Raw genomic sequence first — 135,982 nt, forward strand, 5'->3', positions numbered from 1 at the left:
CCAAAAAACAAAAAACCAACAATCTGACTAAACGATGGGAAGACAACGTGAATAGACCTTTTTCCAAAGGAGATATGTAAATGGCCATACCTGAAAAGATGCTCAACCTCACCAATCGTCAGGGAAATGCAAATCAAAACCACAATGAGATCTCAATTTACAAGTCAGAATGGCTTGTATCAAGAAGATAAGAATAGTGTTGACAAGGATGTGAAGAAAAGGGAACCCTCATACACTCTGGTGGGAGTGGAAATTGGTGAAAACAGTTTGGAGGTTCCTCAAAAAATTAGAAATACCATATAATACACTAATTCAACTTCTGGGTATTTATCCAAAGAACACAGAAATACTTGAAAAGACACATGCACCTCTCTGTTTATTGCAATATTATTTATAATAGCCAAGATACAGAAGCAACCCAATCAGTGGATGAATGGATAAGGATGTGAGATATGTATGTGAGATACACACACACACACACACACACACTGGAATATCAGCCATAAAAAAGGGCGTGCCATTTACAACAGGGACAGACCTAGAAGGTATAATGCTAAGTAAGACAGAGCAAGACAAATACGATTTCGCTTAGATGTGGATCTAAAAAAAAGGAACAAACGGGCACCTGGGTGGCTCAGTCGGTTAAGTGTCTGACTTTGGCTCAGGTCATGATCTTACAGTCCTTGAGTTCAAGCCCCGCGTCAGGCTCTGCTGCCAGCTCAGGGCCTGGAGCCTGCTTCAGATTCTGTGTCTCCCTCTCTCTCTGCCCCTCCCCTGCTCATGCTCTGTCTCTCTCTGTCTCAAAAATAAATAAAAACCTTAAATTTTTGTTTTAAAAGGAACAAACACCAAAAAAAGCAGAAACAGACCTGTAAATACAGAAAACACTGGTGGTTTGCCAGAGGGGTGGAGGTTGCAGGATGGGCAGAGCAGGTGAAGGGAACTGGGAGGTGCAGGCTAACAGTTGCGGAATGATTAAGTCACAGCATACAGAAGAAAGGGACAGCAAACGGAATATAGTCAATGGTGTTGTATTAGTGTTGTATGGTGACAGCAGCTACGCTTGTGAGTACAGCATATAGACCTGGCAAATCACCATGTTGTACACCTGAAACTAATGTAACTGTCAGCTCTACGTCAGTTTCTAAATCACGTAATCCTCTTGTTTATTATATTTAAAGAGGTAATTGATATTTGACCTATAAAATAACCTACATATAAATCATGAATCATAACAACAAAATGAACATATCTGCATTCAACTTAAGAGCTAGAATATTACTAATGCCACATTCCTCTGGTGTATCTTCTTGAACCCACCTCTACAGCCTCCCCAGAGATAACTATTATCCAAAATTTTACATTTTATCATTTTTCCTTTTCATAGTTTTTTCAGTATTGCTTGTTTCTGAGTTTTATTAAAAAAAAAGTTTTGGGGCCCTTGGGTGGCTCAGTTAGTTGGGCAGCTGACTTCAGCTCAGGTCATGATCTTATAGTTTGTGAGTTCCAGCTCTGCGTTGGGCTGTGTGCTGACAGCCCAGAGCCTGGAGCCTGCTTCGGATTCTGTGTCTCCCTGTCACTCTGACCCTCCCCCACTCTCTCTCTCTCTCTCTCTCTCTCTCTCTCAAAAATAAATATTAAAAAATTTTTTTAAATAGTTTTATACTGTGACACTTCTGGAACTTTCTTTTCTTTTTCTTTCTTTTGTTTTTAAGAGGAAAAGAGAGCATGAGTAGGAGAGGGAGAGAAAGAGAGAGAGAATCTTAAGCAGGCTCCAAGCCAAGCGAGGATCCTGACATGGGGCTCAGTCTCACGACCCCGAGATCATGACCTGAGCCAAAAGCAAGAGTCACACACTTGACCAACTGAGCTGCTCACACACCCGGAGACTTCTGGAACTTTTTAAACAAATGTTTCATTTCTGGGGTTCTTCAAAGTTTTGCATGTAGTCGTTCTTTTTTTCTGGTTGTATAGTACTACTTGCTGTGAATATACCACAATCTACCCATTTTCCTGTTGGTGGACATTTACACTGCACCGTTATTTTTCAATTGGCAATGGGGTTACAGTGGAATGTTTTGTACATCCCTGCTGATGCACATGTCCAAGAGTTTCTTTAGGCTGCTTTATAGAATAATGCTGAGTTGTTTTTCACTGTGGCTGTGTGGATTTGCACTTCCTCCTGTGGTGTAAGAATTCCTGTTGACCAACATCCTTTCCAGCCCTTGGTATCGTTAAGACTTCTTAATTTCTGCCAATCCAATCAGGATAAATGATAATTGACCGTGGTCTTGATTTGCATTTCCCTGATTACTAATGAGGTTGATCTTTTTACATTTTTTTAAACGTTTGTTCATTTTTGAGAGACAGAGAGAGACACAGTGTGAGTGGGAGAGGGGCAGAGAGAGGGAGGCACAGAATCCTAAGTAAGCTCCAGGCTCTGAGCTGTCAGCACAGAGCCCGATGTGGGGCTCAAACCCACAAACCGTGAGATCATGACCTGAGCTGAAGTCAGATGCTCAACTGACTGAGCCACTCAGGTGCTCCTTTTTACATTTTTTAACACTAGGTCTTTGTATTTCACATTTTTGTGAAATGTCTCTTCATGACTTTTGTCCATATTTCTATTGGATTGTCTTTTTATTGATGTTTTGTAAGAGTTCTTTAACTTTTTGATACTAAATTATTGATTAAATATATACCAATTAAATACATATATATATCAAATACGTTTGAGATATCTATATATGATATATATATGAGGTATATATATATTAAATATATATGTATGTTTGAGATATATATATATGATATATATATAATATGTTTGATTTGGGACTCTCACTTGATTTATTTATTTTTCAATATATGAAGTTTATTGTCAAATTGGTTTCCATACAACACCCAGTGCTCATCCCAAAAGGTGCCCTCCTCGATACCCATCACCTACCGTCCCCTCCCTCCCACCCCCCAAGGGACTCTCACTTTAAAGTGTTTTTGAGTGAACAAAATTCTTAATGTCAAATTTCTCAATCTTTTCTTTCAAGGTTACTGTTTTTTGTGTCCAGCAAACACTTCCAGGGGTCAGAAAGATATTGTTTTCTTTCTTAAAGGTTTATATGGTTTTGTCTTTCATGTAGAAATTCTGTATTCCATCTAGAATTGATTGTTACATACATTGGGATAGGGGTACAGTTTTAATTTTTTAATATGGACAATTATTTTTTACAGCATTATTTATTGAGAAATTCCACCTTTCTCCAGTGATCTGCACTATTACTTCTGCCTGGACCAACATTCCATGAGTTTTGTTTCCAATATCCTGAAGTCAGACCTTAAACCCTGAATGTAAACAAGGCTCCACAAAGAGAAGCTAGAAAACCTACCTGTGTTCCCATTATATTCATGCTGGATGAGTTCCATTTCTGAATAATGAGTTTGTAGATACTTGTCTCTAAGTTTTGGGGGAGACTGGTATTTTTTAAATCAAATATAACTTGAAAGAAATGGCCCATCATCAAATCTTGGGAATCTTATTGGTTTTGGTTATAAAGGTATTGGTTACTTTCCTGGGCCTGTGTGTGGTTTCCCAAGCAAAATCCTGTTCTGAGAGAGCCCGTCCATCAAGTAATGACAGGAAGAACTGTGTGCCAGTCTTCTGGCCCTCTGTAGGTCAACTGGGTGACTTCAGTGTTCATGAGGGTGACTCAGTCGACACCATGGCCTCTTCCAATTCGTCACCACACATTCATTCTGTGATCATCATCACAGTTCAATCTTCCACACTCACGGCTACACCCTAGATCATGTCCACCTTAAGTAATGCTCCCTGTTGAAGTCAAATATTCACTGGGCCCATAGGCCCCTATTTTTTTTAGCTGTCCTACTTTGATAGTCTCTGTACACTTTTTTTTTTTAATTTTTTTAACGTTTTTATTTATTTTTGAGACAGAGAGAGACAGAGCATGAACGGGGGAGGGTCAGAGAGAGAGGGAGACACAGAATTGGAAGCAGGCTCCAGGCTCTGAGCCATCAGCCCAGAGCCCGACGCGGGGCTCAAACTCACAGACCGCGAGATCGTGACCTGAGCTGAAGTCGGACGCTTAACCGACTGAGCCACCCAGGCGCCCCTCTGTACACTTTTCAATAGTACTGTGAAGAAATGGGTATACTCCTTGGGCAGTTCTGCGGTAGGAATTTAAGTCATCAGAGAAGTACCAAAGATTTATGCATAAAGGTATTGAAAAATTGGAAACAACCTGATATCCAACAATTATGTTACATTAGTATGGACCAAAGTTATCAATAAACTTATTTTGGAAGACCATTTGATGACATTGGATATATGACTATAATATTAGTAAATGCTTGCATAACATAATGTGCCAGAGACTATTTTTAAATGTTTTACGTGTTTTAAGTTATTTAGTTTTCATGACAATCCTATGAGGTAGGTGTAGCATTATTAATCCTGTTTGATAAATGAGGAAATTGAAACCCTGTGAAGCCAGGTAACTTCCTCTGCAAACAATGATTCTCACAGTGGGATCCACAAACCCCTGGGCATCCCCAAGACACTTTCAAGGGGGTTGTGAGGTCAAAACTATTTTCATAATGACACGAAGGTGTCATTTGGCTCTCCGCTGTGCTGGGATTTACGTCAATGCAAAGGCAGTGAGGGGAAACTGCTGGTGCCTTAGTACAAATCCAAGACACCAGCACCAAATTATACCGCTAGTCATGGTATTCTTCACCCCCACATCCTCATGGCTTAAAAAAACAGACAAGGGGCGCCTGAGTGGCTCAGTCGGTTGAGCATCTGACTTCGGCTCAGGGCATGATCTCACGCTTTGTGGGTTCGAGCCCCACATCGGGCTGTGTGCTGAGAGCTCAGAGCCTGGAGCCTGCTTTGGATTCTGTGTCTCCCTCTCTCTCTGCTCCTCCCTTGCTCACACTCTGTCTCTCTCCCTCTCTCAAAAATAAATAAACATTAAAAAAATAATTAAAAAAACAGACAAAAATACTGTTCTTGATGAAGCAGTAAAACATATTAATTTTATTACATCTCAACCCTTGAGTGCACATCTTTCATATTTTCTTTTTTTTTTTTAAAGTTCATTTATTTTGAGAGAGAGAGAGAGAGAGGGAGAGAGAAAATACCCCAAGCAGGCTCTGCACTGTCAGTGTGGAGCCCAATGCGGGGCTCAAACCTGCTAACCGTGAGATCATGACCTGAGCCAAAATCGAGAGTCGGATGCCTAACTGACTGAGCAACCCAGGCGCCCCAATATTTTATTTTTAAGTAATCTCTACACCCAACGTGGGGCTCGAACTTACAACTCCAAGATCAAGAGCCGCATGCTCTTCCAAGTGCCACAAGTTTCTCAGAAGTTTTGAGATGGATAATATTTTTAAAGTTTATATTCAAGTTAGTTAACACACAGTATAGTCTTGGCTTCAGGAGTACAACCCAGTGACTCATCTCTTAAATATGATACCCTGTGCTCATCCCTAAAAGTGCCCTCCTTAACACCCGTCACCAACTTAACCCCCCACCAACCCCACAGCCACATCCAGCAACCGTCTGTTCTCTGTATTTAAGAGTCTCGTTTGCCTCCTCCCTGTTTTGATTTTTCCTTCCCTTCCTCTATGTTCATCTGTTGAATTTCTCAAATTCCACATGAGTGAAATTGTATCATATATGCCTTTCACTGACTGACAAATTTCGCTTAGCATAATGCCCTCCAATTCCATCCACGTCATTGCAAATGGCAAGATTTCATTCTTTTTCATCACTGAGTAGAATTCCATTGCATACATAAACCACATCTTCTTAATCCATTCATCAGTGGATGGACATTTGGGCTCTTTCCATAATTTGGCTATTGTCGATAGTGCTGTAAACATTGGGGTGCATGTGCCCTTTTGAATCAGCATTTTTGTATCCTTTGGATAAATGAGATGGATGATGATATTATTTTTTTCATCTGTATCAGATTGTATATGGTAATGTGCCAGCATTTGGAAGATCTGCATTACACATCGAACCAATAGCCTCCAAATGATCTGTTCCAAATACAAGAAAAGAAATCGATTCAAATGTAACAGGTTACAAAAAGTTCATTGATATGGTTTCAGATTCTATGTTGCAACTAACGTTTAAGAAACTACTATTTGTCAAGTTTTGGTATACTATAAAAAAATACCCACTGCTATCTGAAAAAGCTATTGAAATATGCCTACTTTGAATCACTATATTCTACACGTGCAACTAATACAACACTATATATGAACTAACTGGAATTAAAAACTAAAACAAAAGAGAAAGAAAGGAAGAGAAAAGAAAGAAAGAAAGAAAGAAAGAAAGAAAGAAAGAAAGAAAAAGAAAGAAAGAGAAGGAGGGAGGAAGGAAAGGAAGGAATGAAGGAAGGAAGGAAGGAAGGAAGGAAGGAAGGAAGGAAAAGATGTTTCCATTTTTTCCAACAACATATTTGTGAGATCAGATTTTCTTTATATCCTTCAACCAAAACAACATATTGCAACAAGTTGAGAACCCAGTTGTCTTCTTCCATTAATGAGACATTAAAGAGATTTGCAAAAATGTAAAATAGCATACCCATCTCGTTAAATGTTTGTTTTGGAAAATACAGTTATTTTTTTCATAAAAACTAAGGAATATTAACATATAATGGGTTTGTTGTGATTTTAAATAAATTAATATTTAAAATCTTTCTCAGTTTTTTAATTCCTAATATAATAAATATCTGTGTAATCTACATACACAGAAGCCTTTTGGGAAGCTTCCATTTTTAAGAGTGGAAAGAGATCCTGAGAACCACTGTTCTACAGCTCAGAAGTGATGGAACAGAGGACAGACCCCAGGAAATTTGGTTGTAGAGTCCCTGCTTTTTTTTTTTTTTTTTAAGGTAGGCTCTAGGCCCAGTGTGGGGCTGAAACTCATGACCTCTAGATCAGAAGCTGCGTGCTCTACTGACTGAGCCAGACAAGTGCCCCTGTAGGGTCCATACTCTTACATGTTTCATTGTATCAATCATTTCCTTCTTTCTATAAGCACTGGCAAAACATAAGTGAAAATGTCATAGTATTTATTTCTGGGGGATAGAAATTTGCAGTGCAGTAAAACATGTAAAAATAACTTCACTAGATTGAAAATAACTTCCTTCGGGCACCTGAGTGGCTCAGTTGATTGAGTGTCTGACTCTTGATTTTGTCTCGGGTCATGGGATCAAACCCTGTGTTGTGCTCCATTCTGAATGTGGAGGCTGCTTAAGACATTCTCTCTCTCTCTCTTTCTCTCCTCCTGTCTCTCTCCCCTGTTCATGCCCTTTCTCAAAAGAAAGGAAAGGAAAGGAAAGGAAAGGAAAGGAAAGGAAAGGAAAAGAAAAGAAAAGAAAAGAAAAGAAAAGAAAAGAAAAGAAAAGAAAAGAAAAGAAAAGAAAAGAAAAAAGGAAAAGAAAAGAAAAGAATTTCCTTTTCCTTTCTTTTACTGTTAGTTTCTTCCTTGCTTTGCTCCCATCTGTCAAGAGCAAAGATCTCGTAATCTATCATTTAAACCACTGTCTTGGCAGTAACTTCATCTCCCAAGTTCCTTTTCACTCCACCCAAGCTGAGCTGAACCCCAAGCCTGAACTGATCCTCGAACCATCTATTTTTCAACCTTTTTATCTCAACTTCTGAGGTTCGGAGAGATTAGGTAATTTGGCCAAGGATTTAGCTGATGAAGGGGCAGAACCAGGATCAAAACCCAGGTCTCTCTCCCTGGAAGGTGCGTCACCAGGAAACGGCTCTTTCCCCTTCTCAGCAGCCCTCATGGTCAGCCCTGTCACCATTTCCCTGCAGCAATCATGTCATACTTTGGTGTACGCCCCCATCTTCAGCAGAAGATACCACCTTTTTGCTTCTGAGTCCCTTCCCTCCAGCCTCCTCCTCCACCTCCTGGCATCAGCCACCACCTCACTGCAGAGTCTCTTTTGTCCTCAACACCTGCTCTGCCCCTGCTTTCCTCTCAGTGGACACACATCAAGCCCACATCACCAATAACCTTATCTGAGACCATACTGTTTGACATTTTATCTTACAATGAACATCATTTCCTTCATCATAAAAACCATGGGTTATTTATTGAAATGGAAAATGCTCATGATGTATGAAATGAAACAAGCATCCTTCAAAGTAGCCAATTTTTATTTAAACATATGTGGGTGAAAGGACCATCACCTAGGGATGGATAGTTGTCACCTACCCCTGTCAGCTGAGTTTATAGAATTCTCTATTCTTTACACTTTGTTTTGCTTTCCACAGGTTTTATGACAAGAATATGTAACTAGTTTTGTTATCAGAAAAACTCAAATGTTTTTAAACCAAAATAAAATGCCTCTTCCTCTTTTAGCCACCACCCCGTCTCTTTCTTTGCCACACTTCAGCTGTTCCAGAGTCTTCTCTCCCTGCTTTCCTTCCTCACCTTCCTCAGCTCCGCATTTCTGAAGATGTCTCTCTGGCCGAGGTGGCCAGTGACATCCTCCTTACAAAACTGATCCCTTCTCTTGCTTGCCCTCTCGGCTGCACTTGACCTGGTTAAACATCCCTTCCTTGAACTTGTTTCTGCTGGCTTCTCTGATGGCACTCTCCACTATTTCCACCCCCATCTTTCTGGCTCCCTCATTTCAACACACTTCTCAGGCTTCTCTTTCACTGCTCTTTCCTAAAGCGTTAGTATTCCTCAGGATCCTGTCCTGGGCTTTCTTCTCACTCTGTACCCTCTTGCACTCCACATCCTCAACATGTCATTTGTGGGGTGCTCCAACATCTATCACATTTTTATATGCTAACTCCTGCATCTGTAGCTTCAACCTATAAATGGAAACCCCTTCCAGAGTTTCAAACCCAGAGAGGCTTCCAGACACAAGAATCTTTTCTTGGAATGACTTAACCCATCTCATCTTTGCCCCGTATCTGCTTGTATTTTTTTTTAATTTTTTTTCAACGTTTATTTATTTTTGGGACAGAGAGAGACAGAGCATGAATGGGGGAGGGGCAGAGAGAGAGGGAGACACAGAATCAGAAACAGGCTCCAGGCTCTGAGCCATCAGCCCAGAGCCCGACGCGGGGCTCGAACCCACGGACCGCGAGATCGTGACCTGGCTGAAGTCGGACGCTTAACCGACTGCACCACCCAGGCGCCCCTCTGCTTGTATTTTTGTTGTTCCCAATGGAATGAATCATCTTTGGTTTTTCTCTTTTCTTCCATCCTCCTTATCAAGGAGTGGTCAAGTTCTGCCCCTCTTACCTCCTTAAAATACCCCAAATTCATCCTCTCCTATCACACATATTAGTGTGCAAGAAAATATCAGTGGAGTATCTACCAAAGAAAGAAAAAAAGAAAAGAAAATCAGACTGACATCAAGCTTCTAATCAGCAACAATAGATATAAAAACATGTTGGAATTATATCTAAAGTCTTGAGGGAAAATAAATGTCAGCCTGGAATTCTATTATGTGCTTCCATTTTCTTTGGATTTATTCTATTTTGTTTTTAATTTCTTGAATTGAACAACACATAGCTCTTCACTTTTTACTATTTATTGTTTCCTTTTTTGGGTCAATCTTCACAGCTTTTTAAAGTATATTTTTTCCTCAGATTTTATTTTATACTCCACTGTCATATTTTGACCAATACTTATTTGGTTCTTTTGAAAGGCACATTTTTTTAGTTTATTTATTTATTCTGAGGGAGAAGGCAGGTAGAATAGGGATAGAGAGAGAGGGAGAGAGAGAATCCCAAGCAGGCTCCACACTGTCAGCTCAGAGTCTGACGTGGGGCTCCATCCGATGAACTGTGAGATCATGACCTGAGGCGAAATTAAGAGTCGGATGCTTAACTGACTGAGCCACCCAGGCACCCCTTTTGAACAATACTTGTGAGGTATTCTTCTACTGGACTTCCTGAGAATGCAATGGAATTAATATATGTATAAAATACAAGACCATTATCTGATGAGTAAGGATAGAGAAATCAGAGCAATATGACAAATTAAGACTATAATGATGAAACAACAGAATGAGATCTTGTGGTTAAAGACTGATAGAATCAACACTATATCTCAGAGCTGCGAGAGAAAATTAACTTCCTATTCTGAGAGGATAAATTTAATAAAAAATAAATTATTGTAATTGAAAATACCTTAGGATAATTCAAGATGTGTTTTCCTAATAGATTCCATTAGGATACCTAAAAATCACTGGGTCATGCAGTTAAATGTCACTGCCAGATCTCAGAGACATACTGGTTCAGTACATCTTGGGCAGGGTAATGAATCTGCATTTTAAATCAGCATCTCTAGGGGCGCCTGGGTGGCACAGTCGGTTAAGCGTCTGACTTCAGCCAGGTCACGATCTCGCGGTCCGTGAGTTCGAGCCCCGCGTCAGGCTCTGGGCTGATGGCTCAGAGCCTGGAGCCTGTTTCCGATTCTGTGTCTCCCTCTCTCTCTGCCCCTCCCCCATTCATGCTCTGTCTCTCTCTGTCCCAAAAACAAATAAAAAACGTTGAAAAAAATAAATCAGCATCTCTGGTAAAACTGACATAAGATGCTTCAAAGGTTACACTATTTTCATATTATATGAGAGAGGAATGGACAATATATATATACTTTTAAATTTATTTTTAAATTAACAATTAACAATTGTTTAATAAGCAATTTAGTTTTGAGAGAGAGAGAGAGAGAGAGAGAGAGAGAGAGACAGAGCACAAGCAGGGGGGAGGGGCAGAGTGAGAGGGAGACGCAGAATCCAAAGCAGGCTCCAGGCTCTGAGCTGTCAGCACAGATCCTGACTCAGGGCTCGAACCCATGTACTGTGAGGTCATGACCTGAGACTAAGTCGGATGCTTAACCGACTGAGCGACCCAGGCACCCCTAAAGTTTATTTATTTATTTATTTATTTAGAGATAGACAGAGGATGAGCAGGAGAGGGGCAGAGAGAGAGGGAAACACAAAATCTCAGATTCAACAATTCTATACATTTTTCAGTGCTCATCACAATAAGTGTACTCTTAATCCCCTTTATCTATTTCACCCATCTCTTCACCTACTGTTCCTCTAACAACTACCAGTTCTCTGTATTTAAGAATCTGTTTTTGGGGTGCCTGGGTGGCTCAGTTGGTTAAGCGTCTGACTCTTGATTGCAGCTTAGGTCATGATCTCACAAACGTGGGTTGAGCCCTGCGTTGGGCTCTGCACTGGTGCTGTGAAGCCTCCTTGGGCTCTCTCCCTCTGTCTCTGCCTACCCCCTCCCACCAATATAACAAACAAACAAACAAACAAACAAACAAGTCTAGTTTTTGTTTTTCTCTTTTTTTCTTTGTTTTGTTTCTTAAATTCCACATATTAGTGAAATCATATGATATTTGCCTTTCTTTTACTGGTTTATCTTGCTTAACGTTATACCTTACAGGCCCATCCCTGTTCTTATAATTGCTGCATTCTTTAAACATTCTTTAAAAAAACAAAAACTAGACCCATAGCTCATCAGAAACAAAATACAATTTTGCCTTACTGCTTTGAATAAATGTCACTTTAAAATTTTATCACAGGGGTGCCTGGGTGGCTCAGTTGGTTAAACATCTGACTTTGGCTGAGGTCATGATCTTCAGCTTGTGAGCCCCACGTCAGGCTCTATGCTGACAGCTTAGAGCCGGAAGCCTACTTCAGATTCTGTGTCTTGCTCTGCCCCTCCCCCATTCATGATCTCTCTCTGTCTCTCTCTTTTAAGAATAAATAAACATTAAAAAAATAAAATAAAAAGACTTTATCACAAATTTTGGTAAAAAAAATCAATAAAATCTTTAGTTTACTTAGTACACTTTCTGTGATAGAAGATTAGGATTTCATTCTTTAAATACTCCACATGCAGCACTCATCACCTTTTCCAATAGTAGATCATAGTTATTGGGTTTTTGGTTTCGTTTGTTTGTTTGTTTTGGTGCGTTTTAGGATAAATAAGTATTTATTTTTATATAGTTATGACTATGTAAATTTGGTTTACAATTAAGCCACATGAATATTAAGACTAAATTTGCCTCTTAACGCACATTTTTGTTTTTCCTGGAATTTACAATTGCCTTGGGTTTTTTGTTGTTGGTTTTCTTTTCATTCCCTCTTTTAGAAGTGTAAACCTCTCAAGTTGGTCAAACACAGTAGGTAGCCTATTGACCTCATGTGCTGTCTAGCTGATCTGGTGGCAGGAGGCCTGCTGCAAAGCTGTCTTGGCTTTCCTATATCTTCATCCAGGGAATTTCTTTGTTTCTCTTCTGTGTGGGTCAATCCTTTATTTCCTGGATACCATGTTTTGATTTTCCCTCATTTCATGCTTTTTTTTTTAAGTTTATTTATTTATTTTGAGAGAGAGAATGAGAGAGTATGCGAAAGGGAAGGGCAGAGAGAGGGAGAGACAAAATCCCAAGCAGGTTCTGCACTGCCAATGCAGAGCCCCATGTGGGGCTGGAACTCATCAACCATGAGTTCATGACCTGAGCTGAGATCAAGAGTTAGATGCTCAACCACCTGAACCACCAAGGTGCCTCCTGTTTTTTGTTTTTGTTTTTAAGTTTACTTATTTATTTTGACTGAAAGAGAGTGCTTGCAAGTGGGGGAGGGTCAGAGAGAGAGGGATAGAGAATCCCAAGCAAGCTCCCTGCTGTCAGTGCAGAGCCTGATTTGGGGCTTGAGATCATGAACTGTGAGATCATGACCTGAGCCGAAATGAAGAGTCAGATGCTTAACTGACTGAGCCACCCAGGCACCCCACTGCTCTGTTTTAATACTTTACCATCTTAACAGCTTTGTGATGAAGGGAGCACAGAAAGTAAATTTCCTGTCTTTGCATGCCTGGAAACAGCTTAGAGGAGTATAGAATTCCAGATTAAAAATAATATTTGTTTAGAATTTTGAAGGCATTGCCCCTATCGTTTTCTAGTTTTTGGGAGTATTACTAAATCCAGTACCATTCTGTGTATGCAACTGACTATTCCGTGTATGCAACCTAATTTTCTCTCTGGAAGCCTTTAGAAGTTTCTCTTAATATTTACTTTGAAATTTCGTAGTGAAAAACCCTTGGGTTTTTGATTTTCAAAAATCTTTTCTTTTCTTTTCTTTCTTTGTTTTTTAATTTTGAGAGCGAGAGAGAGCAAGGGCAGGGGTTGGGGGAGAGAATCCCAGGGCTCTGTACCACCAACGAAGAGCCCAGTGCAGGACTCAAACTCATGAACCATGACATCATGACATCATGACCTGAGCTGAAGTTGGATGCTTAACCGACTGAGCCACCCAGGTGCCCCCGTTTCTTTATTTTTTAAAATTTATTGTGTTAGGCCCTTTCAATCTGGAAAGTTCAGTTCAGGAAAATGTTACCCAGATATTTCTTTAATAATTTCCTACCAACCACTCTATTTGTTCTCTCTTTCCAAAACTCCTCTTAATCAAATATTCTATCCCCTAGATTGAACCTCTAATTTTCTTGTATTTATCTCTTATTTTCCATTCTTTGTATTTTTACTCTATATTCCAGGGTATTTCCTAAACTTATCTTAGAATCCTGTTACTAATTTATTTACTTCCATTTTCATACTTTTAATGTCTGAGAAGTCTTTTATTGTCTGAATGTTCCTTTGAAAAATAGTATCCTCTTCTTATATGATGGGTGCATTATCTTCTCTTATCTTTCTGAGGATATTCAGTTTTTTGGAACTTATTTATTTATTTATTTATTTATTTTAGAGAGAGAGGATGCATGGGTGGAGGAGAAGGGCAGAGGAAGAGAGAGAGAAATTTTTTAATGTTTGTTTATTTTTGAGAGAGAGAGAGAAAGAGAGAGACAGAGCACAAGTGGGGGAGGGGAAGAGGGAGAGAAAAACACAGAATCCAAGGCAGGCTCCAGGCTCTGAGCTGTCAGCACAGAGCCTGATGTAGGGCTCGAACTCACGAGCCATGAGATCGTGACCGAACCAAAGTCGGATGCTTAACTGAGCTACCGAGCACCCCAGTGAGAGAGATTTTTTTTAATGTTTATTAATTTTTGAGAAAGAGAGCGAGAGAGAGAATGAGCAGGGAGAGGCAGAGAGAGAGGGGGATCCAAAGTAGGCTCTATGCTGACAGCAAAGAGCCCAATTCAAGGCCCAATCCGACAATTCTGGGATTATGACCTGAGCTGAAATCAAGATTTGGATGCTCAACCAACTGAGCCAACTTAGGTGCCCCTGGAATTTTCTTCTGATCCCTTCATTTTCCATTACTCTCTTCGTTCCTTTTCTTGTCTTTCATGTCTGAGGCTGCCTTCAACTCTCAGTTGATCCTTGGCTATCTGTTCGGACTTAAGTGTGAGGTCCAAAGAGCAATTGAAAGCTCATAGAGGGTCCAGAAAAAGTCAGCTGGTGGGTCTTGCTGTGTGGTGGATGAGGTAGGAGCCAGTCTTTGAGTTCCCGTAAGCTTTTTCTCCTTGGTCATTGTCCCCCAAAAGGAATTTTCAAACCTCCTGACCCCGCTTTCAAAGGACTAAGAATTTCTAATTTTTTAAGTCTTTACAAGTTCTAAGGGTTCTCACTCCACACCTCATGAGTTTTAAAAATGGGTGGTTCGAGACTTGAAATCCATGACAACGACCAAAAAGCCGTGGAGTATATTTGAGAAATGTGTCCCAGGGATAGGGAAGGTTGCTGACAGGGCAGGGATGAGAGTAGTGGCTGATGGCATGCGGTGGGGTGGTGATGCTTCGCAACTTATTGAATCCAGACAGTTCAGTAAACCAGTTATAACATAAAGTGCCATGCATTCATTCAACAAGTATTTACTGAATGCCTCTTCTGTGCCAGATTGTATATGAGTTTCAGGGAATAAAAATGACCAAAACCAAAGGGATCCCTGCCCCTATGGATAGTCAAGTACGAAAGGCTTACTCTTTAAGGTGGAAACTCCACTTGGCTGCCAATAATGGAAACCAGAAATAACAGTGACTTAAATTAGATTGAAGTTTTATTTTTCTATCGTGTAAAAAGTCCATAGGTAGGTCGTTCACAGAAGCCCCATCCTCATCAGGGCCCAGGCTCCTTCTCTCTGTGTCACCGTCCTCAGCCTATGGTTTATCCTTCTTGAAGCTAAGCATCTGGTGAGGAAGCCCAAAGTAGCCTCTACAGAGAGCCACTGAGAAGCTCTGAGAATGTACGGAGAGGGTATGATGCCTAGTCAGCCCTCCGCTGCTCCAGTGCCAGCGGTGTGACTCCGGCCACGCGAAACGCCCTGTGCCAGAGGACCCAGCCAAACCCTTGGGAGCCACAGACGCTGTGGGGATAATAAATGACTGCTATTTTGAAGTTTTGGAGGGCTGTGTTACATGGAAATACACAACCAGAACAATAGTGTATATCAAGTCTGGGAGGGGGCAAGGACCACCTGCCCTGACAGGAGAGTACATGCCTTAGTTGGTCTGTCTGGCTCACTTTCGTTCTGCTCCTGGGAAAATCCCCACTCTTGACCATCTGCAGAGTCCTGTGTGGGTGATAGATATCTTCTTTTTTTTAATTTTTAAATATTTATTCATCTTTGAGATAAGAAAGAGAGAGAGCAGGTAAGGGACAGAGAGAGAGAGGGAGACACAGAATCCGAAGCAGGCTCCAGGCTCTGAGCTGTCAGCACAGAGCCCGATGCAGGGTTCAAACTCATGAACAGTGAGATCATGACCTGAGCCGAAGTGGGACGCTCAACCCACTGAGCCACCTAGGTGCCCCCTAGTGATGCTCTCTCTTCTTGAGTGCTATACATCTCTGGCAGCTGCCTCTAGAGGGAGCCACTAATGTGTAGTGGGTCCAGGATGTTTTGCCAGACTGTTGCCAGGTATGGATTTTTGTTTGTTTGTTTTTGTTTTGTTAACATAGTTTCATGAAATAATTATAGCTTCCAGTCCATTCTTAAACATGAGTTACTGTGGCCAAAGATATCATACTGAGGCTAGAAACTCATGATTTGCATATTGTCCTCTGTGCCCTGACCATTCCCCCAATTCGTTAAGGCTTGAAGGGGAAGGTAACCCGGCTAAGCTGATCTTTGCAGGTCTTGCACTGTTGGCAAGCACAGAACTCTTAACCAAAGGTGCTTGAAAAAGGCTTGGGGGCCACAGTGTTATCTCCTAGTGAGTGACTGTTTAGCACTTGCCATTCTCAACTGCTTCAGTTTGGGGTAGAGAAGCAATTGGCTTTTTCTTTCTTTTTTTTTTTTTTAATTTTTTTTAATGTTTATTTTTGACAGAGACAGAGACAGAATGTGAGTGGGTTAGGGGCAGAGAGGGAGACACAGAAGCAGAAGCAGGCTCCAGGCTCTGAGCTGTCAGCACAGAGCCCGACGCGGGGCTCTAACTCACGAGCTATGAGATCATGACCTGAGCTGAAGTCGGACGCTCAACCGACTGAGCCACCCAGGCGCCTCGCAATTGGCTTTTTCAATCCAAAGGCATCCATATAATGAGACTCTCCGTCAACTTTTATATTTCTGTATGTGTGTGTGTGTGTGTGTGTGTGTGTGTGTGTGTGTAGGGAGAGAGAGTGCTTTCCTTAGTGGTGTTATTTCTGTTTTCTTTTCCTTTCCTTTCCTTTCCTTTCCTTTCCTTCTTTTCTCTTCTCTTTCTGTTCTTTTCTGCTTACAGACTGGTTCAAGCATAATTCTGTGTCTCATGCAGAATTTTGCAGCAGCACCAACAAACCGGAACACAAAACCCTTGCTTAGTAGATTTCTAAAGTACAATGAGCGACCATTTGATCAAGTGGTTTGCAAATACCAGGCGTTTCCAGCTTTCCATATGGCAGTAGAACCAATCCTCCCCTAAACAATTGCCCAACATACTTCCCCTAAGCAAACGCCACATTTCAGGTACTGTCACTGACACTACTCCAACTTGCATCAAATTGGAACTACGTCTATGTCTGTAACTGAGACTGGAAATAGAGACTTAAACAAGATGGAAGTTAACTTTTCTCTCAAGGGAATGAAGTCTGGACGTAGACAGCCCGGGGCCAACATAGTGTCAGGGCTTCCTCAGCTTTCCAGGTTCCTTGCAGTTCTCCATGTCTTCCATCCTCAGTGTGGCTCCAGATCACAAGATCCTTCCATCGTCAGGTCTGTGCTCCAAACAGGAAACAGAAGTGGGGAAAGGGGAAAAAGATCAAAAGAACTAAAAAGGGTATATGCCAGCTGTCTGTTCCTTCTTGAAGGAGCGTTCTGGGAGGATCCATCCAGTAAACAGCACTCTTTTTCACGCTTATATGCATGGACTGTAGTCACATAGTCACAAGCGGCTGTAAGAGGTGGAAAATGGCATCTTTAAACCAGTTCCATTGCCACCCAAGGTAACAGATGCACAGGTAAACTTCTGGGATTGATGAATATATGTTCATTATCTTGATGATGGTGATGGTCCTATGGATGTATGCTAAGTTGAAACTTATCTAATACTTAAGTTAAAAAAAAGAAACTTATCAAATTGTACATTTTAAATATGCGCAGCTCATTGTATGTCAGTTATGTCTCAGTAAATCTTTTTTTAAATTTTTTTTTATAATTTTTTTTAATGTTTATTCATTTTCGAGAGAGAGAGAGAGAGAGCAGGGGAGGGGCAGAGAGAGAGGGAGACACAGAATCCGAAGAAGGCTCCAGGCTCTGAGCTGTCAGCACAGAGCCTGATGTGGGGCTCGAACCCACGAACCACAAGATCATGACCTGAAGTTGGACATTTAGCCAACTGAGACACCCAGGAGCCCCTCAGTAAATCTTTTAAAGTATTGTATGCATATGAGAAAAGAAAATGTATTCTCTAGTGATTGACTGCAGGGTTTTATATAAGTTCATTAGGTCAAAACTTTAATTGTGTTGTTTGAATCTTCCATATTCTTAATGAAAAACATATATTTATATATACTTGTTCTGTTTTCTTGATCCATCCATTAACTGAGGGATGTATGTTAAGATTTCCCACAAGTGTGGTGGGTTTATCAATCTCTCTTGGAAGGTTTTGTCAATTTTTTCTTGATAAAGTTGACACTATATTATTAAGAATACGGGGCTCCTGGGTGTCTCGGTCAAGCATCTGACTCTTGGTTACGGCTCAGGTCATGATCTCACAGTTTGTGGGTTTGAACCCTGCATCGGGCTCTGTGCTGACAGCATGGAGCCTGCTTCGGATTCTGTCTCTCCCTTTCTCTCTCTGCCCCTTCCCTGCTCTCTCACTCTCTCTCTCAAAATAAATACATAAACCTATTTTTTTTTTTTTTTGATTACAAAAGAACATATAAGGGTGCCTGGGTGGCTCAGTCAGTTAAGCATCCGACTTCGGCGCAGGTCATGATCTCAGAGTTCATGAGTTTGAGCCCCGTGTTGGAGCCTGCTTTGGATTCTGAGTCTCCCTCTCTACCCCTCCCTCTCTCACACTCTGTCTCTCTCAAAAATAAATAAAACATTAAAAAATTAAAAAAATAAAAAAGAACATATAGATTTATAATTATCATGTCTGTGGTGAATTGAAACAAATCAATATAGTAGCTCTTTATCTGTAAGTAATTTTTGTTACAAATTTTATTTTATTTTATCTGATATTAATACATCTACACTAACTTTCTTTTGGTTAGTATTTGCCTAAATAGTATAATATATAATAGAAAATAGAATAATATTATAATAGAAAATAATATATTTTCTATTCTTCTACTTTTAACCTTTATATTTTTTATGTTTTAGGTATGTCTCTTGTAATCAATATATAGCTGGATATTACTTTTTATGATTTAGCCTAATAACTAAAAATTGCCTTTAATTGAAGAATTTATTTAAGTTGGTTATGATTATGATATCATTGCATTCATTTCTAGCAAATGTTTTTTGGTGGTTTTATTTATTTATTCTTTTAAATTTATTTTTATTTTTATTTATTTATTTAAAAAAAATTTTTTTTTCAATGTTTTTTATTTATTTTTGGGACAGAGAGAGACAGAGCATGAACGGGGGAGGGGCAGAGAGAGAGGGAGACACAGAAGTGGAAACAGGCTCCAGGCTCGGAGCCATCAGCCCAGAGCCTGACGCGGGGCTCGAACTCACGGACTGCGAGATCGTGACCTGGCTGAAGTCGGACGCTTAACCAACTGCGCCAACCAGGCGCCCCTAAATTTATTTTTATTTTTTGAGACAGAGAGCAAGGGAGGGGCAGAGGGAGAGAGAGAGAATCTTAAGCAGGCTCCATGCTCCATGTTGAGCCCAACTCAAGGCTCGATCCTATGACCCTGGGATCATGACCTGAGCCAAAATCAAGACTCAGATGCTTACCCAACTGAGCCGCCCAGGTGCTTCTGTTTTTTGTGGTTTTAATCTGTCCAGAATGTTTTAAGTCTTTTACTTATTTTTCTCTTTTCTTGTCTTCTTTTGGACTATCTGAGTTCTCTTCCATTCCTTTTTTTCTCCCTACCTTCTTGGAAATGATGTACTCTGCTTCTATTTTACTAATATTAAAATGAAAAAATTTAACTTGAACATTTAATTTAGCAATCAAAAAAATTTAAAAAAAATTTTTTTTAACGTTTATTATTGAAAGACAGAGAGAGTCAGAGCGTGAGCAGGGGAGGGGCAGAGGGAGAAGGAGACACAGAATCCGAAGCAGGCTCCAGGCTCTGAGCTGTCAGCACAGTCTGACTGGGGGCTCCAACTCACAAACTGCGAGATCATGACCTGAGCCAAAGTCGGATGGTTAACTGACTGAGCCACCCAGGCACTCCATTAACAATCAATATTAAAACCCTAGAATAACCTTAATCAATCCATCCCAACTAATATGCAGTTATGCTCAAGATTTTAGTTCTGTCTTTTCTTTTTTTTAATTTATTTATTGAGAGGGAGAGAGAGCATGCGCATGAGCAGGGGAGGGGCAGAGAGAGAGGGAGAGAGAATCCCAAGCAGGCTCCATACTGTCAGCACAGAGCCCAACACCGGGCTCCAACCCACAAACCGTGAAATCATGACCTGAGCTGGAGGCTTAACTGAGTGAGCCACTGAGGCGCCCAGTTCTACCTTTTCTTGTTTTCATTTTCTTTTAAGTTATACACGTGCATAATTTGGAGTTAAACAGTTACAATACTTGTCATAAACAACACATCCCAGCCCACTCTCCCCATTTTCCCCTACCTAGAAGCAACCACTTTCAAATATTGTACCTCAAAGTTTATCAATTATCTCCGCGTCTCTGAATAGCATCTTACATTGTGAATACTTGATTTTTTACTTTATAATATTATGCATGGATTTCTAAACTGGAAGAGGAAGACTCACCTGTTCCATTTTCTCACCCTCCCTCCCCACTTCCTCCATATAATTATATAACAACTTTGGTTAAAGGACTATTCAGAATTTACATTATTTTGACTATGTAAACGCTATTCATAGATGTGTCCCTATGATACTTTTCCTTCCTTGAAGTGCCTTTCTTCTTCTTGTTGCTGACTGACCCCAAACTCTTCTCCAACTGTCTGCATTTCCTCTGAAAGCACCCAATCAATCTCACCTTCCCCCTGAAGTCTTTCCTGGAGGCTCCTGGCCTGATCCTCTCTGACTCCTTTGCTCTCTCCGCCCCCCCCCCCCCCCCCCCCCCCCCGTGACTTCCCTTCACTCTCACCCTGCGATTCTCCTTACTTCTTGCCTGTGTCGGATCCCATTTCTCATATGCCACTGGACTTCATTTTTGGTTTACTTTTTGCTTTGAGCCAAAGCCTCTAGTTTTCTTTGAAAGAGTTGTCCTAGCTCAACCAACCCAACAGCCAACATGGGCGGATCGGCCTATGGTGCAGTGAGGGAGACCACAGACCAGAGGAACTGTCAGGTACCTCCCCAGAGGAAGAGATCCATGTACGACAGGACTTATGGCAAGGATAAGGCTTAGGTGAAATTAATTTTTTTAAACATTTATTTATTTTTGAGAGAGAGACAAGAGACAGAGAGCGTGAGCAAGGGAGGAGCAGATATAGGGAGACACAGAATCCGAAGCAGGTTCCAGGCTCCAAGCTGTCAGCACAGAGCTCAATGCGGGGCTCGAACCCACAAACCTGGAGATCATGACCTGAGCTGAAGTCGGACACTTAACTGACTGAGCCACCCAGGCACCTCAGGCTTGGGTGAAATTTGAAAGAAACAGTGTTCTAATAGGCTCAAGGTAAATAGGGATCCGTGTAAAGAGGTCAATATCAGGGCTGGACTGTGAAGTAAACATTGATGTGGAATACTGTGTCCAGAAACCCCTTATCTGAGGCTCTGCACCTGGGCTGTAAATCAAAACTGCTTCTCTGTCTCAAGGTGACTTGAATCCTTCAGGCAAAGAAAGAATGATTCACTCTCACTGATATGCTTTCAAACAGCAGTGTTTCTTTAGCCTATGAGTTTAGAGAACAGAGTTTCTCAGTGTATGAGAAAGCAATAGTCACAGAAAGGGAGTTTTACGAACTTTATCGCTATGTACCTTGGGAGAAATAGTGTTTCTTGTTCACCTCAGGGGCTCTCTGTGTCTCTTATCTCAGCCTCATGAATGGCAGGGCAGGTTTTACCTCCTCTAACTTTTACTGTCTCGGGGTGTGTGGGAGATGATATTTTTGAGCCTTGGTGGGGAGCTGTTAGCTGTAAGGTTCTTTCTAGCATGATCTGGCCAGGCCTTTTCCTGGGGGAATCCCTGATGTCAGGATCTTTAGATCAGATCCTTCCAAGCAATCGTATTCCAGTCTCCTACTTGGAAAGTATGGTTCTGATTGCTAGCATTCTGGGTACTGAGTTTGGGGAAAGGGCTGGGGTTCTCAGAATTCAGGATGTAAATGTTCTTTTGGTCCTCTCTTTTTTTTTTTTTTTTTTTTTAGGATGATATTCCTGCCCTCTCTGGAGCATTAAACTCCACCTCTCTGCCATGGTGGAGGAGGGACAGTCACAGAAGGGCATGGAATGGGGCAGGGGACCTCGGATACAACTCTCCTTAGAGTTTCAAATAGTTTTCCTATTTTCCACCCCGCCTTTAGCATCCCCTTCAGAAATACCTGGCGTTGCTGATTCCTGATAATCATGGGATTCGGTACCTGCAATCTAACCAACTTGTCTTGCAGCTTTGGCCTCTGACGTAGAATTCAGTTTTCTGGGGCGCCTGGGTGGCGCAGTCGGTTAAGCGTCCGACTTCAGCCAGGTCACGATCTTGCGGTCGGTGAGTTCGAGCCCCACGTCAGGCTCTGGGCTGATGGCTCAGAGCCTGGAGCCTGTTTCCGATTCTGTGTCTCCCTCTCTCTCTGACCCTCCCCCGTTCATGCTCTGTCTCTCTCTGTCCCAAAAATAAATAAACGTTGAAAAAAAAAAAAAAGAATTCAGTTTTCTTTGGTCTGTGCAGTCAGTTACGTATATCAATCTGCTTTCTAGCTCCCAGAATTTCACTTTCCATTCTCTTTGTCTTTGTGAGCTTATGTGTTCTTAAATATTCTTTTATTATTGGGGGGCCTGGGTGGCTCAGTCAGTTGGGCGGCTGACTTTGGCTCGGGTCATGATCTCGTGGCTTGTGGATTCGAGCCCCGCGTCGGGCTTTGTGTGACAGCTCGGAGCCTGGATCCTGCTTCAGATTCTGTGTCTCCCTCGCTCTCTGCCCTTCCCCCGCTCTCTCTCTCTCTTTCTCTCTCAAAAGTAAATAACATTAAAAAAAATTTTTTTTTAGGGGCGCCTGGGTGGCGCAGTCGGTTAAGCCTCCGACTTCAGCCAGGTCACGATCTCGCGGTCTGTGAGTTCGAGCCCCGCGTCGGGCTCTGGGCTGATGGCTCAGAGCCTGGAGCCTGTTTCCGATTCTGTGTCTCCCTCTCTCTCTGCCCCTCGCCCGTTCATGCTCTGTCTCTCTCTGTCTCAAAAATAAATAAACGTTGAAAAAAAATTAAAAAAAAATTTTTTTTAATTCCTTTATTATCATTGCAGTAGATTTCAGGAAGGAGCAAAAACAAATGAGTATATATAACATATCCTCTACACCCAGAAGTCTGTCCTGCTTTTAAACCACATAAGTCAGATATAGTCATTAGCTTAACCCACAAGTTTATTTTTTCTCACTGATTTTTGCTTCATAGACCTTCTTTCTGAGATAGTTTGTATTCTCCTAGAAGGCAATCCTGTAATGTCTTTCTTCTTCTTCTTCTTCTTCTTCTTCTTCTTCTTCCTCTTCTTCTTCTTCAGGTGATTTTATTAAAGCAGAGGGACAAGACCCATGAGCAAAAAAGAGCTGCCAATCCCATGAGAGTTCTTGTGGTGGAGATATGCTGGTTTTCAATTCTCTGTTTCTGTTGGTGTAAAAATGTCTTTACTTCACCCTCACATGTGCACCCTCCAATGTGCAGGCATGTGGAGAGGATGAAGGGTTTTAAGCTTCTGAATATGATTAGCTTTGTTTTATAGAAGAAAATCCTCAGTTAGGGTAGGGCAAGGATAAGGAATCTGTTGCAAACAACCAGGTTGAGCATGATGCTGGCTGGAACAAGGGTTGTGATTATGGGCCTGAGAGGTGGGTATGAGAATATTAAGGAGGTAGAATTGACAGGGCTTGGTCATCATGGGTGATAGATAAGGAAGAGGGATGAGTAAAAGATGCCTCCCAGATTCCCGTGTGTGGGTTAGTAGTGTTAACTTTCCCTAAAATGTAAAACCAGGGATGAGACGTTTGGTAGAAAGAGGTGAATTTGGTTCTTATCGTGGGGTCTCGGGAGTGGGGTCTGTGGCATTTCTGGGCGGCACTCTGGAACTCAGGTGGGAGATTGGAATGAGTGACACACACACAGAGCCATGGGGCCAAGGTGCTGATGCTTGTGGATGAGGTACGTAGGGGGAGGATGTGGATTGAAGAGGGTGTGTTGGCATCAGGGAGTGTGAGGACTTCTAATGTCTGAAGGCTGAGTCTACCTGGGTGAGTACTGTGGTGTGTAGCATGAGACTGAGCAGACTTGGGCTACACTCTGCACACTCACTTATGGCCACTTCAGTGGCTCACTTTTCCCTTGGGAGCAACAGTCTAAAATAAACCACAAGAAGGCTTCTCCCTTCTTTGTCACCATAGTTCCACCTACCTGGTAACAAGGCAGCTGCTGGGAAAATTAGACAAATTTAAGCTCCAGGCAACAATATATGCACCAACAACACTGGGGACAAGCCTGATGAGTAGCACACGTAAGTGTGAGGGCTCGATTGGTCAGTGTTCAGTGCAAAAATCAAAATCCAATCTTAAGAAAGAAATTCAATGTATTGAATCAGGTGTTTGCAAAGTACTCGGAAAGGTTACAGGGGCAGGCTCTAGTCTGGGTTTCCAGGAATGATTCTCAGAAAATGGCGGAACCAGTCTGCCAGGGAAACTGCTATCTTTGTCATGATTAGAAAGTTGGGAGGATATCAGGAAGTTACTGGTTACTACTGGAACTATTCATTTCAAGAACACAATGCTACTACACTGCAATTTGGTGGGAGGAGAGGATGGTCTTTTCTTCTTTTCTTTCTTCTTTTTATTTTTTTTAAATAGAGAGACAGCACCCACGCACATGCACACACATGCTTGGGAGAAGGGGAGAAGGCAAGAGAGGGAAGGGAGAGAGAGAATCTTTTTTTTTTTTCCAACGTTTATTTATTTTTGGGACAGAGAGAGACAGAGCATGAACGGGGGAGAGGCAGAGAGAGAGGGAGACACAGAATCGGAAACAGGCTCCAGGCTCTGAGCCATCAGCCCAGAGCCTGGCGCGGGGCTCGAACCCACGGACCGGGAGATGGTGACCTGGCTGAAGTCGGACGCTTAACCGACTGCACCACCCAGGTGCCCCAGGGAGAGAGAGAATCTTAAGCAGGCTCCACACTCAGCACAGAGACCAACATGGGGCTCTAACCCATGACCCAGGAATCATGACCTGAGCAGAAATCAAAAGATGGACGCTTAATCCACTGAACCACCCAGGTGCCCCATGGATGGTCTTTTCAATAAATGGTGAATATCCATATGGGGCGGGGGGGAACTATGATCCCTAACCTCACACCATATACATCCATTCACAATAGATCATTGAACCTAAATGTGAAAAGTAAAACAAATAAAGCTTCTAGAAAAAAAACCACAAAAACTTCTTGACCTTAACCAGGACACAAAAACACTCACTGTAAATAAAAGGTTGATCAATTAGACTTTATTAAAATTAAGAACTTCTTGGATGAATTTTGAAAACATTCTAAGTGAAAGAAGCCAGGTATAAAAGGTCATATCTTGTATGATTCCCTTTATATTAAATAACCAGATAGGTAAATTCACAGAAACAACACAGATTGCTTGGGGGATGGGGAATGGAACAATTAATGCATACAGGGTTCTCTTCTGGGGAGATGAAAATGGCTGGAGTTAGATGTGGTGGTTATATAACATCATGGTTATACTAATGCCAATCAATTGTTCAGTTTATTTAATTTTTTAAGCAATTTTTAATGTTTATTTAAACATACAGAGACAGATACAGAGAGATTGTGAGCAGGGGAGGGGCAGAGAGAGTCAGAGACACAGAATCTGAAGCAGGCTTCAGGCTCTGAGCTGTCAGCCCAGAGTCTGATGCAGGGGCTTCAACTCACAAACTATGAGAGCATGACCTGAACCAAAGTCAGTCGCTTAACCGACTGAGCCACCCAGGCGCCCCTCTATGATTTCATTTTATATGAAGTTCAAGAACACATGGAATGAATCGATGGTGATAGAAGCGGATAGTAATAATTATTCCCTGGGAAGGGCTGAGGGAGCTAGTAACATACACACACACACACACACACACACACACACACACGTAGTAGTACCTTGTGATTAAACTACCACCACCTCTCTCGGTTGCAGCCATCTGCGCCCCCGCTCCCTTTCCTCTTTCCCACACTACAGCTATCTTAATTCTTAATTTCAGTATTCTTGTCAATGAGCTTTCCAACCCTCTGGCCTCTCAGCCCCTTGATTGGCTCCTGAATGCCTATAGCTTACCCACCCTCTCCTCAAACCTCCAGCTCCTCCACCATTCTCACTTTCAGGGACGATTTTACTTCTTACACTGAAGCAGCAACAAAAGCAACTGGAGAGATTTTTACAGCTTCCTTGCCAAGCCCACTCGCTCTGCCTTCCCTCCTGTCCTTATGGGTGAACTCTACATGTCCCTCCACTCGGGAACTAGACTGCGCCCCTCATCTTTTTAACCATTTGGCTCCAGAACTTTTTTCTATCTCTGCTGCAACCTCAGATTTTCCTCTCTCCAGGATCTTTCCCCTCAGTGTACTAACATAGTGAAATTCCTTCATCTTGAAGTAGTCCTTTCCTCACCTCTGTTTCCCCTCCAGTTATCACCCCTTTCCTCTCCCTCCCTCCTTGGAAAGGACTGTCCACAGTCTCTGTCTCCCCTACCCCCTTATCATTCTTTTGAAACCACTATGTGCAAGCTCTTGTTGCCACTAATCCATCTAATCTGTCCTTATCGTGCTCACCCATAACCTCAATTTTGCTTAACCCATTCCATTGGTCAGTTCTCAGTCTTCATTTTATTTGATCTCTCAGTGGCATCTGACAGTTGATCATTCTTTTCTCCTCCTCCTTGAAACACTTTTTTTTTTTTTTTGGTGACTTTAAGGATACGATATTCTCCTGGTTCTCCCCCCGCCTTCCCCCCCCCCCCGATTTTATTTTTAAGTAATCTGTACACCCATTGTGGGGCTTGAATTTACAGCCCCAAGATTAAGAGTTGTGGCCTCCACTGACTGAGCCAGCCATGTGGGGTTCAATCTTATGAACAGTGTGATCATGACCTGAGCCGAGACCAAGAGTTGGACGCTTAACTGAGACCCCCAGACACCCCTGGTAACCATAAGTTTGTTCTCTATAGTTAAGAGTCTGTTTTTTGGCTTCTCTCTCTCTTTTTTTTTCTTGTTTTGTTTCCTAAATTCTACACAAGTAAAATCATATGGTATTTGTCTTTCTCTGACTGACTTATCCCAGTTAGCATACTTTCTAGTTCCATCCATGTTGTTGCAAATGGCAAGATTTCATTCTTTTTTTATGGCTGAGTAATATTCCATTGTGTGTATACACACACACACACACACATCTTCTTTACCCATTCATGTATCAATGGATATTTAGGTTGCTTCCTGTTTGGTTATTGTAAATAATGTTGCAATAAACATTGGGGCATGTGTATTCCTTTGAATTAGTGTTTTTGTATTCTTTGAGTAAATACCCAGTAGTGCAATTACTGGACCATAGGGTAGTTCTAATTTTTTGAGGAACCTGCATACTGTCTTCCACAGCGGCTGCACCAGTTTGCATTCCCACCAACAGTGCATGAAGGTTCCCATTTCTCCACATCTGTGCAAACACTTGCCATTTCTTGTTTTTTTATTTTAGTCATTCTGACAAGCATAAGGTGATATCTTATTGTGGTTTTGATTTGCACTTCCCTGCACATTCAACCCTTTTAAAAGTTAAGTCAGGCCACTACATCATGTTTCCTTCCCATCCCATTCTGAGAAAACACCAAAGTCCTTCCGAAAGCATCTGGTGGCCTGACCCACTCATCTCACCCCTTATCCCTCTGAAACATGCTCCCATCTCAAGACCTTATATTTGTTCCCTCTTTCTGGAATGTTCTCACAGATAGCAATGCAGATAGCTGCATGGCTCAGTCACCAATTTTCTGCCTTTACTTGAATGCCACCTTCTCAGAAGGGCCATCACAATCCTCCCACACTTCCTGTACTCCTTCCATGCTTTATTTATTTATTTATTTATTTATTTATTTATTATTTTTTAAGTAGGCTTCACACACAGTGCAGAGTCCAATGTGGGGCTTGAACTCACGACCCTGAAATCAAGATGAGCTGAGATCAAGAGTCAGATGCTTAGCCGACTGAGCCACCCAGGTACCCCCCTCCTGCTTTATTTTTTACATTAAAAAAAGATTAATAGAGTATTTCTTAGAGCAGTTTTAGGTTTATAGAAAAATTGAGCAGAAATTAGAGTTACCATATACTTCCTTCCCCCTAGTTTTTCCTCTAATTAACATCTTGTGTTAGTGTGGTACATTTGTTACAATTAATGAATATTGATACATTATTATTAACTAAAGTCCATAGTTTACAATAGGGTTTCTGACAAATGTATGATGTCATGTATCTACTATGACAGTATCACAGAGAATAGTTTCACTGCCTAAAAATCCACTGTGTTCCACCAATTCATTCCTCCCTCTATCTGAACACTTGGCAACCACTGATCTTTTTACTGCTTCCACAGTTTTGCCTTTTCCAGAATGTCATATAGTTGGAATCATACAGTATATAGACTTTCCAGTTGGCTTCTTTCACTTAGCAATATGCAGTTAAGCTCCTCGCATTTCTTTTTATGGCTTAATAGCCTTGCTTAATTTTTCTCCCGGCAGTTAGATTCTAACATGCTTCTATTTATCTTACTTATTTAACATATTTATTGTTTGTCTTCTCAGTATGTTTCATAAGGCCAGCAATTCTTGTCTGCTTTGTTCACTGCTGTATCCTCAGTGTCTACATTATTTTACTCCTAGATGGTGCTCAGGTATTGGTTGAATTAAAATATTTCTGGGGCGCCTGGATAGCTCAGTTGGTTAGGTGCAACATCAGCTCAGGTCATGATCTCACAGTTCATGGGTTTGAGCCCCACATCTGGCTCTGTGCTGACAGCTCGGAGCCTGGAGCCTGTTTTGGATTTTGTGTCTCCTTCTCTCTCTCTCTCTCTGCCCCTCCCCAGCTGGGCACTCTCTCTCAAAAATAAACATTAATTAAAAAAAATAACAATAACATATTTTTTTATAAAAAATTTTTTTTAATCTATTCATTTTTGAGTGACAGAGACAGAGAGCAAGCAGGGGTGGGGCAGAGAGAGAGAGGGAGACACAGAATCCGAACCAGGCTCTGGGCTCACAGGCTCTGAGCTGTCAGCACAGAGCCCAACGCGAAGGGCTCAAACCCACCCACCAGGAGATCATGACCTGAGCCAAAGTCTGACACTCAACTGACTGAGCCACCCAGGTGCCCCTGAATTAGAGTATTTCTTAATTGAGTGAATAGTGCATCTAATTGAAGAACAAACTTCTATTCACAGTCCTCCTGACAAAGGAATCTGCGAAAGTGTTCAGCTTTCCAGACCTTTAGGACTTTCAACTCCACTGCCTTTGACCTTGGTTAAGGTACCTAATCTAACCTGTCCGTGCCGCAATTTCTTCCCCTGTAAAATGGAGATAATAATAGTACTTCCCTCACCCTGTTGTGGCAAGGATTATATAAGTTAATACATATAAAGTGCTTATAATAGGTCCCACACATAGTACGTGTGCATCAGTGGTAATTATTATTCCATGCAGGAAGACGCAGGGAAGGAGGTGGGAATGGAATGCAGTCTGGCCACATCCAGGAAGCTACTCTAGCTAGTGGTTCAGACATGGAAGAACACTGTGAGGCGGGGTAACTAACTGCAGGCAAACCTCCACAAAGAAGGCGGCCGACTGGGGAGCACTGATTCCATTTGCCCATCACTTTACAAAGCACTTTTAGGTTCTGAACGGGTGTAATCCTCACAAAAACAATCATGTCGGTGGGTATTATAGTCCCTACTTTATCCATGAGAAAAATCGGTGCAGGGAGGTCGAGCGCCTTGCCCGATGGAACCATAGATTTCCATGGTGGTGGCCCGAAGATTTCCACTCAGAGACTCTGATTGACATCTCAATACAGTCGCTATTACCCGTGTAAAGTCTCGGGGCGCGTAGGAGAGTCCTAGGTCCAGAGGTCCAGTGACTCCTGTGCAGGATAACAGAACCGCTTTTAGTAATCGTGCCCCGGTGCTGAGCTGCTACGTACGCGACCGGCTGTGGAGGTTCGAGGACAGGCCAGCCCGCGCGCGAGGTGGCAGCCAGTGCTAGCATCTGTATTATGAATATCAAAGCAACTCATTTACGGAGGATCCCCACCCCTTCTCCCGCCTCCAGGGGGCGTGGCAACAAAGCGCGGGAAAACCGGCTTCGACTCCACCCCCACCCCGTGCTGGGGGCGGGGAAAAGGAGAGCCCTAAAATGGGAAATGGAAGCGAGGGTCGGTCCCATCCAGTCCCCGTGCTCAGGAAGCCTACCAGCATGCCGCTTTAAGATCCCTTTCGACATGGCTCAGGCCACGCCAGCACTCTAACGTCACCTCTCCTCCACTTCCGGTCTGCAAAGCCGTCCCGGGCTCTTGGTGCCGGTTCCTTCCACACTCGTAACTAATCCCGCCCCCACTGCAAGCGCTCCTGCAGAGGGAGAAGGTAGGGGTAACGCCATCGCCCAGGAGCTGGCCCGCGCGAGAACCCCATCCGTGCAGGTTATATGACGATTTAGACAGTAGGAAGACTGCAAGGAACTGGTCAACCAGATGACGTAATGTTTTGGGTAACGTCCCATTTTGTGACTTCTGCACGGCATGACTGACATTGGGGTTTAGCTTGAGAAGACAATGCAAGCGGATCTACGCATCCGGGCTTCGTTAGGAGTCAACGAGGCGCTCCTCAAAGTGCCCACCAAATAGAAGCTGAGAGTTCTTTTAATTTGCATAAGTGAACTGCAGGCTTCAAGGATTGTGGCCAATAGGGAGTGAGGAGGCGGAGACGCACCTGGGATAGTCACCGCCTCTAGAGGGAAAGCAGGGGATCAGATTGGCTTCTTTCTAAGCGACTGTAGCGGAAGCCAGTCATTTTTGAGATGCCCAGATGGGGCAGGTGGGCCCGGCGCAGCCAATGGGGAGAGGCATCTTCAGAAGGACTAGGTTCCTTGCCCAATGAGGCTGGGAGGACTGTGAGGGGCTAGTTCCGAGCGGCAGTACTTAAGGCCAACCCAGTGCGGGGCCGGGAGGGGCGCAGTGCTGAACGACGGGAGCGTGGGCCAATGGCGAGTGCGGAAGCGGGCAGCCCAGACCTGGAACGCGGAGGGAGCTGAAGGAGGGGGAGGCTGAACGGGAGAGAAGCAGGAAGTAGCGGCGGCCGCGGGGAGGGCGGCGGCGGTGGCGGTGGCGGTGGGAGCAGGCGAGAGACCGCCGGGTCTCGGCCCGCACTTGGAGCCGAACAAGTAAGCATACCTGGGGTAATACCCGCCCTTGGCCCCGCCCCCGGGGGGGCGGGTAAATACCCCCGCCCCTCCCCCACTTGGTCAACTACCCCCTTCTCCGCGCCGCCCCCCTGGGGCGGCTTCTAGGAAGGCCCCGCCGGCGCCTCCATCCCTTGAGGCGGATGGGCGAAACTCCCAGCCTGTTGAAAGCACAGCCCCCTGCCGGGTAAACGTGGAGGGAGGGTCAGGGTCCCCAAGTCTAGGCGCCCCGAGCCCAAGAGGCGTCCGAAGCGCGGCCCGGTGACTGGAGGCTGCGGGATGTCGCGACCTAAAATGGTGTCCGTGTCCGGGGGCGGGGGCGGGGGAGCTGGGCCTGGCCGGAGCGGAGCCTGCACCCCGACTGGGTGCGGGTCAGCGTCCGGGCCCGGGCGGGACTCAGGCTCGCGCCCCGGTCCGCTGCGCGCCTTCGGCTCACTCGCGTCTCGAGGGATCCTCGGGAGTCTGCGGGAGGAAGAGGCTGTGCTGCGCCGGGACGAGGGGAGGAGGTCGGAGTTGGGACGGACCCCGGTCGGAGAGCTGCGAGTCACGCAAAGACCGTCCCCTCCTCACTCCTCTCTTTCCACGCGCCTTCCCTACTCCTGTGAAGTCCTGGGCCGGGAGGTGCTGCGCGGCAGATCCCGTGGGGCCTGGCCTGGCCGGCGCCCGTCCTTCCCTCCGCACGCCGGTGGGAGCGAGAGAAGCGCGGTGCGCCTCAGTTTCCCCAGCGGCTTTTCCTCTGTACACCCCGCCCCCTCCTCGAAACCCCGGACATCTCCCCGCGCCGGCCCTCGGCAGATGGCAGGGACTTAATTCCACCCGCTGCCCAGCTTGGCGGCAGCCTAATCGCCCCCGGCCGCTGGCCCCTCGCCCTCCTCTGCGCTGCAGGCCCCGGGCCAGGGGAAAGGGCAGTGGAGCCCCCTCCCGACCCAGGCCAGTTCACCCTCTTCCTGTTCAACCCCTTCCTTTGGTGTTTGGGGAAGAACAGAAGGAAAGGGGTGGGGGGAGGGCCGGAGCCCAAGAGTTCGGGCACAACGGCCGCAGAAAAGGCCTCAGCCGTGGGGTGGGGGGGAACCTCTTTGGCCTTGAGCTCCCGCTGCTTGCTGGACTGTCCGCTCCTGGCTATCGCATGACCTCTAAGTCACTTGGACGCCAAAGGGGGAGTTGCTTGGGGAGGGTGAGTGGGCATATGTTTCCTTGTAGTCCCCAGTGATCTGTGCTTCACCAACCCGCTTTTCTGGTGGCCAGGGTGGAAGGTAGCTCGGGTTTCTCCTGTTGGGGAGACAGCCAGGCAGAGGAGGGCCCTGGCTCTCCATCAGGGCAGAGGCAAGGGATGGAGGGCTGTGTTTAAACCCAGAAACTGCAGAATTAAGTAGGGGGTGATGAGGGGAAACTTCCCTTTCTTTTTCTAGTTGGTACCCTCTTCCTCTACCCTACCTTCCTCCCAGCATTGCCAGCTGCCACCTGCTGGGACTGTCTCCAGTTTCGGTCTAAAGGCTGGCAGGAGGTGAGAGAATTGGCCCTGGGAAGTGGTTTGCATCCTGGGCAGAGAATGTGTAAGGACAGAGACTTCTTCAGTTTCTTCCTCTTAGATATGGAAACACTTTTGGGGAGAAACTGGTGAGGAACAGACCCGGGTTCCTCACAAGCCCTAGGCTATCCTTGTTGGTTTAGTGCCACATGAGTCTTGTGGGATGTGTGTGTGTGTGTGCGTGCGCGTGCGTGTGTGTGCACGCGTGCACGTGCGGGCGCGTACACTGGGCCAGGTTGGGGTTGGGCGAGACTTCCTGGACTGGTGTTGCCAAGGGAAAATGAAAAGGGGAGGAGTATGAGTTCGGAGCTCGGAGCAGAAGTGACAGGAGTGAGGGGGATTGGCTTTTCCCCTTTGTGGCGGCTGTGCTGGGTAAGTTACCCTGGAGTTTTGGCCCTGAGAGAGCAGGATCCAGGGAGAGTGGAAGGGAGGAGGGGCTAGCCCAGGGAGGGCCACGGGAGGGCAGAGGCACTCTGGGGAAGGTAGGTGAGCTAGCAGCAGGTGTTTGTGACAGGAGAGGCCTAGGCTGGGGCCCTTGTGACCAGGGTGCCGTCACGGTTTTCCCCTCTGTCTCTTTGTCTCTTTCTGTTCCTGTGTCTTATTCTTTCCATCTTGGTCTCTTGGGTGGTTTCCCTCAGTCCACTTCTCCTTGGTAACCAAGCTAGATCTCCAGGTGCCAGTGATGACCCCAAGTCCCCAGACTTAACCCCTGATTCTTCTCTCTGACCCCAGTCCTGGATTTTCAGTGCTTATTCCTTCCTAGCTCCTCCTTGACCTGACTAGTCCTTGTTTGTCCCAGCTGTAATAACAAATCTTCTGGGTTCTGACTCTCAGGGTTACGATTCCTATCATGCTCAGACTCACCCTGTAATGTATGGATTACTTGGCCCTCCTTTTCAAAAGTAAGGCAGTGGACAGCAGGCCATTGATAAAGCTGGAACTAGAATCATTTCTTACATCTTGGTCTAAGTCACTGTCTCTTTGTACACTGACCTTTCAGATCTCTGTGGACCCCCAGAAGATCTCTGAAGAAGTTGTGAATGGGTCCTGTGCTGCCTTGAATGAGCCCTTAGCCCCAGAGCATTGTGTACATTTTGCTCCTTTATTGATTAATTGATTGGTTCTGTGCAGGGCCCAGGAGGGGCTGAGGCAGTTTTAACCAAGATGTTCACTGAACTCGTCTGTCTCTGTTGCCCTTGTCTCTCAGCTGTGTTTCTGAGAAGTGCCTTTTCCTCGGCTTTTTCTGGATCTTGGTGTCTTCCCTGGAATGTGCACACTACCTCTCTTTCAGTTTTAGGGTTTGGCAGACCTCCACCAGCTCCCTAGGATTTGCGCAGCGGTAAAGGTGTGCCCAGGTCACATTGTGCGCAGGTCCTGAGCAGGTGAAGCTGGAACTCTCCAGGGAGGAGGGCCGGGGTCCCTGCCTCCAGAGGGCTCAGTTTCTCCTCCTTTCTTCTGTTTTCATCAGGTTGGGGACCCGCTGCCATGGGGGACATGAAGACCCCTGATTTCGACGACCTCCTTGCTGCCTTTGACATCCCTGACATTGATGCGAATGAAGCCATCCACTCTGGGCCGGAAGAAAATGAGGGGCCCGGAGACTCAGGGAAGCCAGAACCCAGCGTAGGGGGTGAATCTGGAGAGGCAACAGCAGCAGCTGCCCAGGATGGCTCCGAGATTCCAGCCCAGGCCTCTGATCATGGCCTGCCACCCCCAGACATCTCAGCAGTCAGCGTCATTGTCAAGAACACTGTGTGTCCCGAGCAGCCTGAGTCCCCGGCTGGAAGTTCAGGAGGGGACGGGACCCGGGCTGTGGGGGTGACTAAGGAAGGGCCTGTGGGACATCGTCTGATGCAGAATGGTTTTGGGGGCCCTGAGTCATCCCTTCCAGGTACACCCCACTCTCCAGCTCCTCCCAGTGGGGGTACCTGGAAAGAAAAAGCCATGGAAGGCAAAGCTCCTTTGGACCTTTTTGCTCATTTTGGGCCTGAGCCAGGGGAGCACCCTGATCCCCTCCCTCCCGCTGCACCCTCCCCACCTCAGGAAGGGGCCATGACCCCACCTCCTTTCTCTTCTCCCTTTGAGCTGTCCCGGGAGAATGGCCCAGCCTTGCTGTCGTCTGGTTCTCCCCCACCGCTGGGGACCTTGAAGCAAGATAGCTGCAGCCCCATTCATCCTCCGGGCCTAGCCGGGCTAGGCTCTGGCTCTAGCCCTGAGGCCATGGACATTCCTGCCGGCGCCTCACCTCCCCAGGTTACGGGGGTGCCCTTCTTCAAGCAGTCTCCAGGGCATCAGAGCCCTCCTGCCTCCCCCAGAGTACCCCGCTGTCAACCCCTGAAGGAAGAGGAGGAGGAGGGGCCGGTGGCCAAGTCTTCCCCCAGAAGTCCCCAGAGTCCCTCTAGTGGAGCCGAGGCCGCAGATGAGGACAGCAACGACTCCCCTGCCTCTTCCAGCTCCTCAAGGCCTCTCAAGGTGCGGATCAAGACCATTAAAACATCCTGTGGGAATATCACAAGGACGGTAACCCGGGTCCCGTCAGATCCCGAACCCCCTGCCCCCTTGGCCGAAGGGACCCTCCTAGCTGAGGCTGGCCTCCTGAAGCTATCCCCCGCGCCCCCGACCCCTGAGGGTCCAAAGGTGGTGAGCGTCCAGCTGGGTGACGGCACACGGCTAAAAGGCACCGTGCTTCCTGTGGCCACCATCCAGAACGCAAGTACGGCCATGCTGATGGCAGCCAGCGTGGCCCGCAAGGCCGTGGTTCTGCCTGGAGGTGCTGCCACCAGCCCTAAGACGATGGCTAAGAATGTGCTAGGTCTGGTGCCCCAAACCTTGCCCAAGGCCGAGGGGCGGGTGGGGCTGGGGGCTGGGGGGCAGAAGGTGAACGGTGCCTCGGTGGTGATGGTGCAGCCCTCCAAGCCGGCCCCCGGGCCTGGGGCGGGCGGTGGCACGGTGATCTCGCGGACTCAGTCTAGCCTGGTGGAGGCCTTCAACAAGGTCCTCAATAGCAAGAACCTGCTGCCTGCCTACCGGCCCAACCTGAGTCCTCCGGCCGAGGCCGGGCTGGCCCTGCCTCCAACCGGCTACCGCTGCCTTGAGTGTGGGGATGCCTTCTCACTGGAGAAGAGCCTGGCGAGGCACTATGACCGCCGGAGCATGCGCATCGAGGTCACCTGCAACCACTGCGCCCGCCGCCTGGTCTTCTTCAACAAGTGCAGCCTGCTGCTGCATGCCCGAGAGCACAAGGACAAAGGACTCGTCATGCAGTGCTCACACCTGGTCATGAGGCCCGTTGCTCTGGACCAGATGGTGGGGCAGCCAGATATCACGCCCCTGCTGGCTGTCCCTCCTGCCCTCGGACCTCCAGCCTTGCCTGCCCTGGGCAAGGGGGACGGGGCCATCACCGCTGCCATTACCGCAGTTCCTGCCGAGGCCCCTGTGCTGCCACTCTCCTCCGAGCCCCCTGCTGCCCCTGCCACCTCGGCTTACACGTGTTTTCGCTGCCTGGAGTGTAAGGAGCAGTGCCGGGACAAGGCGGGCATGGCTGCCCACTTCCAGCAGCTTGGGCCCCCCGCCCCTGGGGCCAACAGCACTGTGAGTTGCCTTTAACTGCCCTTCCCCGGGGTAGAGCCCGATGCCTGGGGAGTAGGACCTGGGAGGGGGTTGGGAGCTTAGGGGAGGTCACAGGGGACAGGCCACTGCTCACTGTCTTGTTTCCACCCCCTCGACAGGTGTGCCCCACCTGTCCCATGATGCTCCCCAATCGCTGCAGCTTCAGCGCCCACCAGCGTATGCATAAGAACCGGCCTCCCCACGTCTGCCCTGAGTGTGGGGGCAACTTCCTGCAAGCCAATTTCCAGACCCATCTACGGGAGGCCTGTCTGCATTTGTCTCGCCGTGTGGGATACAGGTGCCTCCTGCCTTCCTGCCCCGTTGTCTTGAGACCATCTATCCCTGCCCCCCAAGCCCACCGTTGTGCAGCTCGGCACTTTGTGGCCCGGTACCAGCCTTTTAGCCGGTCTTTGAGGGAGCGCCCCATCTCCCCTGCTGAACCCCTCCTCCTGGGATCTGTCTGCCTTTGCCCTGCCCCCATGGAGAGCAGAGAAAGCCCCAGACCACTCTCCACACGCCTCCCTCAAGGAGCAGGGTCTATTCACCCCTCCCGTCCCCACCTTGCTCATGCTCCATCGCCGATGAGCTTCTAAGTCCAGCGGCTCCGGGGATGAGAGGGCTGGGGGACAGGCTGGAGCTGCCCCACCTTACCTCCACGCTCCGTGCCCCCCAGGTGCCCTAGCTGCGCAGTGGTGTTTGGGGGTGTGAACTCCATCAAGTCCCACATCCAGACGTCGCACTGCGAGGTTTTCCACAAGTGCCCCATCTGCCCCATGGCCTTCAAGTCTGCACCCAGCGCCCACGCCCACCTGTACACCCAGCACCCCAGCTTCCATGCGCAGCAGGCCAAGTGAGACCTGGGAGGGGGTGGGGCGGGCCGGAGTGGGCTTGGGGCCCTGCTGGCCAGGGTGTCTGCACTGTCCTCTCCGCCCACACAGGATGATCTACAAGTGCGCCATGTGTGACACGGTCTTCACTCACAAACCCCTCCTCTCCTCACACTTCGACCAGCACCTGCTGCCCCAGCGTGTCAGCGTCTTCAAGTGCCCGTCTTGTCCTCTGCTTTTTGCCCAAAAAAGGACCATGCTGGATCATCTCAAGGTATAGAAGTTAAGGGACAGAGGCGGGGGTGGGGGTGGGGTGGTGTGCTCAGCTGTGGTGACCTGGGGCTGGGGTCACATGACCTTCAGGAAGTGGGGGTGCGGGAGTAAATGCCACTGGCTGAGCCAGGCCCTCCCCTGCAACGGCTGCACCCTTGTCTCCCTCTCTCAGAACACCCATCAGTCTGGGCGCCAGGGGGAGGACGCTGCTGGGAAAGGGGCCGCGGGTGCCCTAACGACCCCCAAGGCTGAGCCCGAGGAGCTGGCTGTGTCTCGGGGGGGAACAACCGTCCCCACTGAGGAGTCGTCTTCATCCTCGGAAGAGGAAGAACTACCCAGCTCCCCCTCACCCCCTCGCCCAACCAAACGGCCCCGGCGGGAGCTAGGGAGCAAAGGCATCAAGGGTGGTGGGGGCGGGGGCCCTGGAGGCTGGACCTGTGGCCTTTGTCACTCCTGGTTCCCCGAGCGAGATGAGTATGTGGCTCACATGAAGAAGGAGCATGGCAAGGTGAGTGGGGCTCCCCCTCGGGCATTGGTCTGTGTGGCCTTGGAGGGGCAGTGGCCTGGAGCCTGGCTCTGAGCTGCCCCGCCCTCTGCTCTCTCAGTCTGTGAAAAAGTTTCCCTGTCGCCTGTGTGAGCGCTCCTTCTGTTCCGCCCCCAGCCTGAGGCGCCACGTCAGGGTCAATCATGAGGGGATCAAGCGAGTTTACCCATGCAGGTAACCCTTGGCTGCTTGCCGCCTCGTCCCCCTCCTCGTTCTGCCCAGCAAGTGACCCGCCCACCCCATGCCCCCACCCCCACTAAGTACCTGCCAACCCTAGTCTTGTCTTGAGTGGACTGAAGGTTGAGGTCTCCTCTCTGGGAGCCCCCCACCCCCCTGTCCCGTCCCGTCCCGCCCCACCCCACCCAACCTTGAGTCCTAGGCCTTGGTTTCTGGGCTGTTCCCCTGGTGCCCACGCTCCGCACTCTCCCCCTCTAGGTATTGCACAGAGGGAAAACGCACCTTCAGCAGCCGCCTGATCCTGGAGAAACACGTCCAGGTTCGGCATGGCTTGCCACTCGGGTCCCAGTCCCCTGGCCGGGGGAGCACCCTGGCTCGGGGCCCCGGTTCCAGAGCCCAGGTAGGCAGAGGCCCGGCCCACTGTGTCGGGGCCCTGGGGCTGAAACGCCGCAGGATTCTAGGCCTTGGCCTCGGGAAGCTAGGTGGGTGTGCCCGGGACCATGCGGGGTGATGGGGAGGCCTAGTTTCTGTACTCTCTCCTCCAGGGGCCAGGACGGAAACGCCGCCAGTCCTCTGACTCTTGTAGTGAGGAGCCTGACAGCACAACACCCCCGGCCAAGTCCCCCAGGGGTGGGCCCAGCTCAGGAGGCCACGGGCCCCTGCGTTACCGGAGTGGTGGCTCAGTGGAGCAGAGCCTTATGGTGGGGTTGAGGGTGGACGGCGGTGCCCAGCAGTGCCTCGACTGTGGCTTGTGCTTCGCCTCCCCGGGCTCGCTGAGCCGGCACCGTTTCATCAGCCACAAAAAGAAACGGGGTGTGGGTGGTGCCAGTGCCCTGGGCCTGGGTGATGGGGAAGAGGTCCCTCCTCCACTGAGGTCTGATCCAGAGGGTGGAGAGTCCCCCTTGCCTGCCTCTGGGGGCCCGCTGACCTGTAAGGTCTGTGGCAAGAGCTGCGACAGCCCCCTCAACCTCAAGACCCATTTTCGCACACACGGCATGGCGTTCATCAGGGCTCGGCAAGGGGGCAGTGGGGACAACTAGGCCTGGGCCTGAGTTGACCAGCCCTCTCCCCTCCCTTTTTGCCGGGAGCCTGGGTCACTGCTGCTGTGTGGTCCCTGGACTAGGGATTTCATCCTAATTCACATTTTGTTCAGCTCCTCACCCCCATCCCCCAAACACAACAGGCTTTTGAGGATTATAGTGGTTTGCAGTCCCCTTTGGGTTTGGCCCGTGGGTCCTAGTAGAATGGGCCCTCCATTCCTCCTTTCTGAGCCCAACACTAATTACTCTCCTGCTGCAGACCCCCGAGGTGGGTCTGGGGTTGGGAGGAGGGACTTTCCTAGGCCACTGGGGCCCTCAGGATGCTTCTCCACCCTCAAGGGCCTGGCCCTGCCCCTGTACCACCCCTCAGACTCCCTGGCACTTGAGCCCCCCACCCCTGCAGTGCCTTTCACTTTTTTTTTTTTTTTTTTAATCCAGAAATCCAGAGGGGGTTGGTGGGGACGAGTGTTGTCAAGGGAGGGCCCAAGGGAGAGGAGTGGACAGGCTCTCAGGAATCCTTTATTCTTGTAGTAATAATACTAACAGTGGGGAAATGGGAGGGAGAAAACCAGACCATTAAAACTGCTCATGGTTTAATCCCCATTCAGGCTCCTCTTTTTATGTGACGTAGACACTGGGGACTTGACAGGGAGCTGGTGAGAGTCAAAACCGGGGAGGCCCTTCCCAGGGACAAGGAGGCACTGATTGAGCCAAGGCAGGGAAGGAGCAGTCCTCTTCCACCTGGCTCTGTGTGGTGCCTTCTGCATCAGGGACACTGAGGCATCTGCTCAACACTTCCTCACCTATCCCCCTCCCCCCCAACCCCTGAAAAAAAAAACAACCCAGTAATGACACAGATGGCTAACTAAGGACTTTATTTCAAACAAAAATTAAAATAAAAAGTTGAGAGTTCTTTCCCCGGATGTGGGGGAGGGATCAGGCCAAGGAATCCCCTGTGGCTAGGCTGATCCCCTCATCCACAGGAGGGGTCCCAGTCCTTCCCGCCCTTGACCCCGGGACTGGGAACCACCACGCGTGCAGGACCCTACGTCAGAGCCAGCCGCTAGGAGGGGACAGAGGCAGGCAGCAGCACAGCCAAAGGGCAACCACAGGAGTCCTAAGTACCAAGAACCTACTGTCCCCACCCTCCCCCCTTCCTGGGGCCCAGAACACAGCAAGGATGGCCTAAGGGAAGAACCTTGTGGACCCTGGTGAGGAGCAGAAAGGCCCCAGTGTCCCTCCCATCTGTCGCCTCTCCTCCAGAGGGGGAGGGCATCGAGTCCTGCAGTTTCCTGCAGTTTGTCGGGAGGGGAGGTCCTGGCAGGTCTGGGCCCTGCCGCTGCTGGCACTCCCACTCCCAGCAAGCTCTACAGTTACCACATGATCCTCTGTATTTCTTGCCTTCCATTTCCCATGGGCGGGCGGGGCTTCCTCCCGGGAGGGTCCCCCACCCCTGCCGGCCCGGTTCACATGATGCCATTGGTGAGGTACTGGAAGCCGTCGTAGAGCTTGGTGGTGATGGACCGCATGCTGCCGTCCACCATCTGCTCCACCAGCAGCTGAAGCTGCTCCTCGGTCATGCTCATGTGGAAGCGCTCTTTCAGGTTGCGGATGGTGCTGGAGCCGTGGAAGCAAGGCAGCTGAGAGCCTGGGGGAGTGGCGAGGGCGCGGGTCACGGGCTGTCTGCCGAGGCCCTCCCCTCCCACTTCAGCACCTTCCCTGGCTGCAGACACAGTTCTGCCTGGGAAGGGGAGTTCTGTCTTGAGCCCATCTGCACCCCACACTCCTCAGGCCCTCCAGGTGCTGCATGAGGGCAGAAGGGGAGAGGACCAGCACCATCTCGCCAAGGGTGGGACCCAGAGGGAAGGCTGGGGAGAGGGTCTGGGGAACGGGCCCTGAGCTGGGCACTTATCTGGTCGCAGGCCAATGCCTATGCTACGTCTGACACTCACAGATGATCTGGGCCACCGTCATCACGGGGCCAGACGGGGACGCTCCTGAGCAACGGCGACAACCTGTGGGGTGGGGGCAGGGGCGGGGAGGAGGAGGACACTGGCAGCTTAGCCCAGTGTGCACTGCAGCCTTGAGAAGGGAGATGGGAGACAGGGCCCAGAAGAGCTGGGAGAGGAGGGATCTGGGACAGGAGGGCGAGGCGGCCAGGAGATGGCTCCATGGGAGCGGATCAAGAGGAGAGCCAAGGGAATACTTCCAGCTCAGCAGGAGAGGGCAGTGTTGGGACAGGGAAGGGGCCTAGGGACAGGGCAGTGTGTGGTCAAGGGCCAGCAGGGGGGAAAGTGGTGACCAGAAACACATGGGGTGGCAAAGAGAAGAGCCAGACATGGAAGGAAACAAGCTAAGGCAGACAAGGGACAGGAGACAGGGAGGGACGCTGTTCTTTCCCTGAGTGTGCCTAGAGGGTGGTTTCTGTGGCCTGTGCACCACCCCCCCGCATACCCTCCCACCTCCCCTCCAGCTCTATCAGGAATCAGGAGGAATGTCCCAAAGGAAGAATGGCACTAGATCATGGGAGCTGGAAACCCTCTGGGAGTACCCCCCCCCCCCCCCCGTCTTGAGGTGGAATCCACTTTTTGGAAGTTCCATGCTCCAGGGCCCCAATATGAGTGGGAACCCTGAGGCACTATGGGCACTGCCCTGTCCCCAAACATATGGCCTCTTCCCAGCCCACCTTGCTGCATGATCTCGACGATCTGTACCACTCTGTCCATGTGCTTTCGAGCAGCAATCAGCCCCTGCAGCATCAGCATCTTGTAGTAGTTGAACATGTCGCCATCCAGGCCCCCCATCACCTGTGAAGGGACACTTGTGTGTGCACAGGGCTCAGTGTCCTATAAGCCAGCCAGGACCCCCTCCGTCGGGGCAGACACGCCAAACTCCATGACTTCCCCGCTCTCTTATCAGGCAGGAAGCCTCCCAGGACATCCAGCCTCACCATGACTTGCTGCCATTTCTGTCGTTTGTCCCTAATTTGGGGGGAGCCCATAGCTCCCTCTCCCAAGACAGAGAAAGGACACAGTGAGGCACCTCTCCTTCCTGACTCACGTCCACAAACTCTGTGGTCAGCTTAAAGGCTGACGTCTCAAAGCCCAGGTTTCGGGGTGAGCTGGACAGGATGAAGCCAAAGTCGATGTGGATGATGTGGCCTTCTGCATCCAAAAGGATGTTTCCATTGTGTCTGAGGAGGGGGCAGAGGAGAGAAAGAGGCAGTAGTAAGTCTGACTGAGGTGGGAGCCTCAAGATGCAACACACTGGCCACGTGATACCAGGCAGGGGCACCTCCTGCCACGTTTGTTGCTGCTTAGAACTCTGGGCCCAACCTCCTAGGACCTAAAGCTAACAGCGGAAAGAAGGGAAATCAGAAAAGTAAACTGCTATCAAAGGCCGTGGAATCTGAAATTGTATTATGATTATTTTTGAAATTGCATTAACAACTGAAAACAGTTTAAGAATATCCCCATTTTCCAAAAATCATGCTTCTGGCACCCAAACTGATCCCAAATAGAGCACCTGGAGGCAAGGAAAGGTCTCTAGCTCCAGCCAGCTGTCTCAGAGGCCAAGCCCTCTGCTCAGTGGGAGGCCTCTAGTCAGAACATACTTTACCTGTATTTTCATGGTAATTCCTGTCAGCCCCTTGCAGAGCAGAGCCCCACTATAAGAGCACAGGCTGAGCAGAGTGTACGTGTAAAATAGTGTGGGGCTCTGAGCAGGAGATTCTAACTACATGGTAAGATCACTAACGTTAAAAGAAAAAAAAATCTCCGGAGACAATTATTACAAGCTAGCTGCAGGAAGAAGAGTTAGAGGGAGAGAAATCCCAGGTCTCCGTGATCCCCCCAAAATGGCCAGTAGAAGGAGGAACAGTTAGCATGCCAAGCATGTGAGCCCGGCCCATTCAGCCTAACTGACCCTCTCTCTCAGTGTCAACAGAGGCTTTGGCAGGCTAAGAGCTCCTAGTCTGGAGCCCCCTTCTCTAGGTCTGGTGTGACTGGCTAAAAAAGGGGAGAGGGGGAGCCAGTCTCACCTCAGTCCTTCCCCCTTGGGGAAAGCATTACAAATTTAGCAATACAGGCAGTCTTGGGAGTGAGAAGGGTTTTAGATGTCCTAGTCCAACCTTTCATTGTACAGGTGAGGAAACAGAGGCTCCAAGAGAAGGGACTTTCATGCCCACGGCCCCATGGCTATGGAGGGGAGGCTTCTCTCAAATGCTGGAATCCACTCGGCTGCAAGGTGGTCCGGGGCTCTCCGCAGCAGTTGAGATCTTACACCTGATTCTACATGGTTCACTGTCACCACTTCTCTCCAGTGGCTGATCCATTCACAGATTGATGACATCTGCTCTTTATTTTACAAGGCTTATCAGCTGCCTGACCCCTCACCCTCTTTAAAGGATGATCTCTACTCTTCCAAACACACTAGTTTCCTACAGGAAAGCTCAAAGGCCTGACTAGCACCTGCCCGCCTGCCACCCCCACTTAATCTGGGGCTCAGCTCCAGGCTCTCTGGGCCTTGGGTTCAAAATCCTACTTCTTCAGGGATAGTCTAAAGCTTGCAACCAAAATCCTTACAAATAATCACATTTCCCGTTGGCCTGTGCATGCAGAGCCTCTGCTGGGTTCCTTTGTAGGGCTGGCTGGGTAGAATAGGCAGAGGTCCTGAAAGCTCCTGGACCCTCATTTCCCTTGGGGGAAGCGCCTGCCTCACAAGGTTTTCGTTGGCTTTTAATATGAGAATGCCAGGCCATGACAGGTACTTAACGGATGTGAGATTTCTGTTAAACATCCCGTTAGTCAGATCTTCACACACTGCCATGTTACCGGGAGCCCTAGGAGCTCAGGCCACTGCACACCTGTCTTTCCAGGAGGCTGCCCTCTATCTAGTGAGAGGTGCAACTCACAGGAACATTCAGGGTGCTGACCTTGAGTCACTCACTGTCCGGAGACAGACTCTCTAAGACAGACTTTCTCAGGGGTAACTATCTCCGTACAACACGTTGTTCACCTATATGTGAAGTCAGACCTCACAAAGTTCAATGTGATATTGAAAGAAATGACCACTCTGGGGGAAACAACAGACACTTAAAAGCTTTGGAAGTCATGTGTTGGAACAAGAAAGGGAGTATGGGGCTGGGAGGTAAAACTTTGAGTCCACCATGTCCCTCACATGCATCTTGTCTCCTGCTCTCGGTCACCGTCGCCACCACCCTCAGGCCGGGCCTCAGTACCTCTTGCTTTGTTGCTGAAGACCCGGATGAGTCCAGCCTCACCCTCAGCGCCACAGGGGCGGTCACCAAACGGTCACTGAACACAGACTGGACCCTGTCACTCCTGTGCCTGCAGACTGAGGCTCCTGGGCCTCACGAGGGAGGCCCTCCGACCTGGCCTCGGCTTACCTGCGGTGCCTTCTGCTCCCTCTGCCAGGCAGCGTGGCCCCGGCTTTCAGCACACTGGGCTGGTCCCTCTCCTGGAGAGTCCCTGCCCCACAGTGCCCTCTAGCCTCGTCCTCCTCATCCTTCAAGACACTGCCTGCTCAATCCCTTGCTCCTCCCCTAGGTCCTTCAGGTCTCCGCCTCTGTATCCTAGTACTTGTCAGTCTGCCTCCCTGCTGAACCCGCCCACAAACACGTTGCTGCTTCAACTGTGCTGTTCATTCCACTTTGACATCTAGGCAACAGGAGGCGGGGAAGAGTGAGAACACGCATGAAGGCCCGAGGTTAGGATGAGGAGTTCACCCACCTGTCCTTCACTTGTAGCAGGTAGCAGACCAAGCAGTAGCCAGCACAACTTTGCACAAAATTGCGCTGGGCACTGAGGAATGCCTCAGTGGTATAACTGCCGTGCTCCTGCAGGAAGTAATCGAGCAAGGAGAGCTGTGACTGCTTCTTCACCTGGTGAATGGACACAGCGTTGACCACTGGTTCAATCATGCCGCTGTCGGCTGAAATCACAAGGATCTTGTATGGCTTGATCCACAGGGGCACTCGCTCCTGTTCCCAAATGGACTGTGAGGAGACACAGAGGCATGCGACTATCATCTTTCCAAACTGGGGGAGGAGGTTAAAATCCCCCTCTGACCTCAACCTTGGACAGTCCCCATGGTTTTGGATTCTGGATCATCAAGTGAGTAAAAAACCCACTGATCCCACTGAGGACCAGGGAGGTTTGAAAGAAGTCCAGGGCCCGACAATACACAGGGAGGTATGTGAGAAAAGCATCGGATAGATAGAAAGCCCCAAAAAGGCAAAGAAAGGATTTAGGTGCAGAAAAGCCCTCCCTAGAAAATGACAGTATTTTCAGAAAGAACTGGATGAAATAGGCGAAGCTGCTTGCAGGCGACCAATTCAAAGGTTCAGGGGATCGACAGCACACTGCAAACCACCTGCCACAGGCCAGTTCGGAGACTAAAGGACAAACCCAGCCCCCAAAGTTCAGGGATCACAGCAGACACGGGCCACGAAAAGGCCACGAGGGGTCATTGTGGAGCTGTTCCCATGGTTGTACTTCCTGGGGAAGTGCACTGGGGAAGGAGCACCGGCTCAAGTTGTGTCTGCATCCAAGTTAGCCCCGGGCAGAAAGCTGGGCCCCAGCAAGCGCCCTGTGGGACAACCTGCACGCTCACCTCAGCTGGCTCTTCACCTTTGTCCCCCCTGCCCCTTCTTACCTGCAATTGCTTCAACACCTGGAAGGCCAGGAGCTCCTGTCGAAGATCATCCCCACACTTGACAATGACTGACAGGAGCCGCCAATTGGGGAGGTGGCCATAGGGGGAGCCTTCTCTGATCCGCCTGTGAAGAAAGAGGCAAAAGCAAAAGGTGATGCCAGGAGAGGACAGACATTGCTTCTGCCCAAAGTCCAGATCAAACTCCCCACAAGGCAAGGACTCAGAAGCCTGGGAGCCTGATGGTTTGGGAGAGGCTGATGGACAAGACAGGGGGTGCGGTGAGTCCCGGGTCGCCTGCAAGCTCTGGGAGGGCCTAGAGATCACTCCCACCTGACTCACCTTACTTTCTCCTGCCAGGGCTCTTTGAGAGCAACTGCAGAAGGGTCTTCTGGGTCTCGTCTGAAGGCTGTGGGGGTATGAGCCAGCTGCTCCGAGAGCCGCCGTCTAGCAGGAAGAAACTATATCATTTGCTTGGAGGAGACACCCCAGAGCCTCACGTCCCTGTCAATGCCGGAATTTCCTGTACTCTTTCCTTGACTCCGGGCACACAGAGTTAGAAACCTGGGCTGAGAGTGTTGCTAACCTGGTGGTTTCTAATCATGTTGCAATGCAGGTTACCAGGCCCCATTCCTCCACCGAGACTCTGAGTCAGATCAGGTGTGGCTCTGGCATCTGTGTTTCCAGCAAGCTCTCCTCCCCTCTCCCTTGATTCTGACACGTGTAGTCCTCAGACTGGGTCCGAGAAACGCTGTTCTAATTCCTTCCTCTGGTGCTTTCACCCCTTTGGAGTCCTCTTAAAATGTAACGTTCTTCTGCGGTAGCCCAATAATTTCTCAACCTGCACCTTCACTGCCTCAAGTTTTGTGGTCTCAGGACAAGGATAGAGTAAGGAGAGAGAAGAGGGAAAGACAGGCTGACACACAGGAAGGGGACAGAGACAGGCAGTGCCTGAGAGGGAGGAAGAACAAGGGGCAGGGTGGTGGCCTGGCCATACCGGATGTCCCCTGCTGCTATAAACACAGGCTCCTTGCTCTCCTGGCTGGTGATGCTGTCCACAGAGAACTGGGAGATGTTATCACAGCTGTTGGTGTGCACTTCAGGGAGCTGAGAGAGGAGGGGACCACAAGTCAGAAGTGCCAAGCACAGGCCTCGCTTCTGTCATCTACTCCTCCAGCCACTCTGCCTGCTTGCTGCCTCTGTGTCACAATCACCCCACCACCTTATGGATGCTGTTCCAAAAAGACTGCCCTGGTTCCATGCCATCCTCGCCACCTGGACCCCAAATGCCTAGGCACTCACACAGGCCTTACAGCAGTGTTTCTCCAGGTGTGGACTCTACCTGCATCAGAACTGCCTGGAACGCTGCTAAAACACAGACTCCTATTTCCTGCCATCAGTCTGAAGTAGAATTACTGGGAATGGGATCTGGAAGTCTGAACTTTTAACAAGCTCTCAGAAGACCCCAAGTGTGCTCAAGTTTGCACAGCCCCGCCACAACGGCCACAGAAAGCTGGACTTCGGGCCTTCTACTAGGTGTTGTCCACAGCTTCGGCCTCATTCTCCCTTAGGAGAGAACAGAGCCTCTCCCGACTAGTCGCCTCTGACCATTTCTTCAGTCTCAGCCATTCAGTCTTATTTCCCCATCTCTCTCAAATACAAATTATTCTACCAGACCCCAGGGTCCACAGCAAGATCTTTCCCTTCTCCTTCCTTCGCAGTGGATCCCTTCTTCTCAACTCTACTCGGCACTTACTGCACACTGCCCTGTTGTATATCCTAAACAAAAATTTTCCCCTTAGATGTCTGTGTCCAGTCTCCCTAATTGGACTGTAAGCTCAAGGACAGAGAGTCTGTCTTCACAAAATGAAATGTGGTTGTGTCACAGTCCTCCATAAAATGTGGCTCTGGCTCCGCACGAGAGTCCAAGTTTCTTTCCATGGTTGATAGGATCCTTCCTACAACCGGGCCCATGCCAACCTCTCCAGCCTCCTTCTTCACCACTTCTCACCCACACCACACATCACAATCACACACAATGTCCTTTAGTTCCTCAACCGGGCCGAGCTCTCTTGTCCTCCAGCCTTTGCACATTTGCTACTCCCTCTGCCAGGAGTGCTCCGTCCAGTAAATTCCTACCCATCTTCAGGCCCCCATTGACCTATTACTTCCTTAGGAAATCATCTGAGGTGTGCCCAGGCCCAAGTCTGTAGTAAGTCCTACCTCTACCCTCAGGTGCTCCCGTTAACGCCCTGCCCTCTGCAGCACAACTGGGGTCTCGCCGGACTACAGCTACCTGCTGACTGGTCTTGTCATCTGTCTTTTCAGGTAATAACTCCTTGCAGGCAGGGGCCATTGTGCTCACTAGCACACAGCACTCAAGGTTGGCACAAAGAAGGCCCATAAATATTTCTTGAATGAATGAATGTATGACTTATCATTCTCTGCTTCCATAAGACAGCTTTATATAGCAAATGTTCAATAAATACTCTAAGTTTCCCTCACTCCCTTGGGCTTAGGAATTCATCCTTATATTTAACCTAAATTCCTTCAGCAGGAAAACGAGCTCCACCTGAATATTCCAGACTAGCTCTGTCCAGAGCCTTTCCCCTCATCCCCGTTACTACCTAGCTCATTCGTATGGGCACTTGCCTCAGCCTGCCTCTCAGGGTGTGTGGTCCTGTCTCAAATATAATGAAAGCTCCTGGAGAACGGGTGCTGGGCCCCAGTACCACCTCCTGGGAGCTCCCTCACCTCCACCTGCAGCTCGCCGATGTCATCCACCGACCAGGCCTCGTCATCGTTGTCATAGTTGGGCACGGTGCTGAAGCTGCCTGCCCGCTGCTCATGGGTGATACCGCATTCGGGCAGGTTCTCCACGGACCGTGTGCTCCGAATTCGGTTCTCAGGTATCCGGGCGGGGACGTTGGTGGTGTCAAAGTTTTCACATTCGAGGACTTCCACATAGATCAGGTAGGGAGCCTGGCAGGGTGGGGTGCAGTGGGTGTGAGACCAGTATTTGCCACTTAGCTCCACCATCGTCTCCCAAATCTCCCCTCTGCTAACACTGTCCTTCTAGCTGCCCACTCCTAGCTCCAACCCTTGCCTGTCAGTCCCTTGACACTGTGAACACGACATTCAGGGCAGGAACTTGTCCTGCGAACACGCATTTCAAGAATTTGCGTGAGAGCATGCACAGGTTTTGGTTTTTTTTTTTTTTTTTAATGTTTTAGCTGAAGGGCGCCTGCTGGCTCAGTTGGAAGAGCATGTGACTCTTGGATCTTAGGGTTGTGGGTTTGAGCTCCATGTTGGGTGTAGAGATTACTTCAAAATAAAAATTTTAAAAATAAATAAATGAATGAATGAATGAATGAATGAATGTTTCAGCTGAGCTCCCACATGTACAGATGATGCACTTAAGCAAAACTATTTGATTATCACCATCAAAGAGGCCTGGAAGCCTCTGGGGGCTTGTCCTAAAGATAGACAAAGAGACTGGGGAAAAGCTGGGTGCTGTTCCAAGCAGGGTTCTAATCCTCAATACTTCTTCCGAAAAAGCCGAACCTTAGTACTCGTTCCAATCAGCACACAAGTTCAGCTAATTCTCTCCAACGTGTGTCTGGCATCCTTCTCTCTCCTTCCTGCCCACTCTGATGAGAGAAGGTCTTAGAAACAAGAGATTTCTCTACTCCCACTGTCACTGTGCCTGGAAAGCCTAAGAGTTAAAGATGGGCTGGAAGGAGGTTGGAGAGCAACTCTCTCCTGACCATGGGAAGAGGAGGACTAGAAAGATTAGGCCTCTCTGGGACCAGAAAAAAGGCCCAAGAAGGGGGACAAGATGGCCCCAGGATCACAACAGCACTGAGGTAAAGTCAAGATTGACAGGCGCACATGAACCGTGAAGGAGTCCAGAATGTTGGTGCAGCATATCTGGGCATATACACAAACCTGGACAACCATGGGAGAAGAGTCAAATGTAGGGATGGGTTTGGGCCGGAGTCCACCTACCTTGTCCTTGGAGTTGAGGACAACAGCCTGGGTGTGGGGCACTCGGACCACGTGGTGGTCAAAGCCAGCAGTGGGCAGCCAGACTCGAGCAGGGAGCTTATGGTTGAGCAGGGAGAGCTCTGAGATCAGCCGCTGTGTTTTCTGCTCTTTGGTGGGGAGTGTGGCCAGCCGCTTGCCAATTGCCATCAGGGACTTGATAAATTCTCGCTCAGGAGCCAGTCTGACGGGCTACAGGGGGTTGGGGTGAAGTAAAAGACAGTGAAGAGACCATAGAAAAAAGTGGGCCACCCACTCAGTCACTCCTGGCCGATCCCCATGTCTGAACCCTAGGGAAAGAGCTACCTTTCAGCACTGGTAGCAGATCCCACCACTCCACCCCAGACAACCTGAGCTGGGAGTACGTAGAAAAGCCAGCCCACTCCTCCACAGGCTGATTCTTGGGTGGGAGGAGGGCATGAATGTGGGTCACTGGGAGGCACCCCTCTTCTCTTGGCCCTGAGTTCCTTAGGAACTGTCCCAAGGTTTCAAGATGGGTGGAGCGGACGGAGAGAAGAGCTGATTACACCTGACATGCTTCACTCGGCTCAAGGTTCTTGGGCTGAGTCTCTGCTGCAGGGCTCTGCCAGAGCCCACACGGCTGGGGAGGGGAGCTCTGAGTCACTATGTCCCCTTGCAAAGAAGGAGGACTTACACCATTCAAATGACTTGTTACCTTCCATGGCATCCCCCTGGTCCACCCCACGGTCTCTTACAAGAGGTCATTGCACATGCAGGGGATGAGGAGGAGATGGGAGTAGACTTTGCATTAATGAAGGAACAATCTATGGGGACAGAAAAAGGAGATGGAGGGAGGGAGGTGCGGGGAGGTGGGTGGAGAAAGCAATAGCTCCTTTCAGCCCTTGCCAAGGGCCCTGAAGGCCTGTCTCTTTCAGTGGTTCTTCCTTAGGTCCTCTTCCCCCTTCTCAGGGACTAGCGTCCCCTTATTAGCTCCCTGCTGTGGGCCTGGCTCCGCAGGCTGGGTACTTCATCATTCTCAGAAAGGGCAAAGTCTGCCTGGGGAGGGAGGTGGGAGTAGGAGGAAAGATGGACACAAAGAAGGGCTCTTTTCCCAGTCCAAGTCCTTCTATCATAAGGGCACTTTATCAAGGTAGCCAACCAGCAGCCCCATCCCAGCTCCCCTCAGCTATGTAAGAACAGTATCTCCTCTTCTGGTAGAAACAGTATTTCACTCACCAGGCCTTTTTCTCCCTCTCTGTGGGTCCTGTTTAGTTTCCTGAGAATTGAAAATTTCTACCCTCACTCCCTTACGCTGCAAAGAAGAGCTTCTTTTGAAAGCTGGGCAGTACCAGGCCCATCTCTACATGTGCAAAGGGCCAGGGTTCAAAGGAACAGCTCGTCTCTCAGCCTCTGCCCCACAGAGGGGCTGGCTCAGGGCTCCACACAATAATGAAACAGGGTATCAGAATCAATCAGGGTTGCTCTGGGAAACAGGGTTGAAAAGAGATAAAGACAGGAAGAGAGCAGAACTGGGCTTCTGTGGCCCCTGGAAATATCACAGGGGCCCATGGAGAAAGCAAAAGAAAGGATGAGGAAATTTGGAGACTCACTCCTTCATTCATCCTGATCCCCTAATCCATCCACTCAGGTGGCAAATGGTCACTGTTCCAAGGACTCTCCACCCCAACCAATTCAGAGTCATCTTAGATTAGAAAAGGCAGAATTCCTTCCCATCCTCCAATCAGCATTTGGGTCGGGGGCCCCTACATTCCTTGATATGTTGGAGATGTGACCCCAGGCCTCGAAAGAGGCTCTGCCACATGGGAGGAGATAGGAATCATGATTGAAAGGAAATCAGCACAGAACGGAGAAAATTGACTGGGTAGATAAATCAAAAAGAAAATGTAAAAAAAATCATCCAAACTCCCAGAGGGTCCAGCATTTCCTCTCACGTCTCTGCCCAGCAACAAGGTCCAAGACCCTGTGGGATCAGAGGGTCACGGGGTTAGTCCAGAGGGAACAAGAAAGGAGAATGCAGATTAAGGAACCTCCTGGCAGTGAGCTGGGAAAGGGAAGAACTCAGACCTGGAAGAAAGGTGGTTGAAGCTAAAAAAGAAAACCAGCTGTGGGGAGGTAAAACTTTCCTTCAGGCCAAATCCTGTTTGCTTTTGGAGTCTGCTCCCCCAGCACAGGGGCTAGCATTTATAGAAGGGCTGAATAAATATTTGATGGTCTGATGGCAGAAGCCATAGGGAAAGGGTTCTGGGTGGGGGAAACAGGATCCCGGGGGTTTCTGCCAAACAGTTCTTGGCGTGAATCCAGGGGTAAATTCTACCTCTCTCCCAGCTGTTTTCTCTAGAGACCCAGGAACAGGGGCTGAGTCATGTTGCATCCCAGGTGCATCTGGGAGAAGGCCCCACCTGGACTCAGGGTACTAGAGGCAAAGGATGGGGGATTCCTCCAGGCTGGGGAGGCCGGGTGGGAGGGGCGGTTCTCCCAGGAAAAAAAGGCACCTTTTAACTCCAGCCTTGGCCTGGGGACTCAGAAGACCTGGGGACGGAGAGGAAATGCGGCCACAGGGGGAGCCTGCCACCCAGTCCCAGCCTGGCCCCACTTACGGAACTGAATGAATTATCAATACTCTCGGTGCTGGAGGAGAGCTCCTGGGAAAGGGCCAGAGGGCAAAGGGAGGAGGAGGGGCAGGGAGGGAGGGGAGAGAGACAAAGGCAAAGAATTTAGCTCCAACCTGGATCATAACAGCTTCTCTTGTGATCTCTACCTTGCTGCTTTAACAGGAGAAAGTCAACCCAGAAACACCACTTGCCCCAATTCTTGACACTTGTGGGAGACACTGGAAGGCTGCTAGCTCAGACCTTCGTAAAAGAAGGGTTGAAGAGACAGAGGGCCTGCGCTTTTCACTTTCTGCCCTTCTCTCCTTGCCTGAACCCAGCTCTCCCTCTAACATCTGGGTGCCTCAGGGCGGTAACTGCCCTGGCAAGCTGCCTGCTTTCTCTTCGTCCACTCAGTCCACTCATGCGCTCCCACCCAGAGTCTTCTCTGTGGAAACCACCACAAAGGGACTGAATGTAACAAGCTGTGTGGCCCCCATACTGGAAAGCCCGCATTCCTCCAGCTTCTTGGAAACAGCAAGGAGGAAGGAGAAAAGCTAAATTTTCAGTGTCAAGGGTGTCTCCTCTCCAATCAGCCTCATTATCACCCTGGGAAGACCAGTCCCAACACTGAAGCAGGTGACAAGGGACACTCCAGAGCCATGAGCATGACACCTCGGGGCTAGATGCTGCTGGGCATAAATGAGGGGATGACTCTATCTACCAAACCTCCGCAGGCTTCCTATCAGGTTATTTCATGCCCCACTCAATAAAATACAATTCTTGGACCCAAGTTGGGGAGCTGGCCCTAGCTGCATCCACCTGAGAAAACTGAGCAGCTGGGTAGCAGCCATCCAGGTCCCAGGTGAGGGGATTTGTCTAAACCTCACCCTGTTTCTTACTGGTGTCTAGAGCAAATCAGGGGAAAGGGCTAGTGGTCAAACTCTCCTCCAGTGGCTCTGTTGCAGCTCACGCACAGACCCATCCTGAGTTCTGTCCGCCAAGGTCAGGGCAGGGACAAAGGGGCAATACCTGTGCACCAACCTGCAGGAGGGCAGGGGCCTGGCCTTAGGAGACAAAGCCCTGGGAGGTCCCGGGGCAGGAGGGCAGTGATCACTGAGCTTCTACTTTGCAATCAGGATGTCAAGCATCTACTTAATTCCATTCCATGGTTTACATTCTCTTCTAGCTGGAGGTCCTACATGTAGGCAGATCATTCCTTGAAGGATCTGGGGAGAAGGGCACTTTGAGGGAGAAGGCAAGCCAAACACTCTCCCAAGGCAACAACTCCTCTGCTTTGGGTAGGTAGGCAGAGGTGGGAGGGAGAGCTGAGGCAGTGAGGAGGATGCCAGAGTCTGTTCTGACTTAGTGGCTCAATTTCTACCTATGAGCTGGCTGGGGAAGAAACAGCAGGCAGGATATTGGCTCCGTGAGCAACGCTCCAGCTGAGTCTTCCACAGACGGGCCCTGTCTGACTCATTAACAGCCCTGGGGGAAGGGAGGTATATCTGTCCTACTCTGTAGGCTTGAGTCACTCATATTGAGTCAGCTCCAGGACAAAAGCTGAGGCCAAGAAGCTGACATCACACCGCATCAGACTGGAAGGCCCACCGGGGTTTCCAGTGTGACACACAGCAGATTTCTCTGTACAAAGGTTGCAGTCCTGAAAAGACAAAGCTCATCTACTAGGACTGTCATTGTGTGGGGACGGGGTGTGGAGTGGGGGTGGTACCTAAATCATCTCTGCTCCCTGGGCCCCTACTCTAGGTCAGAATGTCCAGCATTTTGGTTACAAACGGGAAGGAAAACCACCTGAGCAGAGTCCTCTGGTTAGGCTGACAAAAACTGCTTTGAAGCGGTGCGTCCTAGGGGCTGAAATGGTGAGGGGTGGGAGAAATCCGCGCTAGAGCCCTTGGCTGCTGTGGTCCAGAGTGGAAAAGACCCATCGTTAGAGGAAAACAGAACCCTGTGTGACATCTGGGGAGGGGAAGACTGCAGGGAGACTCCGGGCAGGGGGACAGCTAGACCAGCAGCCCCAGGGCCGCCTCTTGTGCGGCCTCACTTTACTCTCCAGAGCTTCTCTTTAGATAATTTCGTGCTTTGTTTAGTAAGCTGGTGACTTCCTCCTTATACGCAGGAGACAGCTTTTCAAGAGAGTCACGACCTCCACCAAAAAACTGTTAGAACTGATGAATTCAGTGAAGTTTCATGAAACAAAATCGGGAGTCCCACACTAAATGGTTTCTCGGATAATGGGGTCTCAACATTCCAAGTTCCTGGAGGGACAGGCCGTACTTTATCCTCCAGCCCCCACTGCCTCTGGCACTGGACACTCTGCACACTGTACAACCTCATTTGTTGAGTGAATGAATGTTGCATAACAGGGGAGGAGGAGGCAAACCCATTCCCTTGGTATTGGGCCTTGACAGATGTATCCTCAAATTGACAAAGGGGTTTGAAGAGACCTCTGTGCCAGACGCCAGTGCTTGGACCCGTAGAGATATTCATGTTTATTCTCTCACTCCTGCTCTCACGTTTCCTAAGAACGCACAGTGGGTTCAGGTATCTCATTCTGCCAGCATCAGATAACCCAGGAATGCCTAGGGATGGGGTATCTCCTTCCTTTCCTGGATCCAGTGACCCACGATAAGGTGCCAGGTTGGAAAGAATGGCAGCCAGAGAAGCCATCCCAGAGGATTTAACAGAATACCTAGGTCTCAGAGTCATTCATGATTGCATCTTGGGAAGGAGTTAGAACCAAGGAAGAGAGATCAAGGACCAGCACAGAGTAGCCTTGAGGCCTCAGCTTTTCTGATCCTAAGATGAGGACCACCAAATGCACACAGAGAAAAGCCACGCCTGACAGGAGGCACCAAGGGGCTCACTTCCAGCTGCTCACACACACACTGCTATGGGCCTGAGCCCAAGAGGAGGAGCTCCCAAACCCTTCATGACAGTAGTCCCACCAGATCGAAATGATTCTTCTTGTTCTGTAACAACCTCCCTTCATGATTCTGAACTTCCCTGCCAAGCTCAACCAGAAAAGGAAATGGTCCATTTTGGTTCTGAGAACAGTTGAGCTCTTCTGCCTGTGCACGGAACTGTGGAAACCTAGATGGCTAAGGCCTAGGCCATTCTTCCCCAGGTGGACTCTGACAGCTGAGGGCCTAGGAAAACGGATGCTGAGAAGCAAGATGGCCTGGCTGAATGATGGAGGAGTACCAGCTGTGAACTGAGGCCTGGCTGAGCAGCCCTGGGCAAATCACCTCGCCTCTCTAAACCTGTCTCCCCAATGGTAAAATAATCCCCATCTCTTAGGACTTTGTGAGGATGAAACGTAAAGTACCTGGCATGATGCTTGGCACATAATAGATGCTCAATAAATGTTAGCTCTGTTGGCTTCACGATTATTAAACTATCGTAACAAAATCCCAAAATTCCAGAAAGCAGGCTCTGTAGTCTCTATCCCTCCTGCTTTCTCCCTTCCTTAGTCACTCTGATTCAAAGAAGCTGAAAGAAGTCTCATTGTATCAAAACCGTGGGTGGGTTATGTGCCCCGAAGGGGCACATGCCAGCACCATGGCTATATGCATTTTCCAACAAGTGCAAATTCCTTGTTCTTTTCTCCCTTCTTTCGTAGGCTGGGCTGGCAGCCAGGATGAGAGCCGGGATGGTGGTGAGTCAGAAGGGGGTACTGGAGCACCATTGTCTGGCTGGGACACCAGGTCACTGACACTTGGTTGTCCCCTGGCAACTTCCCAAGCTATCTGTCCAGACATGGGATGGCAGTTGGGCATAACCTACTGATGTGCTTATCTTCTCCCTGCTCTGGGTCCTAAACTGGACACCCCCAGCTGTTCCTGCAGCCTTCTCCTCTTTCCAGCCTTCAAGTCTCTGACAAGCCTCTGGGCATGCCCAAGATTTACTCCACACCGAGACTGCTTCCCTCTTCCCTTTGTGCTTCTCCCAAATGCAAAGTGAAAGATCCCAGCAAGACATCCCTTCTCTGGAGGAAAGGCAGGCACAAGGGCATTCTGCAGATGCCTCAGTAACAGGGAATAAACCTTACTCTTAAGTCGACAAAAAGCAGGATCACTGGGAGTGGGGCAGAGGGATTATGAGGAGGAGGGACCAGGAGAATAAAGCTAAGGCTGTATTTAACAAGCCTTCCCTCCAGCACACACACCATCCCTTTTCCTCCCCTATGGCTGCTGCTCTGAGAGGTTCTGGTAGATACCCCAGGTATCTATCAAGTCAGGGTGGGAGGGGTCTCTGCCACAGTTCTCAGTAAACAGTTAATGGAAAGGCAGGGAAGTTGAGTAAAAACACCTGGGCAAAGTCAGGAGTGTCAGTCTTGCTATTAGCTATATGACCTGAGGGAGGTCACTTTATCTCTCTGGGTCTCTGAGTTCTTCCTTTGTAAAATGAGGCAGCTGGAATACATGAATCCTAAGGTCTTTTTCCACTCTGACATCCCATGCTTTTATCAGTGAAATGAAACAGAGGGAAAGAGAGAAAAGGACAGAGGAACTGTATGTCAGACATCCTGTCTCCATGCCACCTTGCCCCACTGCCCCTTCCAGGCATTTTACCTCATCCTCATTCTCCACTTTGGGGTTGCTGGCTGTTCGTTTCAGGTTGCTGCTGAGGCTTATGCTGGCGGTGGCATCAGACTTAGAGCGCTGGTGAGTCCTTTTAGAGGGAGATAGCCCCATGTCAGGTGCTGGGCTCAGAGAGGGCAGCTCCCTCTTCCGGTGAGCTGGCTTCAGCTCATCTGAGAGGATCAACTTCCGGAGCTTGGTCCCACGGGAGTGTCGCTGAGTGGAAATGTGCATGTCTGAAGAGTAGGCCCCGAGCAGCAGGGCGCACTGGAGGGAAAAGTTAATGCTCTGGCGGCAACGGTGGACGATGTAGGGCTTGATGGCATCACCCACATCCTCATCCATGTGGATGTACATGTTAAGCAACTGAGGCAGATAGAAATCCACATCCTCATTGCGAAAGCAGAAGAGCCGGTTGCCAATGTAGGCTTGTACTCCAGGCTCCTTGGAGTTGTACAGGTAGGAAATGGCCATGGAGATGTCAAACAGTTTAGACTCAAACAGCCTCAGGAGCCAGGACTGTCTGGCTGAGTTGTTCTGCCGCCGCTTCCTTGCTCCTTTGGCTGTGCCTGAGGCCACAGTGGCCCCCATTTCATCTTCTTCCTCCCTTATCTGGGAAGGTGGATCATCCAGGCAACGGATCGCACTGTCCAAAATATCTCCATTGACCAGCTCCAGTGGGGTGCCTGTGCTAGAGACGGCCACGCCTCCACGCAAAAGCTTGACTTGCTCCAGCACCTCCTGGCAGGCCTTCTGAGCCACCTCGCGGTCAATCACCGATAGTTCCCCAACCCCCTCCGTGATGACGCCTAGCAAGGAGCCCCCGTTATTCCCTGGTGGGCCAGGAGTGGGCTCAGAAATTGGCTTCAGAGGGGCAGGTTCCACCACCATGTCTCCCATGGCCACAGCCAGACTTCGAGCTTCCAAGCTGGAGGAGGAAGGAGAGAGAAAGGAACAGAAAGGGAGACACATACACACCAGTTAGTGGTGGCATCCTTGGGTCTTCCTTTGCCCACCATGAAACCTTCCCAGGCCCCTCCTCTTTTTGTCTTCCTGGACTTCTTCAAAATCAGACGACAAGCCATCTCCCATGGAGCCTCCCCTTCCTACCTCTATGGCTGATCACATTACTCTTCCTTCCTTCTGCACTTAGCTACTCAGCTTAGCCTCTGTTCCTACCTTGTATTTGCAAAATGTTGCTTTACATGTTATGTTTGTATAGGTGTATACATTCTGCAGATAGACTGGGAAGCAATTCTCGTCTTACTCCCTTGTCTCTAACTCTTCAAATGTTTTTCTATCTTTGTGCTCTTTCTGGGTCTTCCCTGACATGCCTGCCCATAACCTTTTTCTTTTCTTCTTTAATCTGTTATTTCCTTACTCATATAACACTCCATACACAGGTCCTAAGCATCTCACCTTTATTTAGTATCAAAGTCTTCATATATTTTTCTAATCACAGATACTTTACCTTCTCTTTAGACTCAAAGTTCCAAGGAATAGGGCCAGCAAATAATATCCAGGCTTCACTTAGAAGAAAACAGCTCTAAAACAACCATCATCAACTCTGCAGAAGTGTGTCATTTCTCTGCTTGTCTGACTTCATGACACCATTCTCTCTTTCTCTAGTGCTGTGGTAGCTGAAGTAAAGTGGAAAGACTCCTGAACTTGGAGTCAAATAGGCTAGGATGGGATTCAAGATCCTGGCTCTGCCATTATGAAATGTGTAATCTTATGCAAACCATCTATTTTCTGAGTTTCAGTTTCCTCACTGGAAAATGGGGAAAACATCTATTTCTCATTGTTACTGTATGGAATAACTTCATGTGTGTAGAAGGATCTAGCACAGTCCCTGGCACACATTAGCAGTCAATAAATATTAGGTGACTCCCAATCACCTAACAGGCTAATAAACAGTGTACACGCATGCAAGTGTGTGTGTGCGCACGCATATACCGTTTGTAAGGAAAGTGAACTTGAGTTACACTCGTCTGAGAATCCTCCAAAACATTTATGATAGCTCTCTCCTACCCCAACACTACTCTCCCCATTATCACACACACTTCAAGAACTGGAAGGGCTGAGAGAAAAAAAAGAACTCGGGCCAGAGCTCATGGGTCTATAACATGCAAACTACAGGGAGGAACAGGAATCACATCACCAAGAAGCCCTCTCTGGAGTGACAAAAGCCACTGCTCTCCTAGAACGGTTCTTCAGAGCCTCACCGAATCCACATGAGAAGAGTTAGTGCACAACTGAAGGAAATTTCAAAACGCGGACTGGGAGAGGCACATTGTTAATGTCAGCTCAACCCAGCTCCAGAGTCTGACTGTAGTAAGCAATGGGCTCAGAGGCCTCTTCATGAAAACACAGAGTGAATCTAAGATAAACTCAAGAGCATGAGCAAGAGGAAGGCAGAATCTACTGTAGAGCTGGAATGCAGGTAATTTCCAACTATTAGTGACATCACCTTGGATGCTTGTGAATCTGGGGACATAGGACTTTGGGTAGGTGAAAAGAGGCTCAAGATACAAATTCTCTGATCACACTGAGAAGCCCCATTTTCCACTGCCACCCTCCCAGGGCCTGTTCTTGAACCTCTAAAACATTAAAAGTCAAAGCTATTCTGCTCTGCCAATACTATTATAGCCCAGCTCCCTGCCTCCCAGCAGTCCCCACTGAAGTCTTGCTGGAAGACAGATGAGGAACACTTCTGTTCTCAGAGATCACCAAAAAAGGCTTCTTCGGTTTATCTTTCTCCCAACTCTGTCAAACAAGAAGTTCCCATCCCTGAATTTAATTTCTCCGATGCAGCTTGAGCTCGGAATCAGTAAAAATTTGGCAACTTGTTCATTATCTCTCCTAAAATTGGGCAGCATCCTCTGAACAGCAGAACCAGCATGGCTGCCTAGGTGGATCTGTCCCTACTCACAGCTTTAGGTGACACAGAGTCATAAGGAAGTTTCATCTCCCCTTGCCACACCTTTGCAGGGTTCTCTGAGTAGAGGGTCATTCTAATTCAACTGAGACCACTACCTTTTAGGTCTGCTGAAAAACTCACATGACAGCTTCAACTGTTTTATGCAACTAACTTTGTTTCCTCAATCTGTCTATGCGTGGCACATCTTTCCCCTTCCCTGTATTCCAGAGACTTCCAAGTCACCAAAAGCTCCTAAAATCCACTTTTCAAAACTTCTGAGAGATGTGAAGTTCAGACAATCTCCCACATTTAGCACCACAGACCTCACCAGGATCTGCAGCAGATGCCTGCCCACATTGATCACAATTGGGATTGTTACTGGCACTAGCAAGGGAGGTAAGCCTGCCATTATTATTTTTTTTAATCCCAGGGCTCAGCCAGGAATCCCACATCACAGTACTCAGGGGACTCCTCACTGAACAGATCCCCCATCTAGCAGTCTTTATTCCCTAGGGAACCAGACAGTGTCATGAGGTGCAGGAAAACTGGATTCTTCTCCTATGTAGGAGGCTTTGCCACTAGAAACTACCAAACTGGAGGTGGACCTCCCTGGCCTCTTTGAGCCTCAGGGATTGCCTGCATCTGAAGCAAGTCATGGGGGGAAGGAGGTGTTGAGTTGCCAATTTAGACAATAAGAAACAGGAAAAGGATTTTCTAAAACCTAAATCTTGATATGGTCTTCAACATCAATTCATTCCTTTTCAAAAGCAAAGACAATATAGCTTTGGTAAGTAACCATTCTAAAGAAAGGGAAAGGACTAGAAAGCTAAAGAAGAAATGAAGAAACAGGTCCTGTATTCATCACCCTTCCCCTTGTAAAAGAATTAGAAAAAAGAGGGGTGCCTGGGTGATTCAGTCTGCTGAGCATCTGACTTGATTTCAGCTCAGGTCATGATCCCAGGGTCATGGGATCGAGCGCTGAGTCAGACTCCATGCTGAGAATGGCCTCTTAAGGTTCTCTCTCCCTCTTCCCCTCTCACTTGCATGCTCTCTCTCTCTCAAAAGAGAGAGAGAGAGAGAGAGAGAGAGAGAGAGAGAGAGAATAAGCAAAAAGAGAAGAAAATCCAAATCTTTAGTATCAAATGGCCCCTATGCTCTCAAAGATGTTCAAACAACTGAGCCCCACATTTCACACTGGGAATCTAAACTGTCCTTCCAATTAGATACAGGGGACTGAAAATGCCTCCCCTGCTGCAGTCTAGCAGCTGGCTTCTAGGCACTGCAATGGGAGTGGGGGGTGTTAAAAACTGACTGGGCTCCACAGCTTACTGTCTGGGCAATGTAGGGAATCCTCGTCTGAGCGTCAGGCAGCCGTTCAGGGCAGAGCGCAGCAGGGGCAGACAGAAAAGCTATACATGCATGTGTTCTATGTGACCTAGGATTTAAGTAAATGTCTGCAAAACCTCTAGGGGGAGGGGATGTTTAACCTGGTTTCCCACTTCTCAAAAGATTCCAAGCAACAACCTTCCACCCCTGTACTGGTCTCCATTAAAGGCCTTCCTGGATTGGCCTCTGCTAGGATAGGAGGTAAAAAGCCCCAAATCAATCCTCTCACCCAGTTAACCACCATTCCCTTCTTGGGGAATAGATAAATATGGATTGGTTCAAACCAAACCTCATGTTTTTACACGTTCCTGTATTTTCATAGAATAGTCTTAAGAGAACATCTGAATTTCCAAGCAGGTTGGCAAGCTCAATTTCCCTCCCTTTGAGATGGATCATGTGAGTTAGAAAAAAAGGTAGTGAAGCCACTATCTTAATCCTACAAGGTGAGTAGCTGAAAGGGACTGTTACAGGGGCACCTGGGGGGCTCAGTCGGTTAAGCGTCCAACTTCAGCTCAGGTCATGATCTCGCGGTTCGTGGGCTTGAACCCCGCGTCGGGCTCTGTGCTAACAGCTCAGAGCCTGAAGCCTGTTTCGTATTGTGTCCCCCCCCACCTCTCTGTCCCTCCCCTGCCCATACTGTCTCTCTCTCAAAAATAAATAAAACAGGGGCGCCTGGGTGGCTCAGTTGGTTAAGCGTCCGACTTCGGCTCAGGTCATGATCTCGCGGTCCGTGAGTTCGAGCCCTGCGTCGGGCTCTGTGCTGACAGCTCAGAGCCTGGAGCCTATTTCAGATTCTGTGTCTCCCTGTCTCTCTGACCCTCCCCCGTTCATGCTCTATCTTTCTCTGTCTCAAAAATAAATAAACGTTAAAAAAAAAAAATTAAAATAAATAAATAAATAAATAAATAAATAAATAAAACATTAAAAAAATAGAGACCCTTACAAGTTCATGGAAAAGAAAGGGAGGGTCACATATTTTATTTATAGTTACACAGGCTTCTAATAAATAAAAGTGACAATTATATAAACGAGAAGTGCAAATCCTCTAAAGTTCAATCCTCTTTTGTTACAATTAATAAATCAAGAAATAGAGGCACAAGCATTTTATCCAATGCTACAGTGCTAACCTTCAGAAACAAATATTGTGATAATGAAGACATTAAAGGAATAGGAGTAGGGATGAATGGAAAGGAACTGTTGATCTCATCATAAACGTGCCACTGGATTTGTTACCCAGTATATGTTTGCCTTTGATAATAATTTTTCAAACATTTATTTATTTACATATTTATTTAAATGTTTATTTAGAGAGGGAGCTCATGAGTGTGGGGGGAGGGGTAGAGAGAAAGAATCCCAAGCAGGCTCCACACTGTTAGTGCAGGGCTTGATCCCACAAACCATGAGATCATGAGCTGAGCCAAAATTAAGAGTCAGACGCTTAATCAACTGAGCCACTCAGGCGCCCCTAAGATTTTATATTTTTAAGTAATCTCTATACCCTACGTGGGGCTTGAACTTACAAGCACGAGGTCAAGAGGTGTGTTCCACCAGCTGAGCCAGCCAGGCGACCCACCTTTGATAGTAATTTTTAAAAAGAGGTTGCTCTTCCAAAGAGACTCCACATCACCCTAGGCTGCCTGTTGTGCTGTTGAGAAGTTTCTTCTTATATCTTAAAGTCTAACTCAAACCTTCCTTTAAGAAGGTCTCTGCTCATCTTTCCCCCTTGACCTCAATGGATAAGGTAGAGACTGAGTACTATTTTTCCCCTCTAGAAACTCCGGGCTGAACAGTCAAGCAGGCTCAGACCCTAGCAGGAACCAGGTAAGTGCTTCCCCAAGGCCCCAGTGGGGAGTTGGTATCAGGGAAGAGGGCATTCTCAAGCTACCAGCAGGAGGGTAGGGAGGGCAGTGGTCGCAGGGTAGTTAAGTCAATATTGAATCAGGCTGAGAAGTCTCTGTGCAGGGCCATGGGAGCTGGTGTAGGCAGATTCCAGCCAGACAGTCCAAGCCAGCTCTGGGAGCCCCTGCTGAAAGAGACAGATGGCAAAGAAAGTACCCTGTGCACTCACCTCTCTCTGAACTGTTACTCCCTGTTGCAAGCCCCAAATGTGCTTGGACTAGGCCCTGTCTTGTCTCCTGCCAACTGCTGAAAGGTTCTACCCAAACTTCTTCCCCAAATCAAAGAATTTCAATCTGCTGCTTTGGATGGCGTTTGGCAAACATGTTCTCATGAGGCGTGGACCCAGCTCTGAGAATGAAGCAGGGAAGCTAGGGGAAACAGGATTTCTCTTTGGGGGTATTTGAAAAGAGTGAAAGTCCTCCTAAAAGGGGAGATGAGGAGGCTGTGCTCTGGCTCAGGAGCAAGGAGGGAGACCAGGAAGAAGGGGGAAGAGGAAGCATGATTACTTTCAGACAGCCTAGAGTCGGAAGATGAATGGAACTTCACCAGCCCTCTTCACTGTCATAGGCCGGGAGACATGGACACAGGGAGCACGTTTCCAAGTTCTTCTCCAGCCATCTCCCTCCAAGGGCTTTCCCACAAACATACTTCCCACCTATAAAATTTGGATTATGGACCAAGTCCATAAGGAACAGCAGAGGTGGTCAGTAATTTCATGCAGTGGGGCAAAAAAGCAAGGCAAACAGAGGAGGCAGGCCTGGAGCTTGTCTTTCAAACGGACTTATCACCACAGCTGGCAACTAGAAAGACCCAACAGAGAGACCACAATGAAGGAAAAGTCTCAGGTCAGCTAAGCCACTACTAATAAGTGCCTTTTGTCTGAGAAACCTATAATGTTCTGTAAACAAATAAACCAAGTCTAATTTTCCCCTAACCCACATCCTACAAATAGCCTATTACACACCAATGCCCACAGAGTGGGCCATTCTCCCCAAAAGGTCACTCTAGAGGTCAAGTGAGGAAGTCATATGCTGAACCCAGGAATCCTGATTCCGAATGTACAACCTTTTCCTAATGTCTCATGTTCCTTTTCCCAGTTACCTCCCAACCCCACCCCAGGCCTAAGCTCTTATAGAATCAACCAAAACTATTCCAGTAAGCCACAGACAGTAAACTGATTCCTGGATCTGGACAGGGGTGGGAAGACACTCTACTCTGTGATGCCTTAAAGACAAGCCTAAAATTAAGTAATCCAAAACAAAATTTCTCACAACCTCATTCAGTCTCCATGCAGGCCTGTTCATCCCTCCTAGTGGCTGATCCTGAGTAGTCAACAAAGTGTAATCTGATAAGGACTTCTTCAAAACTTGCTCCATCCTTCAGAAACACCCTTCTGTCCAGAAAAGCCTGAGTGAGACAGCTGAGGCTCCCCCTCCTCCCAACACATTTTATCTCAGTTCAAGGTTTAGCTGATCCTGAAATAAGTGGTATGTAAAGATGAAGAATGTGACAGAGAGCACATGAAGACCACATGGAAAACAAAATCAAGTGTCACAAGGATCAGAAAAATCCTTGAAATTCGAGGCAGAAGGTGTCAAAGTTGGAAATCCCGAATGGGAAGGGGCACTGTCAGATCTTTTCTCTTCTATAGGAACAAACCTCCAGAGGTTGGGGGGTTTGAGGAGGGATGAAAGGGAAGCTAAAGAAAGTTACAGGGCTCATAAAGCACTCTAGAGAAGAAGGGTAAGAATTAAGGTCAAAGTACAATGCAAATGGTACTTTGGGAATGACAATGAGGGCCTGAGATTCCTTAAGGAGAGAGGAAGAGACAATTCTTGAAAGCCAGGAGCTGGGTGGGTGGCAGTGAGGTAATGGAATCAGAAACAGAGGAAGAGGGCCACGGGGAAGTGGAACCCAGTGCTGGGGCTGCACGAACACATCGGAGAAAAGGGGCAAAATAGGAAAGAGGATGAAGGCGGAGGCTGTGGGAAAGGTTTGGGGCGGGAACACAGATGACGAGGAAGGGCAAACAAGGGTGGGCATTACAAGAGGTGTCCTGATGTGGAAAGGGTTCATGATTTAATAGAAAATAACTCGGGACAGAGGCAACAGGGACGGGGGGGGGGGGGTCCCCGGGGCAGAGGGAGGAGCTAAACAGAAGAGGAAGCCAAAAAAAGCATAAGAGGACCCTAGGCTTGAGGGAAAAGAGTGGAGAAGACACTCGGGGTGCAGCTGCCACCAGGACGTCAGTTTTGTAGTTGAACCCAGGTGTGGGGGCGGGGAGAGGCTGTGCGGGACAGGGTGGGAGAGGGCCCCCCCACCCCCACTCACAAGGGCCAGGGGAACTTACGGGGTAGGAGTCGCTTACCTCCGGGAGAACCCCGCAGAGGGGGTGCGGGCGGTCGGGGTCGGGCTGCCGACACCGCCGCCTCAGCAGCAGCGGCCGCTCCCGGGTTCCATTGGCCGCCTGCGCTTCCCTGACAGCGGCCGCGGCGGCTGAGCCAGGCCCCGGCTTCGAGGCTGCCCTCGGCGCCGCCTGAGGGGGCCTTCGCGCTGCCTCAAGTTCGACCGAGCCGCACAGCCTCCTCTCCCTCCCTCCACAAAAGCAAGACCAAAAATAACAGACAGATAATAAATAAAATCCCAGCAGGGCTCGAGTCTTCTCGTGAGTCCCAGCAGCTCTTCGTGGGATGTGCCTTCCTGCTTCTTCGATGCTCAGGACCCTACCAATCCCATAGCAATCTAAGGAGTCGGCTGAGCTGCCTGCGACATGCCTGTTCAGAAATAGAAAAGGGGGCGGGGAAGAGGCCTTTGAAAGCAGGAGAGGGAGAAGACGAAGGGAGGAGCCTACGGGTGGGAGGAGGGGTCAATCTTCCGAAGGCTAGGAGGTAGCGTGTGCCAGGCTGGGTAACCGAAAAGGTCGTAAAAGTTACTGGATAAGGGACCGGGCTCCCGCCCTAGAGGAGAGAAGAGCAGGCAAGCAGGCGGGTGCGGATGACCTGTTAGAAAGGAAGTACAGACATATCGGGTATTTCCATAAGTAGCTGAGCATGCAAATTATATGTAAATAAGTTCTTTTGCTTTAGCCACCGAGTTACCGTAATCGCTCTCAGTGGCTTTTCCCCCTCCCCTGTTCCACATGACTCTCTTAGTAAATCAGACCGTGGGATACACGCAGGGGACCCAGCCGGGAGAGGAGAAAGAGAAAGGGCGGGCGGGGAAGATAGTCACCCTTAACACCCTTTTCCAATTCATCTTTAAGGAAGCTTCCAAGATTACGCCCCTTGTCGCTTCGGAAATGGCGCGGTCCAACCGCGTCAATCTTTTCGCCGTTACCGGCGCGACTGGAGGCCGCGATTCTGCCTCCGAGGTCACCACCTGCCTGGGTCCTGTGGCCTCCAGCCTCCGGACGTTGATCTCTCCAGGGAGGGGCTGGACGGGCCTAAATTGGGAGAGGTGAGTGATCATAACCCCTGTTTCCAAACCAAACCATATGCAGCTAAACAAATAAAAACGCGCCCTGCAATGGACCTCTGGTGTTGGTTTTGTATATTGTCAATATTGATTGATTTGATTGGGAGCCCTTTCTCTCAGAACCTCAGTCCCAGTCTCGCTGGGACATTCGACGTTGAGGCTAGATTTCTGAAGCTAGCCCTCATCTTGGATGCCACCTTCCCTGCCACTTAAAGGCTGTTTGATTTGGGGGGACTGAAGTAACCGCTTTGAACCTCAGTTTCTAGGTCTGTAAAGTGGATACAGGAATTTTAACACTTCACAGGCTTTGTGAGGATTAAAAGAGGTATAGATTACTACCATGGTACTATATATTACTGTTATTTGGACAACTATATAGGATAATGAAAGAAAAGAGGGTCATTGCTTCTGTGTTTAATAGGGAAGCAGAATAAAGAGTAGTCGCTTTAAAATACCTATGTAAAACATGCAATGCAGTATGTACAAAAGTAGAACAAATGGGCTATCCAATTGCTGAAGGAACATAGAGGAGTCTGATGAATTAATATGGAAGGCCTAGCCACTCAGTATTATGGTGAACAAATGAATGGAAGACTTCTCAAAAAATACTATAAGCCAGGTCTTAGAAGAGATATTGGACATGATCCAGCAGAACAAAAAAGGAGAGAGCATTCTGAAGACTAAAAAATTGTATGGTGAAGAATAGAGATGGGAATTTGCTTGAGGGCAAGCTGATAAACTTGGTTAAAGCAGGAGTCCAGTTATGAAAGATGAGCGGAGAAAGAGGACAAGAGTGCCATAGATAGTTTAAATTTGTCACCACTGGTCTGGAGGAGAGAATCACCAACCCACCTGTTAGGTCCTGCAACTCTTGGCCAGCTCCCAATCAGCTGTCAGGCAAGGGTCAAGAGGTGATGATCCTGCTTTAGCCTAGAGTTTAAAATGTCATACATCCCTCCCTTCCAGTGGATAGGATTCCAAAGGGCCTCAGACCAGCTTTTGAAACAGTGTGAAAAGGGATATGAAAGCCCTACTTTTTATAGTAGGAAGTTTTTTATTTTCCAATAACAACAACAAAACAAGATTTCAGGAACATCTCTGTTCAAACTTTAAGTGGAACTTTTTATCGCCATAGGCAGTTATTAAGTCCTTTATTAACCAAGTGAGATCCCCACTTTTTTCCTCCCCTACAAACAATATTAAGCAGAAGTATGTTGATTTTCTGTGTTTATGACTCTAAGGGCTCACGTGTGAACTTCTTTGCATCTCTGTATGACTTGGTCTTTCTTTCTCTGGAGTGGTTGTTGTTGTTACTCTCCTGTTTCTGTGAGTCTCCAAACCCCTCTAGTCCGAACCCAAGGCAGGAAGGGATTCACCTTTGTATTCTAGCTGTATCTTTAGTTTCTACCACAGGGGCAGAAATTATATTTGTTGATATAGCAACAGATGGAATGCAGAAGCAGATATAAGAATCTAGTTAGGCATTAAAGGGATTTCCAAAAATGTAAAACAATACCGTCTTACCGATTTTTTTTCTTTTTGGTTTGGAAAAAGTTATTTTTCATAAATGAATAAATTAAAAATATTAACAAGTAAATATTGACTAGTTTTCTTCTCTCATCCTATTTGCTTTCAGTTGTCAAATTATAAAGCTGAATGCTATTCTGTTTCCCATATTAAATTAAAAGCATAACACTTAGGATATCTTCTAAAATTCCCCACCACATTGAACCTATTTTTGAAAATTTTCTTTTGCTAGAAAAAGTACCATTTGCCTCCTTCCTAGGTCCCAAGGAGCCACTGCAGGTGTAGATGGTTGCACATGGATGATGTGACCCTATGGGAAACTGTACTGTCCTATGTGTGTGTGGGACACCTCTTGTTTTGATGGAAAAGTATATGTGTGTGTGGCACCTTGGAGTATAGGGAGGGCAAGAAAGTACCAACAGGGTCAGGTAATGTCATTTATTTTATTTTGTTTTTTAGAGACAGAGTGTGAGCAGGCGAGAGGGGCAGAGGCAGAAAGAGAGAGAGAGAGAGAGAGAGAGGAGAGAGAGAGAGAGAGAGAGAGAGAGAGAGAATCCCAAGCAGGCTCAGTACTGATTGCATGGAGCCCAATGTGGGGCTCGATCCCATCACCCTGAGATTGTGACCTGAGCTAAAATCAAGAGTTGGATGCTCAACTGACTGATCCACCCCATGTCGTTTATTTATTTAAGTTTAACCAAATCAGGTAAAGAAGTTGGCTTAGTCATCAAAAGTTGGTATAACTAGTGGACCCAGTTCATAATGTAACTCCTGTTATATTTTAAATACCCCTGTGGTTAAAGAAATTATAAAGAACAACTTTTTCTCCCTGAGCCACAGAAATTAGGTTTTTTTTTTCCTCCAGAGAAAAGATAAAGAAGCCAGCAGTTGTTGGCCAGGCCCTTACTGTGTATGAATACAAATATTACCTCCTTTGTTCCTCATTACAACCCTGTGAAAGAGATTTTATCCCATTTTATGGAAGCTAAGCTTCAGAACGGTTAAGTCACTTTTTCAAGGTTGTTTTACTTCAACCCACAATAAGAAGTACATTTTATATCATGATCAAGAATACACAGACGTACCTTCGCTAAAATAAAGGTTTCAGGAACTAATACTTACTCTTACTATATGCAAATAACTCTGATAGTTTGTTTTACTTCACTTTTGAAAACACTGTTTTGCACCCTGCTAAATCAGTTTTACAACCCATGAATGGGCTAAGATATGAACTGAATTCATGCTCTTTTCAGCAAACAAATACCTTCTCATGAACATCTCTTAAATAATGCATTACCTATATGTTGTGCTTAGTTTTATCTCATAGGACAGAGCTACCTGGACAATCCTAGGCAAAGAAGGGATAGACCTACTGAGGAACCATACCATAAGATGAAATACTTAGACAAACATGTGATGACATTAGTCCTTTCATTTAGTATGTGAGTAAATGTGGCATTTGCTTTGATTTCTAAAGAAAGTTAATTGTCCACAAAAATAAGTTCACTTATTTGGGGCCATCGACTAGACATGTAGAGTTTATCTTGGCTTCATAGTAAACAGTTATTTCAAATCTTAGTAAATTATAAATTATCTTTAACTTATGATAGGGTTAAAATGAAAAAACATGACACTTGGGGGGGTGAGGTCATGTGAGTACACAGTAGGGTGTTGGGGGAAAGAATAAAAATGGTAGAGGAAGCAGTAGGCAATCCCCAAAATCTTAGTTTAACCCTTCATCTAGTAAACTGAAGATTGCCTAAACTATAGAATAATTTGTTTCATGTTAGATTATTTTTAATTTTTTTAAAAGTTTATTTTTGAGAGAGAGAGAGAGAGAGAGAGAGAGAGAGAGAGAGAATGAGTGGGGGAGGGGCAGAGAGAGGGAGACACAGAATCCAAAGTAGGCTCCAGACTCTGAGCTGTCAGCACAGAGCCCGATGCGGGGCTTGAACTCACGGACCACGAGATCATGACCTGAGCTGAAGTCGGATGCTCAACCGACTGAGCCACCCAGGTGCCCCAGATTATTTTTATTTTTAAATGTTTATTTATTTTTGAAGGGGGCAGAAAGGGAGACAGAGAATCCCAAGCACCGACAGTGCAGAGCCCAACACAGGGCTCAAACCCACAAACCGTGAGATCATGACCTGAGCCAAAATCAAGACTTAGATGCTTAATCTACTGAGCCACCCAGGTACCCCATGTTAGATTATTATTTTTAATATTTATTTATTGGGGGGGTGGGGGGCAGAGGATCTGAAGCCAGCTCTGTGCTGACAGCAGAGAGCCTGATGTGAGGCTTGAACTCAACAAACTGAGATCATGACCTGAGCCAAAGTTGGACACTTAAACAACTGAGCCACCCAGGTCCCCACCCCCCCATGTTACATTTTAAAAAAAGTTTTACTTATTTAAGTGATTTAAGTAATCTCTACACCCAACGTGGGCCTTGAACTCTAGACCCCAAGATCAAGAGTTGCACACTTCAAACTGGGCCAGCCAGGCACCCCTTACGTTAAATTTTTTTAATAGGTAAGTTTTAAAAATAGGCTACTGGGGCGCCTGGGTGGCTCAGTTTGTTGAGCGTCTGACTCTTGATCTCAGCTCAGATCTTGGATCTCAGGGTCATTAGTTGAATGTGGAGCCTACTTAAAAAACAACAACAACCATAAAACATAAAATAAACAAATAAATAAAATAGGCTACTTAAAAATCCTATGGCAGGGATTAGGGGTTGGGGAGGGAGTGGCGCATGCCTGGCTAGCTTGGTTAGAAAAGCATGCAACTCTTGATCTTGGAGTTGTGAGTTTGAGCCCCACATTAGGTGTAAAGTTTACTAATAAATAAACAAACAAACTTGGAAAAAAAAACAACATAAATCTCAAAATCCTCAGGTGGGCTGGTCTCCCAGAGTGAATGGATACATCCCCAAAGCCAACCATGGTGAGGACAAGGTTTTCTTGGATGCTTTCATCTATTCTAACATGAGTGGTTTATTTTCCCATATGCCTGTCACTTTTTTTTTTAATTTTTTTAATGTTTATTTATTTTTGAGAGAGACCGAGCACAAGAGTGGGAGGTTGCAGAGAGAGGGAGACATAGAATCCGAAGCAGGCTCCAGGCTCCAAGCTATCAGCACACAGCCTGACACGGGGCTCGAACTCACGAACTGTGAGATCATGACCTGAGCCGAAGTCTGATGCTCAACCAGCTGAGCTACCCAGGTGCCCCTGCCTGTCACTTTTAATGTATCAGCAGCCCAGTCCAGTCCCTCTTCTCCTTCCACATGGAACCAGTTGCTTGGCTGTTTCCTTATGACTCCAGTTCCTCCATCCTTTAATGCAAACTTCATACCTTTATCCACTCATTCAGTCAACAGAGAACTATGATGGTTGCATGTCCTTCTAGTTGACTTCTCACTATTGTTCGTACACCCCCCTTCTACCTGACAGGTCTCTATCAGGGGATGGTTCTCCTAGGTCTTTAGTCACATCTCACATCCCCAAACCTCTGCTTTCCCTGGAATGTCCTCTCTTTTCCACCTATCTACGCTCTACTTACCCTATCTTTTCCATGAAGTCTTCCAAAATTATTCAGCCCAAGTGATCTCTCTAAATTTATAGCTCTTATGCAGAATGAGTACCATGATTTAGCTTTTTTTCTATAGGTCTTATGTTGTTCTGTCCTTGTTTTAGGAGTTAGACTTGTCCAGGTGACTCCTACTTACCTCAACTGGGAAGTCATCCGGATCCCTGTCTGATCTATATGCTATTCCTCTGGGCCCCCATAGCTCTATGCTTACTGCTAACATAACTGTTATGTTGCCACTACGCTATGATCATTATTGACTTGAAGACAGCTTAAGTCAGTTGGCTTCTAAAAAGTGCCTGGCACCTAAAAAACAAAAAGGAAATTGCCAAAACCACAGTAAGGCCGATTTCTGACAGCCTGGATAAAAGAAAGGGCTCTCCCATTAAAATACAAGTAGATCCTGGATACATTACAACAAACATAATGGTCAGCATATTGCTGGGCTCATTAGAAAGTAAGAGAAATCACTAAAGGAAGAAAAAAATAACATTAAGCTGAAACCTATATGAAGGAGTGAACAGTATTGTGAACAGAGGCTAAACCCCGGGCCTAGCCAAGGAAAGGGAGAAAACCTGGGACTCCTGAAAGAAACTGAGCCCCATGAAGGGGCTAACACAGTCCCAGGTCAGGAGCATCATTTGGCTCCTGGCAGAAGCAAATGCAAATCTTCTCTGCAGGAAAGTGCCCCCAATTTAGGCTCTCTGGATTCCCATAGATTAAGTTTAACAAAATGTGAGCTCAAAACCCCAAGATTGAAAATATACAAAGAAACAAGCTACCACAGGCAAGAGTGAGCAGAAAACAAAACATTTAGATATCCAGGAAAGTTACAGAAATACAAAATAACAAACCCAACGAGTTTCAAAAATTTAGCATCATAGGGTACCACATCTCTGAGTACAAATGATTAAAGTTGAAAGTGGGTATCAAAACGGTAAAACTTTAAATATTCAGATGTTTGGAAGTTCAAAAAATTGTTCTAAATCATTCATAAATCACAAATCATAAAGGTAATTTAAATATCTTAGGACTAAGTTATAATTAAAGTAATTTACAACAGAAAAATTGGGGGTATGTAGGGAAACAGGTCCTTAAAAACTTACAGTAGAAAAAAATAACAGCTTGAAAATTAGGTTAGGTGTCAAAATTAAGATGTTATGGAAGAACATAAAATTAAATCTAAAGAAAGCAGAAAAAAGGAAATACTATAGATATCCATAATTAATGAAATGGAAAACAATACATAAGGGAGAGGATCAACAAAACCAAAAGTAGTAGCTGAATAAGTAAAATAACAAATTTCTGGTGCAAAAGAAGGTAAAAGTAAATAGTAGAAATGAAAAACAAAGTACATGACTACCCAGAGAGCACGGGGGGGGGGGGGGGGGGGAAGGGGGGAAGGAAAAATTTTAATTAAAAAAAAAAGACATGAAATTACAAAATCCTAAAAAAAACACTTAACCTAAATTGACTCAACAAAAAATAGAAAGTCCAATCAATGGTTAAAATTTTTCCCAAAAAGGAATGCCAGGCAAAAATGGTTCAACAGTTGAGTTTTACTGATCTGATGTCAACTCTTTCAGAGAATGAGAGGGAACAGTTCCCAACTCAGAGGATGCACAGATCAAATGAACCATCTTAGAAACCTTTTTTTCGAAATCTTACTTAAAAAAAAAAAAAAAAAGGCACTAACAGGTACAAGAATGTTCACAGCAACACTGTTTGTAATAGCAAAAAAATGGAAACAACCCAAATGTCCAGTAATAGGTGAATGTGTAGAATACAGGTGAAAAATGAGCATTATAGCTACTTACAACATAGATGAATCTTAAAAATAGTGTTAGGTGAAAAACTGCAGGGGACTATTAGAGTACAAAATTTTTGTAAAGCTAAAAAAGCAAAACTGAATATTTTAAAAGAATATTATATGTATATGGTTAAATATAGAGATACACATATATTTGTGTGTGTGTGTGTGTGTGTGTGTGTGTATGTAGGTAACTAATAAACACAAAGTTAAGGACAGTGGTTATTGTCCGGGGAGAGGCAGCAGAATAGGCCAGGGTAGGAACACAAGAAACTCAATGGTATTTCTAATGTTTTAATGCATAATTTGAGTGATGGGTCAAAGGTATTCACTTAATTATGTTTCATAATTTATTCATGTTAAATATATTCTTTATATATATCAAATATTACATATTATAATTTTAAAAAATATGCTGTGGTGGAAATGAAGTCTCCCTGAAAGAAAATTTATTTCCTGGGCAGAACCAGATTCCCTGACAGAAGCTACCCTACGCAGAAGACAAAGTAGGTCCTCAGTAAATATTGGTTTACTGCTTTTCCAAAGGAGAACATAAGGTCTGGGTTCCCTTCCTATTGGTGCTGATCTGCAGAGCTACCTCCTTCCACACACCTAGCCTAAACCCCACAATCCTGGCTAAGTCCTGACACATGTATGACAAGAGACTGACACCTGGTGGATACAGAATGGATTTAATAAAATGGCTAAGAAGTTCATCTTTCACTCCACTTGGTGAAAGCTGGCAGTAGGGTCGGGAAAGCAGAATGAGTAGGGAAGCAGAATGAGGAAAAAACAAACATTCAGAAACAGGAAAGGGAAGGATCTCCATCTCTGAAATGTAGGAAGTATCATCTAAATGAGACCAAAGAGAGTCCTTAAAGGAGAGGGACTTCCCTCTCATTCCTTCTGAGCCTACCAGAGGAAAGAGGCTATTATTATAGCTGCAGTAAGAAAAATGCAAGACAGGGAGGGGAAAAAGGAAACAGGTGTAGCCGATCCCAACCTAGCAAGCTAAAACCACATGTACTTTATAGTGTGGCCCGAGTCAGCTGCCTCCCCAGGAACTGCCCGTTTGGAGACCTTTGTGATTCTAAGGAGGCTGATCCCAGGCTTTCCCCGATGTAGAATGAACAAATTAGCATATACCATCCTTCTGGCCACAGTGATTGGTTAGGGGTGGGCATGTGACCCAGGATGGCTTAATCAGAGTCAATCTTGATGCTTCTGCTAAGATTCCTGGCACAAAGATGTTCCCTTTTCAGGTTGGATATAAATGAGAAAACGTGTAATCCCAGGAGTGCTGGCAGCCATGAGGTGGCCCAGGTTTAAAATGATCCTATAGAAGGCAGCAGCAGGGGGGGAGATCAGGTATTTAGAAATGGGTTGAGCCACTGCATCAGCTCTCCCTGGAGCCAGTACTACCTCTGGACTTCACAGTTACGTGAGCCAGGAAGTCTTCATTTTTAAGCCAGTTTGTAAGGTTTTCTTTGATTTAAAACTGAAAGATTCCTAGCCGATACATTCATCATACTTACTCCATCCCTATCCTCCCACAGGATAGCAGAGATCCAGGTAAGACAGTCACTACATTTATCAAGGACTCTAAAGCCAAGGGTATTGAGCTGGAAACATCAGAGGCAGGAGCCAGACACTGTGTAAGACAAGGGGGTCTCAGCAGTCTCTACAGGAGAATGAACTGCCTTAGGAAAAGAAGAGCCAAATGAGAAGCAAGTGCAGAGAAGGGCCTCTACTAGGCAGGTAGAGTTAATGTGAATATAAACACTTTTCCCCACGTACCTATCAAGGGGGTGTTGCTTGGGGGTCTTTCCCTTCATGGGATAAGGAATTCTGAAGCACGTGCCCTTTTAAGTCTTTATTACCCTGTGCTGCAGTGTCTACCTCTTCCTTTGGAAGAGCCTCCTTTTGGCTTCTACTGCCCTTGATGACACTCACTTTTGAGGTGACCAGAGGAATTTTATCTTCTGCTTCTTTGGCATGCCGGGAACTGGGGCCCTTTCCTCCTCTGGAAACAACACCATCTTCCTGATCCCGGGCAAGCACCATCCCCTTCTCAGCCCCTCCCACTGGCCCTGGTCTCCCTGACCCTCTGGCAGAGTTGCTCTCCCCTGCAGAGGCCCATGTCTCCCGTGGTAACCGGCAGGGCTGGGCAGAGTCCACGGCAGCTGCTGACTTGTCAGGGGTAGAGTTCCTTTCCCTACTTCCACCTGATTTTTTTCGAGGGCGCCCCCGTTTTCTTTTGGCATCACTTCCTGTATCGTCTATATCCTGCTTTGCTGCTTTAGCTGGTGGATCCTGCCCAATGGCCTCACTCACAGGTACTTCTGCTGATCTCTTGACACCTTTGTCATGGGGTCCTGGGTCACCACCTATGCCTACCTCCCTGTTCTCTGTGCCTCGTGGCTGAGCGAGCACCCCAGGTAGGGCTTGCCCAGGCCCAGGCCCAGGCCCAGGCCCAGGCCCAGGCCCAGGCCCGGGTCCAGGCAAAGCAGGAACAGCTGGTAAGATCATGTTAATGATGGGCACAGCTGCCTGGGGTCCCCCAGCCCTACTGGGCAGAGCCACTTTCAGAGGGCCTGAAGAAAGCTTGGGGGCCAGGATGGGGGGAGAGACTTGGAGTGGTGGAATAAGTGAGCGAGGGGCCCGGGGAAGGAGCAGAGGCAGCCGGGCCACCAGGGCATTAACCTGTGGGTTACTGGCTGCTGGGGCTGGGCTCTCCACTACACTCTTCTTCCGCTCTCCACGTGCAGGAGGGCCAGCCCCAGCCCGGGGTTCCGGCTCCTTAGGTGGCTAAAAGGTAAAGAGAGGACACAGTTAAGTGGGAAGACTGGACACTGGAGTCAACACAGGCATAGAAGGGTGAGAAAATATGGGGAAAGGGATACCAAAAGCCCCCAGCCCAGGGCAGCAAGGTCAGGGGCATCAACTTCCTTACCTGGGCTGGTCTCTCTGGTTTCTTATGGGCTCCACCCTCTAGGCTCTCGACACCATTCTTGGATTTAGAGGACCGCTCCCGAGGGGCATGTTCATCGTCGTCTGTGGAGGTGCAGGAAAGGTAGTAAGGCGAGGGCGAGGAGGAAACAATGGACAAGTGAGGCAACTCTGACTGGTGGAGAAGGAGGAAGAAGGCGGTCTAAGGCATGACCTAATGTCCTATAAGGGCCACTAGAAATAGAAAGCAAATGCAAGGTGTCTCTACCCTAGCAGGTGAGAGGGCCTATGAAGTTGAAAGTAGCAGAGAGTTTCTCAGGACTTGAGAGATGATGGTCCACCCACCAGCGAGCCCCACTGCCTTGAGTACGTGGGCAGGGGCAGACCGGGCAGAGATGAGGTGCTGCTGCAGGAGGAAGCGGGCGACTTCAACGATGGAACTGAAGGATCGTTTCAGGATTCGTTCTGCCCAGTCACAGGTCAGAGCGCAGGCTGCCTCAACCAGTTCGTCCCGGGGTGCTGGGGTTACTTCTGGGCCCATTTCTGGCTGCAGTGGGGAAGGACATGCCCAATCACACCCCACCTTGGCCCCTCTCAGACACCAGTGTCAACCACAGCAAGACCAGACTGCAAATGGGAGTAACTCGCCCCAGGAACCCACAAATTCTCTTCACCGTCTGCCTGAGCCATCGGGTAGGTAAAGGGAATATCCTATACACCCAGAAGCTATATGCAGAATGACCTAGGCTGTGTCACCCTCCACTTTGGAGAGAAGAATGCAATTGGAGGGTTGTTTGTTACTTACACTCTCAGAGCCCTTCAGGTCAAGTCCAGGTAAGGGTGGCATAGACACCAAGGTCTTCCTTCGTATGCCACTGTAGCAATATCTGAGACAAGTTAAAGAGCAGCCAACAATGGGGATCTCCAAGCCCCGTGGGAAGGTTAGGCTGTTTCTACTCCTGGCCCTCCACACCCTAAGTTTTCCTCCCCAGGTCCATCCTCCAGCCCCAACCTCTCCACTCAAGGATACTTGGACTGGCCTCGGCCACCAAGCCTTCGGGCCTTGATGTCAGGGAAGATCTCTCTGATGATTTTGCCAAAGTTGGCGGTGCTGAGTGGGCGGCAACAGGCAAGACTCTCACAGTACTTCCTGAGTAAGTGGGGGGAGGGGGCAAAGAGGGAAGATACTTAGACACCAGTGAGTATCTGAATCATGGGTAGATTCGGAGGGTCCCTGGCATCAAGTATGAGAAACCCCTTAACAAGTCAGTGGGGCTCTATCAAGGCAGGGAGCTCTCCAGGAGTGAGGGAGTAGTCCTAGCCCACCAACCCACACCCCAGCCCCCCATTCACCCACCGATAGGCATCATAAACACTTTGCTTTGGCAAACAGGTGTCAGTATGCTCTTCTAGATGGTTGCGGATCCATCGATAGGCATACATGTACTCCTCATTGCTAAGTGTACTTGGCTCTGAGCTGCAAGAGAAGTAAAAGGGACACACCTTACTAAGATCCTAATAGTTGCTGTGGTTCTCAACAGACTACCACTTCAGCAGTGCTGGACCAAATCACTCGGCCCGGAATCCACCTTTTCCAGGTAAACCAGGACAGCACATTTCCTTCTTTATCAAGCGGTTATGAGTATTCCTAGTCACACAGCCCCATATCAGTGAGCCTTCCTTTAAGAACCAGAACCTCTGACGCCTTCAACTGTAGCACCAAACCTACCTTTTGTCTCCAGTACTGGGTCCTGAGGGGAGCTGAAGGTAGAGATACAGCTTGTCGTTGTCTGAGAATTTCTGTACATCTTGCTGAGGTTGGGAGGAACAGAGGCAGGGGAAAAAAATAAAGCCAAGAAGGACCCAAGGTAGGATCTTCTGATCCCTCCCCCCAAATTGGGCTGCCTTAGAGACTGTCAGAGTGAAAAAGGACCTTAGAAATGATCTGGCGCTGGGTTCTCACTCTATCTGAGAGGCACCTAGGTGAGCTACCATGGTGAGAGGGGAGTGGAGGGGATCGGCTTTGATTTTATTCCTACTGAGTGTCTATACCACAGGTCACAGAGAGATGAACTAAGATGCTCAAGGTCAAACTGGCAGCAAGTTGCAAAGCCAATTATCTTCTGACGGGGAAGACAACACTGCTTGTCCCAAAGAAACCTTTCACTTAGGCATACCCTCTTCCTCCTCCTCCCCGCTGCACCAACTCCATCTCTCTACTGCCCTCTTCCCGAAAACACTCACCAGGATCCCCTCGACTTTGTTCTGCACGGCCTTGCTGTGGAGGAGAGGAGAAAGCTGGAGGTCACACACAAGATTTTCCCTGGTGTCTTACTGTTAGGGAGAGGAAGAGGGCTGAGAGGCCTGGCAGGTGCTCAGCAACGGCTACCATGATGGAGAATCTCCCAGTGCTCACAGGCACTTGCTCAGGGAGAGGCAGTTCATCTACAGAGGAAGTGAAGTGCTACGGTTCTGGAGCAAGACTTGGAGGTGGTGAGGAGTACTTACGAAATGGTACCTCGGAGCCTCTGAAGAAGGGTGGTGGGTTCTCCCGCCTCAGCACTACCTGAGGGGGGCCGTCCCCCAGTCTTGGGGCTCTTAGCGTCGGGTTCATCTTCTGCCATCCCGGCATGAGGGCTAGAGTTAAGAGGAGACACGACAGGAAGATTCAACCTCCCTTCCCCTGGAGCCACCCCACCGCTCCCCAGGCGCTCCTCGTCTCCCTACCCAGAAACACAGAGAAACAGAAAGCCTCTGAATGTCCTCAGTGGTCTTTTTTTCTCACCACTTGCCTTCTCCCCAAATTAGAAATGATCCCATTCCTTCTCCAGGCCCATATATACCCAAAGAGATCTCTGCCACCTCCATTCTATCTGCTCCCCCCCCCCCCCCTGCTTCCTGCAGTCTCCTGAGTGTGGAAAACTGTACAGGAAGAGATAGGCGGGTTGGGAATCCACGTTAGAAATGTCCATTTCTGCCTCTGGCCCCGTCCCGCCCTCACCCCCTTAAAAAACCAAAAACAAGAACCACCACAAAACAAAGTTCTCCGATTCTCCTCACGCCTGAATTTTCCTGGGAGGTCAGAAAGGATACGAACATACTCTGCCCTTGCAGGCTTGGAAAAAACTGGGCCCAAGTTCTCATTACTTAATCTCGCCACGGCTTCCCCCGCGGCTCCCCCTCCCCACGTCGCCGGTCCCTACGTCATCTCCCTCAACCTCCCATCCTGAGGCGCACCCCCACCTCCCTCCCTTCCCCCTGCATTCAATCCCGCGTTGCTGCAAGGTGGGAGGCTTCAGGGGGGCGAACTCCTGGGCTGGGCGTAGGAAACCCGGTTGGGGGAACGGGGTCCCGGATTCGGGGCACGTGCACATGGGCGAAGGAGCTGTTGAAAATACGGCCACAATCTTTTTCTGCTCTCCTCCCAACTCATACTGCCCCCCTCCCTACCTTTGAACAGTCGCCTTCCAACACAAGCAACAATAAAGGTAAGGGAGAAAGAGAAACTACCTCGTAGCCACCTTCACTCCAGCCCAGCCCCACGGTCCTGGCCCAGCGGGCTCGTGCGTTGCTTTATTTTCTTTTTTCTGAGTGGCTGGAGCAGTCCCGATCTGCCTAGAGACTCGCGCGGCCTGTTCTCTCATTGGTCGTTGCGGCCACCCGGAGACAGAAGGCGCCGGGCTCGCACCGGCGGCAGCTAAAGTCTGCCTGGTAACAGATTCTGATTGGTCAATAGGGGAGGGAAAATCCAAAGTTGGTCTTATTTGAGTGAAGAGGGGGAAGTCCGGGTTAGGTTTCGGTTAAAACTGGGGTCGGTTGGGACTGCCGGTCCCGAGAGGTTCTTTTCTTAAAGGGACCGCAGGACGAAAGGCCGGGCGCTGGGCTCCCTTTGGAGCTTTCTTTTCCTTTGCCCTCGTCTTCAGGGTTTCAGTTTTGCCTTCGGTTGTCAGAGCAACTGGAAGAAAAGAATCAGTGGCTGATAAAATAACTGGAAAATTATGGGTAGTAGTGATGGAGGTTCGCTGAAAGTTCACACCACCTCCTTTTGATGAAAAATAAGTTGAACACCCCACCCTCCGACCCCCGCCCTCAACACAGCCTACAGGCATTCACAGCAAATCTGCAAACACGGGCTCACGTTGCTCTCTGATGGAGGCCTCAAAATCTCAGCAGCTGTACCACATTAAGTTAAAATGCCAAGCGTTTCTTGGTTTCCCGTGGGTATTTTATTTCCTTCCGAAGAGTTGCTAATGTATTTGCATACCTGTAGTTCTGCACTCGGTGAACACTGGAATTTTGACTGACACCCCCAGGGGGTGCTGGATGCCCACATGAACTTTTGAAGAGAACGTTGTGCTGAATAGGCCATGGGTTGTTAACCTTTCGGTTACGGCTTTGTTTAGATCGCGAGTCAAATGAAAGCAGTGGACCCTCTGCTATGAAAAATGCACGTGAGGACTAAGTTTTGCATCTAGTTTCAAAGGTAAGGGACTGCAGGTTAACGATTTTTTGAATGGATGTATTTTGTTTGGCACAACAGATACGTTACACCTAAAACTGTATTTGGAGTCCTGACTTCTAATACATTCTCTAGTCTCATCATCAGTGTACTTTTGTAAGGAGGACAGCAATGATGCCTGATCTTGTCACCTTTGCCCTTTTTAGCCTCCATTTATCTACTACTAGCTTCTGTGGGTACTGGGAGAACCCAGGGAATTGCAGAGTTTGGGGGAATAAGGATATAGTGGCAAGACGGTTTTCTAATAACAGCAAAAATGTGTCTGATGTTTACTGTGTGCTAGACACCATACCAAATGCTAAACACCTCATTTAATGCTCCTGGCAGCTCTTTGAGGAAGGTACTTACCGCCTCCGTTTTCCAGGCAAAGAAACTGGGATTTGGAGAAGTGAAGGGACTTGTCCACAGTTACATATGTAGTTAAGTGCTGGAATCAGAATCCAAAGGCAAGCAGTCTGCCTTCAGAGCCCATTCTCTTGAACACTGTCCTAGGCCGTGTAGATACATATTCGTAGATATTCATATACAAATATGGATATAGACTGATGGAAAGGTACCCCCAAACACCACGGTTTGGTATGAAGGGAAATATAGAGCACTTGATTGGAAAAAGAGTTTGGGATAAATTATGCCAGCTTAGGAATTCGCAAGTGGTGGGGAATAAATGGAAATTTCAGGAGAGAAAAAGTATCATAGCTCTGTAAAGGAGATTATTTTGACAGCACTGTAGAAGGTGAGGTTGTGTAGGGGGAGAGACTTGAGATGGGGAAAAAAGGCAGGTATTCATTTATGCCAGGCATTGCGCTAAGGGCTAGGGATATAAAGCTGAATGAGGTATGATGTACCTTGCCCTGAGAAGTAACAATAAAAATTATCTGGTAAGCATCACCACAGTAATAGCAAGAACTTATATAGAGTTTAATATGTGCCGAGGATTCCTCTAAGGGCCTCCCAGATGTTGCCACTTTATCTCATAGCAACTCTAGCCGATAGGTACTGTGATTATCCCTATTTTACAGATGAGAAGACTGAGGCATTGAGAGGTTAATAATTTGCCCAATGTCACACAGTAAGTGAGAGAGCCAAGATCTGAACCTAGGCTATCTGGATTCAGAATTTGCTCTAAACACTATTGTACAATGCCTACTAATATTGGGAGTGAATTTGTTGAACATTAGAAAGCAAACCATAAAAGGAAAGATGGATAAATTTAGATACATTAATATTAAAAACTTAAATTTATTTTTAAAACCACTATGAAAAGTATATAAAATCAAGCCACACGTTGGGAGAAGATACTTTCAAGACATATAACTGACAAAGGATTATTATCTGGAATTTATAAAGGCCTTCTACAAATAAAAAGATAAATAGCCAAATCAAAAAATGGGCAGAGAAGATCAACAGGAATTTCAAGAAAGAGGCAGAAAAGGTTCATAGACATATGAAAAGTTGTTCACTCTCTATAGTAATCAAGAAATTCCAAATTAAAACCACGATAAGATGCCATTTCATACCCACTAAATTGGCAACAATTCCAAAGTCTGTCAATGCTGAGAGCTGACACGGCTGTGGGCCCAGAGGAGCCCTCACCCACTGCTGGTGGGGACGTGGTTTGCTGTAATCATTTTGAAAGAGTTTGGAATTACTTGATAATGTCGAATATGGAAATATTTTATAATTCAACAATCCTACTCCTACAAACATGCCTTGAAGACAGAGGCAGTAGGATTTATAGTTTCACTGTTTGCATTAGCAAAACCTGGGAACCCCAAAGTCCATCAACAGTAGAGTGAAAAGTTGTGGTATATTCATACGATGGAATGTCATAGGGCAGTGGGAATGAATGAGCCACAGCCACATGCATCTACAAGGACGAATCTTTAGAAACCGTGAAAGAACTATAACACGGAAGAGAACATACAGTACGATGCAATTTGCAAAATTTGATGGCAGGCAAAACTGCATAATATATTGTTTATGGATAAATACATATGTGGTAAAGAGTAAGAGTAATAGAATTATTACCATAAAAGTAAAGATATAACTTACCTTCAGTGAGCAAGGGAAAAGAGTTTTGAGAATGTTTCTTCAAGAGCCAATCGACAATGTCTTCCATAGGATCTAATTTAATTTGTTTGTTTTCCAAATAGACGGACAGTCTTTTCAAAATATTTATCATTTCCTTCTTCTTCTTTTTTTTAAAGACTTAATTTTTTTAAGCAATCTCTATACCCAGTGTGGGACTAGGGCTCACAACCCAGAGATCAAGAGTTGCGTGCTCCACCAACTGACCCAGCCAGGCGCCCCTCATTTCCTTCTTGTTATAGCTTTCCTTTCATACTCTTATCAGGTGCTAAGTTCCCTTTTTTTATGTTTATTTTTATTTTATTTATTTATTTTTATCTTTGAGAGAGAGAGAGAGAGAGAGAGAGAGAGAGAGAGAGAGCGCATGAGCAGGGAAGAGGGGCAGAGGAAGAGAGAGAGAATTTCAAGCAGGCTCCACTGGGATCATGACCTGAGCTAAAATCAAGAGTCGGACACTCAACCAATTGGGCCACCAGGTGCCTGCTAAGTTCCCTTTTTTAGTTGGGTCTGTTTCTGGACCTTCTTTTCTATTGACTCTATTTGTCTATTCCTCCACCCGTAACACACTGGTTTTTTTGTTTGTTTTTAAGTAGGCTTCACACCCAGCGTGAAGCCCAACGCAGGGCTTGAGCTCACAACTCTGAGATTAAGACCTGAGCTGAGATCAAGAGTCAGACACTCAACCGACTGAGCCCCCAGGTGCCCCAAATAATACACTGTTTTAATGTAATTATGTAGTATGTTTTGCTATCTAATTCTTAACATTTTCCACCCTAAGTTTCATTAATTAAAATAGTTGTGTCTACATATGGAAGATTGTATTTTCCAAATGCAGCCACAACAGTATTGCTGGTTTCACAGACTATTCCAGGACCTTGCCACTTCCCCATCGAGAGATGGAATCTATTTCCTGTCTCCCTGAATCTGGGAAGGCCTTTGTGACTATCTCAGTGAATGGAATGCAGTGAAAGTGATGCTGTGTGACCTCCAAGTCTAGGTTAGAATAGCTGGTACAGTTTCCTCTTTGCTGTCTCTTGGAACACTCACCCTTGGGACCCAGCCACCATGTTGTGAGGAAGCCAAGCAGCTGCATGGAAAGGCCATGTGTAGCTCATAACCCCAGCCAATGTCCTGGGTGACAGCCAGTGTCAATCATTGGACATGGAGTGAGTGAGCCACTGGGTGATTCTAGCCTCTAGTCTTTAAACTGCTCCAGCTGACACTGAATGGAGTCCCCATAGAGAACTGTCCAAATTACAAATTTGTGAGAAAAAGTAGTGTTGCCATTGGTTTAAGTCATTATGTGTTGGGGTGGTTGGTTACCCAGCGATAGATGACTGGAGCACTATGCCTTTATATTTCCCGCTTAGTTCTAGAAACAGCTTAGAAATTTCGTACATAACCCTCATCCCTCTAGGACAACACATTCTGGTAAGTATGCTTCATACCCATTTCATGTTCTTACAAACCCAGGTCCACCCAATCCAAGGTTTTTGTTCAATTTTTTCCTAAAAATGGGGAATATAAGGACGCCTGGGTGGCTCAGTCAGTTAAGCATCCAGCTTCAGCTCAGGTCGTGATCTCACAGTTCATGAGTTTGAGCCCCACGTCGGACTCTGTGCTGACAGCATGGAGCCTGGAGCCCACTTCGAGTTCTTTGTCTCCCTCTCTGTCTGCCCCTGCCCTGCCCCTGCTCACCCTCTCTCTCTCTCAAAAATAAATAAACATTAAAAAATATTTTAATGGGGTTATACTATTCTCTTATATATATAACTCTGCAACTTAATTTGTTTACTTAACATAATGTTGTACATATTCCTCTAAGTCAGGTAGTGTTTAGAGCAGAGAGTTTGCTAGGCCTCAAAAATCAGTAAGTCAGGAAAGAGACTCCCAGTAGGGTGCCAGAGAATGGCCAGGAGCAGATATTTAGAACATGCAGCCAGGCAATCAACTTTGGAAGATGCAAGAAGGAGGGTGATCCTCACTAAGATAAATTCAATTACCTGAGGTTGTCCTGAAAGACTTACCCAAATTACAATGGGTAGGAGGTCTAATCCGTCTAAAGGGACCAATGATGAGTGGACACCTTCCAGAACTCTGTCATACTTTTTGACATGGTGGCCTGGGACTACAGCTTTTCTGGGCATATCCTTGAGCTCAGCAAACTCTCTAGAACTTTCCAGATGGTGTCATAAACCAACTTGTGGAGCTGACCATGGTGCTAGCAGGAGCCCCTAGATGATACATTGGACTCAAGACATGCTAAGCTCAGTTTTGGTATTCTTGCTCCCTTAGTCTGGTGTAGGGGCATGGGGTGGTATCTTTGTGAGTACAACAGACAAAGGTCCTGTCAGGGTGGGTACAGCAGGGATTAGGGAAGATTTGGGTCACATACTGCTGGTGACTGGGTCATCTGTGACAGGAAGTACTATCTTCTTTTTGGAGTTTCTGTTTTAGTGATATAGGATCAGAAGTACAGATCTAGGATACAGGTGAATTTTTAAAAAGTTTTTATTATAAAAAATTTTCAAACATACAAAAGAAGAAGGAAGTATATAATCTCCCACATACCTATACCTATCACCCTACTTTAAGAATTTTAACAAGAGGGGCGCTTGGGTGGCTCAGTTGGTTAAGCGTTCAACTTTGGCTCAGGTCATGATCTCATGGTTTGTGAGCTTGAGCCCTGTGTGAGCCTGGAGTCTGCTTTGGATTCCGTGTCTCCCTCTCTCTCTGCCTCTCTCCCACTTGTGCTCTCTCTCAAAAATAAATAAATGTTAGAAAAAAATTAAAAAAAAGAATTATTAACAACATCTGGTCAATCTTGTTTTATCTGTACCTCCTCTACTCTCCAACTTACCTGCTCCCGGTCATTTTAATAGAGGTGCTCATTATATCAGTACATCTGTAAGTAACTTAGTATTCATGTAAATACTTCAGTATAACTTAAAAAAGGGACTTTTTTTAAACATAGTCCCAATGCCATTATCATGCCTAAAAAACTTAAACATAAGTTATTATCATTGAACAGCCAGTGTCCAAATTTCTCTAATTTTCTCAAAAATGTATTTCCTGTTATGTTCAAATCAGTATCAACAAGATCCAAACGTTGCATTTAGTTTTGGTTGATGTGTTTCTTAAATCTTTCTAAACTATACCCTCCCTCTTTCAACTTATTCATTGAGGAAACAAGTCATTTGCTTTGTAGAATTTCCCGCATTCTTCATTTTTACAATTGCATCTTTGTAATGTTTTTAAGCTTTTGAAACTTGTTCTTCTGTCTCCTATACTTCCTGTAAACCGACTGTGAGATCTAGAGACTTGTTCAGATTCATTTTGATGTTTTGGCAAGAATACTTCATAGGTAGCACATAATGCCTGGTCATTACTCTTTTTGTGATGCAGATTGATTAGTGAGTTCTGGTTTTGCCGGTCAGCTCTATCCATTATAAAATTTCATTTTGGTGTTTCATTTAATGGTTTTAGCAGCTACTGGTGACCACTGGTTAGGCTCATTTGTCACTAGAAGTTACAAATTGGTGTTATCCAAATTCTATCATTCCTTCTTAATGTACTAGCTGAAATTCCTTAAAGATCTTTTCCTCATCAACTATTTGGTTGTCCTAAGGTGGATTCCTGAGGAAAAGCAAGATAAATACTTGATTCTTTCTCTCTGTTCTCCAGTTTTCAGAATAACAAGATGGTTTTCTAGTATCTTTCAAACATGACCAATTAGAGTTTTCCTATGTGTGTTTTCATGAACTTCTGGATTTTAACAGAGTGTATTTCAATCTATTTCAATTATTGTTCTCTTTGAAACTCTAATTGTCCCATCTTTGGCCAGTGGAAGCTCCTTCATGTTGACTTCTGTGTTATTTTTTCTTTTGAGACAATTGTAGATTCACATATAATTGCAAGAAATAATACAGATAGAGAGAGAGAGATCTCATGTACCCTTCCTTCACCCAGTTTCCTTGATGATGTACTTTGCATAACCACAGTGCCATATCATAACCAGGAAACTGACTGACATTGATACAACTCACCAAATTTCCTCAGGTTTCACCAGTTTTACATACACTCACTTATATGTACGTATATGCATATTTAGTTCTCTGCGATTTTATAACATTGTAGATTTGTGTAACCATCACAACAGTCAAGATACACAACAGTTCCATCACTAAAAGAATCCTACTCTTTTATAGCCATCCCCCCCCAACACACACCCAGTCCCATCCCTGACCCCTGGAAACCACTAATCTTTTCTCCAGTTCTATACTTTTGTTATTTTATGAATGTTATATAAATTGAATCATAATATCTATAACCTTTTGAGATTGTTTTTTTTTTTTTTTACTCAGTATAATTCTCTTGAGATCCATCCAGACCGTTGCGTGTACTAATAGTTCATTCCTTTTTTATTGCTGAGTATTATAGTCCATGGCATGGATATAGCAGTTTAACCATTAATCCACTGAAAGACATTTGGATGGTTTCCGGTTTTTGGCTGTCACGAGTAAAGCTGCTATGAACAACTGTGTGCAGATTTTTGTGTGAACATACATTTTCAGTTTTCTGGGATATATGCCCAAAAGTTCAATTTTGTTGTTGTTGTTGTTGTTGTTGTTTTGCTTCAGACTGAGAATTATTTTGTCTTTTACGGTGACTTTGCTTCCTTCTTCCTCAACGTGGCCTTTTCTCTCCCTCTAGTTGTACAGTTTGTTCTCTCAGTCCTCAGGTCGATTTCTTGGGTATTCAGAATGACTTGACAGTTACGTAGCCGTGTTCAAGGAATGAAGCAAGCCTAGGGTCTTCCTACTATACCTCCATCTTAGCTCCCCCCACTCATGTTTGGTTTTTTTTTTTTTTTTTTTTTAATTAAAAAAAATTTTTTTTTTCAACGTTTATTTATTTTTGGGACAGAGAGAGACAGAGCATGAACGGGGGAGGGGCAGAGAGAGAGGGAGACACAGAATCGGAAACAGGCTCCAGGCTCCGAGCCATCAGCCCAGAGCCCAACGCGGGGCTCGAACTCACGGACCGCGAGATCGTGACTTGGCTGAAGTCGGACGCTTAACCGACTGCGCCACCCAGGCGCCCCTTTAATTTCTTTTTTAAATGTTTATTTATTTTTGACAGAGAGAGAGACAGAGCATGAGTGGGGGAGGGGCAGAGAGAGAGGGAGACACAGGATCCAAAGCAGGCTCCAGGCTCTGAGCTGTCAGCACAGAGACCGACACAGGGCTTGAACTCACAGACCGGGAGATCATGACCTGAGCCAAAGTCGGCTGCTCAACCGACTGAACCACCCAGGCGCCCCTTTTTAAGTTTATTTATTTGTTTTTTGAGACAGAAAAAGAGAGTGCCAGCTGGGGAGGGTCAGAGAGAGAGGGAAAGAGAATCCCAAGCAGGTTCCGTGCCACCCAGGTGCCCCATGTTTGATCTTTATAAGGAATTGACAAAGTATTTTCCAGAGTAGCTGTACAGTTTTACACTTCCACCAGCAATGTCTGAATGATTCAGTTTTTCCCCATCCTGGCCAACATTTTTGTATTATCACTATTTTCTATTTTAGCCGTCATGATAGGTGTGTAGTGATATCACATGGCTTTAATTTGTATTTCCCTGATGTCTGGTAATGTTGATTATCTTTTCATGTGCTTTCTTGCCATCTTTATATCCTCTTTGGTGAAATGTCTGTTCACGTCTTTGGTCCATTTTCAAACTGGAATTTGGGTTTTTTTTTTAACTGTTGAATTTTGAGAGCTTTGTATTCTAGATACAAGTCTTTGGTCAAATGTGTCCCATGTCCTTTAGATATAACCCCTGTAGTCTTCATAGATTCTGGCATGGTAAGTGTTTGAGGCTCATTTTGTTGAATGGAATTTTAAGCCTTTAAAAGTATTAGAAATTTTCTTAATGTTTATTTATTTATTTTGAGAGAGAGAGCAGGGGAGGAGCAGAGAGAGAGAGAGGGAGAGAGAAAATCCCAAGCAGGCTCCGCAGTCAGCACAGAGCCTGACGTGGGCCTCAAACTCACAAACTATGAGATCATGACCTGAGCTGAACTCAAGAGTCAGACGCTTAACTGACTGAGTCACCCAGGTGCCCCAGACCTTTAGAAATATTTAAATACGATGTAGAACGATATCCTTTTTCTTTCTGAAGCAGTTTGGTCATTGAAAAGGACAGGGGAGAAACTTAGGAGAGAAACGTCTAGTAAGACACACTAGATCCCAAGGCCCCCATAAGTCACGCGTCACACATGCCTCCTTACTTTCATTTGTTCAGTAAAGCATTCTTTGTGCTAAGGCACAAGCCAGGTGCTGGGAATAAGCAGGTAGTCTCAATGTAATGTGACATATGTTCATGCTGAGGTTAAGTGCAGGAGGCCCCATCCTGGAGAGGGGGCCTAAAAGCCTCCAGGCTGTGGAGGATGGATTGAAAAAAACAGTGAAGTTTAGGAACACCAGTAGACACTCTGTCCCCTCAGGTCTCCTTGTGACAACCACCTCCAAAGTCTTCACATTCTGTCTGGCCATAGAAGTGAGATTTGGGCACCTTCAGTATCATGTTGTAATCCCTGGTGTGAACTAGTCAGTCCCCCGGAGTCCTCGTCAGGACTTTCCCATACAAAATACAAAGGATTGGCAGAAGCGGGGTCACAGACTGTGCCCCCAAAGACAAGGTGGTCTAAGAAATAGGTTCAATAGTTTATTTCTTGGTAAAGCAATTTCCAAGAGTTTGTGTAAAAACAGCCAGTGAGCAACATGCAACAGGTAGTCAGTAAATGAAGACACCACTCAATACGTCCCAATAGCCTCTGTTTGGCTTTGGTGGGACTATCTGCCAAGGCGTGGGGGCCAAGAGGGAGCAGCATGAAGCCAGGTGTCTGAGGAAGTGAGGGCTCAGATGTGGGATGGGGCTACCCGGGGTGGACTTCAGACCCAAATGTCAGAGCTGCAGTCACCCCCGGGGTAGCGGAGCTCATGGGCCAGGGCCGGACCTAGGGGCTCCTTCCCAAAGTCCACCAGGAAGTTGGGGTTCAACTTCAGGCCTCCCTTTACTGTGTCTACATCGATCTGCAGCATCACAGAGCCTTCCCTGGCAGAAAGAGGGAGGGGGTAAGAAAGAGGTCAGGGGTGGCCATCCCTTTCCCCCAAGAGTTTGTGACGCAGGGGTGGGTCCTAAGAAAGGAGCAGGGCCTGTATGGCGGAGGCGGGTGGGGTGCCCAAGGAGTGTTCAGGAAACCAGACTCTTCTGGGAAAGGAGGACTTGGGGAGGGGAGCCCAGGCTGTCTGCTTCTCACCTGATGAGATCAGGGTAAAACTGCTTGTCCCAGGCACTGTACAGAGATGTGGTGACATACAGACGTTTCCCATCTAGGCTCAGCTGGATCATCTGAGGGCCTCCGGGTACCCGTTTCCCCTTGGGAAAATCAGGGGTCAGGGCCCGTGATAACACATGGGTCCTGGGAGAGGGATCATGGAGCATGCCCCCACCCCATACTTCTCCAGCATGGATATGAGGGTACCCATGAGCTGGAGTGGAGGGTGGGGGTGTGCGGGTGAGGGGTGGATGTTGGGGGTAGATCCTCACCTTGACCACCAGGGGCTCTGGCTGGGATTTTAGCTCCTGGTCCTCCAGCACTTGCACGGGCCCTCCCTTAACAATGCTGCCCCCAAGGAAGAGCTGGGTGGGGGGATACAGAGCAGAAAGGAGGACGGTGGTGGGAGGTGAGGACATCGCAGGAAGAGCAGGGTGCCTCAGTCAGTGTGCCCACACTCCCTCACTTGTGGCCACGGCTGCCCACAGTCCTGGCCTGTGCCACCCCTCAGTCTGCATTTTTGCTATTCCTGAACCTCCCTGATCATCCCCCAGCCACTTCCTACCGTCCACCTCATCCCCAGCCTTCTTCTTCCTCCCCCTTCTCTCTCCCCCATCGTGTTAGCACCCCACCTGTCCCGTGAGGCGGGGCCTCTGAGGGTCAGAGATGTCATACTGCCGCAGGTCCCCATGCAGCCAGTTGCTGAAGTAGAGGAAGCGGTCATCCAGAGACAGCAGGATGTCGGTGATCAGGCCTGGGGCAGGGGTGCCATTCAGAGGCTGTAAGGACTTTTGTTCCCCGGGGCCAGGAATCAGCCTTCTGACTCCCAACGTCCCCTGGACACTCACCGGGCATTTCGGGCAGCATCCAGCCCTTCACTTTCTTGGGGGGCACCTGGATGACCTTCTCCACTGACCAAGTACCTCCCTGTGTCGGGAGGTGGACGGTGGGGTTAGGCAGAGAGGTGAGCCTGTTAGGTTGGGGACTTGGGGTTGCATCTGGGTCTCCCCAGAGCCTGCTGTCTGCAGTGAGACAGCAGATGGAGGGCCCTCTTGCCACTTGGGTCTAACTCCTGTGCAAGACCCTTAAGGTAGGGATGATGTCTCCTTCACCACTACATTCCTAGCACTTAGCACAGTGCCTAACATAGAAGCCCACAGACGTTTTTTGAATGAATGAGTAGGAATTTAGGATTCAGGGGAGAAGAGAGATGGGACAAGCAGCCTTGGTTTTTGTTCCTGGAGAAATAGGGCTAGCGGAGCCAGGCAGAGGGGCTTGGGTCAGCCCTAGAGAGAGGGGTGCCTCATGGCTATGGATGGCTGGGAGGAGAGGGCCAGAGGACACGAGGCACCTGATTCTTGTAGAAGCGCTGGATAGTGGAGCTGAGGGCACAGCCCACGAAGCCCTGGGCTGCGTCTGGGTTGTGCAGGAAGCGGACCTCCAGGGGGATGAGCCCGTCCTGCAGGGGCAGGGTCTGCACGATCTCATGGCGCTGCCAGTCCCACACGTGTAAATGGCTTCCATACAGCCCTGGGGAAGGGATGGGGCCAGAGGATGGGCTCAGGATCAGGGCAGGGCAGCATGAGTGAAGGCTGGGGCACAACCCAGGGCATAAGGTTGAAAAACCGGTTGGAGGGATAAGAAGGATGCTTGAGCAAGCCGGAGTACTCAGGGAGTCCTATACCATCAATCACCCCAAGAGTCGGGTTCACAGGAGAGAAGTAGGAGACCTGAAGAGGGGTTTTCAAGCAGAAAGTAGGGGTGTGTGTGCCCAGGCTCCTACTGGCCTATGGGGGACAAGTCTCACCTGCCTCTACATCAGCGGGGTTGAAGCCATCTCGAAAGACATTGGGAGCCGCCCATTCACTGCTGATCATGACATTGTGTCGAGGCTGGTACCAGAAGTCATAGCCCATGGGTGCAGCGCCCCCAGGCCGTTCCCATGTTCCCTTCACCTCGAATGTCTCTCCATCCAGCAGCACGAAACCCCCTGAACAGTGAAGGAAGTAAAGTGGCAGGTAGCGACAGTGGAGATGCCAGCCTTATCCAACCCTTGCCCCCAGGCACGTCCAAGGGGCTGCAAGTCCATTTCATGGTGCCCCTTCCTCCCCCTGGATTTGCTAGCTCCTTCAATTCAGGTGCCCAAAGGGTTCCATCCAGGGGACCAGGTGGGAGGTGGGGACTCATTCTGGTGCCCCTACCTCCCGTCAACTTCATCCTGGTCCTAGACCACAGGGGACATTTCTGTCCCCTTGAGCCGAGAGTCTGGGACTCAGAAGGCTGTGGCTCTCTTGCCCAGCCTCTCTCTCAGTGTGGACTCCTTCCAGAGGCTAGGCTCCATTCTGCTCACTAAGTTGTATTTTTTTTAGAGCAGACAAATTGCATATACTCGTTATTCACTGTGAATGCCTAACATGTCCTCCCTTGCTTAGTGTGTTATGACGCCTTGATAGTCCTTTGCAAATACAACTAGATGTCAACTCCTCAGTGGTATTAAACCTAGGAGGGTCACATTCCTCCTACCTCTGAGAAGGAACTGGTGTTCCACTCCAAGCCCTCAGATGGAATAGGTAAGGTTCAGAGAGAAACAGCTCAGTGTGGTGATTAGGTCATAGATTCTGGAACCACACTGCTGGGTTTGAATTCTGCCTCTACAGCTTATTAGCTGTATGACTTTGGCTAAGTTATTTACCCAGCCTGTGCCCCGGCTTTCTCATCTGGAAAACAGAGATGCTAGGCACACCTACCTCATAGGTTGTACCTGGCGCACGGGAGACATTGTGTAAGTATTAGCTAAGACAGCACCATAAATGAGAGTGCCGATGTGAAGGTTAAGGACCCCACGGACTGTGAGACTTGCCCATGAATTCGTAAAGGCTGATATTAAATGTCTGTGTTTTCCGGGGTCATGTCATAGTCCCCCAGAACATAGTGCACTGTTCTGACTGTAATTTCTAAGTGAATTTGTCATTCAAGTTTCATCTTTATAGAAATCATTGAAACGACTGAAGTTCCTTGACTATAGTTTAAATTTTGGATAAGACCCAGCCCTCTGGTTCTCCCTGGAAGGTCATTCTATCCCTCTGTCTCAGCTTGGGAGCTGTTCTCCCCACAGATGTACCTACAGTGCAACAGGTACCTTTGCCATTGCCCTTGGGGTCTCCCAGGGAGCTGACCATCACCTCCCCGCTAGCCAGGCAGTGGCTGGTATGGATGTAGCCCAGGTCACACTTGGCATGGATGTCTTCAGCCTCAATGACCTGGATATGGGTAAGGAATGGCGTCGGAATGTTATAGGGCTGGGGGGACCCACCTGTGACTCCCCCATTCCCCCACTCCTATCTGCTGACACCATCATATTTTTTCCTTTAAGACATGAACACAATTTTCCCAGGGGGAACATGGCAGAGATTCAGTCTGGTAGCTTCTGCAGAGCAGCAAGGGAGAGTCTGAGAGACTAACTCCACAGGCAGAAAGCACTGACTTCTCTCCCATTATCTGTCTTGAAGGCACCATGAGTCCGTGAGACCAGAAGCTCCTCCCCTGCTGGGCTATCGCCAGCATCAAGGCACAAAGATGGCACTCAACCACGTGTTGGGAGGGGTGGTTAGAGGCTCCTGCCTGAGGGAAGTCCTCGGCTCATAATTGGCTGGGGGAGAAAGGGCTCCTTCACTCTCTCAGAGTCAAAACAAAAAGCTCCTCCCAACCCTTCTGGTGCCCACCCCCATGATTCTATATGGTGACCACCCGCAGGCCTTGGTAACCCTCCTCTGAAGTCCCGCCCCCTCCCCCTGCTGCTGAGCCCTGACACTGTGCAAGAGCTGAAGGCAGCTGGCTGGGGGGTGGCCTGTGGCCTGGAGGGTGCCCAGAGTGGCGTGTCCGTTAGATCCTTGAGCAACAAAGGCAGGCAACATGCCTTGTGTAGCTTTGGGGCACGGGGCTCGGAGCCCACATCCACCACATAGATGCGGGAGGACATGAGACAGGGCAGCATCAGCTTGGTGCGGGACTTGGTGCTGTCCCCGAAGCAGCTGCTGCAGGTGTTCCATCCTGAGTGATGCAGTTCATCCTTCAGGTTGGGCATGGGCAGCCGGTGGATGACCTAGGATGGAAGAGGGGGCAGGAGGTGGTGCTCACCCAGACCATGCCACTGGGATCCCTGGACCCACTTGGGCTGGGCAGCACAGCACAGGCTGGTGTTCATCGTTGTCCTGTACCTTGGGGGTGCCCTTGTGCAGGGAACAGATTGTACAACCGTACCCAAGGAGGGTGAAGAAGGATGCGGCTGGGGAAGGGCATTGCCGGGGCCAGGGCTAGAGAGGGGACTCAGGGTACTCCAGTGCCCAAGCTGCACCTCACCTGGCAATAGTGGGGAGACTTGGGGTCAACGTCCACGGTGGCCAAATAATCCGGGGCCTCAATGCCTGTGTTTCGGTAAATACAGGGCAGGTAGATAATCTCTTCCCTGGGTCCTAAAGGGTAGAAAGCAGTTAGTGGGGATGGCAGGGTGGAGAGGAATGATGGGCATGGAGCTGGGCATGCTCGAGGCTGAGGCCTCAGGTCTCCTGCCCTCACCGGCAGTGGGATCAGTAGAGGGTGATGGCTTTGCACAATTCCCTTCTGGGGACACAGGCTGGCAGATGCTGCACACTTACCTTTCATGGCCTCCAGAGGGGTAGGGTAGCCCGGTCCACACTTCTCACACTTTGTAGCTGTGAAAACAATGAGGCAGGTTGGCTCTGTCACTTGCTGCAGGGTCAAGGCTCCTTCCCTACCTGTGGCAACACATATCTCACCACGTTCTGGCCCAGGTCCTGTCCTGACTCTGGCCCTGTCACCGCCACCATCCTCCCCGGCCCTCAGAGCCCTGATGCATGTGTGCATGTGGCAGGAAGAGCCTTCACAGGTATGACCTGAAGGTGGACAGACACTCAAGCAGGACCCAGGAGAGGGGCAGGAGAGGCTGTGCGGTACAATGGCTATGACATTGACTTGCGTCCCAGTCCCGGCTGCTCACTGGGACTTGCTCCAAGCCATGGAAGCTTTGGGGCAAGTTACTTAACCTCCCCAGCCTCAACATCCACACCATCTGTAAAAAGAAAGTAATAAGAATACCACGATTGGCTTTTATTAGAAGGAAACAAGAAGGTGCAATGAGTGAAGTATGCAGCTTGTGCTTGCCTGACAGGAGCGCATCAAAGCCTGGCTGTTCCTCAGCGAGTGAGGGTGGTGCCTGTTCACCTCCCTTCCCAGAAAGCTGTCTCTGCCAGGGTCTGGGACACTTCCTGCCTTTCTCCCCTCTGGGTCCTGACCCCAGGCTGCTGTCCAAAGCCTGGGTTACTTCTCCGAAGGTCTGGTAAGGATCGGAGGCTGAAGTTTGGGGCCACAGAGCTGTTACCACCTGGATGTGCAGAGACCAGTTTCTACCCCGGGTGTCACCCACTTCCTGCATCTGTAACGTTAGGTGTTTGGTCCTGCTCTGGAGGGCTCAGAGGCCCACCTACCAGAGCTATAGGGTGTGGCCCTCCTTGTCCCTGAAGTCTGGCAAGAGAAGCCACATGGATCTACCGGACCAACATCAGTCTCTGAGAAGGAGGGCTGCCAGGACCAGGTGTCAGGCATCAGGGTTTGGAGCCTGACCAGGAGGGAGAGGGAGGACTAGCACAAAGGGAGCTGTAGGAGGAAAGAAATCCCGGAGTGGATATCACAGGATGGGGCATTGCCTCCTTGCTGCAGCCCATGGCCGGTCTGGCCACTGCCCTGACAGCTGGGGGGCCACAAGTAGGGAGGCAGGAGTAGCCAGAGTTGAGCCTCCATGGTACCTGGAGGCCCTCAGCCGGGCCTCAGCCGGGAAGCCAGGTCCCCTACTCATGGCAGCCAAGTGACTTAGGAGGCCCAGGTGGCAGCAACAGCATTGTTTTGTGCGGAAACCTGGTTTCAAGCTCCAGGTCTGATGTCTGTTCTCTCATGTTCTCTCCCCTGCTTTGGCTAAAAGCGGGTAATAATATCTTACCTTCTTTTCTAGGTGCCCATGAAGGTCAAATAAGCCAATGTATTCAGAAGTACTTTAAAGGAGAAGGAAGTGTTGTATAAATATGGGAAGGACTGTGCCAGAAGCTGGGGACAGAAATCCCAGGCAGTGGTTGGTGCTCATAGAGAGGGCTGGGTGGGTGTGGCAGGGTGAGAGGTCCAGTCCAAAGGGATTAAGGGGACTTGTGCCAGGGCTTGGCACAGGAGGGGAGGGAGAGGGGAGGGAGGTTGCCCAACACAGAACAGAAAGAGATTCAAAACTCCCAAGACCTCAAGACAGAGACACAAAACCCGCAAAGCTGAACGGAGAGAGAAATAAAGGTGTGAGGGAGGTGTTGCTGGCTGTGCTGTTTTCCTGTCCCTGTCCCCACCCCCTCCCAGCAGTTCTTAGAATCAGTCAGGCCCATGCACCCACCAGGCCCCCAGGAGCACCAGTGTTCTTTCTGGGAAACAATGCCCTGTCTTAAGCATCTTAAGCAAGATCTCTGAACATCTGTGGGTTTAGGATGAACACAGGGTAGCTCACTGGAGCTTCTAGGAGCCTGAGAGTGAGGAACAGGAGGGCTTTGGGGACTGGGGGGTGGGTTGAGGGGTGGGAGGCACTGGAATAGGCGCCCAGCGGCTGAGTGTGGGCTCCGCTTTCCGTCCCAGAGTGATCAGGTTCCGGGTGGCTGGAGAGCCATCTGTCCCCAAAGGCCTGGGCTCCCTACTTCCTGGAGTAAGAAGCTGGCCCAGGGCTGAAATCAGGACTGTCATTCACCTATGGTGATAGGCCGGGGACAAAAGGTTCTCCCACTGTATTCCCGCCCCACCAGATATTCCCAGCTGCAGAAAGGCGCCTGGGCTGCAGCTGAGAAGCCAGGTGGGGGTCCAGGGCCACCCATCTCCGCAGCCCCTCCACCCTCCTCTTCTGGCACCCTCTAGAAACTTTGGCTGAGCTGGGAGATGTGGGGGTTGGGTGGCGCCAGTGGAGCAGAGTCCAGCGCCTGCCCCCCCACCCAGCTCTCCCGACCTAGCTTTTCTGCCACTTCCTGTGGCAGGGTGGGCGGCACTTGGTTGTCAGAAAGCCCCCTCCTTACCCATGCTGCTTGCTGGTATGCTTTGATCCTGACTGGCCTGTCAGGAGGGAGCAGAAACAGAGGCCGGGCTGGTGTCCGAGGCACGCTGTGCCGCTGTGCCCGGGAAGGGGCAAAGGGAAGGAATTTATACAACCAATTGGGGGGCGGGGCGGGGCAGGGGGAGGGCTCCGGCTGCAGCCCAGGGTGAACCACCAAGGGCAGCTGGCCAGGACGTTCTCAAATGGCCTGGGAGGCTGCTGTTTGAGTTGCAGGGTGTGTGTGTATCTGTGTGTGCGCGTGCGTGTGTGCTAGGAGCCTGTGCATTTACAGATATGCACTGTACCTGTATGTGTATCTCTTGTGGGTGCCTGGGAATACTTTGTGGCTCTGTGTATGTGCACAGTCCTGTATGCCTGTGTGTATGTGTGTGTGTGTGTTTTTGTGTGTGCATACGTGCTCGTGTGAGTGTTCCTGTGTGTCTGGACTTGTGCATGTCTGTGTGTACTTAAGTGAGTTTGTGCCTGCCGGAGTGTTGCTTGTGTGGGACTATGCATATGTGCCTGTGTGCGTGAGTGTGTGTGTTTGCGCGAGCGTATGAGCGCACATGTTCCTGTGTCAGTGCTCATCTCTGTACTTGGGTCTGTTTCCACGCAGGGCCGTGGGCCCATCTGCTCCTATTCACAGTCAGGGTCAGCTCTCTCCTAAGATTGCCCTCTGATTCCAGACGTCCAGGCTCCAAAAGGCACAGTCCTACCCACCCCCAAACTGCCCACCCTGTCCTCCTGCCATGGCCGCCCTGACAGGAACCAGGGTTAACTAGGACCCATGTCCGGGTTTCACTTTCTCCTGACTTGTGTATTCCTGTTGAGCTTTGAAGTGGAAGGAAAATTGGCAGCACTCATTATCACGCTCATTACTCTCATAAATCCCGGCAGGTGGAAGTGTAGTGCCCCCCCCCCCATCTCTGGGCTGGGTACCTCATACAGCTCCCTAGGTGGGTAGCAGGGCCCCAGAGCAGTCCAGCATGATGTCACTGTCCCTAACTGGCCTGTGACAAGTCAGAAGACTCTCAGGGTTTCATTCATCCAGGAAGGAAGGAGTCCCCCAGCTGGAGGATTCAAAGCCACCAGGGCTGCCTAGCCTGCTAGTACAGGGTCCCAGGGACATGCCACACAGCCGTCAAGCAAATGACAGGTGCTTGCTGAAGAACCAAGGCAAGGTTGAGGCCTGATCTGTTAACTCTCTCTGGGGCTGCCCCAATCCAGAGAGGCCTGGGTTCGAAGGGCTGGGCAAGGGAACCCACCCCACTTGTTTTTCATCGTGAAGTCAAGGGGCCCTCTTTCCTGAAACCTGGCTGCCTGACAGGGGTAACATTTGCTTCTTCTAGGAACCTGCTGACTCGGCGTCTACAGAAGCCACTTTCATCTTGGATGAAAGCTATGGGGTGAAGTTTTTATTGGATAGTGAAAGGGACGAAGTTTGGTCTCGAGACTGCCGGCGGAAAGATCCATGGTGTTTCCAAACCGGAGTGAAAGGAAGAACAAAGCTGGGCTGCAGTATGACAGATGATGGGCATCTGTCCTCCTGGTTCCCGTGGGTAAGGGAGCACCCAGAGGGAGATGCTCTGTGGCTGCCCTTACCCCCTTCTCCTCAATATCACTCAACTCCCCTGACTCTTTCCTACATCTGGGTCCTCACCATCATGCCATCAGCCAGGCATGTGCCGCAGTCAGCCTTGTGGGTGCAGCTGTCCCCCAGGGGGTGGCCCAGGGGGCTGCTTCTTCGCCTGGGCTGGCCTCCCCATCTGCTGGCTGTCTCTCCTCACCCTGCCTCCAGCCTGCGCCTCTGGCCTCCTCCTCCTCCTCCTCCTCAGACCCCATCTCATACCTCCTCTACTTTCCTGCTTTGGGGCTTGAAGTAGCCTTACAACCAAGATCTGAAAGAGAAAGAAAGCCCATCCTCACCCCCTTGTCAAAAGTTCTGGGGCACCTGGGGGGCTCAGTCGGTTAACCGTCTGACATCGGCTCAGGTCACGATCTTGCGGTTCGTGGGATCGAGCCCCGCGTCGGGCCCTCTGCTCTCAGTGCTGAGCCCACCTCAGATCTTCTGTCTCCCTTTCTCTCTCTGCCCCTCCCCCTTTTGCGTATGTGCTCTTAAAGTAAATAAATAAACGTTTAAAAAAAAAGGTTCTTGAGTCATCACCCCCAAAGAAACTGTGATTTTGCTTATTCTAGACAAGAACCGCAAAGCACCATTCTGTCACAGACTGTAGGTTCTTCCATGCTCTGAACCCTGACCTGGTGTTCTCTGTGGCTTCTGAATGGCACCCCTAGCCCCTACCTACTGCTTCCTCCACAGCCTGCAAGGTGGTTGGGAAAATTCATTCAAATCAGGGCTACAGGTGGAAGCAGCCCAGGGAGAGGGCTCAGGCTGGTCGTAGAAGGGTCCACGGCCCATGGCGTCTTTGCTTCCATGATGGGCCACCCCAGTCAGCCTCATTGTGGCTCAGGCATCCCTAATGTTGCTTCTCAGGAACTTATGCATTCTCTCCTCTCTCTGATCTGCCCTTCCCTAGCCAACCAGAGTCCAACTGGAGCTGGCTGACTCCCAGATTGATATGAAGGCATATGAGGAGGGCCACAAGCTTCCTGCCCTGGGCAGTCCCAGGGAGGGTGAGACCTCAGCCCAGGTCTGCTAATCCCAGGAGGCCATATGCCTGACACTGGGCACCCCCACCCCAAAGGAGGGTGGGTGCGGCCCATGTTCCTTCCTGCTGGTTCAAGCTCCAAAAAAGCACAGTAAATATTAGAGGAGGTAGGTTATCAGGCCAGCAGCTGAACAGCCAGGCGGTTATGTAACCGCTGCCCGAACTTTGGCTTTGCTCCATCATCTACAGACAGAAAGCAGATTCTTGTGGCGTAGGGGGTATGGAGCCCCTCTGCTGGTTCCCCCCTTTCCTTCCAGTCTCTGCCAGACTTCTTTGGGCCTCTTTAAACAGACCACTGTTTGGCAAGATGGTGTAGTGAGGAAAGAAAGATTAAACCCAGAGAAGGGAAAGGAGAGGAGATGACGTCAGAGTCTCCAAGAATAATTTAACATTTAAAAAAGAAAAGAGACAAAAAGAGGGGCGCCTGGGGGGCTCAGTCTGTTAAGACTCCGACTTCAGCTCAGGTCATGATCTCTCAGTTCATGGATTTGAGCTTCGACAGCTGTGCTGACAGCTCGGAGCCTGGAGCCTGCTTTGGATTCTGTGTCTCCCTCTCTGCCCCTCCCCCACTCATGCTCTGTCTCTCTCAAAATGTAAATAAACATTTGAAAAAATTAAAAAAAGAGAGAGACAGGGAAAAAAAGTGGTGTTCTTCATCTCTTGCAAAACAAAAGCAATGGGGAAGCAATCCCAGTCCGGCCGGTGGGGGGGCGGGGGGGGGGGTGGAGGGGAGGATATCAGGGATCAAGCAGAACTAAACTGAATGAACCACCTGGTCACACTCGCCCTTGCCCACGGCACCCCCACTTAACCCTTGCCACACCCCAAACTTGTAGGTAAATCATCCTCCTTTGACTTAGGAAGAAGCTGAGGCTCAGAGGGGCCAAGGCCAAGGTAGGTGCCGAGCAGGAACCCCTCTCAGGTTCCTGGGTTCTGGAGCTCACAGTTTTTCTAATCACTCCAGGCCATTTGGTGTTTTGTTTGGCTCTGTTTGGCTTGGGAGGGGTGTGGGTGGTGGGGAGGAAGAAGCTCCAGAAGGAATGTGGAAAGCTGTGCTGTTTTGTTTCTGGGGACTCTCAGGGACACTTTCTTGGGAATGGGGAGAGAAGAAGCAGGTGTCTCCTGAACTGAACAGTGGGGTCTTCCTGGTGTGGAGGGAGTGGGGGATGCCCCCTGCTACAGGAAAGGTACTACGTCCATGTGTAACCATGGTTATCTTTGGAGAGAGGCAACGGAAGGAAGGGGATAATTTTTTTACTTTTGTTTCAGACACTTGTATATATCTATTTTTTAATGCTTATTTTTTTATTTTTGAGAGAGAGAGAGAGAGACAAGAGTAGGCGGAGGAGGGGCAGAGAGAGAGGGAGACACAGAATCCAGAGCAGGCTCCAGGCTCTGAGCTGTCAACCCAGAGCCCGATGTGGGGCTTGAACTCATGAACCGTGAGATCATGACCTGAGCCGAAGTCAGATGCTTAACTGACTGAGCCACCCAGGCACCCCCAGACACTTGTACATTTAAAAAAAATTTTTTTTTAATGTTTATTTTTGAGAGAGAGAGCATGAACAGGGGAGGAGCAGAGAGACAGGGAGACACAGAATCAGAAGCAGGCTCCAGGCTCCAAGCACAGAGCCTGACGCGGGGCTCGAACTCACAAACCACAAGATCATGACCTGGGCCAAAGTCAGACTCTCAACCGACTGAGCCACCCAGGCGCCCCGACACTTGTACATTTTAAAAAATAATAAGCGTGTATTACTTTTGTAATCAAAACCCCAAATAAAGGTACTAATTTATTTTATTTATTTTTTTGCCTGCCTGCCCTCTCCTTTGGGAGAGACACGCGTGTGTGGTCATTCATTCATTCTGTCTTGGCCTCCACCAGGTTTGGTAGGCAGAGTGGGAAACAAGGCAGTTTCTGCCGTCATAGAGATGATTTGCGGAGGGAGATGGCCACTAATCAAGGCAATAGCATCATTACCAATAAAGTGCAATGAAGGACATGGGGTAATGTGGGTGGCCGAGAGTAAACGGGGATTGGACAGGGTGGTCTGGTCTATACACGTGCAGGTTTGTGTGCAAACGAGCAGCGCGAACAGAACGAACACACCCAACACACAACCCAAGGTGCCTGTGGCACCCAAGGCAGAAGCCTGCGGAGGCCTCGTGTGGGACTGGCTGGACAGGTGGAGATTTTTCGCAGCTAAGCAGTTCCTGAGCCACGTCCTGCTCATTTCTCCTGGTTTTAACAGACCAACGACACGCCCTGTGCAGGAGGGAGTAGCATTTACTGAGGACCTGTTAGGAGGTGTGGCTGGTGCCAGGCCGGGCCCTGCACACTAGCAGTTAGCTCAGGGACTGCCCACAGCAAACTGGACAGGTAAACAGCTTTTTCTTCATATTACATCAGAGGAAACAGAGTTTTACAAATTCAACCAGCTGCTCACGCTAATTTCACAGCACCTCCCTATCTCTGAACAATGCTGAGTTCAAAGCCTGCACTCAGAATAACAACAGAGCTCAGAGAGAGGAAAAAAGCCCTCTGCCAGGGCTGGGGGTGATCTGAGAGGCACTTGGAGGGCTTCCGGCCCACCCTCAGTGCACTCAGAAATAGCCGCCTTCTGGCCTGTCACGGATGCTGGAAAGATCACCACTAACAGTTTATTTCTGTGGAATGGGATGTCCTCTTCTCACCTTCCAGCCTCAGAGGTTACCCTTGAGGTGCTAAGCATGGCTTGGTTTTATCAGAGGCATGCCTCTGATAATAAGAGCAAGGAAGACTTGGAGCGCCTAGGTGGCTCAGTCGGTTGAGCTGAGACTTCGGCTCAGGTCATGATCTTGCGGTTTGTGAGTTCGAGCCCACGTCTGGCTCTATGCTAACAGCTCGGAGCCTACTTCAGATTCTGTGTCTACTCTTCTCTCTGCCCCGCCTCTGCTCGGGCTCTCTCTCTGTTTCTCAATAACAAATAAATGTTAAAAAAAAAAATTTAAGAGCAAGGGAGATGCGAAGGAGAGGGAAGTGTTTAAAAAGCCATCTCTTGGGACAGAAGAAAAGAAAGGCAAATGAGAGAGGAAGATCTCTTTCTCTCTCTAGGTCTCTCTCTCAGCAAAAAATGCCAATTTTTACAAAAATAGAAGAGTATGATGAACCTGCAGTTACACCACCATCTTCCCTAAAACTCTGCTCACAACCCTACCTGCTTCAACTCTTCTTCCTAGCCCTCCTCTACCTCAGATTTTCTTGAAGCCAACACGAGACACTGTATTATTCCTTGCATTAATATTTCTATAAGCATCCTTTCAAGATTAGAATTCTTTTTTTTAATTTTATTTTTTATTTAAAAAAATTTTTTTAATGTTTATTTATTTTTGAGACAGAGAGAGACAGAGCATGAACAGGGGAGGGTCAGAGAGAAAGGGAGACACAGAATCCGAAGCAGGCTCCAGGCTCTGAGCTGTCAGGCACAGAGCCCGACACGGGGCTTGAACTCACAGACCTGATCATGACCTGAGCCAAAGTTAGTCGCTTAACCGACTGAGCCACCCAGGCGCCCCTAATTTTATTTTTTAAAAATTTACATCATAGTTAGCATATAGTGCAACAATGATTTCAAGAGTAGATTCCTTAAAGCCCCTTACCCATTTAGCCCATCCCCCCTCCCATAACCCCTCCAGGAACCCTCAGTTTGTTCTCCATATTTATGAGTTTCTTATGTTTATCCCCCTCTCTGTTTTTATATTATTTTTGTTTCCCTTCCCTTATGTTCATCTCTTTTGTCTCTTAAAGTCCTCATGTGAGTGAAGTCATAAAATATTTATCTTTCTCTGACTGACTAATTTCACTTAGCATAATACCTCCAGTTCCATCCACGTAGTTGCAAATGGCAAGATTTCATTCTTTTTGATTGCCGAGTAATACTCCATTGTGTGTGTGTGTGTGTGTATATATATATATATATATATATATACCACATCTTTATCCATTTATCCATTGATGGAAATTTGGGCTTTTTCCATACTTTGGCTATTGTTAATAGTGCTGCTGTGAATATTGGGGTGCATGTGTCCCTTCGAAACAGCACACCTGTATCCCTTGGTTATATAGCCAGTAGTGCAATTGCTGGGTCTTAGGGTAGTTCTATTTTTAGTTTTTTGAGGAACCTTCATACTGTGTTCCAGAGCGGCTGCACCAGCTTGCATTCCCATCTTTTTTTTTTTTTTTAAACCACTGTCTCATAATCGCACCTATGCAAATTAGTAAGTCTTCACTATTATCAGACATTCAAATTTCCCCTTTTGTCTTACACGTTTTTGTTTTACAGGTTATTTGAATCAAGATCTGAAGAGGGTCCATACCTTTCTATTGTTCTTTTTCTTATGCATTTTTTAAAGTTTATTTATTTAGTTTTGAGAGAGAGACAGAGAGAGTGAGAGGGGGAGGGGTCAAGAGAGAGGGAGAGAGAGAGAATCTCAAGCAGGCTCCGCACTGTCAGCACAAGCCCCATGTGAGGCTCCAACTCACGAACCGTGTGATGATGACCCGAGCCAAAACAGAGCTGGACGCTTAACCGAGCCTCCCAGGCGCCGCTCTATTGTTCTTAAATCTGTTTAATCTGTAGGAAAGCAAGGGTATCTATCTACCTTGAAGATAGATTCAAGTTTAAGTGAAGGAGGATCTCACTACAACAGAAATTATGTATCTTGTCACATATCTAACCTACAAGAAGAAAAAGTGAGGTGGGTGTGAACCCAGTGTTGGAGTCTAGAGGAGGTAACAGCGACATCAGTCCCAGGGACTCAGGGAAGTTTGCTGTGACTTCCTCCCCGGCCCCTCCTGTGCCAGCCTTCCTCCTGTGCCAAGCCTGGCTCCAGAAGAGCTGAGACGAGAACCATAAAAAGGCTTTTATGCAATCGTCTCCACCTTTACAGAGGCTCACTTGGCTTGCACCTTCTCAGTTACGAGCCCTGGGAAGAAAGAATTACATCAGTTTCGGTTAATGGCCCAAATTAAGCCATCAAAACCTCTAATCAAGCTTCCATTTTGGACATGTTATAATACTGTAAATAAAAAAAATCCAAAGGAAAATGAAAGCCCTTCTATTTGAGGTTGGAAGGACCTTTGGCCCCTGGAGTCGTATCTCTGAGTCACAGTTTCTCTACTAAGCTCAGGACAGGCAGGAACAAATTGCCCTCCTTCTCAGGGCCTACATTTTCTCACCTCACCACCAAGATGCTGCCTGGGAAAAGGGCAGGCAGCTTGGATACTCCCTCCAGTGTCCCAAAGAGACAGGAATCCTGAGGCTTTGGGACACCTGTCTTCATTCTACATGGAATCAGAGGAAGGTCTGGGAAAGGGCCTCACTGCATGTCCTGGACTCTCTGTCTTCCATATACCATATCTAACCTGCTGTTCCACTGCAATTTCCCCAGGGTCACAAGTGTAGAAAGATGGAGAGTGCTGTTTGGAAAGGGGATATTTTGGGATTTCCTGTCTCACCTTATCAAAAGGCTGCTCAGAAACCAGAGTTTAAAAAGGCTTAAACTGAAAAATGATAATCTCTCTTAATATAGAAAGATCTCCGGGGCACCTGGGTGGCTCATTCGGTTAAGTCTCTGACTCTTAATGTCGGCTCAGATCGTGATCTCACGGTTTGTGGGTTCAAGCCCCGTATTGGGCTCTGTGCTGACAGTGTGGAGCCTGCTTGGGACTCTCTCTCTCCCTCTCTCTCTGCCCCTCCCCCACTCACACTGTCTCTCTCAACAATAAATAAACTTAGAAAACAAAAGAAAAAAAGTATACAAAGATCTCCAACAAATCAATCAGAAAAAGACAATCGGCACAATAGAAAAATATTCCAAGGATACGAAAATGAAGGTTAAATGGGTAATAAACATAAATAAAGATACCCAACCTCATTAGCAACTAAAGAAATGCTTGTTAAAACACAACATGACAGGATTTTCAAAAATAAGAAGATTGTTAACATTTAGTGTTGGAAGAGGTGTGGGGACAAGGACACTCTTGTATTTTTTGGCAAGAGTATAAAATGGTGGAACATTTTCAGAAGGCAGTTTAGCAGCACCTGGCAGCATTTTCAGTGGGAATCCACCTTGGATGATCCACTCTGTGGAAATGGACAAGTATTCAAATCTATTAATAAGATGTCCACTGCAACCTTGTTCATAATAGTGACAGGTTGGAAACAACCAGTAGGGGAATAATTCAATATATTATGGAACATCCATAACATGAACACCAAGAAACCATAATGTATAATTTTATACACATGGACGTGGAAGGATATCCAAGAAATATGGACGAGGGGGAAAGAGGCAGAAAATAGTATGAACCCATTCAATTTAAACTATATATAAAATTAATTAATTAAACCATATAGTTTTATTTAGTTTGACTACTTTACATATTAAACTAATTAATTTAAATTATAATTTATAATTGCGTAGTATATAATTACATAACTTCTAATTTAATATGTACTATAAATGTATACTATAAACAAACAAACAAACAAATAAATAAGGTTACATGTTTGTAGAAAAGCATTTGAAGAGACAAAACTTCTTGTAGTTCTTGTAAGTTCATACCAAACTTACCAAATGTAACCAACACTGGTTACCTCTGAGGACTTGGATTATAGGCAACAATATTTCTTTTTCACCTTATGTACCAATTATGTATTTTTTACATTTTTTTAAGTAAGCTTGAAATACACACATAATTTAAAAATTGAAATAGTGAAAGAATATGATAACACTCTTGTGTCTTGAGCCAAAATTTAAAAGGTTAAAATCCAGTCATGGTGAGAACATGAAGAAAAGGTCATCACTGGAGACGGGTGACAGTGCCAACTGGTGCCTTATTAACAAATGCGATTCGTCAATACCTATCAAAAGTTAAATTGTGCACAGCGTTTTTACCTGGGAGTTTCAGTTCTAGGATACGGTCCATAGAAGCACCTGGACAAGTAGGCAATAAATAGGTCATAATGACAACAACAACAAAAACAGACATCACTTATTAAATGTTTAACATACCCTTGGTATCGCTCTAAGCACTTTAAAGACAAAAAAGAAATGAACCCCAATCCACATAAAAGCTTACTATGTGCCAGATACTTCCGTAAGCTCTTTACATGCTCTACCTTGTTTATTTATTTATTTATTTTTTTTTTTAACTTTTTTTAGCGTTTATTTATTTTTGAGACAGAGAGAGAGAGCATGAACAGGGAAGGGTCAGAGAAAGAGGGAGACACAGAATCTGAAACAGGCTCCAGGCTCTGAGCAGTCAGCACAGAGCCCGACACAGGGCTCGAACTCACGGACCACGAGATCATGACCTGAGCCGAAGTCGGATGCTTAACCGACTGAGCCACCCAGGTGCCCCTCTACCTTGTTTAATTAATCCTTACAACAAACCTATGAAGTGGAGACTCTTACTGCGCCCATTTTACAGATAAGGAAGTGACAGCATACAAAAGGGAAGTAACTTGCTCCAACTCACACAGCTAGTGGGTAGCAGAGTCTAGGATTTGAATCTAGGCAGTCGGCTTCAGACTCTTTGCCTATAACGGCTACACTCTCCTGTAGTGAATCATAGAACTTTCGCAAGAGCTCCTTGAGATGGGTTGTTTTGTGTTTCATTGTTTGGGGCTGGACAGCACGTATGCCTCTTTTTATGTCTGTTGGCAGATGGAACCCACCACCAACCATTCTAGGAACCAAAAAGGCCCCGTGCTCACTGTCCCAGATCCCTTTGCAGCTAGGATCAAGCACATGACAGTCCTGGACATGTAGGTGTGCCCAGGAGGGCTCAGACACAAAGAGGTAGGACAGTGGTGAGTGGGCTTTGGTGGATGTGGACACAGGCAAGTGTGCGGGTGACCAGCCATGCTGCAGGGTCCAGGGCTGCACTTGGAGCATGATGGTGGAGGCAGTGACCCCCCCACCCCTGCAGTGACTGGGGGGTCTCCTACCAAGAAGGGCTCTCTGGCCACGCCTGGCTGTATTCAACACATCTGCCAATGGGGCCGTATGACTCAAAGGATCCAACAGTGCTTGACAAATTGGGGTGACCCACGAGGCTGTGGCAAGCAAGACCCAGAAGGAGAGTCCCCACAGAGGCCAAAAGAGGTGTTGAAGCTTAGCCCCCTTCAGCAGGCTCCTCTTTTGATAAATAGACTCTTGTGGGCTTCTGGGTCCCAAGAGAAACAAAATGTGGGACCATGGGACGCCGGGTGACTTTGTGGCCCAAGCCCCTTCATAAACTAAGGATTATCTGATTCGCCTAGTTGGCCCAGGATTTCAGTAGCTCCATGCTTCTTACCTCCAAGTATAGCTGGGTGGAGCCTGAGAACATCCTGAAGGCAGAAAGAAACCACAAAATGCCCCGCTGTGCCCTCTCATTTGCCCTGTCTTGCCAAAACTCATCTTTCTCAGTATGCTCTACTGGCTTCAAAAGCCTGCTCATCAGGAAAGCCGCTGGCATCAGGAAAGATACTGAGAAGAAAAAACATTCTAGCTTGGGTTACAGGTGGCTGGCTGTCCACAACAGACCATTGCCAGGCAGGAGTGGCCCATCAGGAGATTAACAGCAAAAATTCTAGAACCAGATTTCCTGTGTTTGAATTCTGGTTCTACAAGTTCCTAGCTGAATGAATTTGGGCAAGTTATTTAACCTCTGTGTACCTCAGTTTCCTCATCTCTAAAAGAGAGATAATAAAAATACCTACTCTCATAGGCTGCACTGAAAATTAAATGACTTAATAAATGTAAAGTTCTTCTAGTAGCAGTGAGCATGCACTGGAGTGCTAATGTTATGATCGCAGTAATAAAGCCCGTCTGAAGTTCTAGAGATCTGTTGCACAAACCCACAACCAAACTGTACATTTAAAAATGGTTAAGGGGTGACTGGGTGGCTCAGTCGGTTAAGGGCCAGACTTCGGCTCAGGCCATGATCTCATTGTTTGTGGGTTCCAGCCCCGCATCAGGCTCTGTGCTGGCAGCTCAGAGCCTGCTTTGGTTTCTGTGTCTCCCTCTCTCTCTGCCCCTGCCCTTGTTGCCCTCTGTCTCTCTGTCTCTCTCTCTCTCTCAAAAGTAAATAAACATTAAAAAAAGTTTTTTTGAAATGGTTAAGATGGGGGCACCTGAGTGGCTTAGTCGGTTAAGCAACTTGATTTCGGCTCAGGTCGTGATTCCAAGGTCATGGGATCGAGCCCCACATCAGGTTCTATGCTGAGTGTGGAGCCTGCTTAAGATTCTCTCTCCCTCTCCCCTGTCACTCTCTCCCACTCATGTGCTCTCTCTTTCTTTCTAGAATAAAAAAAAATGGGGGCACCTGGATGGCTTAATCAGTTAAGCGCCCAACTCTTGATTTCAGCTCAGGTCATGATCTCCCAGTTTGTGGGATCAAGTCCCACATTGGGCTCTGTGCTGACAGTGTGGAGCCTGCTTGGGATCTTCTCTTTCCCTCTCTCTCTGCCCCTCCCCTGCTCGTGCTCTCTTTCAAAATAAATAAATAAACTTATTTTAAAAAAATAAAATAGGGGCGCCTGGGTGGCTCCGTTGATTTAGCATCTGACTTCTGCTCAGGTCATGATCTCGCGGTTTGTGGGTTCGAGCCCCGCGTCGGGCTCTGTGCTGATGGCTCAGAGCCTGGAGCCTGCTTCCGATTCTGTGCCTCCCTCTCTCTCTGTGCCCCTCCCCCACTCGCGCTTTGTCTCCCTCTCAAAAATAAATAAATATTTAAAAAAAAGATAAAAAAATAAAATAAATGGTTAAGATGGTAAATTTAATGTTATAGATTCTTCAGCACAATAAAAAATGTTATAAAACTTGTGAAATTGAAGTTTTTACACATAGAATTTTATAACCAAGATACTTACTTTCAAAGCTAGAGAATTAGTGATTCTTTTAACTTGCAGATAATTAATAAATGCCTCTTTATTTAAAAAGATAATAATGCTTTCTGAGAGATAGTCCTAGAAGTTAGTGGAGAAGGAGAATCCTCCAGTGGGTAAAATTTCAAGTAGAATTTGTTACTGGCTCTGTTGGTGGAAGACACAGTTTGAGGATCTTTACTGATCCACGTGCAAGGCCAGTGCTTTGGCTGGGTGGACAGATTCAAACAGAATGAGAACAGAGGATCGGGGACAGCGGGTTCAGGAAGAAGGCTTGTGCATAGACCACACAGGAGGGTCCCAGAATGTGAAGAATATTTGTGTCAGTGGTCCCTCACCATCAGAAATTAGGGTTGCTTCTGGTGGCCAAGTGGGTCAAGGGAACCTACTTTGTGGATGTCATTCTGTTTCCTCCCCAGACATTCCATGAAAGAAGTGGCTGTGGTGGCAAGAACACAGGCTGCATGTGGCCTTCCCAGGATGTACTACCCCCTTACCATGGCTGACCTACCAGGGCTATTACTTGGCCTACAAAAGCTACCAAACCAGCCCACCACCTGGTGAAGGATGCTTATGTTAGGTCTCTTCAACAAAGAGGAGGCAGAAATGTGTTCTCTCTATAAGTCAATTTCATATTTGGACTTATTTTCCCTGCTCCCATATGTTTGCTGCCACCACCACCACCACCTGTGGGCATCCTGGATGCTTTGTAGGCTCCCTTGGTGGCCCACATAACATGGCTTCTGACCAAAGCTCTCAATGTACAGTGACGGAGTGCTAGCAATGTCCAGCAGACATTAACTCATCTAATCTTCACAGCAATCATATTGAGCAAAATACTATTATTATTAGCTCCATTTTACAGATAAGGAAACTGAGTCACAGGGAAGTTTCTTAAATTGCTCAAAGTCAGAAGTAGGCGAGTGGTGAGGCCTGTATTTGAATCCAGACAATTTGGTCTAGAGTCCATGCTTTAACCACCACATGAAGATTCATGGGAGTCATGGATCTTATCATGTACCCCATCCCTCAGAAGCAGCTGACCTCCCAGAAGACTCATTTATGGTAAAACCTTTTAAGATTGGAATGCTGACCACAGAGTGCAATTTATGTTCTGAACCAGCAACCATTCTATGGCACCATTTCTCTTCCAGCCAGAATACACAATGAGTCCAGAAACAGAGAGAAGGGTGGGAGTTATAACGCATTGACAACATTTTTGCATGCAGATCCATGGCTATCAGCTTTGCCCGTTTAGGGGTTTGGTATCCCAAGGAGATTTGCTTCTGCAAAGAGGAGATACCAGTAGTTCCGTTGAACTGGACCTTGAGACAGTAACCTGAGTATTTTAGTTTTTTATGCCATCGAGTGAAAGGCAGAAAAGGGGGCAAGATGTTAGCTGGGGCGATTGATCCTGATGATTGAGAGAAAATAAGGTTGCTGTTACACACAGGGTCAGGGAGAGAGATGGGTGCAACCCACGGGTACCCCCAGGGTACCTCATACCACCAGGTGCAATGGTTAATGTTAACAGAAGACTAAGCAGCAGAAGAGAACTGAGAGTTCAGGTCCTCCAGGAGTGAAGGCCGAGGTCACTCCACAAGGAAAGAACCTCAGTTGTCTTAAGTCCTGGCTGAGCTCTAGAACCAGTCTACATGGATTCAGATCTAAGCACTAACACAAGCTGGCTGCATGTCTATCTCTGCTTTAGTTTCTGTAGCAGGATTCTCGCACAGAGTCGTGACACCCAGGCTTTTTTTTCAGGCAGCGACTTTATTTGTTCCAGCACTGCTCAGTTGGGTTCGTACCCAAAGAATGGAGCCCCGAATGCCATGTGGCATAGTTTTTTATATATTTTTTACTTCTTCGTCTCCCATATATGGTAACACACACACGTAGTCTGATTAAATGGTCTCATGTTACAACGTTGGGAAGGATGTTGTCAAGGTTGCCTTAAGGGTTTTTTTTTTTTTTCTTTCCTTAGGGAGGGGACCCTACCACAGTTTCCACACCTATAAACTAGGGATAATAATAGTTCATACCTCAAGTGGTTATTTTGAGAATTGAGTAATACTTCTAAAGCACTTAGGACAGGGTCTGGCATGCAGTAAACACCCTATAAATGTTAGCCATTATTAAGGCAAAGGAATGAGAAGTAACAGAGGGAAGTCATATATATCAGCAACAGCTTCAGGACCAGCTGGGAAAATGAGAACAGTACACACAAAAACTTGTACAGGCATGCTTATGTTAGTTTTATTATTATTAGCCAAAAATAAAAACAGCCCAGATGTCTTTCAATGTGGGTATGATTAAACGAAGGTATATCCACACCACAGTAAGTTTCCCTGGCAACAAAAAGAAATGAACCATTGCACAGGAAGAAAAACATCAACACAATGACAAGGCAACCTACAGAATAAGAGAAAATACTTGCAAATCCTCTATGCAATGAGGAGTGGATATCTAAAATATACAAAGACACACACAACTCAACAGAAAAAAACTCCAAACAATCCATTTAAAATATGGGCAGAAGGGGCGCCTGGGTGGCTCAGTCGGTTGGGCGTCCGACTTCGGCTCAGGTCATGATCTCGCGGTCCGTGAGTTCGAGCCCCGCGTCGGGCTCTGTGCTGACAGCTCAGAGCCTGGAGCCTGTTTCAGATTCTGTGTCTCCCTCTCTCTCTGACCTTCCCCCATTCGCGCTCTATCTCTCTCTGTCTCAAAAATGAATAAACATTAAAAAAAATTTTTTTTAAATGGGCAGAGGACGTAAGTAGACATTTTTCCAAAGAAGACACACAGAAGGCCAAAAGGCACATGAAAAGGTGCTCAACATCACTCATCACCAAGAAAATGTGAATCAAAACCACAATAAGATATCACCCCATGCCTGTCACAATGGCTATTATTAAAAAGACAGGAAATAGTTAAGTGATGGCAAGGATGTGGAGAAAAGGGAACCCTTGTACTCTGTTGGTGGGGATGTAAATTGGTGCAGCCACTGTGGAAAACAGTATGGAGTTTTGTAAAAAAATTAAAACTAGAACCACCCTATGATCCGCGATTCCACTTCTGTGTATATATCCGAAGAAGACGAAAATGCTAACCTGAAGTGATATACACACCCCTATGTTTATTGCAGTATTATTTACAATACACACATACACACACACAGGAACATTATTCACCCATAAAAATAAGATCTTACATTTGCAACAGCACGGATGGACCTTGAGGGCGTTACGTTAAATAAGTTAGAGAAAGACAAATCTCACATATATGCAGAATTAAACAACAACAACAACAACAACAACACATAGATATGGAAAACAGATTGATAGTTGCCAGAGAAGAGGGGTGTGGGGGGTGGGGAAAATCAGTGAAGGGGGTCAAAAGATATAAACTTCCAGTTATAAAATAAATCATAGGGATGTAATATACAGCTTGGTGATCAGAGAATAATATTATGTTGCAAATGTAAAAGTTGCTAAGACAGTAGATCTTAGAAGTTCTCATCACAATAAAGAAAAATTTGGTGGGGTGCCTGGGTAGCTCAGTCAGTTAAGCATCTGACTTCAGCTCAGTTCATGATCTCGCAGTCTGTGAGTTCGAGCCCCACTGTGAGTTCGTGCTGACAGCTCAGAGCCTGGAGCCTGCTTCAGATTCTGTGTCTCCCTCTCTCTCTAGCCCCTCCCCTGCTCATGCGCACGCTCTCTCTCTCTCTTTCTCTCTCTGTCTCAAAAATAAACATTAAAAAAAATTGGTAACTATGGCGATGATGTCAACTAGACTTATTGTGGCGATTATTTACAATATATACAAATATCAAATCATTATGTTGTATACCTGAAGCTAATATGTCATATGTCAATTATATCTCAATTAAAAAAAAATGAACTATTGTTTACACACAGTAACCTTGATGAATCTCCAGAGAATCATGTGGAGTGAAAAAAGCCAATCACAAAGGGTTACATACTGTATGATTCAATCTACATTAACATTCTTGAAATTATAAAATTACAGAAATTGAGAATAGATTAATGTTTACCAGGAGTTAAGGTGTGAAGAAAGTGGGTGTGGCCATAAAAGGGCAACATGAGGGAAATTTGTAGTAATATAAATGCTGTGTACCTTGACTGTATCAATGATTTCCAGGTTGCGAAACTGCACTATAATTTGCAAGAAGTTACCATCCAGAGAAACTGGGAAGAGTATGTAGAATCTTCCTGTATTTTTTCTTAGGACTGCATGGGAATCTATAATTACCTCCAAAGAAGAAGTTTAATTAAAAATAAGAACCTGAGGGGCACCTGGGTAGCTCAGTCGGTTGAGCGTCCGACTCTTGATTTTGGCTCAGGTCATGATCCCAGAGTTGAGGGACAGAGCCCCAAGTCGGGCTTTGCGCTGGGTGTGGAGCCTGCCTAAGACTCTCTCTCTCTCTCTCTCTCTCTCTCTCTCTCTCTCTCTCTCCCTCTGCCCCTCCCCCTGCTCATTCTCTCTCTCTCTCTCTCTCTAAATAAAATGAAAAGACAAAAAACAAAACAAAAACATGAGAACAAGAGAAGAGTAAAAAAAAAAAAAAAAGACGAGAACTGTAGTCTCTAGTCATATTCCCTTCCTTACTTTGTGTATATATGTGTGTGTATGCTTTTAATTTGTAATCTTTGCCAATTTTGTGGTGTAAATACGACTGATTTCCAGCTGCCAATGAGTCATCATTAAACACAGAATTGGGAAGAGATGGGGCACAAGTCCGTTTCACAAGCTAGTGCAGGCCAGCAAAACTGTTTTGCCCTATTAGTTTGGCAAAAGTTAGAAAGGCTGATAATACCCTATAATGGAGAGGTGTGAGAGAATGACACTCATCGTTAATGAAATGCCTTAAAAAATCAAATTAAACTATTTTTATTTGAGTATAGTATAACAATGTTACATTAGTTTTAAGTGTACAACATTGTGATTTGATAATCCTATACATTATGCTGTGCTCAAAATGATGTTTTGGGGAGGGCAACACTGTTAATATCTTTCAAAATGTTAGATGTCAAGTTTTTGACCCCAATACAATTTTATGGAAATACTTTAACAGGTGCATAAGTATACAAAAATAGCTGTCCGGTACAGCATTATTTGTAATAGTGACAACAGTAGACATTTCATGAAGAGAATGATTACGTAATTTGGGTTATATCTGTGCTGTAGAACACAAGGAAAGCAGACCATACATACTGGCACAGAAGGACAGTCAAGATATTTGAGCAAAAAGCAGGGTGCCAACTGCCGAACTGTATGTATAACATGTTCTCTTTAAGCAAGCAAACAAACAAACAAACAAACAAATAAAAAACCAGGTGCGCCTGGGTGGTTCAATTGGTTGAGCGTCTGACTTTGGCTGAGGTCATGATCTTGCGGTTCATGAGTTCGAGCCTTGCATCGGGCTCTGTGCTGACAGCTCAGAGCCTGGAGCCCGCGTCTGATTCTCTCTCTCTCTCTCTCTCTCTCTCTCTCTCTCTCAAAATAAATAATTAAATATAAAAAAGAAAAGAAAAGACAAATGTGTAGAAACACATTCTCTGATGTAGGATTTTCGAAGGGCTTGTTCCAAACATGAAGAGAGGAGGGCTGACATCCTCTTCTTTGCCCTCCAATATCTTTGCTTCTTTTCAGATCACTTTTTTAAAAGCTTTATTGGGCTATAATTCACATACCAAAAAACTCACCCATATAAAAGGTGTAGTTCAGTGATTTTTAGTATATTCACAGGTATGCAACCATCAACACAATCTCATTTTAGAATATCTCCATGAGGTCAGAAAAAAAACCAAAACCACCTAAGATTCATTAGTGGCCACTTTCCATTCCCCACCCCCAGCCCTAGGCAACCACTAATCTATGGATTTGCCTTTTCTGGACATTTCATTTATTTTTTTTATTTTTTTTTCAACGTTTATTTATTTTTGGGACAGAGAGAGACAGAGCATGAATGGGGGAGGGGCAGAGAGAGAGGGAGACACAGAATCAGAAACAGGCTCCAGGCTCCGAGCCATCAGCCCAGAGCCTGACGCGGGGCTCGAACTCACGGACCGCGAGATCGTGACCTGGCTGAAGTCAGACGCTTAACCGACTGCGCCACCCAGGCGCCCCATCATTTAAATGGAGTCATATAATATGTGGCTTTTTGTGTCTGGCTTACTTCATTTAGCATGATAGGTTCAAAGTCTACCCATGTTGTAGCACATATCAGTACTTCATTCCATTTCGTGGCCAAATAACATTCAATCGTATGGATATACCACATTTTGTGTGCTCATTCATCAGTTGATTGACATATGGGCTGTTTCCATTTTTGGAGTACTATGAATATGTGTGTATCAGGTTTCCTGTGATACATGTTCTCATCTCTCATGGGTGTATACTCAGGAGTGGCGAGAGAACTTTTTCTGTTTGCAGAAGAGGGTTTCTGTCTCCTTTATGTTGAAGGCTTTCCTCAAATATCTAGTGATCCCTGGTGATCCTGTTTCCATCAAAGTCTGAATTTTCAGCACCCCCACCTCAGCCCAGCTTTTCAAGGTACCCAATGCCTCCAAATCCTAAGATTTTTCAAGATGCCAGGGTGTGCAGACACCTTTACTTTACCATCCTAAAACCAAAAGTCTCATAAATACCTTAAAAATCAACTATGTAAGCAATTATATCCATTCTTTAAAAAAAAATTATAGTAAAGCTAAAATCCCATTATAACTTCTCCCAACTCCATTTCCCTCTCCAGGGGCCAAGTTATTCCCCTCATCCCAGCAAAGCATACTTCCTGTTTTAATTCCACTTCATTTGGCAGATTTTCTTGATTTTTTATTGTTAGGAAAATTTTCAGAGGTTCTTTGAAATTTCCCTAAGTAAAATTATATAAAAGTCACTTTCAACCACCGTCATGAGCCCATTAGCCTTATGTTTATGTATTATTTTGTGCGTTAAAAAAATTTTTTTTTACATTTATTTATTTTTGAGAGACAGAGAGAGACAGAGCACAAGTGGGGGAGGGGCAGAGAGAGAAGGAGACACAGAATCCGAAGCAGGCTCCAAGCTCTGAGGTGACATCACAGAGCCCCACAAGGGCTCGAACTCACAAACTGTGAGATCATGACCTGAGCTGAAGCTGGACACTCAACCCACTGAGCCACCCAGGCATCCCCTATTTTGTGTGTTTAAATTATTACAAATGGTATCATATCATTTGTATCATATATTATATATGCAAAATGTAATTTCAATTAGAATCCCAATACAATTGGGTTGATTTTTTAAATCGATAAATGATCCTAAAGGAAGATAAATACCCAGGAAGACAGACAACAGATTAATATCCACATTACATGAAAAGGTCTTCTAAATTGTTAAGGAAAAGACATGCAATCTAACAGAAAAGTGGACAGACAATATGAAGAGACAATGCAGAGAGGAGAAAATTCTCTACAAAGAAATATGAAAAGATGCTTAAAGTCACAGACAGTCCAGGAAATGCAACTGAAGGATCAGAAGCCATGCTCTACCTTGTCAGGCATAATATGGGAAAGAGCTATTAACAGCTGTTGCTGGCAGGGATATGCGGAAAGAATACTTTCACCTTTAACTTTTGAGAAAAGGTAATGAACTGGGGGCCCCTGGGTGGCTCAGTTGATTGAGCATCTGACGCTTAATTTTAACTCAGATCATGATCTCATGGTTCATGGGTTCTGTATCAGGCTCTCTTGGGATTCGTTCTCTCTCTCCTCCTCTCTCTGCCCCTTCTCTGCTCTCTCTCTCTCTCAAAATAAATAAACATTTTTTTTAAAGGTAATGAACTGGGGTGCCTGAGTGGCTCAGTCAGTTAAGCATCCGACTTCTGCTCAGGTCATGATCTCACAGCTTGTGAATTTGAGCCCCATGTCCAGCTCTGTGCTAACAGATCAGATCCTGGAGCTGCTTCGGATTATGTGTCTCCCTCTCTCTCTGCCCCTCCCCTACTCATGTTCGATTTCTCTCTCTCTCTAAGAATAAACATTAAAAAAATAAAAATAAAAGAAGGTAATTAACTGACTTATATACTGAAAAAAAAACTTTTGTCTCTAAATATTTTACACCTCTCATTACACTATTTCGTCTAGATTTATGGTTTATGTTACTTTTAATCCGGACTCAATGCATGAATGCACATAATAATTCTATTCCTCATTATTTTTATGTGCATCTGAACAGCATTCTATATTTCAATTACATTTGAATACCATGTTTATTTAATCTCTTGGATTTTCTATATGGGCAATCATATTGATTGCCTAGCCACAATTTTTCCATTCTCTTTCTCAACACCTGTATCTCAATTTTTCCTTTCTTCCTCCCTTCCTTCCTTCCATCTGTGTTATTTATGAGGTGAGGATTGCCAGCCCATCAGATGCAGGGATAATGGTCTTCTTTATCTTGTTCTTTACTTTAATGTGATTATGGGACTACATCTAAAGTTTTACCACTAACTAATGTCTATTGTAGGATTTTTGGTGGATATCCTTAATCAGGTTAAAGAAACTCCCCTCTCTGCTTTCTTCATTAAAAGCTGTTTATATTCTTTTCATGGATGGCTGTTAAATATTATCAAATTCTCTTTCTGCTTCCATTGAAATAATTATATAGTGTCTCTTCTTTAATCTGGTGAGTTACATTGATAAATTTCCTAATGGTGAATTAACCTTTAATCTGAGATAAACCCTGCTTAGTCATGCTGTATTATTTAATATGCTATTAGATTTAATCTGCTAATATTTTATCGGTTTTGCAATTATGTTTAAAAAGCCTAAACTTTCCTTATAATCTCCATGCCTCAAACCTCAGTGACCTTTGCCTAGAGATAAAATTTGACTCTAATCTGCTCTATTCACATTGACAATGGCTCTCAAGTATAATTTTGGCAGGAAGTATGTTAGAATTACCCTTCTCATCTCCAATCTGTTTTTGTTTGTTTGATTTAGGAGGGATTGGGAAAAGTCTGAATACCCATACCCAGAAAGGGTTCATCTGCTTGAAAGGGGTGTGGGGGTTGAGCATGAGATTTCCTCTACCCTTTCTAGAACTTGGAAGTATACAGTTCAGCAAATGCTTCAAAGTTAGACATAAGTGTAATGAGGAAACCCATTTTCAGTTGCTGCCTTGGCGTTTCACAGTGTAACAACCCTGCTCACACCCAGAGTCTGGATACTTAGATAAGGACCTGAGTTTAGGATTCCACCCCAGTTCCCGCTGTGCTTTTCCCGGGGCACCTTTTAAAATAACCAATTAGCGCTGAACCCCCGAAAAGTGAGTGGTCTCCGTCCCAACCACCTTGTAAGTAACAGGTGCCTCTTATCCTGCTTTTCTGTCTCCTGCTCACTGATGATCTGGGACAGAAGACTGCTCTTCCCCTCGCTTACAATAATTCTTGTGATTTTACTTCCTTTGTGTGCTTATACTGAGACTGCGGCTTCAATCAAAATGACGTGGAGTTTTCACTTCCCCAAAGTGGGGGTGTTGAGGGAACATGAGGCAGGCTGAGGAGCAAAGCACAAGCTAGCACCCGCCGCCCCCCCCCCCCCCCCCCCCCCCCCCCGCCGTGGAATATGTGTGATACTCCTCGGACATTCCTGCTACCCAAGAACAAAGGAAGGGGGTTTAAGTGCTTGCCATGGTCATGGGGGAAACTCAGGCAAATGAAAAATTAAATTCCCTTACTGCCTATAGTGCATTGACAAGTCCTTGAAACTGGCAGAGTGACCTCCTTCTAGGAGCTCAGCTGCCTGGATGCTGGCACTTTGTGGGGGGCAAAAGAGAACTTTAGCTTAACATTATCCCAACATCAAGGACCCTGTAAGTCAACTTCCTTTATCTCAACTGCCCCAGGATATATGCTGGCCATCGTACTCCAAGTTTATGGCCTCCTGATATACATCTAAAGGGTCTCATGACTGAACTTATATTAAATGGTAATAAATGGTGTTTCCCTAGCAACAGCTAGTCCCTCAAGGTCCTGGAAACCTTGCTTCCAAAATTCCTTAGAGACTTACTCTATCCCTGACCCCCTGCCAACCTGAGGGTATAGAATGATGAGTTACCCGACAAGACCCCAGTGCAGCTCTTCCTGCCCATGGGTCCTGTCCCTGTGCCTTAATAAAAATTACCTTTTTGCACCAAGGACATCTTCAAGAATTCTTTCCTGGCTGTCGGCTCTGAACCACCCCACCATCACCCCAAAACCTCATCAGGGGCTTGGATGTTGAGGAAGTTGCCTTCCCACCCCATGTGGGTGGCTTGGGCCCTCTCATTCAGCAAGTCATAATCTGCATATTCTATATCTTAAAAAAATTTAATGTTTATTCATGTTTTTTGAGGGAGAGGGAGGGAGAAGGAGGGAGAGTGAGCCTGTGTGAGTGGGGGAGGGGCAGAGAGAGAGAGGGAGACAAAATCTGAGTCAGGCTCCAGACTTTGAGCTGTCAGCTAGAACTCATGAACTGCAAGATCATGACCTGAGCCAATGTCAGACACTTAACCCACTGAGCCACCCAGATGCCCCATAATCTGCGTATTCTTAATTTAATACACCAGCTACAGCCCCTCAACACAGATAAACAGAGGGAAGGGAACTAGATGTGTAAATTGTTGATTTTTTTCTTCTGCACTCCTGGCTGGGCTTTCAGCCCGAGAGATACTCAGAATAGGATGGTCAGGCCAAGCGGTTCAGGGGAGAGCATGTGCTGTGGATCCCACGTGCTCTTTGAAACTTAAGAACTCTAAAATACAGTGAATATGTGAGTGTGAATAAAAACACTACAATAGGGGCACCTGGGTGGCTCAGTCAGTCAAGCGACCGACTCCTGATTCATGCTCAGGTCATGAATTCATGATTTGTCAGATTGAACCCTGTGCTGGGCTCTGCTCTCTCTCTTAAAATAAGTAAATAAACTTAAAAAAGAAAAGAGAAAAGAAAAAAGAAAAGAGAAGAGAAGAAAAGAGAAAAGAAAAGAAAAGAAAAGAAAAGAAAAGAAAAGAGAAGAGAAGAGAAGAAAAGAAAAGAAAAGAAAAGAAAAGAAAAGAAAAGAAAAGAAAAGAAAAAAGAAAAGAAAAGAAAAAGAAAAGCAGGGGCGTCTGGGTGGCTCAGTCAGTTGTGCATCTGACTTCAGCTCAGGTCATGATTTCACTGCTCATGTGTTCAAGCCCCACGTCGGGCTCTATGCTGACAGCTCAGAACCTGGAGCCTGCTTCCAATTCTGTGTTTCCCTGTCTCTCTGCCCCTCTCCCACTCACACTTTCTTTCTCTCAAAAAAAAAAAAAAAAGTTAAAAAAATTTTTAAAAAGCAAATATAGATAGATAGATAGATAGATTTTTAATTTTTATTTTTTACTTAGGGGAGCCTGGGTGGCTCAGTCAGTTAAGTGTCTGACTTCCATTCAGGTCATGCTCTCACGGTTTGGTTTGTAGGTTCGAGCCCTGTATCAGGCTCTGTGCTGACAGCTCAGAGCCGGGAACCCTGCTTCCCATTCTGTGTCTCCCTCTCTCTCTGCCCCTCCACCACTTGCTCTCTGTATCTCTCTCAAAAAAATAAATAAACATAAAAAATTTTTTTAATTTATTTATTTAGAGAGAAAGAGTGCATGCACATGAATAGGGGAGAGGCAGAAAGAGAGGGAGAGAGAGAATCCCAAGCAGGCTCTAAGATGTCAGCATGGAGCCCCATGAGGGGCTCAATCCTACAAACTGTGAGATCATGACCTGAGCAGAGATCAAGAGTTGGACGCTTAACTGAATGTACCACCCAGGCACCCCAAGAAAAGAATGCTTAGTTATACATCATGTTGGAACAACTGTGTATTTTTAAAAAATGTTTTATTTATTTTTGAGAGAGTATGAGAGTGGGAAGGGCTGAGGTAGGGGGACAGAAGATCTGAGGCAGGCTCTTTGCTGACAGCAGCGAACCCAATATGGGGCTTGAACTCATGAACCATGAGATCATGACCTAAGCCAAAGTCAGACACTTGACCAACTGAGCTACCCAGGCTCCCTGGAACAACTGGGTATTGATCTGGAAGAAAATAAAGTTAGATACATTATCTCCTATCATATACAAAACAAAAATCCAGAGAATAAAGATCCAAATGTTAGAAAGTGAAACAAATAAACAAAATAAAGTATAAAGACTATGTGGAAGTAATTCATAGAAGAAGAGAATTGAGTATAACACTCCTCATCAGCATAATGGAAATTATTTTTCACTATCAGATGGGCAAAAATTTAAAGACTGATACTATCTAATGGTTTTGAGAGTGTGGGGAAATCTGGCACATTCTAATTACATAGTCATACACTACTCATGAGAGTAAAAGTTTGATATGATCTGTATTAGTTGGTTTGGGCTGCCATAACAAAATACAGGTATCACAGCCTGGGTAGCTTAAACAATAGAAATTAATTTTCTCACAGTTCTGTAGGCTGGAAGATTAAGGTCAAGGTGCCACCAACAAGGTTGGTTTCTGGCAACACTTCTATTCCTGGCTTAGAGATGACTGTCTTCTTGCTATGTTCTTGGATGGCCTTTCTTCCATGCCTATGGAGACAGAGAGTGCACAGAGATTTTTTTTTTTTTTTATTAGAGAGAGAGAGAGCGAGCAAGCATGTGCTGGGGAGAAGGGAAGATGGAGAGAGAGAGAGAGAGAGAGAGAGAGAGAGAGAGAGAATCCCAAGCAGGCTCCATGCTCAGTGCAGAGCCTGATGCAGGGGTCTATCCCATGACCCTGGGATTAGGACCTGAGCTGAAATCAAGAGTCAGACATTCAACTGACAGAGCCATCCAGGTGCCCCTCTTCCTCTTCTGATAAAAAGAAACACCAGTCCTATAGGATTAGGGCCCTGCTCATACCACCACATTTAACCTTAATTACTTCCTTAAAGGCCCTATCTCTAAGTACTGTCACATTGGGGATTAGAGCTTTAACATGTGAATTTTGGTAGAGGGGTAATCACAGTTCAGTCCAAAACACAATCTTTCTGAAAATAAGCTGCTAGCATCTATTAAAACAAACAAACAAAAAAAATGTGCTTATTCACAATAGGCAACAGGTGGAAACAACCCAGATACCAATGAATAGATGAATGAGTAAACAAAATGTGGTATATACATACCATGGACTATTATTCAGCTTTAAAAAATAATGAATTTTTTTTTTTTTTTTTAATTTTTTTTCAACATTTATTTATTTTTGGGACAGAGAGAGACAGAGCATGAACGGGGGAGGGGCAGAGAGAGAGGGAGACACAGAATCGGAAACAGTCTCCAGGCTCCGAGCCATCAGCCCGGAGCCCGACGCGGGGCTCGAACTCCCGGACCGCGAGATCGTGACCTGGCTGAAGTCGGACGCTTAACCGACTGCGCCACCCAGGCGCCCCAAAAATAATGAATTTTTTACATATGCTACAACATGGATGAACCTTGAAAACATTATGCTAAGTAAAATAAGCCAGACACAAAAAGACAAATATGATGCCACTCACTATGATGTATACAGAACAGGTAAATTCATAAAGACAGAAAGTAGTATAGAGGTTACCAGGGCCTGTGGGGAAGGGTGGTTATTTGTTGATGGATACAAGTTTTCTATTTGGGGTGATGAAAAGGTTCTGGAAATGGATAATGGTGATGGTTGCACAGCATTGTGAATACACTTAATGTCACTGAATTGTACACTTAAAATGGTTAATATGGTAAATTATGTTATGTATATTTTACTACAATAAAAGATACAAAAAATTTAAATATGCACTCCAATTTATACAATGAATACCACACAGAAAAAAAAAAAAACACACCCTACTCTTACACACAGTAACATAGATGAATCTCAAATACATATGGTTGAGCAAAAGCCAAGCACAAAAGAGTACCGCATCATTGGTTTATTTGAAGTTCAAGAACAGACAGACAAATCTAAATTAACGGATATCAGGAGGGTGGTTTCCTCTCGGGGGAGGATTATTGACTTGAAAGGGTATAAGGAAGGTTTCTGCAGAAAGATTTATACCTTGATCTAAATAGTGGTTACATGGACATATACATATATAAATTTTAATTGAGGACTGCCTGGGTAGCTCAGTCGGCTAATCTCAGCTCTGGTCATGATCTCAAAGTTTGTGAGTTCAAGACCCGAGTCGGGCTCTGCAGCACTGGCAGCTAGAGACCTGTTTGGGATTCTGTGTCTCCTTCTCTCTGCCCCTCCCCCTCTCTTTTGTGCTCTCTCAAAATAAATAAACATAAAACAATTTTTAATGGAATTATGCATCGGATTTGTGTACTATATGTATGCTCCATCCATAGAGAGTAAAGGTATGTATCTTTTGACTCAGTCTACAGAAACAAAAGCATCACTAGGTAACATTAAAGTTTAAGAATTAAAAAAATTAAAAAAAAAAAATTTTTTTTTTCCAACGTTTATTTATTTTTGGGACAGAGAGAGACAGAGCATGAACGAGGGAGGGGCAGAGAGAGAGGGAGACACAGAATCAGAAACAGGCTCCAGGCTCTGAGCCATCAGCCCAGAGCCTGACGCAGGGCTCGAACTCACGGACCACGAGATCGTGACCTGGCTGAAGTCGGACGCTTAACCGACTGCGCCACCCAGGCGCCCCTAAAAAAATTTTTTTAATGTTTATTTATTTCAGAGAGAGAGAGAAAGAGAGACAGGGGGAGGGGTAGAGAGAGAGGGAGACACAGAGTCTAAAGCAGACTTCAGGATCTGAGCTGTCAGCACAGAGACTTATGTGGGGCTTGAACCCACAAATCATGAGATCATGACTTGAGCCAAAGTCAGACACTTAACCACCAAGACACCCAGGCACCCGGGAGATTACCAACTTTTGAAAGATATATTTGTATTGTTTGACTTGTATTTTGTCTTTGAAGTAAAAATGCTTCTCTAAAATAAATAAGTAAACAGTATTAGTAAGGAAAAAAATACATGATCATTATTGATATCTTGGAAGGAACTATGTCAAAATGTTAAGAATGATTATCTCTAGATGGTAAGAGTAAAGATTAACTTCTGTTTTAAATATTTAAAATCAACTTTGTCAAGGCATAATTTATGTACAGGAAAACTCACTATTGAGTGTTTTCTACTGTAAACTTTTCTGTATTTGTACACTGTAAAAATGAATGACAGCATTCTCAGACAATGGTAGTGGCATGATTTTTTAATCTCACCAAATTCTCTCTTAAGAAAACGAGGGTTGTCTGGGTGGCTCAGTCAGTTAAGTGTCCGGCTCTTGATTTCAGCTCAGAGCATGATCTCGAGGTTTGTGAGTTCAAGCCCCACGTCAGGCTCCATGCTGACAGCACAGAGCTTGCTTGGGATTTTCTCTCTCTCTCTCTCCCCCTCCCTCCCTCCCTCCCTCTCTCTCTCTCTCTCAAAATAAATAAATAAACTGTAAAAAAAAAAAAAAAAGGAGAGAACTAGACAGCAAACCAAAATCCTATCAACTTTGTTTCCAATGATTACAAAATTAGGTGACAAGTTGTCTCCGAGACACCCAAACATTAGTGGGTAAGGACGAACTGATGCAGGAGGGCCGGGTTTAAGCGATGAGGGAGTCTCAGGCAGGCTGAGGGCAAAATACACGCTAGCACACATTCCTCAGGCACTCCTGGCTACCCAAGGACAAAAAAAAGGAAAGAAAACAAATGGCCAAGTGATAGAGATCACAGTCATACAGGACTTTGGGTCTCCATGGAGACTTAGGTCTCCATCTAGTAAATTACAAGAAAAAGGCAATCTTATCAATAGCCTAAACTCTAGAATCCTAGAGAGTCAGTTTCCTGGAGCCCCAACATCGCCTCTCCACAGTGATACGGGGAACAAAGGCAGAAGGAAACGACAGGTAAAATTAAGTCTCCTTATAACCTGCAGCCCATTGACTAATACCTGAGGCTGGCAGAGTAAAACGTTTTCCCAGGAACTCCCTACTGTCTTAACGCTAATGCTTTGCTAGAGGGAAAAACCACCTTAGCTGGACAATAGCAAGGCCTCAGGGATCTCCGGAGTCCTCTTTAGCACATCAAAGTCCTTCTGGAGGCCTCCCTTTTGTCTATACCTCCCCAACTCCATAGTATGTAACCAGCCATTCTTCACAACCCAGCGCAGCTCTTTCTGCCCACGGGTCCTGTCCCTATGCTTTAATAAAATCACCTTTTTGCACCTATGCCTTAATAAAATCACCTTTTTGCACCAAAGACATCTTCAAGAATTCTTTCTTGGGCGTGGGCTCTGGACCACCCCACCATCACCCCAAAACCTCATCACAAGGACCCAGAGCAGATCCCAACCACCCACCATCACCCCAAAACTTCATCATGAGGACCCAGAGCAGGTCCCACAGGACCAGCCCAGAGGGTCTTGGCTTCGTACAGGATGGAAATCAAATGCAAGACCAGAGAAAGGAAGAGCAGCATTCACTGAGAGGTTTTTTTTTTTCATGAGGTCCCTTCAGTTTCACTGTCTCAAAGGGACCCCATGAAAAAAGCCATTTTTTCCCTTTGCTCCTTGCCCAGCTTCAATTCTTGCTCAGACCTGCACCCCTCCCCCCCCCCCACTCAACATCTGTCTTGTAATGCAGATAAAATATGTCCTCCTTATAAGGGACAAAGAGCTAATGTTATCTTTGGAGTCTTCCAAAGATAACATCTATGGAGTTTACCAGGAGGAGCGTACATCCTCCAAGACCCCTGGCTTCAGGAAATGAGTGACTTATGATGGACACCTGGACCCCATCCTTGTTCTGACCAGCTCCCAGATGCCTAAGAGGACATGTGAATAAGCCCACAATCACCAATAAAAACCCCAGGCCCCAAGCAAAGATAATATTTCATGCTCTTTTCCTTTCCGAGTCTCCTGGATGCTCTGTCTGTATCTCTCTCTCTCTCTATTTTTTTTCAGTCAACTCTGCCTTCACTTCCTGCTGGCTCACGGTTGACTTCCATCCTGTGTGAAGCCAAGGGTCCTCCTGGCTAGTCCTGGGGTTCCCCTTCTTTGGGTCCTCGGACCGGCCTGTCTACATCACCTTCAGTTTCCCTGTCTCAAAATCGCCACTACCTAAAAGACCTGTGAGTTGTTGGAATTTGTGTGGGAGAAGAAACACCTGAAAACAGGAGATCCCAAAACAGCTAAGAGGCGTTCATTGGAAAACACAGCAGGCTAATTCGAAACAGCAGTTGAGACAGAAAAGGGCTATGCCCAATCCAATGGCTGAGAAGGCAAGGGGATCCAGGTCTGAAGTGGCTGGAGTAGTCTGGGTCCCAGGAACTCCCAAACTGACCAGCAAGGCTCCCTTCTAGGATAGCGCTACACACTGAGAAGAAACTGCTGGAAGTAGAGAAAAAAATTAATCAGAACGGGGATAACAGAGCCAAAGGAAGAGAAGGTGTAGATAAAGGGGAGGAGGGAGGGTGCACCTGGGTGGCCAGTCAGTTGAACATCTGACTCTGGATTTGGGCTCAGGTCATGGTCCCAGGGTTGTGAGTTTGAGCCTTGCGTTGGGCTCCGCACTGAGTGTGGAGCCTGCTTAAGATTCTCTTTCCCTCTGCCTCTCTCCCCACAAAAGGGGAGAAGGAGAACCAAGCTAGGAAACCGTACAGAGCACGCTAGGTTTTTTGAAGCATTACACAAAACACGACAGCAGAGGGGGCTCTGTGAAGTTAGAAAAGCTATCCTGAACCACGACTCCTACAAGTTCAGGAAAACAATTGTTTCCAAAAATATGAGAGAAAAGACTCACGGGCAAATCCCACACAAAGTTATTCTAACAAGAACGAGAATAGGGAGAATAACATCCCTACAGGCAATGGAAGCATGCCAGACAGATGTTCCCACAAGCAGAATAATCTAATTCACTATTTCCAAACGAGCTGAAAGATTTCCTCAGTAGGAAATGATACAAGAAATAAAAGAACAACATAAGTCAGAATTTGAAAAAAATGCAAGTGTGGGTGACTCACCTCAGGAAATCATTGGAGATAAAAGAAAAAGTATTTTCAGAAATGAAGACTATAAACTAAAAGGAATATAAGACTGAATAAATACAACAGATAAAGCCCCAAGAGAAGCAGAATGTAAAAAAAAATTTAGGTTGGAAATAAATGAAAAGATATTAAAGATTCAAGAGCCAGTGACAAATACTAAAGACAGGTAAAGATCAGGAGCAAATAATAGTAGACCTAAAGAAGAAAATCAAAGCAGGGGAAGAAGATAAATACAAAAATATCAGGGCCCCTGGGTGGCTTGGTTAAGTGTCCGACTTCAGCTCAGGTCACCATCTCATGGTTCATGAGTTTGAGCCCTGTGTTGGGCTCTGTGCTGACAGCTCAGAGCCTGGAGCCTGCTTCACATTCTGTGTCTCCCTCTCTCTCTGCCCTTTCACCCACTCACTCTTGCTCGCTCTCTCTTGTGCTCAAAAATAAACATTAAAAAAAAAAAGCTGTAAATCAAGGGAAGAAATATTTTAAAGAACAAATACAAAAAATGTTTTAACTTTTTAGAAATAATGTTGTAGAAACGATATTAATATATTGGTGGTACTATTAGTACTGTTATCCTGAGACTGTTGTAAACTGTGGGATAAAATAAATGAATAATCCTGGGATATGTTAATTCTATAACCCCCTATGTCCTCGAGAAAACAGAGTCTCTTCTCATTGCGGAAGAAAAGAAATACAGATGTAATACAGACTAGGTTAAGTAAAAGGCTTGTGGTTATTTTATTTGAAGTGGAAGTATCAGTGTAAAATCTTGAGACACTTTGTTTTATATATATTTATATATATATATATATATATATATATATATATATATATTTCCCCCCTTCCTCTTCCCCTACCCCTTCCTTTTGTAAACAATTCTGGCCCAAAAGCCATGAGGTGGGCCCAAGCAAGACAGGCCTCTTTTGTGAGGCAGAGATGGATGCACTGTGGCCCAGCAGGAGATGTGAAGGAGACATCTAGGCAGGGAGGTAGCAGTGACAGTGACCTGAGATGGACCGCTGGAGCCACAGGAGGCTAAAGGGAACATCTTCGTGAGGGGTGGGCCAGGTAGGCTGTTGGCATCAGAGCAGGCTGAGGAGCTCACTGGCACAGGGCTGGGATAGCAAAGCAAGAGCACAGCAAGGAGAACTGAAGTCTGGGCGCCAGGAGGAGGATGTTCGTGCAGGGATAGAGATGGTGGCAGTGACACGAGATGGGTCACACATAAGAGAGCTGATTAAAAAAATCATATAGTGGGGCGCCTGGGTGGCTCAGTCGGTTGAGTGTCCGAATTCAGCTCAGGTCATGATCTCATGGTTCGTGGGTTCAAGCCCTGCGTTGGGCTGTGTGCTGACAGCTCAGAGCCTGCAGCCTGCTCCAGATTGTGTCTCCAGTTCTCTCTGCTCCTCCCCCACTTGTGCTCTCTCTGTCTCTAAAATAAATAAACATTAAAAAAAAAATCATATAGTGAGGGGCTCCAGGGTGGCTCAGTTGGTTGAGCATCTCTTGATTTTGGCTCAGGTCATGACCCCAGGGTCAGGGGGTTGAGCCCTACATTGGGCTACCATTCTCTCTCTGTGTCTCTCTGCGCCTCTCCTCCACTTTTGCTCTCGTTCTTTCTCCCTAAAATTAAAAAAAAAAAAAATCATACAGTGAAGCTAATGGTAGCCATGTTTCTCACTTTCAGAAAAAGGGAATTATAGAAATGAAAAGAGAGAAAATTAGAATATTCCCAGTGGTGCTGGATTGGAATTGGAGATATTGGTGTAAACTTAATAGTTTTTAATACCTATAGATAAGTATAGAAATAAATATTGATGTAAACGTACATGTGTAGCTCACTCCACTGAGAAGTCTTGTGAACATCAACATCTCCATAGTAAAAAGCTCACCTAAGGACCCAAGCTTGGTTCCTAAATACTAGTCTCCACTAAAAGAAATCAAGGCTCCTCGGAAAAATGGCTGACTCCAGGGCTTGTGCGGAGAGAAATTATGAGATGGGCCTAGAATATCCTGTTGTGCCAGAAAGGATGGGCTCAAAAATGATGGGGAAATGTTAAAAGGCTTGAAAACAGTCTTACTGGCCAAATCTGGAATAATTTGAGCACTAAAATGAATAATGTTTAAATCCATGAGTTTCTAAAAATACAAAAAATGTCAGGGCGCCTGGGTGGCTCAGTTGGTTGAGTGTCCGGCTCTTGATTTTGGCTCAGGTCATGATCTCACAGTTTGTGGGTTTGAGCCCTGTTTGAGCCCCACTTTGGGCTCAGTGCTGACAGCACAGAGCCTGCTTGGGATTCTTTCTCTCTCTCAAAAATAAATAAACTTAAAACAATACAAAAATTGTCGCATTTAAATAATGATGGGGCAAAATCATCTTAAAAAGTCATTAAAGAGAAAGAATCAAGTTATCTTGCTTTTCTTTTTTTTCAACTTTTTTTTTTTTTTAAGGTAGGCTCCACAGCCAATGTGGGGCTTGAACTCACCACCCTGAGATTGAGAGTCACATGTTCTACCAGATGAGCCAGGTGCCTCTTATCCCGCCTTCCTTATATGTGTTTAGCTCTGAGTAACCAAAAAGTAGATGAGGGTAAGTGTCTCTCTACGGAAATAGTCAAGCTAAGGAACGAAAATGAAATAGCAGATTCAAAATATCATTATTTTGCAACACCAGTGAATTTACTGAACAGAAGCAATTGTTAACATCACAAAAAAGAGAGACAATCAGACACAATGGGCCTCCAATGAAAGAATACACCACCACCTACAGTCTCACCAGAGGCATCCAACCTGGGTCTGATCAGACCTCTGGGTTGAGCTGCCCACATGCAGAAAAGCAGAGGAGAGAGGAACACAGTGAGTTGCACTATTGGTATACAATCAGCAAAACCCAGGCTGTAGGCAGAAGGAAGGGTACTCGGGTCAGACATCTGGAGTCTTCAATGGATAAACGGTTAGGAAAAGAAAGGGATGGAAGAGGAAATCTGTACATTCAGTAATCTTCAAAATAGAAGATTGTTTCATGACCTCCACAAGAGGTGGAATGAAAGCAGTTCCAATGAGCTCAAGGTGAGATAGATTAAGGGAAAGGTTAGACTGCAATTTTTTTTTTTATGACATGACCTGACTTTTATTTTTATTTTTATTTCTTTTTAAAGTAGGCTCTACACCGAACGTGGGGCTTGAACTCCTGACACCAGGATCAAGGGTTGCATGCTTCACTGAGCCAGCCAGGCATCCTAAAGGACAATCTGAGATGAGATGGGAGGGGCAGGGTGTTGGGAGGGCCAGGAGGCCTGAGCTGCGCCCTCAGGGAAAATCAGCCACCTGTAACTAACAAAACTTTCCGCAACCTAATTCTAATCAGCAACCTAATTCTAATCATCGTGTGAAGTGTGAACAGTTCCTCTAACAACCAAAGTTTTCTGCTTGAAGAGCTTTATTTTCTATTGTCAGTGTAAGGAATTATCTTTAAGCCATTTTAATTGTTTGGAATTCCATAGCTTTTAAGTTTGACATTTACCAACTTCTCATTCTAAATTCATTTTTTCATTTGAAAAGATGACATAATTTAAAACTTAAAAAAATTTTTTTAACGTTTATTTTTGAGAGAAAGAGAGCAGAAGTAGGAGAGCGGCAGAGAGAGGGAGACACAGAATCGGAAGTAGGCTCCAGGTTCCGAGCTGTCAGCACACGGCCTGATACGGAGCTCGAACCCACGAACTGTGAGATCATGACCTGAGCCAAAGTCGGACACTCAACCCACTGAGCCACCCAGGTGCCCCAACATATTTAAAATTTTAAGTAGTTATAACTGGAGCACTTTTAGCATATCTTCACTATTTTACCCAACTGGACACATTCCAACCAAGAATCAAAGGGTAATAAAAAAATAATAATTCTACAGATTTTAGAATGGAAATAATAAAAATAAGTAGTTTTTCTTAGTCCTAACTATCCCTAAAAGGCAAGAGGAAATGAAAAGACTTTATATTGATTTGTATATAATGATACTGAGAAGAATAACATGTCATTAAAAAGGGCTAAAGATTGGAAAACAAAACAAAACAAAACTTAGAATACATGCCAAATCAAAGAAGTGGGAAAGACTGGAGGATAGTGTCCAGGGAAGCATGCCTCCTTGATAAAACGATAAAGAAATACAAGGGAGGGTGCACTGATTTCCTGTCAGGTTATGATCTCATGAGTCTGAGCCCCAGGTCAGCATAGAGTCTACTTGGGATTCTCTCTCTCTCCTTCTCTCTCTTCCCCTCCCCTGCACTCTCTCTCTCTTTCACAAAATAAACTTAGAAAAAAAAAAAACTTATTACAAAAAAGAAATACAAGGGAGTGATGATTACAAAAGTCAGGAATAGTGGCTACTTTTTAGGGGCAAAGTGAGAATTGTGATTAGGACTGGGTGGGATAGTTGGAGTGGTTCCATTTCTTGATCTAGATGGTAGTTTCAAGGGTAGTTGCCTTACAATAATTCATCAAGTCATATATTTGTTTTGCGTGATCTTCTGTGTTTTATTTTTCAACTATAAAGGTAAAAAAACAGATGCATTTCTGTATCCAGATGCAGTTGGTTGATAATGCCTCCTCCTTCCCCTTCCCCTTCTCCTCCTCCTCATTTATTTATTTACTTATTTATTTATGGGGGAAAAAAAAGATAGATCTACTTCCCTAACCCTGCAACCTATAAATGTTACCTTATTTAGGGGCGCCTGGGTGGCGCAGTCGGTTAAGCGTCCGACTTCAGCCAGGTCACGATCTCGCGGTCCGTGAGTTCGAGCCCCGCGTCGGGCTCTGGGCTGATGATGGCTCAGAGCCTGGAGCCTGTTTCCGATTCTGTGTCTCCCTCTCTCTCTGCCCCTCCCCCGTTCATGCTCTGTCTCTCTCTGTCCCAAAAATTAAAAAAAAAAAAAAAAAGTTGAAAAAAATAAATGTTACCTTACTTAGAAAAAGGGTGTTTGCAGCTGTCATTTAAGGAAGGATCTTTACTTTTCTTTTTTCTTTTCTTTATAATTTTTTTAAGTAGGCTCCATGCCCAGTGTGGGGCTTGAACTCATGACCCAGAGATCACGAGTTGGATACTCTACCAATTGAGCCACCCAGGTGTCCCTAAAGGAAGGATCTTTAAATTTGTTTTAATGTTTATTTATTTTTTTGAGAGAGAGAGACAGAGTGTGAGCAGGGGAGGGGCAGAGAGAGAGGGAGACACAGAATCCGAAGCAGGCTCTAGGCTCTGAGCTGTCAGCACAGAGCCTGACATAGGGCTGGAACTCACAAGCCATGAGATCCTAACCTGTGCCAAAGTCGGATACTTAACCAACCAAGCCACCCAGGGGCCCCAGGAAGGGTCCTTAAATGAAGAGAATATAATGAATTATCTGGGCAGGCCCTAAATGTAATCATAAGTGTCCTTAAAAGAGAAAGGCAGAGGGGGATTTGACCCAGAGGAGAAGGTGACATGAGGACAAAGAGTGATGTACCCACAGGCCAAAGAACCCTCCAGAGAGGGTGTGGCCCTGCTGACGCCTTGACTTCAGACTTCTGGCTTCTAGAACTGTGTGAGGATACATTTCTGTTGTTTTAAACCACTGTGGTTTGTTATTTGTTACAGCAAATGAATGCACCAGGTAAGTCATGGCAGGTCAGTCATCCTACTGCAGCAAGAATCTAGATAGATTACAAAAAATACATTATTTATTTGTTTGTTTGTTTATTTATTCATTTATTTATTAAAGTTTTTGTTTCTTTGAGAGAGAGAGAGAGAGAGCACGTGCACACAAACAGGGGAGGGGCAGAGAAAGAGGGAGAGAGAGAATCCCAAGCAGGCTCTGTGCTGTCACCATAGAGCCTGGCATGGGGCTTGATCTCACAAATCATGAGATCATGACCTGAGCCAAAACCAAGAGTTGGACACTTAGCCAACTGAGCCAGCCAGGCACCCCCCACAAGTATATTTTTTAAAAAAGCACCAAAAGGCTGTGGAAGGAATGAGGACTAGGTGACATAAAATCCAGAGATGGAAAAACCTTTCTGAGTTAAGTTGAGCACAGGCTGAGGTTAAAGCATAATCTAGGCAGAATGCCTCTATTTGGGAAAGAGAAATCACACTTTTGGTGGTCATTCAAAACTGGAAAATTGGAGTGACAAGTTGAAAACTGAGGGGGCCTCTAACGGTGGCTAGTTTATCCATGGAACATTTGCTGAACTCTTGGAATGTGCAGGAGGCTGGAGAGGCTGACTAGAAGCTTCTAAAAGGCAGACTAAATCTCCCAGTCTGGAATTATTGGTTAGGAAATAAAGACCTGTTGAGTCAGAGGAAGAACCTCAACTTTCAACTGGTCTCCTCTTCAAGATATCTGCCCAATTCGGGGCACCTGGGTGGCTCACTGCGTTGAGTGTTCAACTTCGGCTCAGGTCATGATCTTACGGTTTATGAGTTCAAGCCTTGTGTTGAGCTCTGTGCTGACAGCTCAGAGCCTAGAGCTTGCTTCAGATTCTGTGTCTCCCTCTCTCTCTGCCCCTCCCCTGCTTGTGCTCTCTCTCTCTCTCAAATAAAGATATTAAAAAAAAAAAAAGACATCTGCCAGATTCTGAGCTGCATGGAGCAGGAACCTGGAGAGTCAGCTCAATCTTTAGTATTTTGGGGCTAAGGAGATGAAGACCTGCCCAGTTTTCAATCAGAAGGTTGTGAGAAACATGTGAGGAACATGTCTGAAGAATATGAGCAAATCAGACTGAAACAGCAACCTGACCCTGACACCGCTTAATTCCTGACTAGATTGAGTTGATCAGCCCCTCACCCTATCTGCCTGAAAGAAAAAAGGGAGAATGTTCTCTGTTGGAAAAGAACATGATATAGAGCCTCTAGAATTATTAATCATTTCTGGAAAAAAAGAAAAAAAATATTCTATTTGCATAGAGTAAAAGAAACATGACCAAAATGAAAAGAAAAAAAAGAAGAAAATGCACAGATGATCCAGATACTAGAGTCAGCATACAAGAATGTAAAAATAACCTAGATTAACATGTTAATGAAGAGTGAAAACAATGAACATAATAGATGAAAATATGGAAAATTTAAATAGAATTGGAATCCATAAAAAAGTCAAATGGACATTTTAGAACTGAAAAAAAAAATCTGAAGAATTCAATGTAAGAATTTAACAGCAGATTGGACAAAGTAGAACATAGGATTAGTGAATTGGAAGACAGGTCAATAGAAAATACTCAAGTTGGAGGCACCTGGGTGGGTCAGTGGGTTAAGAGTCTGACTTGATTTCAGCTCAGGTCACAATCCCAGAATTGTGGGACTGAGCCCCACATTGAGCTCTGTGCTGACAGTGCAGAGGCTGCTTGGGATTTTCTCTCTCTCTCTCTCTCTCTTTCTCGATGCCTCTCTCCCACTCATACTCTATCTCTCTCAAAATACATAAACATTAAAAAAATGTTTAAAAAATATATTTAAAGACAATACTCAAGTTGAAACGCAGATATCAAAAAGACTGGAAAACAAGAAAGTATGAAGTAGGGTGCCTGAGTGGCTTAGTCAATTGAGCATCTGACTTCAGCTCATGTCATGAT

At 46.6% G+C, this 135,982-nt stretch overlaps 4 protein-coding genes and 1 long non-coding RNA gene across 27 annotated transcripts; 2 read left to right on the forward strand and 3 right to left on the reverse strand.

The window, feature by feature from the left end:
- Positions 1-30,316: 30,316 nt before the first annotated feature.
- On the forward strand, positions 30,317-39,832 carry ZNF687 (zinc finger protein 687). Of its 7 annotated transcripts, none has more exons than XM_045033508.1 (10): positions 31,096-31,213; positions 34,051-34,141; positions 34,228-36,350; positions 36,488-36,666; positions 37,042-37,218; positions 37,307-37,469; positions 37,641-37,976; positions 38,074-38,186; positions 38,448-38,589; positions 38,735-39,832. In XM_045033508.1, exons 3-10 carry the CDS (start codon positions 34,245-34,247, stop codon positions 39,227-39,229), a joined length of 3,711 nt encoding a protein of 1,236 aa, XP_044889443.1. In that variant the 5' UTR covers positions 31,096-31,213; positions 34,051-34,141; positions 34,228-34,244; the 3' UTR covers positions 39,230-39,832. The 7 variants fall into 7 exon arrangements, with proteins under 7 accessions (XP_006935181.2, XP_019693390.2, XP_006935180.2 ...); XM_045033507.1 differs by lacking the exon at positions 31,096-31,213 and adding an exon at positions 32,296-32,735; XM_006935119.5 differs by lacking the exons at positions 31,096-31,213; positions 34,051-34,141 and adding an exon at positions 30,317-30,417.
- Positions 39,833-40,087: 255 nt separating this feature from the next.
- PI4KB (phosphatidylinositol 4-kinase beta) lies at positions 40,088-65,829 on the reverse strand. 5 transcript variants are annotated; one of them, XM_006935120.5, is made up of 13 exons: positions 65,690-65,829; positions 57,108-58,044; positions 52,525-52,569; positions 49,910-50,137; positions 48,656-48,883; positions 46,899-47,008; positions 46,244-46,348; positions 45,905-46,028; positions 44,980-45,245; positions 42,290-42,422; positions 41,916-42,036; positions 41,182-41,244; positions 40,088-40,877 (listed from the first exon to the last, which is right to left on the reverse strand). In XM_006935120.5, exons 2-13 carry the CDS (start codon positions 58,014-58,016, stop codon positions 40,696-40,698), a joined length of 2,514 nt encoding a protein of 837 aa, XP_006935182.1. In that variant the 5' UTR covers positions 58,017-58,044; positions 65,690-65,829; the 3' UTR covers positions 40,088-40,695. The 5 variants fall into 5 exon arrangements, with proteins under 5 accessions (XP_006935182.1, XP_006935183.1, XP_023114924.1 ...); XM_006935121.5 differs by lacking the exon at positions 52,525-52,569; XM_023259156.2 differs by lacking the exon at positions 46,244-46,348.
- An 828-nt stretch (positions 65,830-66,657) lies between these two features.
- LOC102901665 lies at positions 66,658-100,806 on the forward strand. 6 transcript variants are annotated; one of them, XR_006583037.1, is made up of 7 exons: positions 77,013-77,151; positions 77,271-77,365; positions 78,214-78,270; positions 78,730-80,160; positions 81,076-81,155; positions 96,635-96,751; positions 99,085-99,824. It is a non-coding gene; the product is annotated as an uncharacterized LOC102901665 (long non-coding RNA). The 6 variants fall into 6 exon arrangements; XR_006583040.1 differs by lacking the exons at positions 77,013-77,151; positions 77,271-77,365 and adding an exon at positions 66,658-66,777; XR_006583036.1 differs by having other exon boundaries at positions 78,214-80,160; positions 99,085-100,806.
- On the reverse strand, positions 74,400-79,831 carry RFX5 (regulatory factor X5). Of its 6 annotated transcripts, none has more exons than XM_045033510.1 (10): positions 79,181-79,303; positions 78,917-78,950; positions 78,402-78,484; positions 78,030-78,149; positions 77,703-77,822; positions 77,478-77,580; positions 77,018-77,219; positions 76,677-76,777; positions 76,227-76,531; positions 74,400-76,178 (listed from the first exon to the last, which is right to left on the reverse strand). In XM_045033510.1, the coding sequence occupies exons 1-10, from the start codon at positions 79,294-79,296 to the stop codon at positions 75,524-75,526; spliced, it is 1,839 nt and encodes a 612-aa protein (XP_044889445.1). In that variant the 5' UTR covers positions 79,297-79,303; the 3' UTR covers positions 74,400-75,523. The 6 variants fall into 6 exon arrangements, with proteins under 6 accessions (XP_044889445.1, XP_044889444.1, XP_044889447.1 ...); XM_045033509.1 differs by having other exon boundaries at positions 74,400-76,184; XM_045033512.1 differs by lacking the exon at positions 78,402-78,484 and adding an exon at positions 79,774-79,831 and having other exon boundaries at positions 74,400-76,531; positions 79,181-79,309.
- Positions 89,984-108,995, reverse strand: SELENBP1 (selenium binding protein 1). 3 transcript variants are annotated; one of them, XM_019837842.3, is made up of 13 exons: positions 108,749-108,995; positions 107,344-107,382; positions 95,265-95,321; positions 94,969-95,081; positions 94,526-94,711; positions 93,749-93,869; positions 92,417-92,599; positions 91,961-92,139; positions 91,458-91,536; positions 91,242-91,363; positions 90,882-90,974; positions 90,592-90,710; positions 89,984-90,386 (listed from the first exon to the last, which is right to left on the reverse strand). In XM_019837842.3, the coding sequence occupies exons 2-13, from the start codon at positions 107,372-107,374 to the stop codon at positions 90,224-90,226; spliced, it is 1,446 nt and encodes a 481-aa protein (XP_019693401.1). In that variant the 5' UTR covers positions 107,375-107,382; positions 108,749-108,995; the 3' UTR covers positions 89,984-90,223. The 3 variants fall into 3 exon arrangements, with proteins under 3 accessions (XP_019693401.1, XP_003990668.1, XP_019693399.1); XM_003990619.4 differs by lacking the exons at positions 107,344-107,382; positions 108,749-108,995 and adding an exon at positions 97,719-97,872; XM_019837840.3 differs by lacking the exons at positions 107,344-107,382; positions 108,749-108,995 and adding an exon at positions 95,406-95,731.
- Between the last annotated feature and the right edge of the window lie 26,987 nt (positions 108,996-135,982).

Source organism: Felis catus, chromosome C1, assembly GCF_018350175.1.
Source record: "Felis catus isolate Fca126 chromosome C1, F.catus_Fca126_mat1.0, whole genome shotgun sequence".
In the NCBI taxonomy this organism is placed as follows: domain Eukaryota; kingdom Metazoa; phylum Chordata; class Mammalia; order Carnivora; family Felidae; genus Felis; species Felis catus.

Coding starts and splice junctions, on each gene's coding strand:
- PI4KB (XM_006935120.5), bottom strand. CDS start 58,016: ATGGGAGACATGGTGGTGGAACCTGCCCCTCTGAAGCCAATTTCTGAG. Junction 50,138..52,524: donor TTGATAATTCATTCAGTTCC/GTAAGTGGGGCC, acceptor AACCCCCTGTAG/CCCGTCAGACTGGCTCCTGA. Junction 47,009..48,655: donor TCGGCGAGCTGCAGGTGGAG/GTGAGGGAGCTC, acceptor CTCCTCTCTCAG/CTCCCTGAAGTGCACACCAA.
- ZNF687 (XM_006935119.5), top strand. CDS start 34,245: ATGGGGGACATGAAGACCCCTGATTTCGACGACCTCCTTGCTGCCTTT. Junction 36,667..37,041: donor TCTCGCCGTGTGGGATACAG/GTGCCTCCTGCC, acceptor CGTGCCCCCCAG/GTGCCCTAGCTGCGCAGTGG. Junction 37,219..37,306: donor TTCCATGCGCAGCAGGCCAA/GTGAGACCTGGG, acceptor CCGCCCACACAG/GATGATCTACAAGTGCGCCA.
- RFX5 (XM_045033511.1), bottom strand. CDS start 79,296: ATGGCAGAAGATGAACCCGACGCTAAGAGCCCCAAGACTGGGGGACGG. Junction 78,485..78,916: donor ACAAAGTCGAGGGGATCCTG/GTGAGTGTTTTC, acceptor TCCCAACCTCAG/CAAGATGTACAGAAATTCTC. Junction 76,778..77,017: donor CAAGGCAGTGGGGCTCGCTG/GTGGGTGGACCA, acceptor GCACCTCCACAG/ACGACGATGAACATGCCCCT.
- SELENBP1 (XM_019837840.3), bottom strand. CDS start 95,493: ATGCACACATGCATCAGGGCTCTGAGGGCCGGGGAGGATGGTGGCGGT. Junction 92,140..92,416: donor CCCCGCTGATGTAGAGGCAG/GTGAGACTTGTC, acceptor TCCCTTCCCCAG/GGCTGTATGGAAGCCATTTA. Junction 91,537..91,960: donor AGCGCTTCTACAAGAATCAG/GTGCCTCGTGTC, acceptor CTCCCGACACAG/GGAGGTACTTGGTCAGTGGA.